Genomic DNA, 122,473 nt, shown 5'->3' on the forward strand with positions numbered 1-122,473 from the left:
CTGGATTAAATAATTTCATATTTTTATCTTTGAGCTCATAGATTCTTTCCTCCATTTGATTAAGTCTGCTGTTGGAGCTTTGTATTGAGTTTTCCAATTCAGATCATATATTCTTCATTTTATTTGGCTTTTAAAAATTGATTAAAAAAATTGATTCAATTCCTTTGTGTAGTTTCTTGTTCTGCTCCTGGATCAATTTCCTGATATCATTTAATTTTCTATCAGTATTTTTTTGTGACTCCCTGAACGTCCTTAAGAAGACTATTCTGAATTCTCTGTCAGACATTTCATAGATCTGATGTTCCTCTGATTCCATTGCTGGTGCTTTGTTTGTTTCCCTTGATGGTGTCATATTTCTCTGTTCCTTCTCCATCTTTGTGTCTTTATGTTGATGCCTGGGCATTTGAGGAGCCTGCTACCTCTTCTAGGTTTTATCAATGTTCTTTTGTGGTTAGAACTTCACTGGTTAATATCGGAGCTTTGTCTCTGGTCTTATTTTTTCCAATTCTGTGTTGTATTCTTAGCTACCACCACAACTTAAACTCTGCATTAGAACCAATTTGTTGTCTTTTGGTTAATTCCAAAATTAGGGGGACTTCCTGTGGAGACTAGCACTTGAGCCTTGTGGTTGAGCTAACTTGCTTCTTTGCTGCTGATTTTCTGGGGAAGTTTTTACGTGTGGATCAGATTTTAATTTTTGGCCTTTTAATCACTTCTGGGTCTTGGGAGGTCAGATACACCTGGGCCGTGTGCAAATTATGGCCCAGGATTGAGTTTTTCTAGTAAACTGTGCTCCCTGCAGTTCTATCTCCCTGACCAGTCACCACTGAGTGGGACTGTGCTCATTAGAAGGCAGATCAACTGCCCATGCTGCACTCCAATGCTCCCCAGGCAGACCAGCCTCCTCCCTGCAGTCCAGACATTTCCTGTGGGGTGAGCTGTGTGTGGGTCCCTCACGATGACTCACCGGCCTCTGGGTGGCTCCTTTCTTTGGTTGGCTGCAGCCCCTTGCTCCTGTGTGGGTCCACAGGAACACCGTCAGTGGTCTTGCCGGCCTGGGGGCTGGCATGGTGCATTCCAAGTTTCTCTTCTGTACTTCAGACTAGATGAAAATTCATCTGAAAGGCTCAGCTGCAGCTTTTGCCTGCTCCTGCTTCATGTGCTCATTGGGGCCAGCCCTAAAGCCGCCTGGGCTCGAAACAGAGTGGTCCCTTCTTTCTCTCGCTGTGTCTTCTCCCGCCTTCTCAAACTCTGTAGGTCTCTCTTCCTCTTTCCCCAAGCTCCAGCAGTCCCAGGTTGGCAGTCTTTGCTTTTTAATAGTTGTAATTGATTGGTTGTGGGAGAGAGTGATGTTGGGGACCATCTATTCTGCCATCTTGATCGTGTCCAGAAAATCTTTTTGAACATTTTTTATTGGTTTATTACTAAAGAATATATATTTTTGAGAAATAACCAGGTAATGTGCATAATTATGGACCTTAACTTGGGTCTATTACCTATACTTCTTTTATCCTCATGTGGCCTATATAACCAGTCTGACAAAACTGGTTTTCTTAGATCAAGCTGTTTAACTTGGTCTCTAGATGTTTAATTTGTTCGTCTTTTCAGATGCTAGTCTTGATTTCAAATTCACCTTAGTAAATATTTGATTGGGCAGTACAGAAATTCAGCAGTAAACAATCTATTCCTATTTCATTGTTTAGGCCTAAGCTTATCCAGGCTAATGTGGGAAGAGGCAGTCCTAGCTAAAAATATAAGAATGAGTTGGAAATTTGTGATTTCAAATTTGTACTCCTGACTCTACTTTTGCCCCATGCAGTTAACATTTACATTTCCAATGTATTCTTATAGTTTGTAAGTATTTCCATTGCAAGTATAATTGCATTGGAAATATTCTTCAGGCATTTAAAAAGCATTTGGCCATTGAAAAAGAGCAAATTTTGAAGGAGTCACTTATTTTAACAAACAACAGAAATCAAAACATTTACTTTGGAAACAATGTTTTCTTCAGAAAGCAATGTTTTGATCTTCAACACAGCAACAAATGTTGTGCATCAAGCTATAAGGAAAAAAAAGAGCAAAATGGCAACAAATGGAAAATTTAAAAAAGGAAAACAAAAGAGAGTAAGATTTCTGTGGAATTTTCTGAGAAGGTGTAAACATTGTCAATGTCAGGCCTGGACTCATCAATTTCTTTGGCATTACTTAGCTCAGAGGGGTTCCTCTGTATTTAACATGCTTTTCAGGATTTCTATATACATCTAGAAGCTTCCATGATGCCAATCTAGAATTAAATGAGATTATATGTTGCATTAGACATAATGTATTAGTTGGAATTCTTTAAATTGCAGATGATAGAACCCCAACTGCAAACCAGTTTAAGCACAAAGAAAGTTTATTGACCTATGTAACTGAAAAATCTAGGGGGTGGATATTTCTTAGGGCATAACTGTTTCCACATTTTCAAATAATGTCATTAGGAATCTGTCTCTTTCTATATGTCAGCTCTGCTTTCATCATAGTGGTTTCATTCTTAGGCAGGTTGTCTTTGCAGCTGCAGGCTTACCTCACCTTTGTAACTAACAATCCTGTGAAGAGGATTTCTACCTTTCATTGGTTCCAGAAAGCCCTGGGTTTGTCTCATTGGTTTAAACCTATCACAATGGCAAAGGGGACAGAATACACTGATTTCCTAGGCCTGGGCCTCTCTCCCACACTGCAGCGGGGGTTTGCTGGCAGTTTTGTCTGCATCACATGGATTTAGAGTGGGACAGGGGAGGTTCTCCATAGGAAAATTGAAGTGCGTAGGTGCTAGTTAGTACATAGATGCAGGCAAGAAAAACAGATGCCCCCAACAGACATGGCAAAGAACCTAGTGCCGTGTGAAACTTGATACAGTCCTTTATATAATCATATTTAATCTAAACAAATTGTGAGGTTGTTATTGTGGTGCTCTTAATCCTGCCCCAACTGTGCCAACTGCCACACTCTTATCCTGTTTGTGACGCCAGTGGTCTAGTTACATGACCATGCTAGTTGTCGTGGCTCTTTTACCTGCCGGTAATCCTGCCGACTGGGCTGATTGTTGCACTAGGGCTGGGTCTGGAGCTCCCAGACCCCTCAAGCCCATTCACAGACTGGGTCACAAACCCTTCATTTGCCAGGCTGGGCCACCAGACCCCTTCACGCAGGTCTGTGAGCTAGGCAACTGGCCACACGGTCCTTGGAAGCTGCAGGTTGGAAAACATGGCTGTGCAGTGTGGGTGCCCAAGGCAGACACCTGCCACCTGCTTCACTAAAACTCCTCTGTCTCTCTCTCTCTCTCTCTCTGAAGAACACAAGAATAGCAACAAAACTAAAAATATACATTGGTGCACATGCGCACTAACTCCACACACACACACACACACACACACACACACACACACAATTGGCTTACAAAGGATGCTGAACCACACCCAACTGGACCCGAGGCGAGGGCTCTGTCCCAACAGTTATTATCCCTTGTATTAGTCTGTTTCTGTTGCTTATACAAAATACCTAGAACTGGGTGATTTATAAGAAAACAAAATTTATTGCTTACGTTTTCAGAGGCTGGGAAGTCCAAAGTCCAGGGAGCACATCTGGTGAGAATCTTCCTTGGCGGTGGTTTCAGTGACACAAAGGTATCCCATTGCAAGATGGCAGAAGCAGAGATAGAGCTCCTTGTGCATTCTTCTTTTAAAGCCCTAAGAACCATGCCCACTACCACCATTAGTCTGTCGACTTATTACTCAGTGAATGTATCAATCCATTCAGTAGGCATAGTCCTCACAGTCCAGTCACCCCTTCAAGGCCCCACCTTTCAATTACCATAATAGGATTTCCTACCCTCTTTATACTGTCACAGTGGGGACTGAGTTTTGGGGAGACATCAATCCACAGCATCCCTATTCTACAAATGAGAAGTTTTAGTTTGGTAACCCTCTCACATGTCAATAGACTTCCTAAATTCTTCAGAACGGCTCGAAATCAAAGGTAGTAAGGATAGCTTTTAATTTTATTGCCTACCTCACCTTGAGTATTTCAGAGATTCTGGCTTCTCAAAACCTACACCTTATTTACTATAATGAAATAATATTCTCTGTTACTCAAATTCCCTCTGCTTTATCTAGGAGAGGTGAGATTTATAGGTTTAGGCAAATGGTGTGAAACCTTACCACATCGCTGACTTGACAGAGGAATTTGCTCTAAGGCTGTTTCTTCCTTAGACTTTATTCAAGGACATTAATGAAATACCAAAGGGCCTTATTTCCAAAGGTGTTAGTTACATTGTATGCCCAGTGGCCACAACCCCAAAGACTGTGCTGTAGAGCACCTCAGTATAGATGGATCTGAATGTGCTATGCAAATTGGGGAAGATTGAGTCATAGCTGTGCATTTTCTTCTTCAGGCCTAAGAAGCTCTGAGGTTAGTGTTCTTTCAAATAAAGGTCCGCAGTAAAAGTAAGACTGCTTTTCATCCATTATTACTTCATTCATTCACCCATTCGATTAACCCACATTTTGAGTGCCTATTATGTGCCAGGCCCTGGAAGACAGTACTTAATAAGGCATTTCTCCTGTCCTCAAGGACCTCAGAATCTTTCTGGATGACAGGCCTGCAAGCAACTGCAACACATCAGTGTGAGGGAGGTAGGACAAAGAGGTGTGAGATATGGAGAGTCTAGCACAGCTTCAGAGAGGACGTAGTCATTCTTAATGACTGCATTATTAACCATCCCATGGATGACACCAAAGGAGTTCGTATAAATGCAGTCTCTCCTCTCTGTCTTTGTCTCTTTCTTTCATATTTGCCTATCTGTCTATCTCATCTGTATCTATCCACTCAATGTTTCTTCCAGCATTCTTTCAATGCTGATAAGTGGCATGTAGTTGAGATTGTATCACATATTCATCTTGCATGCAGATAATCCAATCAATATAACGTCATGAATATTTTCACATGTTCTTAAAAATCCTTCAAGAATGACACTTAAAAAATTAGACTTTTTAAGAAAATTATAGATTTATAAGCAGTCGTAAGAAATGATAGAGAGATCCAATATACTCTTTACCCAGTTTTCCCCAATGGTAACATCTTGCAAAACTATAGTACAGTATCAACCAGGATATTGATATTGATGGAATCAAGATACAGAACAGTTCCATCACTATAAGGGAATGCCATTTTTAATAACTGCTTAATAATCCATTTTATGGATATATCATAATTTATTGATCCTGGTATTGTTTGACATGTAAGTCACTTCCAATTTGGGTCTATAATAAATAATGCTGTAGAGAACATCCTTGTACATAAATCTTTGCCAAAATTTCTGATTATTTCCGGAGAGATTCCTCAAAGGAGATTTGCTGAGTCAACACGTATGTACGTTTTAATGTTCTCAGTACTGATTGCCAGATTGCTTTGCAGAAAAGTTGTACCAACGTAAGCTCCTGCAGAGTATGAAAGTGCTTGGCTTACTACATTCACCAACACTGAGTATTAAAAAGCCATTGCCAAATTGATGAGTGAAAAATGGTACCTTGGGTTTTTTAATTTTTATAATTATTGAAGGTAAACATTTATATATATGTTATAATTTTGCATTTTTTCTTCTGGGAGTTATCTGTTCCTTTCTTTTCACCATTTCCACTGCATTTTCTTATTAATTTATAAATACTCTTTACATATTATGGATATTATCTTTTAACAGCTTTACTGAAATAAAATTAAAATACTGTACACTTCACCCATTTAAACTATATAATTCAATGGCCTTTAGTATATTTACAGAATTGAGTGTCCATCAGCATAATCAATTTTGAACATCATTACCTTAGGAAGGAACTCTGCTCCTCTTAGCTGTTACCTCCAATCCCTCCATCCTCTCCATTCCATGGCAACCACTACTCTACTTTCTGTCTCTATTGTATGTGCTTATTCTGGACATTTCATATAAATAGAATCATATACTATGTGGTCTTTTGTGACTGGCTTTTTTCACTCAGTATATTGTTCTCAAGGTTCATCCATGTTGTACCATGTATCAGAATTTCATTCTTTTATAAGGCTGAATAAGATTCCATTGTACAGATATACCACATTTTGTAATTGAAATATAATTGATTGTACCTGTGGGGTACAGAGTTGAATATCAATACCTATGTGTACTATGTGATGCTCAAATCAGGAAAATTAGTATATTCAACATTATACAATGTAATCCTTTTTTGTGGCCCTGTACCAGTTCCTCACTAACCCCCACTTTCCCACCTCTGGTAACCTCAGTTCTGTTCTCTCCTTTTGAAAGTTCAATGAATTGTCACAATTGTTGAATCTTTCATGCTTTCTTTTTAAATTTATTTGTTCATATTTTTAGCTCCCATTTATAAGTGAGGACAGGTGGTATTTCTCTTTCTGTGCCTGGCTTATTTCACTTAATATAATTTTCGCCAAGTTCATCCATACGTTTTGTTTATTCATTCACTTGATGGATATTTGGGTTGTTTCCACTTTTTGACTTATGAATAATGTTGCTGTGAACATTTGTGTACAAGTCCCTGTGAGGACACGTGTTTTCATTCCTCTTGGGCAGATAGCTGGGGGTGGAATTGCTGGGTCATATAGGAACTCTATATTTAACTTTTTGAGGACCTGTCAGACTATTTTCCACAATGGCAGCACCATTTTACACTCCCATCAACAGTGAATGAGGTTTCCACTTTCTCCACGTTCTTGCCAATACTTTTTCTTGTTCATCTTTTGATTACAGCCGTCCCAGTGAGTGTGAAGTCGTATCTCATTGTGGTAATGACTTGTGTTCCTTGGTGGTTAATGATATTGAGCATCTTTTCATGTGCTGATTGGCCATTTGTACATCTTCTTGCCTATTCAAGTCCTTTACCCTTTTAAAAATTGGATTATTTGTCTGTTTACTTTTCAGTTGTAAGAGGTTTTTATATATTCTGGATACAAGACATCAGATATATGATTTCCAAACATTTTCTCCCATTCTGTAGGTTGTCTTTTCATTTCCTTGAGAGTGCCCTTTAGGCCACAAATCACAGAGTAACCATTACTCTTTCAGAAGGAGAGAAGAAATCTAGGGTAACTAGAGGGGGGAGGGGGGAGGGAGAGGGGGAGGGAGAGACTGGGCAAGGGGTAGAAAGATTAAGTATGATCTGCAACAATATATATGCAAGTAATATTGATTTGTTCAACATATGTCAATGTTGAACCCCCAAAATGCGTATAACCAATTATGATTCAATAAAAATTTTTAAAAAAGAAAGAAAAAAAATTTTTTTGATGATATTCAGTTTATCTTTTTTTTTTTTAAATTGCCTGTACTTTTGATGTATTATTTTAAAAAGACAGTGCCTAATCCAAGGCCATGAAGATTTATGCCTATGTTTTCTTTTAAGAGTTTTATAATTTTAACTCTTACATTTAGGTCATTGATCCACTTTGAGCCAAATTTTGTATATGATGTGAGGTACAGGTCCAACTTCATTTCTTCTGCATGTGGATATCCAGTTGTGCCAGCACCATTTGTTGGAAACTATTCTTTCTCCATTGAATTGTCTTGGCACCTCGGTCAAAAAATAATTCATCTTAGATGTAAGGGTTTGTTTCTGGACTCTCAATTCTAGTCCACTGATCTATAAGTTTATTTTTATGTCAGTATCACACTGATTTGATTACTGCAGATTTGTAGTAAGTTTTGAAATTGGGAAGTGTGAGTCCTCTTTTTTCTTTTTCAAGATTGTTTTGGCTATTCTGGATCCCTTGAAAGATATTATTCTTTTGATCACTAGATGTCTTTGCAAATAACTTCCCTTTTCTGCTTTGACTTTTGTTAATGATTTTTAATTATAGAGAGGTTTTAAGTTTTTATGTCAATTTTATTGATCTTTTCCTTTTTGGTTTTTATACTGTTTTCATACCTAGAAAAAATTCTTTCATATTGTTAATTTTCTAATAGCTTCCAAACCCTAAACTTATTTTTCTATTTATTTTCTTCTTTAGAAAAAAGTTAGAAAAATAACAATTGCTAACTGTAAAAATTTAATATAATTACTTATTAAGCAAAAAGCACGAGAGTTCCCGTGCTGTCCAGTTTCACTCTCCAGAGATCACTGTTAGCAGTCTGTATCCTTCCCAAATTTTCTATGAATATACACATGTATGTTTAAAAAGTGTGATCAAACTATAAATATTTTGTACCTTACTTCTTTTCACTTGACAAGGTAGCAGGGCATCTTTCCATATGTAGGTCAATCCTCAACTTTTTTTTATTAAGGAGAGCCTTTCCCATCCGAAGATTATAAAAATATATTTTTATAACATATTGACATCTAGTACTTCTATAGTTTGCCACTCATTTGTGTCTTATTTATTTTTTAGCTTATTTTACAACTGTAGCATTAGTGGAATTCTTCCTATCATCAAATCCACAGCAGTGGAAAAATTATAAGTGGTTGCTCCTCCACGTTCTCTGCACATATTCAAGACAGGGGCTGGCAAACATTCTGCCCGTCGACTTAGCACTTTCAGACAGCTGAAATTGGCTGGGGGAGCACGTGTGTGTGTGTGTGTGTGTGTGTGTGTGTGTGTGTGTGTGTGTGTGTGTGTGTGTGTGTGTGTGTGTGTGTGTGTGTGTGTGTGTGTGTGTGTGTGTGTGTGTCCTCCCCTACTCACTCTGCCTTTTGTGCTTGCCTGCACCCCATTCATCTCAGGTATAAATCAGTGATTCCCCACAGAGTGTTTAAAAGATCCACTTGGACCGATTGGCCAGTATAACATCAGCCCATTCTCCTGCCACACAATTTTGAAAAGTATAAGGATTAAAAAAATAAATAAATAAAATAAGTGGCACTTGCAATTCTTATAAGGACTTCTAGCATTACAGCAAAACTGGGATGAATCCCTACGGCATTGACTCCGTTTCAGACTTAAACAGTTTTATGCTGACACCCCCACCCCCCGCCCACTCTCCCCCCACCCCCCCAACCCAGCTGGCCACAGCTTCACTCAGCTCCTTTCCTTCCAAGCACTGCGGAGCTCCATCTTCCCTTGGGCCCATCCCTGGGGGCCTTGGGCTCAGCTCCTTTTGTTTTCCACTTGGTTTCTCTAAGGGGTCACCCCCTTCTGCATCTCCGTTTTCACGTGCCCTCTTTAAAGCGTGCCAAGACTCCCAAGCCCATGAGAGACAGCAGCCCAGATATCCACACAGGGGTTTTCGTAGGACCCCAGCATTTAGGATTCAGGGGTCTGGAGGGCGAGGGACTTGGCATCCCTAAGGCCTGAGATCCGAGTGTGTGTGTTTGCTCTGTTGGGGGGGAGGGGGGAGGGGAGGGAAGGGAGGGCATGTTCTGGCTTCAGCACAGGCTCTTTCAGACTATCTAGGGCTCGTTTTCGGTGCCAGCAAGGACAGCAGCCCCGACAGGGCCACCTGCATGTGCCCGTACCGTACGACTCCCCCACTCCCACCCCCCACCAAGCGCTGCGAATCTTTGCCTCGGCCGGTACCGGCCAGGATGCTAAGGAGCCGCCAAGACTTGCACGAGTTGCTTTGGGAGTGCGAGGCTGGGCCGCCTCCTCCCACCGCGCGTGCCTCGCTAGCCCGGCCTTCCCTCCCCTGACAATGGGCATCTCCGCAGGGGTCCTCCTTTTTGCCTCCTGGCGTCCCTCCTCCACATCCCTCGCGTCCCCTCATGCTCCGGGAAGCTGAGCGGGGCGTGGGTGCGCACCCGGGAGGAGCTGCCCTGGCGGCGGCTGTGGCCAGAAGCGCTCCGCCGGAGCCCCAAACTCCGAGCAAGTTCCCGGGCGCCGGCGCGCCGCGCTCCCAGGCTTCTGGCGCCTCTGCCCCAACTAGGGGGCTCGGGCGAGCCGGCGGCAGCGCGGCCGGGTGGAGCGGAGTCGGGGCCGGCACCTCTCTCGCAGTGCCCCGGGCGCACGGGCCAGAGCTCGGCAGCGGCGGGCTGGGGTGGCGGCCCCGGTCCGGGACACCCGCGTGAGGATGGCGGCTGCTGGCTCCCGGCACCACCTGGGCTCGCTCAGGCCGGCGGCCAGGCACTTGCCCAAAGCCGCCTCCTCGGCGCCATGGACCCCTGTGATGCTCGGCAGGACCCCGGACCCGCCCCTAAAGCCGGACGGCTACACTTTGGTGCCGATCGCCCAGGCGATCCCAGTGCAGGTGGATACGGCCATGGGTCTGCGACGCGTGAGGACTGCCGAGAAGTACGGGGAGAGCTACCTCTGCCTACTGCAGCAGGTCTTCGTCGCAGGTGAGTGCCCTCCTCGCGGGCTCCCTGCCCCCCAGCCTGGAGCTCGCTCGGCCATCCCTTGCCGTTGCCCGGCCGGGGGCCGCGTTGCGGGCGTGCAGCTCTGTTCCCGGACCGTGAGGAAGCCCGGGAGGCGGCGTGAGAGTGTGTCCCCCGTGGCCGGCCCAGGTCCCCTAGCCACTTCCCATTCGCCTCGGGGCGTCTCGGGGCAGCTGGCGAGAGACTGCATCGTCCACCTTTGCATCCCGCACCCCAGAACCCAGCCTCCCAGAGGGCGAACTTTCCTTGTACTAGTCCCTGAAACTGGAAAAGCGAGTTGTTGTTGTTGTGTTTTTGAATAACACGTGTGGGGGGAAACCAAGTCAAAAAGGCGCTCGGATTCTGAGGCCGGTGGCTCCGCAGTTGGAAGAGAAGTTGCAGGGAAACAGCTGCTGCCACCCATTTGGGCTTTTCACCCAAACGAGTGCATCTTTCCAGCTTGGTCCATGAGCTTCCTGCCTCTCGGGGTCCTCACGACAAAGGCAGAAGCTCTTGTTTGCCTAGGAGGGCAAACAAAAACAAAGCCCACAAACTCACAAAACCTTTACCGCCGCCGCCGCGGTTCGGTCAGGGGTGTGAGTAGTGTAACGTGGACTCGGTCACTCGCCAGTCACGATGCACACGTTTACCAAGCCGGAGTTGCCCAGCGTGGGGGTTGGCGCCGCAGGGAAGGTGCAGCAGGCTCCCGGGCTCCGAGGAGATGAGTCCCTATTGGACCGTTCTGAATGGGGCGCGGGAGTAGCCCGAGAGGAGACCTTAAGTGCAGCCAGGGCTTTTCAGACGAGTCTGCAAGGTGCTGCAATTGATCGGCATGTTTTCCTATGCTCCTGGGGTTCTTTTGGCTTACCAGATGCAATGGGAGTTTTGGTATCCAAAAAATAGACCTGGTGGCAATTTGCCACAAATCAGGTAGCCACAACACATGTTGCAAACATCCCTGCTGATTCAGGACTCCCCAGGAATCTGAAGGAGGCCGTGCATTCAGGGCTGTGGTCTATGCATCTTCATAACACAGAACATTGTGGTCTTGCCTGTTTTGTTTTGAGGTGGTCAATATTATTTTCTAAACGTAATACATGACTAAGGGGAGTGTGATGGGGCCCAAACTCTTACAGGTTTCAAGAGCAATTTAAATGTTTTTTGGAGGCTGCAAAAGAATGTTGCTGAGCATGCAAACTCAATGAGTGTGAGTAACTTCCCTCTGAGTAGCCCAAACCGTGGAAATAATACATATACATAATGTCTGATAAGTTAGTTTTTATCTTTTGAAAAATTGTATTTACTAACCACAAATTGAACAATGCATATTTTAAAAATTCAGATGGTACAGTGTAAGATCAAATTTTTTTTTCTATCCCATCCTGCTCCACCCCCATCATCCTTTTGCCCAGTGTTAGCACCTTTTGAAGTATGTTTCTGAATCGTTATTTCTTTGTTTTGATGTATTTAGAGACACATGTAACCTGTTTCCTAAAAAAATGTAAATAAGATGGAATCATTCTATATGTATTATTTCATAGCTTGCTTTCTTTTTACAATTAAAATTAATTTTATCCTCAAAAAAAAAAATCTTGCTGCAACTTTCTGTGTAGTTCAGGGGAAAGTACTTTGTGTCTTCTCATTTACCTCCTGCATCTTCCTGAGAGCTAAAAAAAATCGCCACAGGGGAATTGTGTGCTTAATCACAAAAGTCAAGTTAGCTATTCTAAGTCGACATTTCTACTGCCAGTGCTTTCTTTTATTTCTAGAGTTGTGTGATGTTTCATCTTCCTGTACCTCTGATGGCCTCTGCATGTTGGCAGGTCCCCATCACTATGGCATTACAACGTATCACAGCACCTAAATGACACTGGTTGCTGTGCTTTGATTTTACATGGGCTTGCAGTACTTTTTTGCCTTTCAGCATTTTCAGCAGCGACCTCTACCTCCATATGGACCAACAGGGTGCTGTGGAAGGAGTTGTATCCATGCGGCTAGAGCACATACCATAGTACAATAATTTTATATGTGAAAGGAATTTCATATACTTTAAAATAGTCATATATTTTAAAATATGTTTACAAAGTTTTTCATTATGATAAGGAACTTTCTGAAAGACTACTTCAATAATGGCCATTTAGAGACCGCTCACTACCAGGAACTATACTACAGTGTAATAAGCTGATTACACGTGCATGTGCAGTATCCATCCTGGGGCAGCCAGAAGAGGTAACTATTGACTTCACTTAGGGAGTTGGGGGATGACTTGAATCTTGAGGGATGCATAAAAATTTCCAGGTGGACAGTGGGTGGGAATGGCATGTGGTAGGGACAGTTGGGGAGAGGGTATTCTGGGTAAAGGAAATAAGATGTGTAAAGACAAGCAGAAAGGGGAGAGCATAGGAGGTTTGGGGAATTGTCGATGCTTTTTTAAATAATTGAGCTGTAAAGTATGGAAGGTAAAGGAGAGAGATAAATTTGGAGAGGCAGGCAGGGGCCACAACTGGCATAGCCTTGTAAGGCGTGTTAAAGGGTTTTACTTCATTTCCAGGGCAATGAGGAGCCATTGGAGCATTGTAAGCAGGGGAATAGGGCAAGACTGCTGCATATGGTCGTTCAGGTTGTGCACGGCAAACCCCTTTGGGGCTCCATTCACACAGACTACACCATGAAAGATTCCCTTGCTGGGGTTGCGCAGTGCACGATATGCACAGTGGTCAACAGTGCCTGTGCATGGTGGGACTTTTTGCTTTTACAAAGATCACTCAGGCAGTTGTGTGCAGGATGCAGTGTGCGGAGGATGCGGTGGAGAGGAAGGAGACCGGAGGTGGGGTGCCTAGTTAGAAAGCAGTTGAGGTAAACTAGGTATGAGTGGATGAGGGGGGATGGAGAGAAGGGGAGAAGCCTGAGAGAATGCAAAGGTGGAATGATTTGACTTGGTGACTAGTTGTGGTGTTTGAGGGACAGGGAGGAGATGAGGTTAATTCCAGGTTTCTGGTTAGGGTGACTTGGAGGGTAGAGATACCATTAAGACATGGAATGGAAGAGGAAGGGCAAGTTTGGGGTTCAATGTTGGGTATGTGGTTTCTGTGGAATGTTCGGGTAGAGCTGACCAACAGGTCTGAAGCTGGGAAGAAGGGGATCTTATTTCTTACTCTCATGTTAAGCAACCGACACTGAAGTTCTTTCCTTAAAGCCACTTATCTATGGGCTATCTTGATAATCAGCAAATTTAGCACAGAAGTAGCCAAACATTTATTATAAACTTACCTTTTGAACTTGCCCTTAAAGTTTTTTTTCCCTTCACACGTTTCTTTACCTGATGATGAAAAAAATAAAAATAAAAGGAAAAAGAAAGAAATATTTTGCCTTCCTCACAGGAGAAAAGAACGTAAACTATATTGATCTAAAGTAACCTTAGACAACTCAGATAAGTAGTTGTGAAAAAACTGTTCATTGCAAATTTTATCTCATCAGATTTTAGCTCAAGTCGATGTGTAAATCACAACAGAATTTAATTATTCAATGTACATCCAGTATGGTGTAAAAATGTATTCCAGTGATGGTCAGTTATCGTGTCACACTATACTGTGAGTGCTCCACATAACTGATTTTTTGGGGTAATTGAGGTTCACCATTTTTAGTGCCTGATTTTCTTCCCCGTGAAAAATCTCTGTTGTGCATAAAAAGATATTTTCAAAAAGATTATTTACCTTCTTGACCCCCGAACCTGGAAATAACTGCATTCTTTCTTGACGACTCAAGATTGTCCTTATGATAGCATTAGTTATTTTAATGTTCTGTATACATTGCTGCCTCAGGGGCTCCTAAACTGTGCAGGGCTGTTTGTCCCTACACTAAATGGGCATGGATTGCTCTGCCTTGTAATTTGTAATGCCCGTTTTTTCTAATCTTTCCTTATATCCCCTCTCTGTTGGCTGTCATTTCTTGCTGCTGTTAATTTAAGTGTTTCTACCAACCAGCTGTTTTTGCCTAACCCTCCACACCCTTCTATTGCTCCTTCTGATGTGTTATGAGTTAGGGATTGAAATAGCCAAACTTGTTAATACTGTCTGAAAAATACGAGTAGGTAGATTATAAGTAGGGCTGTGTGTGGGGAGGGGTCTAAGTCTACTGATGTATATGAACTTCAGTACATGGATTCTGTGATATCTATTCCGATTGCACAAAGCTTTTTATTTTCTTTCTTTCTAAAAGTTTTCAGCTATGTTCTGGAGGGTTGATGTTGTTAAATACATTATCAGTAAAATCTGTGTTCTCCTGTTCACCGCCGTAGTGCAGTCTGCAAAATTGTAGTGTTTTAATTCCTTGTAAAACAAACCAACAAGTGTGTTCCATATCTCTCCATAGACGCAGATGCATTTTATCCATTGCATTTCTTAGGCATGCCTGTAGGTGCTCGGCGCTAGGAAACACTTCATTCTTAGAAGTTGCCCCCAAGGGTTGAAAGCAAGTGCCCCTGATCCTGCTCTGCATCTTCTCAAGCAAGCACCCCCCTGAAGGCTCAGTCAACAACCTGCACCTCACCTGCCCCAGGGCAGAAGCAGAGGCCCACCCCATAAGGAGAGCTGGAGCTGCCTTCTGTCTGAGTGCTGACACAGGGCCAGCGCCCTTTTCTAGTGCTGCTGGGTCTTGTTCCAGAGACAGTTAGCTTCTGGCAAGAGGCTGGTGTCACAGCACTTCCTCCTAATTATTTTTCACCCAAACCTGGTTGTATGTGTATGGCAAATGTAACAGTCTGACTGACTTCTTGTTACTTTCAGCACTGGGAAGGTGACATTGGGCAAAGATGAGAGGTAGGTGAGGAAGTGAGCCATCAGGGGTATCTGGGGGATAGTGTTTCAGGCAGAGGGGGCAGTTGGTGGAAAGGTCCTGCAATAAGAGAGTGCTGACAAGTTTAAGGAACAGGAAAGGGGATCAGTGTGCCTGAAACAGAAGAGTGAGTGCATTTGTGTGTGTGTGTGTGTGTGTGTGTGTGTGTGTGTGTGTGTGTGTGATGTCCGTGTTGTGTGTGTGTGTGTGACAGAGAGAGAGATAGAGGGGGAGGGGGTGAGAGAGAGAGAAAGAGAGGGAGACCAATTAGGAGGCTATCAGTATTAAGATTGATGACAGCAGCTTGAACCAGAGAGGTAATTGTGGAGGTGGTGAACAGCGATAAGATTCTGGATATGTTTTGAAGACAGAGCCAGAAGGATTTGCTAATGGTTTGGACATGGGATATAAGAGAAAGAGGAGTCAAGGATGAGAAGATTTTTGGTCTGAGCAAGTGGACGGCAGGAATTTTCATCAGTGGAGAGGGGGGTGCTTGTAGGAAGAGCAGGTTTGGGGGAAAATCACGAGGATTAGAAGTTTGGTTTGGGAGCTGTCAACGTGGAGATGCCTATCAGATATCCATGTGCAGATGTCAAGTGGGCAGTTCAGTATAGGTAGGAGTCTGGCATTCAAGGAAGAGATCAGGGCTGGAGATATAATTTGGGAGTCATTAGCCTTAGAGCTGGTGTTTAAAGCCTGGATTAGTGAGTATAGATAGAGAAGAAATCAGAAGAAAGTTGTGTCCCACCCATGGAGACTTGTGGTTGACTTGTGGCTTTTCCCCAAAGCAACATTTATTTGGGGAGGAAGGAAAGCACAAGGTAGAAGCAGTGTTCCGAACGACAAATCGTTTCTGTGGTTTGTTGTTCAAATGTTTGTGCTGTCAGATTTGTTGACAGGTCACTTTGACTCATGCTCCTTTATTCACAGTCTGGGACCAACATAATCTATGCCTGGGAATGAAGATGAGGACTATGTTTAAAGCTCTCCAAAGAAGGAAACTCTGTAATTGAAATGTTAAACTGATCCTTTTTTATGGATACAAGAAATCTATAGCTTAGTCATTTATGGTTAAATTCATGCTGCAGACATAGCCCTTATCTTATTCTTTCCTCAGTAGAAATATTCATCAGCCACTATTGCTTTTCGATTGAGAAGACCTCTATTTAATTACCTCTGTCATTTTCAATACATGATATAATTTTATAAAAGTAATACCATTTTAATGGAAAACCCAAAGGCTGATGGCAGTTTGAAAAGAAGGGCTATTTTACACTCACAGTAAAATTTAGGGGCTTGTAAAATAGTTGAATTTTAGCCTTCCAAGGTACCTAGACAGCAAATATAGGAAAATTTTAATATAGTGATATTTACTCTTAAAGGCAGATTATCTTCTCCCTGACTTTCTTTCAAATATTTATTAATGATGTTGTAACCTCTGCCATGAAGAAGTTAACTGTTTATGTTAACCTGGCAGATTTGGGGAAAGACTTTTTAGCAGCAATTGAAATATACATATGTGCATTTTGTCTCCGCAAAATTATGAGCCAAGAACCCAGTGGAGGTATGTCTGCTCTGTTTTCGGCTCTTTTTTTTCCTCATCAATCTGAAAAGGGAACAAGCACCATTCCTAGAAAGGGGGAGCAAAAAAGAATTTTGTTAGCAAGAGGGCAAGTGGAAGAAACAGAATCCCATTCTAGTTATACCTGAGCCTATTTTTTTAAACAGCTTTTATTGAGATATAATTCACATACCATGTAATTAACCCATTTGAAGTAGTTTTTAGTATAATCACACATTTGTGCAATCCTTACCACAATCTAGATTTAGAATATTCCCATCACCCCAAAAAGAAGCCCCATACCCAGTAGCAGTTACCCCCTATTTTCTTGTAACAGCCTTTCTCTCCAGCCTCTGCAAGCCACTCATATATTATCTGTATCTTTAGATGTATCTCTTCCGGACATTTTAATCCAAATGGAATCATACAATATGTGATCTCTTTTGACTGGCTTCTTTCACTAAGCATAATGTTTTCAAGCTTCATTCATGTTGTAGCAAGTGTCATTACATCATTCTCTTATATGGCTGAATATTATTGCTTTGTAGATATACCACATTTTAATTATCTATTTGTTAGTTGATGGACATTTGAGTGGTTTCCACCTTTTGGCTATTTGTGAATAATATTGCTGTGAACACTCTTATACAAGTTTTTGAATGGAAGTGTTTTCATTTCTCTTTGGTGTATATCTAGGAAGATATTGCTGGGTCATGGAGTAACTGTATGTTTAATCTTTGAGGAACTTCAAAGCGGCTGCCCCATTTTACATTCTCACCATTGACGTATGAGGGTTCCAGTTTATCCACATCTTTGCCAGTACTTCTGAAGCTTTGTCTTTTTGATTTCAGCCATCCTAGTGGGTGTGAACTGGTTTCTCGTTGTGGTTTTGATTTGCATTTTCCGAATGACTAGTGACGTTGAGTACCTTTTCATGTGCTTATTGGGCATTTGTATATCTTCTTTGAATAAGTGTCTATGCAGATTTTTTGCCCACTTTAAAATTGGGCTACTCTTGTTTTACTGCTGAGTTGTAAGAGTTCTTTATGTATCCTGGGTTTGAGATCCTTATCAGATATTTGATTTGCAAATATTTTCTCCCAATCTCTGGGTTGTCTTTTTACTCACTTGATGGTTTCCTTGGAAGCACAAACATTTTTAATTTTGATGAAGTCAAATTTATCTTTTTTTTTTTTTTTTTTTTTTTTTGTTACCTGTGCTTTTGGTGTCAAGTATAAGAAAACATTGCCTAATTCAAGGTCACAAAGAATTACAACTATGTGTTTATCGAAGAATGTTATAGTTTTATCTATTACATTTAGGTCTTTGATCCACTTTGAGTTAATTTTTGTGTATGGTGTGAGATAGGGGTCCAAATTCATTCTTTTGTATGTGCACATCTGGGTGTCCCAGCACCATTTGTTGAAAAGAATATTCATTCACCATTGAAATGTCTTGGAACCCTGAATGAAAATCAATTGACTCTGCATATAAGGATTCATTTCTGGACTCTCAATTCTATTCCTCTATCTATCTGTAAGCCTATCATTATACCTGTCTTGATTATTGTAGTTTTGTACTACATTTTGAAATCAGAAAGCATGAATTTTCCAAATTCGTTATTTTTTTTTCAGGATTACTTTGGCTATTCCAGGTCTCTTGCATATCCATATGAATTTTAGGATTAGCTTGTCAATTTCTGTGTAAAAAAGCCAGATGGGATTTTGCTAAGGATTGCATTGAATCTGTAGATCAATTTTGAAAGCCTTTGAACCTCATTTTTATAGTTGTACAAACTGAGGTTTCTCCAACTATGGGGTACTCTCTTTTAAGGTATTTTGCAATTATTTACTATAATGAATATTAGCATTCTGCCCATCAGTTCTCCTATTGGATGGCTATTAATCTTTAGTTGCTATAATTTAGAAGGATTACAATATATTAATTTATTTCTAGTATGAGAATTATTCTAGAGACCCTGCTAAAGACTTAGGAGGCAAGAAAGTAAGTATCAACCAGAGTTCTCCAAAGGGAAAACAACAACATAAATGAAAACAAAAGCAACAACAAAATATCATCACGAACTCTATTGTGTTTGTGATTCAGCATTTGGCAGGCAAGTCTGTGTAGGACTGGGGTGGAGTAACAGAGAAAATGAGAGGCATGTGTTTTCTTCACTCTTTTAAAATTTTAATTTTAATTTTAATTTTATCATTACGCAATGTAAACATTTTTCGTAGCCCTTTACCAATATCTCACTAACCTCCCCCACCTCCTTCCCACCTCCGGACGTCTCAGTTCCGTTCTCTCCATTTGAAAGCTCAAGAAACTGTTGCGATTGTTGTATCTTTCTTCTTTCCTTTATTTTTTTATGTTTTTTTTTCCAGTTCCCACTTATGAGTGAGGACATGTGATATTTCTCTTTCTGTACCTGCTTATTTCACTTAACATAATTTTTTCTAAGTTCATTTCCATGTTGCTGTGAATGGCAGAATTTCATTCCTTTTTATGGCAGAGTAGTGTTCCATTCAGTATATACACCACATTTTCCTTATCCACTGTCTGTCAATGGACTTTAGGTTGGTTCCAACTCTTAGCTATTGTAAACAGAGCTGTGATAAACATGGAAGTGCAGGTATCCCTTCGACATGATGAGTTCCATTCCTTTGGCTAGATACCCATTAGCAGAATTGCTGGATCATACAGCAGTTCTATCTGTAGATGTGTGAGGAACCTCCATACTGGTTTCCATGATGGCTGTGCTAACTTACAGTCCCACCAACAGTGTAGGAGCATTCCCTTCTGTCCACATCTTTGCTAGCATGTATTATTCTCCATCATTTTTATTATAGCCAGTCTGACTGGGGTGAGATGATATCTCAATGTGGTTCTGATTTGCATTTCCCTGATGCTTAGTGATGTTGAGAATTTTTTCACGTTGGCCATTTGTATATCTTCCTTTGAGAAGTGTTTATTCAGCTCCTTTGTCCATGTTTAAGCAGGTTACTTATTATTTTACTGTTAAGTTGTTTGAGTTCCTTGTATATTCTGGATATTAATCCCTTGTCGGGTGCATAGTTTACAAATATTTTCTCCCATTCTATAGGTTGCCTTTTTGTTCTGTTAACTGTTTCTTTGCTGTGAAGAAGCTTTTTAGTTGGATATAATCCCATTTGTTTATTTTTTTCTTGTGTTGCTTGTGCTTTTGGGGTCTTATTCGCAAAGTCTTTGTCCAGTCCTGCTTCCTGAAGTGTTTCCCCTGCGTTTTCTTTTAGTAGTTTTATAGTTTGGGGTGAGAGGCATGTGTTTGGATACCACACTTTTCAGGCATCTGGGAAGGCCTCTCCAGGCTGGATAAGACCATTTGTCAATCAAGTGTGTAATCCTCCTCCCTGTGGAAGGAGGTGTCTTTTAGGAAAATAGATTGTCGTGGCTGGACGGGTGGGCTTGGATCAGCTCTGCAGTGGATTTGCTGATGCTTAAGGCGGGAAAAACATTTACTTATCTCTATTTTTACATATAGCAAATCACCAGATATGTAGTTCATCTTTATGGAATGATTGAGTCCCGTTCAAAATTTACCTGCATATTTTGGGTTTCTGAGTAATTTATTTATTTGGCTGTGACTGTCAGGCAGTTTTCTGAGACAATGGCAGCTTCTCCTGCTGTACCAGGAAAACCTGCTGTCTCTACTGGGTGGTTTTCAATCTGAAAGGGGGCTGAAGAAAAAGATTTCCGCAGACATGCTCCTAATGAAACAACTACAAGACATGTAGTCACGGGGTGACAACCTGGGACACCAGGTTCACGGGTGGAGTCTTCTCTCTCTCTCACTTCCCACGAGCTGCACCACATTTTCTTTCGTGCATTGTTTTGCCCTCTCCCTTGCATCCCTCTGTCTTTTCTCCTTCTTCCTCTTCTTTATTTCTCCTTTCTGATTCCCTTCTTTGCTGAGTGCTTTAGGTACTTTTTCCTGTTCTTGTTTTTTGTTTTGGTATGGAAGTATCCTTCATTCCCCCATTTTCTTATGTGTATAATTAAATTATTTATATGTGATCTTTGTAAAACACCTAAACCGTACAAAAGTCCATAGACTAATAAGTGAGAGTCATCAGTGTGCCTAGCCCAGCCCTGCTCCCTGGAGTAAGCACAGCTAACAGTTCGTGTGTGGGGACACAGGCTTTCTAGAAGTATAGATGCAATTCAATTCAGTGCAACAAACATTTATTGATCACCTCCTGTGTGCTAGACACTATTGCGATATTTCAGTGAACAAAAGAAATCTCTGCCTTCAGGAAGCTTATTTCTAACTGGTGAGAATGACAATAAGGAATCCACATATATCTAGATATTTTACCAAACTGGGATCATACCCCATATATTGATTCAAGACTTGCATTTGAATGTGTGTATTTAAAAATTACTTTATTATGGAAGTTTTGATACACATAAACGAATACAGGAAATATAAGATATATAATATAAAATCACTTTGTTATTTTAAAATTTTCCTAGGGCTGGCTGGTTAGCTCAGTCATGTAGAGTATGGTGCTGATTACACCAAGATCCGGGGTTCAATCCCTGTACCAGCCAGCCACCAAAAAATAATTTTTTTTTTTCCTTTTCTAGAGCGAAGAGGCTACTGCATCTTTTTAGCCCAGAGAAAGTATTTGTCCAGTTTTGTCTTATGGGCTTATACTTTAAATAAACCCGTGGAGAAGCTGGTGTATTTGAGAATAATACATTCTGTACACAGTTGTCCCATATTGCTTATGTCTGAACAAGCAGATGAAATTTGAAAGCTCCTTTCTGTCTCTCTTTGCTGTTGGCTGGACCAACTTCCTATCAGACCACTTCCGTCCACTCAGAAAATCAGTTAAAATTAAAATGAGATTCTAACAAATGTTATTTAATAAATGGGTCAGTGTTTGTCTGAAATATATTTACAGATGTAAAGAACCAATGGCTTTAAAAAATAATGCCGGTGTTACCATTATTTCATTTCTTGATATTCAAATGATCTTATACTTAATCAGTAAGAAGTTAAAGTTTGGACTTCAAAAAATCTCAGTATCACTTCCCAGCTCCCCAAACAATTCTACCCAAACAACAAGAAAATTATGTAATTGTTTTCACTGGAAGTCAAGTTGTAAAATCAAGTTTTATATATATACTTTACATATAATATATATAATATAGATATTTGATATATATATATTTATGATATACTGACTTAGTAGCCATTTCGGTTATCACACCTATTGTAGCAGTATGGCAGTACTTGTGTTCAAGTGACCTTGCCTTATTTTACTTAATAATGGCCCCAAAGCACAAGAGTAGTGATGCTGGCATATTGCTATAATTGTCCTATTTTATTATTAGTTATTGTTGTTAATCTCTTACTGTGCCTAATTTATAAATTAAATTTTATCATGGGTATGTATGTACAGGAAAAAACGTAGTATGTTTAGGATTCAGGACTATCTGTGGTGTCAGGTATCCACTGGGGGTTGTGGAACATATATATTCCCCATAGATGGGGGGGGGAGTTGCTGCATTTAGTCTTGGATTCTTTGAAGACACTTAGAAGGAATATGCATATTTGGGGACATCTTTGAGTTTGCAGATTGCAAGCCAGATCTTGGGATTAGTCACAGGGCAAAAAGCAGCAGCCTGTTTTTATTTGTCATTTTGCATTTGTCAGTTTACAAAAGAGGGTTAGTTTTGTTTTCTTTGTTAACAGATTTGAAGGACCACTAACAGATGTCATATGTTCTTCTGCATGTATTAATAGCTAAAGTAAGTCATTTTCATTGGATCTGTGGTTGCAGATGCTGTGTATTTCAAAATTAGATTTTCTGAACCCAAGAAGAGAGGACTAGCTGTGGAGTAGGAGATCTGGCATTTAGTTATATGTCTACATCGATATTGTGAGTTCTGACATTAGTGGGTCATCTTGTCTTGTTTTATAGCTTGTGCTTTAAGTAGCTGCTCTCAAAAGCTCTGACTTTATAATAAAAAATTAAAAAGAGGCTAATGTAAATATTTATCTATTGCTAAGATGTTATGTTTAGAATTATTTAGTGGTGGCTGTGGCTGTAGTGGTTGGGGACTATCATTATGTCTTTAAGCTCATGTTTAAACATATCACTTACTCATTTGCATTGTGGGCACTGAATGATGATGATTTGGGTAAATAAAATGATGCCCTTCAAGATGCCTTTTCCCCAAATTTCTATTGTTGAGGAATAATCTGGAACATTTCATTCAAAATTGTTTGAAGAAGAAGTGTTTTTTTTTTAACTGTGCTTTCAGAATTACCCAAGGAAGCTAATTCTCAAAGACAGTTATTTTCTTGAAATGTATAGTTTTGAAGATGATGCCAATACGTTTTAAAAAGCCCTTTTATCTTAGATCTGGCATTAGCAATGATTTTGTCAATTTTTATGGACTGTACATTTTAAAAGACACACGATCTAGTTACAAAAGAGCTTTAGCACTGGATAAGAGTAAGAAGACTCCAGACTGCAGTTTTTACCTTTTCATCTCAGCGTGAGCTTCCTCATACTGCATACTGATTTTACAAGTGGTTTGAAAGATGGAGAGGGAACTTCCAAAACCCCTCATTTTAATTACAACACTTAGTATTTCCATGTCTGTGCACTCTATGCATGCACATATATCGGTGTTTACAGAAGCTGCAGAAACGAATAGCTCCCCTTCATCTGCAGCTCACACAATTTGTCTGATCCATGAAAAGGTGGGGGAGCTCACTATCCTATTGCTTTCCTCCTTGGAAGCGGATCAGACAACCTTGGTATAACATTGAGTCAGGACCTGAAAGTCATGTGCTGGAATTATCCCAGGAGGTATTTGACATAGGTTAGGCCATAAAATCATTTTTTTCCCCATTTCTTATACATGATCTATTTTATCGGTTTAGCACTAGATGTCGTTTCACTGTGTGCTTCTGGCGTCCTTGGCTCAATACTATTGTAACATTTATCACTCTGCGCTCTTACTGCCCTCCTGCCTGTACAGGAAGAACAGGGTGAGATCCGGAATGTGTCTATCTGGTTTTTGTATCCCCAGCACTGCCCAAGGCCTGCCATTGAGATAGGAGCCTAACGAAGGTTTGCTGAAAGAGCAAATACATGAATAGTTAGAGTAGCTGAGAGATACATGGAAAAAACCACCTAAAGTTGTGTTAAAACGTGGATTCCTATTCTGTATTCCTATTCCTTCCTTCCACCCTCTCATTCCTTTCATTTCCCGTCTTTCTCTAGAATTGCACTTCATGCTACCGGGGGTGGAATCATCCCATGGTTCCTTTCTTCAAAGCCCAAGTAAAATGTTGAGCATCTGAGGACAGATCTGTGAATATTCTTCCCCGATCTGAAACCTCTTCATTATCATGTGCTGTGTAAGCGAGTGGTAAAATGCCATTGAATGCGTAGTAGGTACTCAGGCAGCACTTTCAAACGTCTGATTTGATATTATACACATCCTTAATGCAATCTCCTTTGTTCTTTGTTGCCACATCTGAGCTTTTTTTCTTCTATTTTAGACCGTTTGTGTCAAGTCACCCGTATTTACCCTTCAGCTCTGTTAGGGTGAAGCTCTACCTGATGTGTTTTCTTTCAGTTATCACTAAAATAATTTTTAAGGTGGTCTTTCAAAATGGATGCTTCATGAAAAATGAAAAGTACACCTGTGGTAAGAGCCAAAGCCCAAACCAAAATACATCTGTAATGATTACATTGTTGCACATATAGGTGCTTGCTAATTGCTAATGTTAGATTAAAAAAAAAAAAGAAATTCAGTTGTTACTTAAGTGGTGGGTTTAAAAGGGTAGCCTACAGCCCTTGAAATGTGCATTTCACACATTACAGGAGCGGTGGAACATCTTTTCAAATGTTTATTGGCCATTCCTAGTTCCTCTTCTGTAAAATGCCTGTTCATATTACTATTATTTTTTCTATTTATCTATTGGGTTGTTTGTCTTTTTCGTATTGATTTTTGATCTTTTATAGATACTTGATATTGATTCCTAATTCTTTGTCAGTGATACGTGTTGCAAATATCTTCACCCAGCTTGCAGCTCGTCTCATCACTTTCTTTATCATGGCTTTTGATGAAAGAAATTTTTAATTTTAATGTAACGTAATTTATCATTTTAAAAAAATGCTTTATTTTTCTTGTATCCTGTTTACAAAATTCTGTTCTACCTACAGTTTACACACATAGTATCCTATATTTTCTCTGATCTGATTCCCAGCGCTGTAGCATTTGCATCGTCACCAATACTTGACCACTAAAACCAAGCTCTAAGTCACCTGGGAATTGGCAGATGCCCTAAGAGCAATTGCTGTTCTCAGTTGCTTTCTCCCAAAGGATATTCACAGAAGTAATGGTTTTGGTCTGAGGATTTCCTTGTCTTTCCTCCCAGCTCAGCCACGCATAAGAAAGAATTAATTTTATTTTTCCCACTATGTTTTTGTGTTTTGTAGCAGGAAAGTTTTTCAGGATTTTTAGTCCCCCGGATAACCAAGAAGGAAAGCTCCTCCATGTTTTTCAAACTTGGAAGTTCAATTTTTATATAAAATGGGATGATAATGCTAAACTCATCACTGTCTGCCACTGTGTGAATGCTCACTTTTACACTAAACTTTTTAAATTAGAACATTATTTTTTCTTTATTCTGTAATAATGGCCAACATTTATTGAGCAGTTACCATATTACTAGACACTGTTGTAAATGCTTTGCATATATTAAGAACTTTACCCAGTACAATAACCCTGTGAAATAGGTGCTGCTGTTTTCCTTATTTTACCAACAAAAGAAACAGAGTTTAAGCAGCTCGCCAGAGGTCACATAACTAGCAAGTGGTAGAGCTGAAATTTGAATTGAGGCAACCTGTTTGTGGAGGGTGACTCATAAATACTATGCTATATGACCAATACTTATTTGTGTGAAAAATCAGAATTAATGTGCATTACATCATAGATCACGACACGTAAATATAATCATTGTCTTAACATTATGCTCTGATGTGGTTGTGGTTTATTTTTATACACAACTTTCATGTTGTTTTCCTTAGCATACATTTCTGAAAGGTGAATCTACTTTTTGTGTTTTTCATCAGCACCGCACTCTCCCGAGTGAGCCACGGGCCGGCCCTACTTTTTGTGTTTTTGATCCCTTTTCTTTTATATCTGTTTTTCATGATTAAATTCCTTTGAAAGAAGTGGAAAAAGTGCATCTAGTGTTTAAACTTTTTTCTTAAAATACCAACTTTTTTCTTGATTTTTTTGATAATAGCTTTATTGAGATATCATTCTCGTACCATACAATTTACCCATCTAAATTCAATGTGTTTAGCATATTCACGTAGTTGTGTAACCATTACTGCAGTCAATTTTAGAACATTTTAAAAGAAACCCTGTACCCTTTAGCGATCATCTCCCCAATTCCCTCATTCCCCCCAGTCTTAAGCAACCTCTAATCTACTATCTGTCTCTATGTATATGCTTATTCTAGATATTCCATATAAATGGAATCATATAATATGTGGTCTTTTGTGTCTAGCTTCTTTCACCTAGCATAATTTTTTCAAGATCCGTCCCTATTGTAGAACGTATCTGTCCTTCATTTCTTTTTATTGCCAAATAATTTTTCATTGTATGGGTATACTACATTTTGTTTCTCCGGTACTATTAACATTCATGTATAAATTTTTGTGTAGAGAGGTATGTTTTCATTTCCCTTGGGGAAATACCTAGAAGTAGAATTGCTGGGTCACATGGTAACCCTCTGTTTGACTTCTTAAGCAATTGTGAAACTGCTTTCCATAGGGGCCGAACCATTTTACATTCCCATGAGCAGTGTATGAAGGTTCTGACTTGTCCGCATGCTCGCCAACACTTGTTATTGTCTTTCTTTTGATTATAGCCATCCTCATGGGTGTGAAGTGGTGTTACTGTGCTTTTGATATACATTTCTACGATGACTAAATAATGTTGAGCATGTACTTATTGGCCACTGGTATATATTTTTTTGGAGGTATGTCTACTCATATTTTTTGCCCATTTTTAATTGTGTTATTTGTCTTTTTGTTATTGATTTGTATTGTTTATGTATTTTAGATCTATGTCCCTTATCAGATAATGATTTGCAATTATGTTCTCCTATTTTGTGGATTATCTTTTCACTTTCATGATGGTGTCCTTTGAAGCACAAAAGTTTTAATTTTGATGAAGTCCGTTTTATCTATTTTTTCTTTTGTCACTTGTGCTTTTAGTGTCATATATAAGAAGGCTTTGCCTAGTGCAAGGTCAGAAAAATTTACTCCTATATTTTATTTAATAGTTTTATTGTTTGAGCTCTTATATTTCAGTGTTTGATCCATTTTTAGTTAATTTTTGTATGTGGTATGTGTGGATATCCTGTCATTCCATCACTATTTGTTGAAAAGACTATTCTTTCCCCATTGAAATGACCTGTCCTTGTCAAAAGTCAATTGACACTAGATATATGGGTTAACTTTGGACTTGTAATTCTATTCCATCAATCTTTATGTCTGTCTTTATGCCAGAACCACACTGTCTTGTTTACTGTAAATTTGAAAGTTTTGAAGTTCTGAAACTAAATTTTGAAATTGAGAAGTATGAGTCTTCTAACTTTGTTTTTTTGTTTCAAGGTTGTTTTGGTTAATCCAGCTCCCTTGCACATCCACATGAGTTTTAGGTTCCAATTGCCAATTTCTGTGAGAAAAAAAAAAAAACCCAGCTAGAATTTTCACAGGGGTTGACTCTGTATTAATTTGGTGATTATTGCTACCTTAATAATATTGTCTTCCAATGCATGCTGAACGTGTTTATTAGTTCTAACAGATTTTTTTCTTTGTGTGTGTATATGTGTGTGTATGTTTGTTGGTGTATACGTGTGAAATCCTTAGTATCTTCTATATACAAGATCATGTTATTTATGAATAGAGTTAGTTTTGCTTCTTCTTTTGGGAAAGTGACTGTGTGTTGGGGGTTCCCTAAAACAACCCCAGGTTAGATGATTTATTAGGTCTACTCATATGACTCAAAATATAGTTGTACTAATGGCTAATATTTATTACAACAATTATGTATACATATATATATAAATTACATATATATGTCATATACCAGGGTACTTCAAAAAGTTCATGGAAAAATAGAATTAAAGATAATATGAATCTTCTCATGAGCTTTTTTTGAAGTACCCTCATATATGTCAACTATAAAGAGGTTGGAAATTTAGTTTTTGAATTTTCTACTTTTTAAATTTTAACATTTACTTGTGCATATTTGTGGGATACAGTATGTTGTTTCAATACATGCATGTACTGCATAATGATTCACTTTAGAGTAGATAGCATAGTTCTGTACCTGTTAGTCTACTACTTCTCCCTTCAGGCCTCTAGTAACCATTATTCTACTTTCTACTTCTATGAGAACCAGTTTTGCTTTATTAGATTTCCCATATGAGTGAGATCATGCAGTATTTGTCTTCCTGTGCCTGACTTACTTCACGTCACATGATGGTTTCCATCCATCCATGTTACTGCAAAGGATAGGATATCATTTTTTTAAATAGCAGAATAGTATTCCACTGTGTATGTTTACCACAGTACTGGCTAAAACTTCCAGTACTATGTTGAATAAGAGTGGGGAAAGTGGGCATCCTTCTCTTGTCAGATCTTAGAGGAAAAACCTATAATTTTTGTCCATTCTGTGTGATATTAGCTGTGGGTTTGTCATATATGGCCTTTATTATGTCAAGGTACATTCCTTCTATACCTAATTGGATTTTATCAAATACTTTTTCTACATCTACTGAAATAATTATATGGTTTTTCCCATTCGTTCTGTTGATGTGATGTATCACATTTATTGATTTGCATATGTTGAGCTATCCTTGCATCCCTGGGATAAATCCCATTTGATCATGGTGAATGATCTTTTTAATGTGTTGTTGGATTCTGTTTGTTAGTATTTTGTTGAGGATCTCCACATGTGTGTTCACTAGGGATACTTGTCTGTAGTTTTCTTTTTTGTTGTATCTTTTCCCTGTTTTGGTATGAGGTTAATGTTGGCCTCCTAGAATGAGTTTGGAAGTATTCCCTCCTCTTCAATTTTTGGAAGAGGTTGAGAAAAACTGGTATTAGTTCTTCTTTAAATCCTTGGTAGAATTTGTTCTGGGATTTTCTTTGTTGGGAGACTTTATTACTGCTTCAATCTCATTACTTGTTACTGGTCTTTTTAGCTTCTCTAGTTCTTCGTGATTCAACCTTGGTAAGTGGTATGTGTCTAGTAATTCATCCATTTCTTTTAGGTTTTCCAGTTTGTTCACATATAGTTGTTTGTAGTGTTCTCTTATGATCCTTTGTATTTCTGTGGTATCAGTTGTAATGTTTCCTTTTTCATTTCTGATTTTATTTATTTGAGTCCTCTCCTTTTTTCTTTTTTCTTTTTTGTCTTTTTTGTCTTTTTGTGACCGGCCGCACCGCGCTCAGCCAGTGAGCAGCGCACCGGCCATCCTTATATAGGATCCGAACCCGCGAGCAGGAGCACTGCTGCGCTCCCAGCGCTGCACTCTCCCAAGTGCACCACGGGGTCGGCCCTCCTTTTTTCTTTATTAATCTAGCTAAAGGTTTATTGATTTAGTTTATCTTTTTGAAAATACCACCTCTTTGTTTCATCAATCTTTTGTATTGTTTATTTAGTTTCTAATTCATTTATTTCTGCTCTGATCTTTGTTATTTCTCTTCTTCTAATGATTTTGGGTCTGGTTTGTTCTTGTTTTTCAGGTTCTCTGAGGTGTAATGTTCGGTTGTTTATTTGAAGTCTTCTTTTTTGATGCAGGCATTTATTGCTATTAACTTCCCTCTTAGAACTACTTTTGCTTTATCCCATAGGTTCTGGTATGTTGTATTTTCAATTTCATTTGTCCCCAGGATTTTTAAAATTTCCTTTTTGATTTCTTCTTTGACCCATTCGTTGTTCTGGAGCACTTTGCTTCATTTTTGTGTATTTGTATAGTTTCTAGTGTCTCTTTTGTTGTTGATTTCTAGTTTTATTCCATTGTGGTTGGACAATGTAGTTTATATGATTTCAATTTTTAAAAAATTTGTTGAGACTTGTTTTGTGACCTAACATATGGTCTATTATAGAGAATGTTGCATGTGCTGCTGAGAAGAATGTGCATTCTGCAGCTGTTGGATGAAATGTTCTATATATGTCCATTAGGTCCAATCAGCCTAGAGTAGAGATAGATTCTGATGTTTCCTGGTCAATTTTCTGTCTGGATGATCTGTCCTTTGCTGAATGTAGGATGTGAAAGTCCCCACCTACTATTGTGCTGGAGTCTATTTCTCTTGTTAGGTGAAATAGTAATTGCTTTATATAACTGGGTGCTCCAGCATTGAGTGAGTATATATTTAGAATTGTTATATCTTGTTGAAGCAATCCCTTTGTCATTATATAATGACCTTCCTTATCTTTTTTTACTTTCCTTGGCATGAAATGTATTTTATGTGATGTTTAAATATAGCTACTCCTGCTCTTTTTTGATTTCCATTTGCATAAAAAATATCTTTTTCCATCCCTTCACTTTTAGTCAATGTGTGTCTTAATAGGTGAAGTGAATTTCTTATAGGCATCATATTTTTGAGCCACTCTGTGTTGTTATTTTTTTTTTATTTTTTGGCTGCTGGCTGGTATGGGGATTCAAGCCCTTGACCTTGGTGTTATCAACACTGCACTCTAACTAACTGAGCTAACTGCCTGCCCTATTCTGTGTCTTTTAATTGGGGGCATTTAATCTGTTCACACTTAGAGTTATTACTGATATATAGGGATTTGTTACTGCCATTTTGTTACCTTTTTTCTGGGTGTTTTATTGATCTTTTTTTTCTTTTTTCTGATCTTACCATTTTCCTTTGTGATGGAGTGGTTTTCTCTAGCAATGAATTTTGATTTCTTGCTATTTACTTTTAGTATGTCTCATAAGTTTTTGTGTTATGCTTACCATGAGGCTTACAAAAGACATCGTATGGTTATAACAGATTATTTTAGACTAATAACAGCTTAACTTTGATATCTAAGAAAACAGAAAAAAATAAAACCAACTCTATGCTTTGGTGTTCTTCCCCTCACTTTTTGACATTTTGTTGTTTCAAGTTACATCTTTTAATATTGCTTATCTCTTATATGGTTGTTTTATATGTTATCATATTGTTAGGTTTGTCCTTTAGTCTTCATACTAAGGATGTAAACACTTTTGAATTTTCTATTTTTTATTCTTGTGATTGTATTTGATTGGTTCTGAGGTAGTTAATATAGGGTTTGGGGCAGAAAAATGAAAAATTGAATCAAATATTATGATGGCATCCAGATCTAAGATACATCCAGATTTCAGAAATGTTAACATTTGAAAAAAATGGGCACCTTAGAATAGTACTCATGCCAGGTTTTACTTGGAGTTTTACAACTCATGGAAAAGAGCTTTTCTCTTTCTTTCCTTTCTCTTCCCCTTCCCTCACATTTTGTTGTATACATGCTTGTACACAACCTGAGTCATAGGGAACCTTCAGTGAGTTGCCTGAGGTTATACCAAAAGTTGGTAGCTAATTGACTGGAGAGTCTACCAGTTTCTACATACCTGCCATTCTGTTGCAGGTGTTGTCTGCCTGGATAACACCTTTGTGCTAGGTCAGTGACTGTATCAGAGGACTTCCAGAATTCTGCTGTCCTTCTCTGGAGGCATGGAAGATTCTCCACTTTTTGCTTCTGGTCTTGCTTTCAAGCTTTAGCTATACTTCCCAATGCTCTATTCTCAAACCATATCAGGCCATACACTCCTTTCACCTACTTCTGCATATGTGCCTTGTTTCAATTACATCAAATGTCCTTCTCTATTTTCCTGTCGATGTATTTAAATCCAAATTAATTTTCAAGGCCCAGCTCATGTCACATCATCTATGAAACCTTTCTTTTTCTCTCTTGCTCAGTTTAGATGTACTAATCTCTCCCCTCCCTATACTCTATAGTGTGCATTTCTGTTACAGCATGTACTGTACACCACCCTATTTATGATCATTAGTTTATATATTATATCTTCTGTTAATTTTTAAGCTCCTAGAAGAGAGGAGCAAATAAGATCTCAGTAGATGTTTGGTGAATTGAATTACAGTGGATTAGAAAAAGGCTCTAGCAAGTGTTAGCAGAAAGAGTTAGTATGAATCTTGGTTTTACTTTTTAGTACAGAATTATGTGAGTCTTCCATATTGTACCTTTATTGCAGAACAAAGAACTGCATATTTTGTTCTACTCTAGTCTAATGGGAATTCATTTTGTGATGGTTTCAGAATTACCCTTTTATTTGTTCCACCTCTTGAAGCATAACATTTGTCAAGACAGTGCTTGAGTTTGTTGCATGTGCTAATTCATTACTGTTTACAGATAGTATAGAGTATCTGATGTTCAGATTGAAAGGAAAAAATTATACTTATAGAATCCCATCTGCCTTGCATCAGGATTTAGGACTTAAACCTAATTTTATCTGTCTTGCACATTGGCAAAAGGGGCCTTTCAAAGAAGAGGTGATTGCTAAAAGTAAGCATCATTGTCGAGAATTTCAGACTGTAAAAATAACGGAGTTTCTTGCAAAAGATTGTTTATAAACATTCTTGATATGGTTTGGGATGAAAACCATCCTGGAAGAAAATGGGACAATATGGAGCTGTTACTAGTTAGTAATTTGCATTAGAGCTACTTAAATGTATATCTATTAGTCCGTCTCTGTTGCTTATAACAAAATGTACAGAATTGGGTAATTTGTAAGAAAACAAAATTTATTGCTTACAGTTTCTGAGGCTGAGAAGTCCAAAGTCCAAAGAACACATCTGGTGGTGGCAGCAGTGACCCAGGGGTCTCACATTGCAAGATGGTGGAAGCAGAGAAAGAGAGAGAGAGCTCTTCATGCAATCTCTTTTTTAAGTCCTCAGCACCATGCCCCTGACCACCATTATTAATCCATTTATTATGGCATGGTCCTACACTCTAAGCACCTCTTCGAGGCCCCACCTTTCAATGACCGTAATAGGATTTCCCACCCTCAACAGTTACAGTGGGGATTAAGCTTCAGTGAGGTTGGGGGTGGGGGGCATCCAATCTACAGCAGTACTTTTCTGAGTACAGATTTTAGATGGCCTGTCCGAAGGTTAGGGTACCAGATAGATGACACTGTAAAAGCTTTTCTAAATCTCCTACTAGATTCTACTTTGAGCACATGGCAGTTGTTCAATATGAGTCTTGAATGAATAACTGCATAAATCGTAGCCTCTCCAGCCTGTTCCCTCATCTGTACCATCAGGGTTTTATATCCACCTTGGGGGACTGTTGTTAAGACCAGAGAAACTACATATAAAGTGCCCTGTGCAGTGCCTGGCAAATACTAGGTGCTCAGCAGATTTAATCATTTACTGCACTTTCCCCCTGTTTTCATATTGTGGTGGCAGTCAGTTGATTGCCATGGAAGAGACTTTATCTTTCTGGTTGATGTTTCCTTTCTATTTTTGTTTGTGCTCTATTTTTGCCTCTCATTTTATTTTTAGGGAAACGTGAGAATAGAGGCATTTTCTCTTTTAAGCAGTTTATTTGTCGTGGCTCTGTAGTGTGTGGACAAAGTGGTGTGTGTGCAGCATGTTCAGAACTTGTATTCTTCTATTGTACATGAACAGAAACCTGAGAGAGGATAAAAGGACACAAGAGACTGTTACTGTGAGTAAAGCTCAAGGGTTGGAATGATCGCTGTTATACTCCATGATCTGAAGTAAAAATGTTTTCTATAAAATGGGAATGCATATAGATACCAATTTACTTGATTTTTTTAAGCGATCGTTTTCCCCATAGGAGTCACTAATAAACTCAGTAGAATTTAACCCCCTGGAATGGTAATTTACGCTCAAATCTTGGAGGCATAGACTCTCAGAAAAACAGAATGTAAACGGTCACTTACTTCGACCCAGCTATATGCTTGATTGTCCCCTCTAGCGTCCTCACCACAGAGCTGTGTGGCCTTTGTTTGAACATGACTAGTGATAGGAAGGGGCTTCTCTCCCTTCCATGGGAGTTATTTCATCTACAGATAGTTTTGACTTTTAGAACAAAATGCTTCTTCACGTGTAATCCTTATAGCTTTCTCTCGCTTTCTGTTTGCCTTCTGTCCCTCTCTGAGGGGAAAAACCAGTGAGCCAACCTACCAACCGAAGGGAGTACCTGATCACAAAAGTTTGGGAAACACTGCATACCCAAGGAGTCTCAATGGGCACATGTGTATTCTCTGGGAAATATCGCAGCATGTTTATTATCCCCTAATATTTCACAAACTTATTTGATTGTGTACCTTTATTTTTCTCCAGAACATCCATTCAAGAACAGCTTAGAACAGTATCTGGTGTATAGTAGGTACTCAAATATTTGTTAAAAAAAGTGAATGAATGCAAAATAAATCTTTAAAAACTTTGAAGTGAACCCTGTACCATGGTGACATATGTTCTGCATTTCTGCGAGTGACAGAACCAAAATGGAGCAACTGATTAGAAGGGTTTACCTTCCTTCTCTCTGTGAACCATCCTAAATATATTATTTCCGCCCCTTTTAAGACTTTAAAAAATTATCTTTGAATTCTGAGCTTGTAACCTCATTTGCACAACTACCTTTTATATTGTTGAAGAAATATTAGTGATGAGTTTGCAATTTATGGTCAAGACAATAAGAGCTTGACTCTTTTGCCTCCTGATCATATGTATGGAATGAATGAATTGGCAAGCATTTTTCTTGTCTTTTGTTTTCAGTTTGTGCCTGATTGTGTTTGATTGTACGAACACATGGTTTTTCAGCGGAGCTCTTAAATGAAGATCTGCTCCATCGGGCAGTTATTAAGACTGTTTGTCAGATCACCTATTGAGTTATAGCCCTTTATTTGGCTTCTCAACCAGCTCTTTTTTGGGCTTAGTGACTAGTCCACAGTAAGGAGAATGCAAGCCTTTTATTTGTGAGTGATTGAACTTTCCATGTGGGGCAGCTTGACGAGCTTCCCATCAAATGTGAATCTGGTCAGCAAGGAACAGGCTGTAATGTGGACTTGTTCCAGCCTTGGTGATCCAAACTTTTTATTTCTCATGCTCTGGAGAAATCTGTGTAGAAATTCAAGGAGATCAGACACAAAGCTGGGTGTAACTTAGTTTCACAGCATTCCCCGAAGTCAGTATTCTTTGTTTCTCTTTGTTTTCAGCAACAATCTCGCCTTAGACTTTGCTCTGCTCAGTGATAACTCTGCCTCTTTTGCCTTTCTGTATTATCATCTCTTCCTTTGGTCTGTTTCCACCCAGAACTTGATCATTTCTTAAAGTAGTAACATCTTCTCTTTTAATTATTATTTCATCCTTTTTCTTTAGTGTGGAAATGTTATTTTTTGGCACAATCGTGGGAGGCATTTTAGAACAGAAAATTTTTATTAGCGTGTTTTTCTTATATCTCTGGATTTCACATGTTGGTGGGTCTCAAAGCATGTAAGGGATCTTAGAAAGCACTTCTAAAATGTTGATTTGATCATCACACATTGTATGCATGTATTGAAATATAACTCTGCACCCCCCCTCCCCCCAAAAAAGAAAATAAACATTACAGAGCAGCTCAGGGGCCGAGCTAACACTAGGCCCTGGTCCTCTCACTCCTAGCCCACGGCCTTTTATTTTATGCCCTGAGACTTCTTTTATTACATGAGTGTTTCAATTGTAGAGTAAACGGACGTAGTTTCTATAGCTATGCAAGAGTCCGAATGGTATGGGAAGGATCAAGTTGCACATATTAGTACTTCCCGATCTGCCATCTGCCATAACATTCATCAATGGATCTTGATAGTTATTCCTACGGATCAAAGCAGGGGAGAAATTTGGGTCTCTTATTTACATCTAATGCTCTCATTTAAAATGTAGAACATTTTAAGAACACAATGAATAACACATTTTGGCTGTTTTTGCAAGCTCCTGAGGGCAAAGGGAATTCTAGTCCTTTTTTCATTAACTCTTCCTCCATGTCTCCATACCTAAAAATGTCAGTGTGTGACATGTTTGTGGCTGTTATAGACACATTTTTTTTATCTAAAGAAACGTGTAGCATTAAAAGAATAATTGCAAATGTAAACGTGCGTGCCTTGGCCTGGGAAATACCTACTAGGAGTCTCTCTCTCTCTCTCTCTATATATATATATATATGTAGACATTTTTAAGAATTGATTTTTATGTCCTGACAAATTGCACATTAATAATGGCATGTATTTTATGGAAATAAATGCGTCAATTACTCGATTTCTGTGTCACATCTGGGGGGAGGGTCATTCTGTAACAGAAATCCTGTTCCACTGTCTAGCGTGGACCTCTCGAGAGCTTGTTTTAAAATTCCCTTTAGAAAGATTGGCCTTGATAAACCATATCTGTGGTTTATGGTATGATTTGAGGAGCACTAAGAAGGGTAATGTGTCATTGGCTTGACCCCACCAGAGATCAGGACCTTGAAGACACTTTGTATCAGAAAACAGGTAGAAAATATGGCTCCAGTAAGAGATGTGGAACTACAGGCATTAAAACCAATAATCCAGAATAACCTAGATTGATGGCCCATTTTCTTTTTAAAAAGTTACCCTTGTTCAAGGACCAGAGGCAGGTAGTGGACTTTGATTTTGGGCCCCCGTAGAGTTCACTAGAACTGAACATTACAAGTTAGCACTTAAGCTCTGGGATAACTAAAATATATTGAACAATGCATGAATGTTGTTTCATTTGTGATGATAAAATATGAGTTAATATGCTACTGTTTATTGAACACCTACTATGACGCTAGGTATTTCACATTTAGGTGGCACAGCACCTTCTAAGGTAGATATTATTATGCCCAGGTTGTAGATGAGGAAACTGAGGCTCAGAGAGGCTAAGTAACTTACCCATGTTTGTACAGCCAGTAAATGCAACAAGCTGGGATTGGAGTCAAGGTCTGTCTGACTCCGAAGCCCACATGGTTAACCCCGTGCACTGTACTCTCTCTCAGACTCTTTTCCTGACTTGTAAGATAATAATACCTTCCTCAGCGTTGTTTTAAGGATCCAATAAGATTAAGAGATCCGAAAAGCACCCTGTAATTGCTAATAAAGCTTTGTAGAATGAAAGGCATTATCAGAAGTAGAAGACAATCTGCTACAATGTCTCCACATGACTGTCCACCCTTCAAATACATCCGGATATCCTGAGTTGGCAGTTTTACCCTTGGTTTTCTGGTGAGTGGGAGTAGTTTACTTTGAGGACATAGATTCGGAGAAGTAGGTCATTGGTCCTACTTACCCAGTGATGTTTCCAAGAGCATGATATTTTTGCCATGTAGCTGAGAGGAGGAAAGAGGAACAGATCGGCATTGCTTCTTTGCACACATATCTGCGGGATCCCCAGAGTTCTTTTTGGCACAACGAGACATCGTGTATGTTTCTAGCCATACTTTAACGTGTATTTTGTTTCTCCTCTTCTTGTGTGTCACAGGAAATGAGCTGCTTCTCAGTGTAAAGGACATCAGTCGTTTCTTAATGCAAGACATCGCCTTTTTGTCTGGTAAGCAAACTTCCTAGTCCAGATAAATGTATGAATCAATTAGCAAAGTTTGTTTGGTACTTATTATATAAATAGCTCTGTATATATTAGTTTGAGAAGCACTATTTTAATCAACACTTGTATGTTGTGTACCTAGTTGATAAACAAATGGGCATTTAGAGAAAATAATTAGAGTTTTAAAACATGTTTAGACATGTGATTAAAATCGACCTCACCATGTTTGCCCATGTGACCATCAGACAAGTCTTCAGAAACCCATGATGGGTGAAAGTAGAATATGTGTCGTAGGTGGGTGTAGGCTGGGTGAGAGGGTGGCAGCTGAGGCAGCTTCTTTGAGACTTTCTCCTCCACCATAGCTCTGATTACTCAAATGTTTATTGGAAATGCTGGCAAGTTGCTCTGATTAAGCAGCATGTACTAAATGTCTTTTTCTTTTTAGGATTTCATTTACATGTGAGGAAGAAAGTTTAATTTCCTCAAATATGTATATGCATTTGTATATAATTTTTTAAAACTGTGGTAAAATACACATAACAGAAAATTTACCATCTTAAAAATGGTGAATATTTTCAAGAGTACAGTTTAGTGGCATTAAGTTTATAAATATTTTTGTGTAACCATCACGCCGTTCATCTCCAGAGGGCTTCATCTTGCAAAACTGAAACTCTGTACCCACTAAACAGTACCTCCCCATTCCGTTCCTTCCTCGTCCCAGCCCCTGGCAGCCACTATTTTACTTTCTGTCTCTATGAATTTGACTATTCTAGGTAGCTGATTTAAGTGGAATCATACAATATTCATCTTTTTGGGACTGGCTTATTTCACTTGGCATAATGTCCTCAAGGTTCATCCATGTGGTAGCATGGTTCAGAGCTTCCTTTCTTTTTAAGGCTGAATAATATTCCACTGTATGTATATACCACAGTTTGTTTATCAATTCATCCATCTGGACACTTGGGTTACTTCCACCTTTTGGCTATATGAATAATGCTACTAAATAGTATTGTATATTTTTTAGAGACATAGCTATGGTGAGCCACCCCTCTTCTTTTGTTTCTGGTCAGATTCTAGGGGAAGTTTTGCTTATAACAAGGAAGTTACTTTCAGATATTAGAATAATTTGAACTACACTATTAAACATATTTATCATATTAAACAAATAAAGACAAATTTAATCTTATTGGATTAAGTATATGCATTGCTTTTATGAAAATGAGTGCTTTTTAGGTGTTGAGAGTACGAAACCTATCTTATTCCTTTGAAGTAGTTTAATTATTTCTCCTAAAATGACACTACATGCTCAGTTTACTAAGCAAACATTTACTTTATAGGTGATCCTAATTGGACACTTCAATCTGCCCTCTTTTTAGTGATTATAATTAGTTGTAATTGTGAATTAGTGGTGGCATAATGTGGTTTTGTGTATTATTTTGTAAACAGCATAAGTGTGTGACATATTGTCTTAGTAAATTTAGACGTATGCTAGGTTCACTTTTTTTTCTATTTTTTTAATTGCAGCATAATTCATTATACATATTTTTGGGGTACAGTGTTGACTATCATTATTTGTGTGCAATATATAATGATCAAATCATTATTATTAGCATATTCATTATTACAAATTGTAATTATTCTGTGTGTCCCTTACCCAATTTCTCCCTAATCCTCATCCACTTCTATAGTGGATTGAATTATGTCCGCCTAAAACTATTGAATCTCGAATTGTGTCCCCCAAGTTTTATGTATTAGAAACTTGGCCCCCACTGTGACTGTTAAGAGGGTGGGAAATCCTATTACGGTGATTGAAAGGTGGAGCCTTGAAGAGGTGATTGGATTCTAGGATCGTGCAGTAGTGAATGGATTAAAAATGGTGGTCAGGGGTGTGGTTCTGAGGGCTTTAAAAGAAGAGGAGAGTGTGTCTCTCTCTCTGCTCTCTCTGCTTCCACCATCTTGCAAATGTGAGACCCCTGGGTCACTGTCACCACCACCAGATGGACTTTGGACTTCCCAGCCTCAGAAACTGTAAACGATAAATTTCCTTTTTCTTTATAAATTACCCAGTCTCAGGTATTCTGTTACAGCAACACAAAACAGAATAATATACCTTCCCCTTTCCCATCTCTAGTAACCACAGATTTGTTCTCTCCTTCTGAAAGTTCAATGTATTTTTGTGGACTTACTTTCCTTCTTTCCTTCCTTCCTTCCTTCCTTCCTTCCTTCCTTCCTTCCTTCCTTCCTTCCTTCCTTCCTTCCTTCCTTCCTTCCTTCCTTCCTCCCTCCCTCCCTCCCTCCCTTTCCTTCCTTACCTTCCTTCTTTCCTTCTTTCATACCACCACTTATGAGTGAGGGCGTGCTGTATTTCTCTTTCTGTGCCTGGCTTATTTCACTTACCATAATGTTCTCCAAGCTCATCCATTGGCAGTGAAGGGCAGAATTTCATTCTTTTTTATGGCTGAGTAGTATTCCATTGTGTATATACCACATTTTCCTTATCCAGTTGTCCGTCGATGGCCATTTAGGTTGGCTCCATATTTTGGCTATTGTAAATAGAGCTGCTGTAAACATGGGAGCACAGGTATCCCTTTGACATGATGATTTACATCCCTTTGGATATACACCCAGCAGTGGGATTGCTGGATCATATGGTAGTTCTATCTGTCGTTGTTTGAGAAACCTTCATACTATTTTCCATAATGGCTGTGCTAATTTACAGTCCCACAAGCAGTGTAGAAGAGTTTCCCTTTCCCTACATCCTTGCCAGCATTTGTTGTTTTTGGTCTTTTTAATATCGGCCAGTCTAAGTGGGGTGAGATGATATCTCAGTGTGGTTTTGATTTGCATTTCCCTGATGATTAGTGATGTTGAGCATTTTTTCATGCGTCTGTTAGCCATTTGTATGTCTTCCTTTGAAAAATGACTATTCATCTCCTCTGCCCATTTTTAAAGCAGGTTACTTGTTTTTTTTAGTGTCAAGTTGTTTGAGTTCTTTCTGTGTTCTGGATATTAATCCCTTGTTGGATGTGTAGTTTGCAAACATTTTCTCCCATTCTGTAGGTTGTCTTTCTGCTCTGTTGATTGTTTCCTTTGCTGTGCAGAAGCTTTTTGGTTGGATATAATCCCATTTGTTTAATTTTTCTTTTGTTACTCATACTTTTGGGGTTTTATTCATAAAGTCTTTGCCCAGTCCTACTATCTGAAGTGTTTCCCCTGTTTTCTTTTACTAGTTTTATGATTTTGGTTATTATACTTAAGTCTTTAATCCATTTTGAGTTGATTTTGGTAATGTTGAGAGGTGCAGTTTCATTCTTCTGCATATGAATGTCCAATTTTCCAAGCACCATTTACTGAAGAGGTGGTCTTTTCCCCAATGTATGTTCTTCTTGCCTTGCTCAAAGATCAGTTGGTTGTAAGTCTGTGGGTTGATTTCTGGGTTCTCTGTTCTGTTCCATTGGTCCAAGTGTCTGTTTTTATGCCAGTACCATGCTGTTTTCATCACTGTAGTTTTATAATATAATTTGAAGTCAGGTAGTGTTATGCCTCCAGCTTTATTTTTTTGCTCAGGATTGTTTTGGCTATTTGGGGTCTTTTGTTGTTCCATATGAATGTTAGGATTGTTTTTTCTATTTCTGTGAAGAATGTTATTGGTATTTTGATGGGGATTGTATTGAATCTGTAGGTCTCTTTGGGTAGTATGGACATTTTCACAATGTTAATTCTTCTAATCCAAGAGCATAGAATGTCTTTCCACCTTTTTGTGTCCTCTTTAATTTCCTTCATTAGTGCTTTACAGTTCTCATTGTAGAGGTCTTTTGCCTCCTTGGTTAAATTAATTCGTAAATATTTTATTTTTTTGGTGATTATTGTAAATGTCCTTGCTTTCTTGAATTCTTTTTCTTCTAGTTCATTATTGGAGTATAAAAACATTACTGAGTTTTGTATGTTGATTTTGTATCCTGCGACATTACTGAAATTGTTTATCAGCCGTAAGAGTTTTTTTGTAGAGTCTTTAGGTTTTTCTATATATAGGGTCATGTCATCTGCAAACAGAGTTTGACCTTGTGTATTCTAATCTGGATGCCCTTTATGTCTTTCTCTTGCCTGATTGCTCTGGCTAGTACTTCCGATACAATATTAAATGGGAGTGGTGAGAGTAGGCATCCTTATCTTGTTCCTGTTCTTAAGGGAAAAGCTTTCAGTTTTTCCCTATTCTGGATAATATTGGTGATTGGTTTGTCATAGATGGCTTTTATTGTGCTCAGATTCTTTCCTTCTGTACCTTAATTTGCTGAGAGTCTTTATCATGAAGGGATGTTGAATGCTTTTTCTGCATGTATTGAGATAATCATATGGTTTTTGTCCTGGATTTTGTTGATATGGGGTATCACATTTATTGACTTGTGTATGTTGAAACATCCCTGTGTCCCTGAGATGAATCCCACTTGATCATGGTGCATAATTTTTTTGATGTGTTGCTGTATTCTGCTTGCTAATATTTTGTTGAAATTTTTGCATCTATTATAGTGGCCTTCTTTGTTTCTTTTTATGGTTTTTGGTTCAAAGTCTATTTTATCCAATATAAGAATAGTTACTCCTGCTCATTTTTGTTTTACATTTGTGTGATACATCTTTTTCTATCCTTTCACTTTTAGTCTGTGTGTATCTTTGCAGGTGAGGTGAGTCTCTTGAAGACAGCATGTATTTGGTTCTAGCCTTTTATTCCAATCAGTGAGTCTGTCTCTTTTGAATGGGAAGTTTAATCTATTTACATTTCATCACCCATTTGGGTGGATGTCTTCATTCTCAGTGGTTATCTTCACCCTGCTCTTTAATTCAAGGATATCATGTAGTGAAGATTAATCATCATTTGATTTCATAATTTGGACTAGCTTGATTCAAAAGACAATTTGGCAATTAAGACTGTCTCTCAAGTTTCACTTGTAAGGCTTACAGCAAATCATTATTTCATCTTTTCCCACATGCACTAAAGAATCTATAATGTCAATTAGGTCATGTTGGTTGAGGGTGTTGTTTAGGTGTATAATATCCTTGAAAATTTTTTGTCTACTTGTTCTATCAATTATTGAGAGATGAGTGATGAAATTTCTGGCTAAAATTGTGAATTTATCTCTTTCTCCTTGCAGCCATATCTGCTTTTTCTTCATGTCTTTTGAAGCTCTGTTATTAGGTGTGTAAGCATTTAGGATTATGTCCCCTTGCTGAATTGACCACTTTATCATTATCAAATGACCTTCTCAATATCTAATGATGTTCTTGGCTCTGAAATATATTTTATTTAATATTAGACAGCTTCATTTTGACTAGTATTAATGTGGATATGGTATATCCATTTTCATGCTTTTGCTTTTAATACATTTGTATATTTGTATTTAAAGTGTGTTTCTTGTAGGTAGTGTATAGTTGTGTATTTTTTTATCCATTTTTATGATCTTTGACTTTTAATTGCAATGTCTAGATCATTTATATTTGATGTGATTATTTATATGGTTGGGTTTAAATCTAGTACTTTCTATTCATTTTTTATTTGTCTCATTTATTTTTCCCCCTCCATTTCTGCCTTGTTTTGTATTATTTTTATCATTCCATTCTATTTCATTTGCCATTGTCATATTTTTACTGCACATTGAATTTTTAAAAATATCTTTGTATTTTTATATCTTTATTCACTTATATTCAGCCAAATAAGAATTACAACTAAACCTTTCAAAAATTTCTATTAGCAAGCTAAATCAAAGGACACCCTGCAACTTTCCTCCTAAAATAATTATTCAAATTTCATTTATCACTTAGTAATTATTGAGTACCTACTCTGTGAGCAGGTGTTAGGCCGGCAGCAGATTGGGACCTTAAACAGGTATAAGGCTCATCTCTGCCCTTATGTGGCTTTCTTTCTCAATGTTTCTTATACTCCAAGCTGCATAGAGGGCTACTGAGCTGAATGGAGAGACAGGTGGAAAGATGAGAGTTTACCTCAGAATGAAAGCTGAGGGCTGGTCCAATCAGTCCCCACCAAGAACCCCAATGACAGTGACCCTTGTGGAAATAGGCTCAGGGCAGTCTCGCCTAAGAGCCCCTGGACCCATGCTTCCCTGGGGTTAGGGATGCCCACCTGATCAAGGTCCTGTTCGACATAGCTGTTCCAAGTTCATAACAGTGAGGGTATGGGACGGGCCTGCCTCAACCCCGTGCCCCCACGTAGACCTCACACCCCCAGTGGGGCCGCACATTGAATTTTAACCCACAGAGAATTTGTGGCTTCTTTTTTTTGCATTAATAAAATTCCTATGCCATTGTTGCTATGATTGCGTTTGTTGTTTCTTCCACAAATACATTAGGCCATCACTTTTTTCCTGTACTTGTACCCTGCCTCCTTTCATGGCACCATTACTCTAAGAAGTTGATTATATCAAGTTTTCTACTTGTTGTCAAGCTGTCAATCACTCATTTTGAATGTAGGCTCATAACATTGGTATAGAAATAGTTATTTCCCAAACCTCTTGGTTGTCCAACTTGGGGAATCAGCTATTTTTTCAACCACATTTATTATATGCCTTTCATGAAGTTTTTCTCTGTCTATATTCATTCATTTTACTTTCTTTCTTTTTTTTTTTCTTTTGTCATTTAGAAATCATTTTGCCACTTTTTAAACTTAAGGTATCAGGAGCTCAGTGCCATTTTGGTTTATGTGGAGATCATCATCCTTAAAAGTTTCATTGGCCTAAAATGGTCTTCTAACAACTGTCCTCAAATCTAAAATCCTCTTCCTTGCATTGTTGTCACATAAACTGTTAACTCATTTGATTTTGTTCTACTATTTTAGGTGGGCGGGGAAAGGATAATGCTTGGATTATTACCTTTCCAGAAAACTGTAATTTCAGATGCATACCAGAGAATGTACTAGCAAAAGTACTCACTTACCTGACATCTATTGCAAGGTATACCATTTCATTACATTTTTCCCAATTTGTTTTATATCAGGTACCCATTTGAATGTCATAGCAGGAAAATGGCTCGATAGTATAGCTATTATTATTATTATTACTATTATTATTGTGAATAATCAGCAGACTTACATTCAGAGTGGATAATATAACTTAGAAGGGGAAGCTGACAGCTACCTAAATTCCTATAAAAATTATACTGAGGATCTGTGAAAACAAAATTGGGAGTCTAGAAGTATTTGTCCCCATGAAGAAGAACATAGGTTGAGAATGATAATCATACATAAAGACTTTATTTTGCTTAAAAGGAAATCTTACCAGCCAAGAATGAGGACAGCCATTGTCATTTCTTCTGAGGATAACTCAAGAAAACTGAATCTTAAATAGACTCAATGGTGGTATTGGGAGATACTAGGAAGAATGTACCGACATTAGAAATTATTTGGAGCTATAATGCTTTAAAATGAAAAGTTTCAAAACCTTTCGTAGAGATTTTATTTATGTCGAAGACACAGTTTTTAAAGGAAGCATTATCCAGTTACTAACACTGAAGAATAAGGGCACAAATCAAGGATGGTAAAATTTGATGAGTCTCATGAACAAAAATCAAATCCTGGAAAATTAAATTTACAGTCTACCTGCTGAAGCTTGAAAGTGGTCTTTTTAGGACAAATAAAAGTTATATCATTCATTAAACTGCATTCCCTCAAGGAGCAGACTAGAGACAGAAAAATATATTTAACAGTGGGTTTTTTTTCCGAATTAATGAATGGATCACGGGCTCATGATAGATTGCCATGGGAAGTTAAATTTGATGTCATGAAGGACAGCTGTCTTTTCAGTTCTCCTGCACCCAAGATCGCAATATTCCAAATCCATTTTAATGACCTATCTTCATTACACTACCCCTTTCCTATTTAAAATATTGACGTTAGTGCCGAAAAGTAGCATTTAGTGATAGCTTTCCAAATCCAAATCTGTCTTTAGTCAAGACATCAAATGTAAGTGAAATAATCAGAAATAAAGACATTTATAGCAAATTTGGGTTATTACTAAGAAAATCTTATTACTTCCTCTTATCTTGCAGGCAATATGGATCTGACTCCCGGTTCACCATTATTCTGGACCGAAGATTGGATACATGGTCTTCTCTTAAAATCTCTCTCCAAAAAATCTCAGTAAGTACCTGTGCACAATTCTTTTTTTTTGCCCCCCGAGGGTACACTTCATGACTCCTTTCACAAAGATCATTATCTTTTTTTTTTTTTTTTGATTTTTTTCTTAATTTTATTTTGTCGATATACAATGTGGTTGATTATTGTGGCCCATTACCGAAACCTCCCTCCCTCCTCCCTCTCCCCCTCCCTCCTCCCTCTCCTCCTCCCTCCTCCCTCTCCTCCTCCCTCCTCCCTCTCCTCCTCCCTTCTCCCTCTCCTCCCTCCCTCCCAACAATGTCCTTTCTGTTTGCTTGTCGTATCAACTTCAAGTAATTGTAGTTGTTATGTCTTCTTCTTCCCCCCCCCCCGCCGGTTTTTGTGTGTGTGTGTGTGTGAATTTATTTATTTATTTTTAGCTCCCACCAATAAGTGAGAACATGTGGTATTTCTCTTTCTGTGCCTGACTCGTTTCACTTAATATAATTCTCTCAAGGTCCATCCATGTTGTTGCAAATGGCAGTATTTCATTCGTTTTTATAGCTGAGTAGTATTCCATTGTGTAGATGTACCACATTTTCCGTATCCACTCATCCGATGATGGACATTTGGGCTGGTTCCAACTCTTGGCTATTGTAAAGAGTGCTGCGATGAACATTGGGGAACAGGTATACCTTCGACTTGATGATTTCCATTCCTCTGGGTATATTCCCAGCAGTGGGATAGCTGGGTCATATGGTAGATCTATCTGCAATTGTTTGAGGAACCTCCATACCATTTTCTATAGAGGCTGCACCATTTTGAGTACCTGTGCATTCTATAGTAACTTTTTATTTTTCTTTAACATCATACTTTTTATTTTGGGGTGGCACAGATTATTTTAATATGGATGAAGACAATAAAAATAGATGGGATGGTCAGTAGGAAGAGCAGGAAGAAGAGTTTGTATAGGAGACTGAGGTAAACAACTCCACCCAAAATGAAACCTAATGGGAAGAATTAGTAGTTAATGGTTAAAGTTATGGGTGAAAAGAGACTCATGGTTCTATATGTCTTTCACAGCCAGGCAAGTTTCTATGAGAATTTTTTTAAAAATCGGAAATAGCTGTGTTGTATACTCATCGTATGTGAAAAAGTATAAAGAAGAAAGTTTAAAACAATAGTCAGTAATCTAGCCACTCAGAAATAAGCACTTTTTAACATTTTGATATGCATCTTTCTAGACTTTTTTTTCTTTTCCCTAGGATAAGATAGGGCATGAGTCACCTGCAAAGTGACATATATCCCCTACGGGAATCTAGTTCCCAGCTTCCCAAGATCCAGAGAGAGAAAACAGTTTCCCTGAAAGGAAACTATATGAGATATAATCCAGCCCACAGCCAAGATGATCTTCTACAGTATTAGGCTCACCAGGAAATAGTGACGTTGTCTGAGACACTTCCCTTTCATAAAAGAGGAGGGAGAGGAGGAACTCACAGACTCCTTCTGAGCTGGCAAGATGGGGGCTGTCTGTGGAGCTACCATGTGGCCAACTTTTTCTATGAGACCAGAGTAGCTGGGAATCAATATATTTTTTTCTTTGAGATTCTTTGTCTCCTGACTGACTCAGGAGGCCAATCCCCCCCGAGGAAGTTGATTTAGTTGCAAAGGCAAGACAAAAATCTACGTTGTTGGATTTCTGAGACAATGTTCTTTTTGCTATATTATCTTGTCAATGAGCATAAAAAATACACTGGCACTCACAGGGTGAAATAAGTGAGATCATTGTTTCATACCCAACATGAATTACTCCTCATCTTGGTCAAGTCAGCAAACTGATTTTGTTTATTTGTTTAACAGAAGTGTTTAATCATAAGGAGTGAAGTGAAGAGTAAACACTATAGTCACATGAGTTACTAAAATAGCAAAACCTTAACTTAGTATAATATATTTTTGCTTTTTCAAAAGCATTCCCTTTTTTTAAGTAATGTTGATACTCTTTATTTCTTGATTAAGTACTGCAGACAGGTATCGCTATAATTGTCTTATAGATGATGAAATTACATTGATAGGTGCACTTTGGAAAGGTTATGTGATGAATCCGAGGTCAAATAGCTAAGTAACCAACAGGGCCAGAGCAGGAATTGAAATTTCATGAATTCCACTTGGTGCCTTTTCCATCTACTGCTTTCTATCATTTTCCAAATGACTTTTGGATAAACAAATAAATCCAATGTTTTTTAGAAAAAGGTAAAACTCCTTTGGATAGAGTAAGTCTGCCCTCCATATACTATAGAGCGATGGAGCTAAATGACGTAAAAGCTATTTCCCTTGCTCTGGCCTTTCATGATTGGTCCTTGGGCTTGGTGAGCAGCCTTACTTTATACCAATGATTGATTCTTTTATATTAAATATAGCACTTCTTGCCATAAAACATTTTTGAGGTTTTTTTCTTTTGGCCAACACAGTACCTTCTTGACTAAATTTTTATTGTGTGACTGGCACATGGCATCAGTTTTTTGGTTATATTATTATTCAAATAGGTTGCTTGGAATAGAGGTCTTATTTTTCAAAAAAGAGAAATGTAAGATTAGGTCTCGAACCTGTCAGTTGGAGGTCAACAGAGGGGTAATGACTTGTTTCTTGGGGAGTGACACTCCCTTTTTGTTTTCCTAGGGCTGCTCTCTCAGTGGGGAAGTATGAACCATGCTCAGTAACGAGCTTGGAACTCCACGTCCTTTTATTCTAATAGCTTCCAAATTGATGTTACTGGGCAAGAGAGTGGGGGTGCAGGTGCTGATGACATGTAACGGGCTAGAGGTTGTTTTAGGTGTTGTTTCTTTTTAACATTTTAAATATTTTTGCTTGTGGTATAGTTTCTATCTTCATACTCAAGAGCACATTAGTTATATCTCAACCATTAATAGCTATTGGGCACTGTTTGAAATAAAGGTAAATATAGAATACAAGTTAATTTTGAGAGCAAAAGTTGGCATTCAGAAAGGATTTTTGGTGAAAGTTACCAATGTGTAGATTTTAAACGAGTGTCTGTGAAATAATCCTACAATTCAGTTTGAAGACCTTAGTCTGCAGATTCCAAAAAAAACAAAAGCCCCATCCCAGCCAGCTGCAAAAAACAAAACAAAACAAAACAAAACAAAACAAAACAACCCCCCCCCAACAAACAAACAAAACACACGAAAAACCACCACCACAACCAACAAACCTCCAAAATAAACTAAAGCAGTTAGGTTGTACTTCATAATTAATAAGAGGAGGCAGTTAGGCAGGTTTTTTTTATTGGTTTGTTTTAGTCATACATTTTGGGGAAAGGTTCATTTGGGAATTTGGGAGAGAGTCCCATCCATCTTAAAAAGTTTGCATATTCTGTTCTTTCTAGATTATTATCCGAACAAAATTTCACAAACTGTAACCTTTCACCAGGCTTAAACCCTGACTAGAATTTAATAAAAATAAAAGACAAAACAGAACTGAAATGTAAGTCACAGACAAGAGTTTAAGGTATCAGTTAGTACTACCTTCACAAAGATTCTGAGCATTCCACCTTAAAAATCAAACTGCGCAGAGGAGAAAGCCAGTCCCATCAAGACTGCTCCTAGGAAGAGAGTGGGTTTTTTCCTTTCTCTACTCTTAGGACATGCCTGATCTTCTTGAGCAGCTCAGCACAAGCTAATCCACGAGGTTCAATCAGGCTAAGTAACTGGGGGAATGTGTTAACTCTGAATTACAATGAACAGCAGGGAAGGATCTGTCAGCTGACTAATCAGGGATAGTGGTTTTTCTGCAGCGGTGCCACGGAGGTAATGAAAGCAACTACGGTAGCTTTGTCTGATAGAGATTTTTGGCTGCCGTTTTTAAATACTACCCAAGAAGCAGCTCATATTTCATCAATGTTGCATTGACAATTGGAAAAGAAGAGTGTAATTGTGTATAGGAGAGATGGCAGAAGCAAATCCCCCGAGAGGCAAGATGAGGTTCAGAAGGAATGCGGTAAGGGCTCTCTCTGCCTGCAGTCCTGGAAAGCCTATGCCCAAGTTCAAGTGCAGGGATGCTGCAGCATGGTGCTATAGCACAAACTGCAGAGGGGGGCTTTTAAAGGCAGAAGGAAAGAATGGAGACCTGTATTTGCATGGATTGCGTTGTTGCAGTTCCTATGATATTGACATAGGGTAATTTAAGGGAATCAAGGGGGTAGAATATAATATCAAAATCGAAATGTCATCGAGTTTATGAGGGAGCACTGTTTAGTCATGTTATTTAAGACTGTATGAACAATTTTGAAACGTTTGGCAGTGTAGCTTTAAATCATGAGTTAAAATAATACTGAACAAAAGGATTTATTCTTTCTTTTACTGTGGTCAAGTAGAGTATAATATCTTGGACAGGTCTGGAGGTGATTTTATCAGCACTTAGAAAGGCAGCCCTTCCTGGGCGTTACTGTACAAGTGAAAAAATTTTAAAGTCTGTAATAATTTGAAGTCTTCATGGTTTCAGTTCTTCTCCAAACTTAAAGATGCAAACTTCTAGCCTGTTGATAACTTTTTTCTTTTCAGGAAAAAGAAAGGGATTCACTTTTTAATATAGGATAGAATTTGGAAATCCTTCCTCTCAGATACATTTCAAATACTCTTCTACCTAAAGTTTCCTTTCATTAATTCATTTATATACTAAATTCCCAGCAAATTTCTAACGTGATCTTAAGATGTATTTTAGAGAAATGTTGAAATAACACTAGCTAATTTAACGCCAAATTGGTCATCAACAAAGGCTTTAAATGCCACTCTGTTTCTTTCAAAACTTAAGATAATAGTACTGATGTTATAGTTTAAAATATAAATTTGCCTACTAAAAAAATTGAGACAACACACACACAAAAGTAAGAAGGTACAAATTGGCTGTAGGAAAAAATAGACATTTTCAATAAAAAGTAAGAAAGAATTTTATTGTTATTGGATGACAGTGAGCATTAGTGGGTGAGTAAATGATTTATTTTCTAATAAAGCTCTTAGCACAGAATGCTGTTTTAAAAATCACACTTAGAATATGAAACTTTTTATTTTGAAAAAATTATATCTTCAGTTGTATATATGATTTTATATTATGAGAATAATAGCTTCAGACTCTTAACAGACAATTTATGGTGCACAAGAAATGCCTAAGTATGTGTTTTTCAGTATTGTGTGCAACTGACGTTAGCACTTTTGTTATCAAAGATAACTGACTTAAGCTTTCAGAAAGTTTCTAATTCCTTTATATATATAGATGTTTTCTCAGTGCCGAACTTAGTTTCATGTGTACACACATGTTGATATATACACAAATAGATTCAGCAAACAGGTACTCATTGAATAGACATATCTAGAGCTGTGCTACACACAATAGAGATTAAAAAGGTAAATATGGACTGCCTACTGGGCTGAAGGAGCTCTCAATCTAATAGTGAAGGTAGGATATGTTCATAAATAACTATTTTGAAAGAACTTCCAGTTGGTGGGGAAGGCCTTATGCAGGAGATGACATTTGTTTGGACCTTAAATAAGAGCATATGCTTCTGTTACCTTTCCTTGATTCTTTCCTGTGTTTTTTTCCCTATAAATCAATTACTTTAAGTGGCCCCTAGGAACAGATATCTTGAAATGAAATCGATCGGATTAATTCTGAAGGCCAGAACTATGGTGGAATACAAATTTGTTTTGCTTACATGGACTGGACTTGACCAGAATGAAAAATTTGAACCTCAGCTGGTGACAAAATGGTTTGACCTTGAAGGGTCTCTGGAGTTGGGCTGATCCTGGAGGATATAATAGATAACACCTAAAAGGATGTTCCAGTGGAATTTAAAATCCAAAGAGAGAATTGAACCGGTTCCTTGGTGGGAATTGCAATGACTGTAGCTGAATGAGAAGGAGGAGATGAGAATAGATAGGCGTGTGACAGAAAGGGCAAACGACAAGGAAGGAGTATTACTTGGGACTGTCCTGCCCCTGAAGTCACTTGGCAAGTTGCTTGGCAACATGTGGAGTAACTCGTACTTTCTGTACTCTTTAAGGGTGGGGATATGGGGCCAGAGTGTTGAAGTGGCTCATGTCGTTGACAACTGTCCTCTGTTGCGTGTGGTCCTGAGATTTTCCCCAGCATATTCTATAGAAAGGGTTCAGACCTTATCAAGGTCAGCATCGCAACAATATATTCTGTTAGGGTATTAGATTATAATCGTTTCCATTCTGTGGACTCTGTGATGCTAAATGGTTTCCAACAACTTGTTTCAAATGTTACTATTGTCCCATTTTGTAGATGTCAAGGTCAAGGCTTTCCTAAATAGCAGACAATGAATCTGAGTGCACATTCGATCGATGAAGTGTGAAGTGTCTGGAAAAACTTCCCTTAGGATCCAGAGAGGGCCTTAGTACCCCTGCTTACCAGCTGCGCTCCAGTTTGCTCATCTGTAAACTGTAAAGAGGGGATAATAACTACTTTACTGCAATGTTATGAAGCTAAATAGGATAATACATAAAACAAGCCTGGCATGTATGTAATGGCTTTCAGTCAAGGGTCCCTCTTATTGTCGTTGTCTTTCTTTGCCCGAAAGATTAAAAAAAAAAAAAGCTATACAAATGTAAATTGTTTTTATACCAACTGAACTTTTATGTTGTATAAGGCACTTTAAACATTTTTAAAGAAATAACTAGAATAACTGAAAAGTATGCATAGGGTGTATGAATTGCCTCCCTCAGATACCACACAAAAGAATATTAAACAAGGTTTATTTCTAGACTTTAGCAGTGAAATGATGTATTGGGTTTAGACCTGCTGCTGTGACTGCTGTGAGATTCTATCACTGGGCAGGTGGGGATAGGTGTGAGTGAAAGGGAGTAAATCTGTCCTTTAGGAGGGAAGGATGAGAGGAGGCTTATTTTGTGCCCGTCTCCGTGAAGTATTAGGAAGAGCCGCTGCAGCGGGGCCATGCTCAGTGAGCAGACATGTGGCCCTGAGCTCTGGGAAGACGGACAGCGCATTCAGTTTTACTGAAGTGACTTCAAACGGTTACACGTTGGAATTCCAAAAAAATGCCTGCAAGAAGCTAAAACCAATGCTGTTTCCTCTCTCTTGCGGTCTTTTTTTTTTTTTTTTTTTAAAGAAAAAAACAATAAGATAAAACAAGGCTGACCCTTGCCCACATCCCTTTGCTTTTTTGACAAGTTCTTAGAAACAATTTATGGTTTTAAAATCTAGGCTGTGATTTTGGGGAAAATAGAAATTGTGCTTTTCATGTTTATATGACCATACAGATAAGAGATTTTTAAAGCAGCATGCTCAAGAATTTAGAAATGTAGTATTCCCAAAGCAAAATGGGAAAGCTCAATGGTCTTGAGCTATATTTGCTGTGATATGTCCATTTGATAACCTATGCTATTTGATAGTTTATTTAAATACTAGCTTTAAAATGGATTATCTTAAAACTTTCAGTTACACAAATATCTGTATATAGAGAAACCCCCCCCCTTTTAGCATCTCCTACATTTACTCCACAAAATCAGATAGATTTTATTTTTATTTTTTATTTTTTTATTAATTTAATTTAATTTAATTTTACTTCTCAAAACACACTGTACTTGATTTTCATGCACCTTTACCTGTTCCTCTCCACACCCTTTCTTCCCTCCCACCACATCATATCTGTGAACTTCGCTTAAATAGTTCAAGGAATTTTTGTGGTTATTCTGTCTTCTTCCCCCCACCCTTTATTTGTTTGTGTGTTTATTTATTTATTAATTTTTAGCTCCCACAAATAAGTGAGAACGTGTGGTATTGAGAACGATAAGTGCTGGCGAGGTTGCGGAGTAAAAGGAACTCTCATCCACTGTTGGTGGGGCTGCAAAATGGTGCAGCCTTTACGGAAAATGGTTTGGAGGTTCCTCAAACAATTGCAGGTAGATCTACCATATGACCCAGCTATCCCACTGCTGGGAATATACCCAGAGGAATGGAAATCATCATGCAGAAGGTATACCTGTACTCCAATGTTTATTGCAGCTCCATGTACAATAGCCAAGAGCTGGAACTAGCCCAAATGTCCATCATTTGAGAAGTGGATAAGGAAATGGTGGTACATCTGCCCAAAGGAATACTCCTCTGCTATAAAAAGGAATGAAATACTACCATTCGCAACAACATGGATGGACTTAGAGAAAATGATATTAAGTGAAACAAGTCAGGCACAGAAAGAGAAAAACACCCTTTCTGTGTACCTATAGGTATGCCCATGTAGACACACAAACTAATCTTAAACCCATACTGCATGTCAGGTTAAAATTTCTCAAGAGTGCTCTGTCCCCTCCAGATCCTCGTAGCCAGCAATCACAGAGAGGGACATGTACATATTGGTATTGGTCCATGTTCAGATATATGAAGCTTTTTCACTCAGAGGTTGCTATGCAATATTTTAACAAACTTTCAATTTGTTTCCTGTCTTTAAAAATCTGGATCACAGAGAAATGAGGATTTCTGGCTTTTCTTGAGAAATCAGACTTGGCAATTCTGGGCCCACCTTCCTACATGACGACATTTAGCTGGAGCTGACCAGGGAGTGCTCCCCTCTTCAGCTGCTCTCCAGTTTACCATAGTCTGCACCCTTTCCTGTTGCTCTTCAGCATATGGGAAGAAAGGTGAAGGGTTTTGGTCCCTCTACTGGACAGCCACCAAAACAAAACAAAACAAAACAAAACAAAACAAAACAAAACAAAACAAAACAAAACATCTGTATAGGAAGATTGTGAATTGCTATTGTCTACCTTATTTAGGCTGTACCTTAATTAAACCCAGCCTACTTCACACTTACATTATCTAACATGTGGTAGGCATTCAAGTTCGTCACCTTTGCTTGAGGTTTAGATTCTCACCCTTGAACCTGACCTGTGTTTCATCCCCACTATGCTTCTCCAAATTCCTCCTGTTGATTAAGAGTCTGGTTCTGAAGTCAGGTGAACCTGGGTTTTATTCTGCCACATACAAGCTAGAAGGTCTTGAAAAATTACTTAACCTTACAAAATCTCAGTGTATTAGTTCCCTATTGCTGCTGTAACAGATTAGCACAAATTTAGTGGCTTAAGCTAATGCAAATTTATAGTTACAGTTCTGGGGGCCAGAATTCTAAGATTAGTCTCATTGGGCTAAAACCAAGGGGTCAGCAGGGCTGTGTTCCTTCTGTAGGCTCTAGAGGAGAATCCATTTCCTTGACTTTTCTAGCTTCTGGAGACTGTCTACATTCCTTGGTTTGTGGCCCTGCATCACTCTAACCTCTGCTTCTGTCATCACATCTCCTTCTCTGACTCTCCTGCCTCTCTCTTTTCCTAATAAGAACCCTGTGGTTATATTGGTTCCACCTCAATCATCCAGGGTAATCTTCCCATCTCAAGGTCCTCAATCACAGATATGAAGTCCCTTTTACCATGTAAGGTAACATATTCAGTGGTTCCAGGGATTAGGACATGGACATCTTTGGGGAGTCATTATTCTGCCTACAACACTCAGTTTCTCCAGTTGTGAAATGAAGATAAAAGTAGAACCTACTGCATGTAAAAATTTAACACAATGTCATAATAATGCTCATTCTGAGCATAATTCTCATAACAAGCGTTCAAGAAATAGTGACATTCCCAGCCATGCCCAAATATCCTATCTCTTTTCCCTACCTCAAGGCTTTGAGAAGTACTGCATATGTATAAATATATGTACATGTATTTTTTGCGATAGAGGGAATATATAAAGTGAAGCTATAAAAAGTAGTCATTCATGTGAGTTGTGGATTCACTTTTAATATGACAGTTTGGCAAGCTCTTGTTAAAGTCTGGGATAAGTGAGTGGGACCTGGACTGAGAAATCAAGTGTGTCAGATTCACATGTGGAATGAGGGATGGGAACAATGCACTTGGTCTGAACTGTATGATTTAGTTTTCTAAAAACACACAACTCTGGCAAATTAACTGAATCGAGTGCCACCCAATTGTTTAGTAGTTGTATAGCTGTTGCCTACAAGTTATTTAGTCCCCCAAATGGCAACTAAATTTTTTTATTGGTTATGAATATTCATGAGATACAAAGCTGATTGTCACCCCTCGTGCCCGTGATGAGGGGGCGAGATTCATACTGGCTGTATACTCATAACCACAAATTGCATTTGTACCCGGTGTCCCGCACCCAATTATCCCCAACCTCCCTCTCCCTCCTTCCTTCCCCCGCTCCACTTTGTAGCCCAAGGAATGTTCTCTCCCTCTGCAAGTCCAGTGCACCACTGTAGTCTTTCTTTCCTTCCTTCTCTCTTTCTTAGCTCCCACTTATGAGTGAGCACATGTGGTATTTATCCCTCTGAGCTTTGCTTATTTCACTCAACATAAGTTTCTCCAGGCTCATCCATGTTGTTGCAAATGGGAGTATTTCATTCTTTTTTCTGGCAGAGTAGTATTCCATGGTGTATATATACCACAGTTTCCTTATCCAGTCATCTGTTGATGGACATTTAGGTTGGTTCCATGTCTTGGCTTTTGAAACAGAGCTGCAATGAACATGGGAGTGCAGGTATCCCTTCGACGTGATGATTTCCATTCCTCTGGATATATACCCAGAACTGGGATTGCCGGATCATATGGAAGATCTATTTAGTTGTTTGAGAAACCTCCATATTGTTTTCCATAGTGGTTGTACTAACTTACAGTCCCACCAACAGTGTAGGAGTGTTCCCTTCTCTCCACACCCTCACCAGCATTTGTTATTCACTGTCTTTTTGATTATAGCCAGTCTAGCTGGGGTGAGGTGGTACCTAAGTGTGGTTTTAACTTGCATTTCCTGATGACTAGTGATGGTGAGCATTTTTTCCTGTACCTGTTAGCCATTTGTATGTCTTCCTTTGAAAAATGTCTCTTCAGCTCCTTTGCCCCTTTTTTAATTGTGTTATTTGTTTTTTTACTATATAATTGTTTGAGTTCCTTGTATATTATGGCTATTAATCCCTTGTCAGATGCATAGTTAGCAAAAATTTTCTCCCACTCTGTAGGTTATCGTTTCACTCTGTTGATTGCTTCCTTTGCTGTGCAGAAGCTTTTTAGTTTGATATAGTCCCATTTGTTTATTTTTTCTTTTGCTGCTTGTGCTTTCGGGTTCATGTTCATAAAGTCTGTGCCCACACCTAGTTCCTGAAGTGTTTCACCTATATTTTCCCTTAGTAATTTTACAGTTTCAGGTCTAATAGTTAAGTCTTTAATCCATTTTGAGTTGATTTTAGTGTATGGTGAGAGGTGCATGTCTAGTTTCATTCTTCTGCATGTGGATATCCAGTTTTGCCAGCACCACTTGTTGAAGAGGCAGTCTTTTCCCCAATGTAGATTTTTGTTGCAAATGGCAACTAAATTTGACAGTAGCTATTGGGTTGACAGAATCCATGTGCTTTAGAAAGATACGCATGATAGCTCAATAAAGAGTCTAAAATTATCCTAAAATGAAAAACATTGTAAGTATAATTATGCAGGCAATAAATGAAGTTTTCATCCTTTGATAGTGCATTTTCTTTAAAAATGCAAATTTTTGTGGGCTTTTGTGACAAGTGAATTACTAAACATTTGAAGGAATTAGTGAAAGAAAATGCATGATAAAACAGTCAGAGGGTTTTACTTAAAAAAGATCTGATTAGAATATAGAATTATCTTTAGAAGCAATTTATGCAGTTGTCAATGTTTGGGATAAACCACTTTATCAAACAGAGCAATGACTGATTTAATAAACATCCAGCATAAAATCCCTGATTTATGAGTGGCTGAATACGCTCTACCTCTGCCTAAAATCACTTGCCTACTGATTCTGTGGACAGTGATTTTGCTACTCTCTCCTTTCTACTTTGTTCCCTGCGGTGTGAACAGTCGTTTCTGGACCTGGCTGCTGGGACAGCCTTGCTATCCGTAGAATGGCAGGGTCGAGACCAGGGCCTTACCTCAGTCAGAGAGTTGCACACGGCATCCTTCCACCCCCTCCCATCCCACACACAATTTCTTTCTTTATTTCTTTTTTTTTTTTTTTTAAAAAGGATGACTGGTAAGGGGATCTTAACCCTTGTCTTGGTGTTGTCAGCACCACGCTCAGCCAGTGAGCTAACTGGCCATCCCTATATAGGATCCGAACCCATGGCCTTGGTGTTATCAGTGCCACACTCTCCTGAGTGAGCCACGGGCCGGCCCTCCCACACACAATTTCTGACATGGGTAAGTATCCAGGGATTAAGGTTTACAGCCCTAGGGCTTTGCATCTAGAGAATTCATAAATCACCAGAGAATAAGAGATTAAGGAAAGTCAGAGAGAAAAAGACTGTGAAACCAGATCAACTTAGAACCCATGAAAGAATAAAAGTAATTTGCTTTTTGTTGGTAAAAGAGGGTGCTTTTGATTTTATTTAAAAGTGAAAAAATAAGCTGGTTCAAGGCAGGTAAGTATAATGTACTGGTAATTTACCTAGGTGAAGGAAAAGGAAAAGGAAAGGCTTAATTCCCAAAGTGGATGGGATAGAAATAGAATCAGTTGCTCTCTCAACCTAAAAATAGGCCCAAAGTTCCTACAAGTCCCCGTCAGATTCTCCCCTTAAGTAAGGCTTTATCCATATCCCTAAAGTTTCCTACTTGTCCTTAGGTTTAAGAATCAAAGATAAATTTTAAAAACTATCTTATTAATTTTTTTTGAGTTTACAAAGTGCCTCTAGAATCATTATTTCTTTTATTTTTTTTTTAGTAGCTGGCTGGTACAGGGATCCGAGCCCTTGACCTTGGTGTTATCAGTACCACACATTACTTCTTTTAATTCGTGTAATAACTGTGGGAAATGTGTACTATGCTTAACATAATAAAATATGCATTATGTACATAATTGAGGGTAGGATATCCATTATCATTGAAACTCTGTCTCTTACCTCCATGTGTGTACACGTGTTGACTTTGTTCTTTGAAATAAGCTTTCTCCAACAACAGGGGTCCTGGCTGCCAGTAGCTCTGGAGTGGCATCCTCAAAATTTCCTTCCCTCAGCAGTAGTTTGAAAAATCCTAGAGTAGGACTTTGGTCCTGCTTACATCAAAGTTTCATACTAACACACTACGAATCACTACTAATCATTGAGTGTTAGAAGGGTAGGACCATGTAGAATGCTAACAGTTTTCATTCGGGACTAATATTCAGAATAATAGGAGGGGGATTAATTTCTCAAATGGAGGAAGAGGGCGCCGAAGACATGGCCGCCGAGGGGAATTGTAAGTGGGACAGCCATCCCCCTCTGTGTCTATTCATAAGTATTGTTTACTTCATTGATTTGATTTTATGCTCTTCATTTACCTATTTGTGAATATCACACTCATTTCTCTCTCCCTCCCCCTAGTTCTCATTGCTACTTAATTATAATCAATTATACACCTAAAAGTTTTGTCATCATTTTAAATTGAATTTAAAAAATCCCCAGGCTTCAGCATCATTTCCCCGAGTCTAGGTCTTAGACCTTGGTAAAAGTTACTCTTTTCTTTCTTTCTTCTTTCTTTTTTTAAAAATAGATTTCATTTTTTAGAACATTTTTAAGTTTGCAACAAAATTGAGCAGGAAATACAGAAAGTTCCCGTAAACTCCTTGCCCCCGCAATGTCTTATTAATTTTTGTCTTACAGCTTTGTTCAGTTACTAATATTGCAACATGCTGAAAATATGATTATATTTGAAACATTGCTGATATATTTTTCCTTATTATGCTTTAATCCTCTGTCTTGAGGCGGGTGACTCCTGACTGTACACTCCCAGCCTAGACTTCTTTCCCTTCTTTGTACGTCCAGCTGTCTGCACGTCCTGCTGATCTGTCTAACCCAACATGCTTACAAGTGGGAATCAGAAATCAGAATCTTGTCCCACTTCTTAAAACCTGCCTCTCCTGTGTTCCCCATCTCAATGAGGGTTGTACCTTTCACCCAGTTACACAAGCCCCAAATCTGGAAAGTTTTTGTCCTAATCCCTTCTTTCTCATCAAGAACATTCAATCATTGTCTTGCTATCTTTGCTGCAGGTCAGAAACTCATCACCCTGGCTTGGATTGCTGTACTGGCCTCCTAGCTCATCTGTCTGCTTCTACTCTTGTCCAAATCTGGGCCTTTCCCAAAACCAGAGTGATCCTTCCAAAATGCAAATCTGACCATGTGGTTCTATTGCTCAAAACATCTTAGAGACTCCACTTACTACCAGGAAAAAAATCCAATATCTTTCTTGATGTGGTTCCTCCACATCGTTCCAACATCATCTCCCGTTCTCCCCCAGTATTATTTTCCTCTAGCTTTCTTGACTGGGGCGTCTTTCAGAGGTGAGGGTATTTTAGTGATTAAGTGCACAGACTTAGCTGCACATCAAGGTTTCACCAGCTGGGGTAAGTTATAGTTAAACTCACCGAGCCTCACTGTATTTGTAAAAGAGAGTGACCTAACTCCTTCATAGAATTATAATGATGAGGGGCCATGATAACATCACCAAAATACTTGGCATAGAGTAAGCGTTATTTTTATATTGGAACATAGTTGATTGTACTGTGGGGTACAGCACTGAATATCAATACCTGTGTACAATATGCGATGTTGAAATCAAGATAATTAGTATATTCTTCATTATACAATGAAATCGATTTTCATTGCCCTTTACCAATACCTCCCTTTCCCCCTCTCCCTTCCTCTTTCCCACCTCTGGTAACCTCAGTTCTATTTTCTTCTCTCAAAAGTTCAACGTAATATTGTGATTTTTGTATTGTTCTTTGTTTTTTTCTTTCTTTTATTTTATTTTTTTAACCTTCCACATATAAGTGAGGACATGCAATATTTCTCTTTCTGTGCCTGGCTTATTTCACTTAACATAATTTTCTCTAAGTTTGTCCATGTCGCTGCAATGGCAGTATTTAATTCTTTTTTATAGCAGAGTAGTATTCCATTGTATAAATATATCACTTTTTTTTTATCCAGTCGTTCAATGAACATTTAGGTTGGCTACAACTCTTGGCTATTGTAAACAGAGCTGCGATAAACACGGGAATACAAATATTCCTTCGACATGATGATTTCCATTCCTTTGAGTATATACCCAGCAGTGGGATTGCTGGGTCATATGGTAGCTTTATCTGTAGTAGTTTGAGGAACCTCCATACCATTTTCCATAATAGCTGCACCAATTTACAGTCCCACCAACATCGTAGGAGGGTTCCCCTTTCTCCATATCCTTGCCAGCATTTGTTACTGTCTTTTTTATATAGGACAGTGTAACTGGTGTGAAATGATATCTTAATGTGGTTTTGATTTGCATTTCCCAGATGCTGAGTAATGTTGAGCATTTTTTCATGTGTCTGTTGGACATTTGTATACCTTCCTTTGAGAAATGTCTATTCAGCTCCTTTGCCCATTTTTTAATTGGGATTTTTTTTTTTATGGTGAAGTTGTTTGAGTTCCTTGTATATTCTGGATATTGATCCCTTTTCAGATGCATAGCTTGCAAATATTTTCTCCCATTCTCTAGGTTGTCTTTTCATCCTGTTAATTGTTTCCTTCGCTGTGAAGAAGCTTTTTAGTATGATATAATCCCATTTGTTTATTTTTTTCTTTTTTTGCCTGTGCTTTTGGGGTCGCATTCATAAAGTTTTTATCCAGTCCTACTTCTTGAAGTGTTTCCCCTATGTTTCTTTTAGGAGTTTTATAGTTTTAGGACGTATATTTAAGTCTTACTCCATTTTGAGTTAATTTTAGTATATGTTGAGAGGTATAGGTCTAGTTTCATTCTTCTACATATGGATGTCCAGTTTTCCCAGCACCATTTATTGAAGAGGTGGTCTTTCCCCCAATGTATGTTCTTGGTGCCTTTGTCGAAGGTCAATTTACTGTAGGTAAATGGGTTGATTTCTGAGTTCTCTGTTCTGTTCCATTGGTCTGTGATTCTGTTTTTATGCCAGTTGCATGCTGTTTTGGTTGCTATAGCTTTGTAGTATAATTTGAAGTCAGGTAATGTTATGCCCCTGGCTTTATTTTATTTTATTTTATTTTGCTCAGAATTGCTTTGGCTATTCAGGGTCTTTTGTTTTTCCATGTAAATGTTAGGATTGTTTTTTCTGTTTCTGTGAAGAATGTCATTGGCAATTTGATGGGGGTTGTGTTGAATCTGTAGATCTCTTTGTGTAGTATGGACATTTTCACAATGTTAATTCTTCTAATTCAAGAGCATGGAATATCTTTCCATTTTTTGTGTGCTCTTTAATTTCTTTCAACAGTGATTTGTAGTTCTCATTGTAGAAAACTTTCACCTCCTTGGTTAAAGTGATTCCTAGTTATTTTATTTTTTTGGTGACTACTGTAAATGGGCTTGCTTTCCTGAGTTCTTTTTCTGCTAGTTCATTGTTGGAGTATAAAAATGCTACTGATCTTTAAAAAATTTTTAAAAATTATTATTTGCATATTCACTCTTACAAATAGTGATATTTCTTTATGCTCTTTGCCTGACCTATCACTTCCCAAACCCCCTTCCTCCCTTCCCCCCATCTCTAGTATCCTTAGGTTTATTCTCTCCTTCTAAAAGTTCAACATATTGTTGTGATCTTTTCTTTCTTTCTTTCCTTCATTTCTTCCTTCTTCTATCCTTTCATCCCCCCCTCCCCCGCCTTCCTTCATAACAGCACGTTATGAGTGAGAACATGCAGTATTTCTGTTTCTTTGCCTGGCTTATTTCACTTAACATAATTGTGTGTTGATAGAGTAAGCATTTAATACGTGGTAATTTATTATTAATATTGGACCATGCTATTCCACTTCTCACTAATTTTGCATTGAAAGACTTATTTGTCATTTGAATTCTTTCATATAGCAGTTATTTTTGATTGCCTACTATGTGCCAGCATTTTTCTAGAAGCTGGGGAAACATTGGTGAACTAGAATGACATTCAATCCAATTAATTCCTCTTTATGCCTCAAGACCTTTTTGACCTTCCTACATGTAGGAGGCTTTGTGCTATCACTTTCCCTTGTATGTTATTCTAATTCCTTTGTTTCACTTATCAACTTATTATATATGTAGTATATAATCAACTTATTACCAATTTATCTTATTTTATTAGTAACTTATTACTAATGGACTCCGATTAGACTGTCATTTGCTTGCAAGCTGGGTAGGGACTATATTTTATTAATGTGTGCACATTCAGTGCCTAAGAGTGCTTGATAATCATTCATTTAAATACATGTAGTGGACTGCATAGAAGGTATTCAGTGAATGTTGCTTGAATGAAAATAAAAATATGATTTTATGATGTGGTTTTCTTTCATTTTTTAGTCTAAGTACACAGTATTTCAGCTCCCTTTGGCTTTTAGGTCTCTCCTAGGAAACTGCTTCCTAATTCTACTTGTTTTTGCAGGAAATAAATGCAATTTTAGTTCATATACTAACTTTAAAATGAAGATTTGAATCTAATTCTTCATAACTTGGGATGTACTTGTCTAGTGTGAGAAAATTGCATGCTAGGAGCGTTTCAAGGATCTGACCTGATAACCTTACATTATTTTTATTACTATTTCCATGCTTTTAGATTTTATCAATATCCATTTTTATAGTGTTGGCCTTTTACTGGCTTTTATGACTTTAAATTTTATTTCCCACAATTACATATTTTCTGATACGTGCTCAGTTGAGTGCTTGTTTTTGACAATTCTTTCTCTTTCTTTTTCTTTTTTGTTCTTTCTTTTTACAGGCTTCCTTCCCTGGGAACTTGCACTTGGTTTTGGTTTTACGTCCTACCAGTTTTCTTCAACGAACTTTCACAGACATTGGATTTCGATTTAGTCAGGAGGATTTCATGCTGAAATTACCAGTAAGAATATGTTATTTAAATGTTTTGTCCCTTTAATTCTCATGAAGATTTTAATCATGGTGTTTATGTTTTACATGTGCCCACATAACATTTAAAAGAAAAAAAAATTTGTCTTCCAAAAATACAAGTTTAAAATGCCCCAAATCTTCTGTTTCTGCTGCTAAAAAAGAAATAGATTCATCAATTTATAATAAAGCAATTCCTTTTCAATAAAATATATATCACATATGTTATATATGTGTGTGTGGGGGGGGGCATATAATCAGGGGATTTTATTTTTAGTGAAAATGTGTATGTATTTTATGTATTCGAAGTCCCATGAGCTTACATCCTGAGCTAGTTCAGAGTACCATGTTTTTTTTTGTTTGTTTGTTTTTTAACGATATTGTTAAGGGCTGGCCCGTGGCTCACTTGGGAGAGTGTGGTGCTGATAACACCGAGGCCACGGGTTCGGATCCCTATATAGGGATGGCCGGTTAGCTCACTTGGGAGAGCGTGGTGCTGACAACACTAAGCCAAGGGTTGAGATCCCCTTACCGGTCATCTTAAAAAAAAAAAAAAAAAGATATTGTTATATGTTTTTAGGGTTAGGAATAGAGTGCTCATAAATTTTGATACTTTTGAAAAGATCAGTCCCTCTTGATCAATTATAACATTCTACATAATGTCCTTTTACTTTGTTGTGGGCATACGTTCTTTCAGAAGCTTAACCATTAACAATGCAAACTTTTAGACAAAGGAGAATTAGGTGTTTGGCTTCTATAGAGATTAATTTTGCTTTAAAGAGAAATGTTTTGTATATTAAAACTATTATTACCTGAAGAAGGTCTGCATACATGTGTGGGGGCCTGTACAGGAGAGAACTGTTTGAACCATTTATAAAAGATACCTTTCTGCTAACTGTTTGCTAAAGTTCATTTTGCAGTTTAATGGAGGGATGCCATGAAAGCAGTTAACAGTATCTTTCTTGTTTATTTTTATAGGTTGTTATGCTGAACTCAGTTAGTGATTTGCTGGCATACATTGATGACAAGCAGTTAACCCCTGAGTTAGGCGGCACCTTGCAGTACTACCAGAGTGAATGGATCGTCTTCAGAAATGTATGTTGCTTTTGCCCTTACTGTAGAGCATATGGCTTATGTTAACCTTTAAATCTAGTTCTAGGAATTTTTCCTATTTGAAAGAAAAACAGATTTCTGGGGCTCCTTCCTTTTAAATACATATATAATTCAACATCTTGAATTTTTTTTCCCATGGGAAATATCTAAAAATGATGAAGAGTCACTGAGGATGGCAATTGAAGGAGAGGCGTAGGGAATAAGGAAATCATACTCTGCCCACCCCCTTGTGCTCATGTAGTAACTTTAAGAAACAAAGTGTTTGGGTTTAAATCCTGGCACTACTGATTTTTTGTTGTATGACCTTGGATAATATACATAACTTCTCTGAGTCTTAGTTTTCCTAACTATAAAATGGGAATAATAATACCTTACCTTATAGGGATCTTGGAAAGATTCAATGAGAGAACAGATGTAGATTATTTGGCACAGTGCCTAGCATATGGCAAACCATCAATAAATGCAAGTAATATTATTAATCTCATCATCTTAGTGATGCTCCTGAGGCAACTGGATTTATAGGAAAGAATCCTTCTGTTTTAGGAATTTACAAATAGGTAAGTCCCTGCACCTCTCAGGTGTGAGTCTGTGGTATAAGTATCTCGACTTTAAATCCTAGGAACGCTTCTGATACAAAGTGATATTCCTAAGGAAATGATATTTTATTAAATCAGGATTTCATTTTTCTCATCTCTCTTCTTCATTCAACAATTCATTCACTCATATGAAGGTGTATTGTCAAAATTAGCAGTGTCTAGCATTTAGCGACCTGTAAAGTTATAATTAAAGAGCAGATTCCTTGAGCTGCATGGTAATCAGATGGTTCATGTGGTCTCTACATTTTGCCCTTCTTTCTGTGAGTAATTGATTTTGGAAAGAAAGTAAATTAAAAAACCTTACTTGCCATTTCAGAGCAACAGAGCCTTTGGGAGTACAATTTTAAATTTTGTGCAGCACCTGAAAGGAATTGTTGTGATTAGTTATTCCTCCATGGTTTTAGACCATCACCTTGTTTGGAATGCTAACGCTTGTTTATACATGGTAATAAACAAATACAAAGTAGCTTTGCTCTTTTCTCTTCAGAGATAAAGTGATTATAAAGTAATTTTACCAATTACAGAGTTTAATAGAATAAAGAAAGCACTGTGATTTTCAAGGGCATAAAACAAATTGCTCAGTACATAGCAGCTTTAAGAAATAGTTTTCATCAGTCCCAAGAAACAAATGAAGAAATTTAGATAAAAGACATTCAGGAAGACTCTTAACTTTGCTTTAGTTTCTTAGAGGCTTAGGTGCAAAGTTAGAGTTGATTGCCAAGGGCGATGCCAAATTTCCTTAGCAGAGGAGAGTTCATAGTATATGTGTTTGCTGTTATACTCAAATAAAAATAAATACAATTACTGATATAGGTTTTGATATGCTGGCAGAGTTTCCATAGAATTAAAGGAAATACTGGCTTTCTGCAGGCTGTAGAAAATTTTGCCCTCACAGTGAAAGAGATGGCTCAGATGTTACAGGCCTTTGGAACTGAACTGGCTGAGACTGAACTACCAAATGATATTCCTGCAGTAGAAAAAATTCTGGCAATTCGTGCTGAAAGGTATCGTTTGTTGAAGGTATGTCTGATAGAGTGAATACATAAAGGTTTTTCATGGTCTTTCTTTTTTTAGAGAGGTGTTTAATGTGTCCATTTCACAGTGTTGCTTAAGGGGAGATAAAAGATATTTATGTATTATATAAAAAACTATAAAAATACTTTACAAGAGAAGAACGTTCTGGATATGTTGAATCTAAGTGTCCCCTTTGTAAATGGTGCAGTATCTATTCTTTATCTTATGGGAAGGCCCCCTCATTTGGAATGCAGTGGTGACATTCAAGAGCCAGATAGATGTTCTGGTTTAAACTCCACCACATGTACAGTGTGAAATGGGAGAAGGATGAGGAGTCAGGAGGCCGGGTTCCTTGTCCCATCTCTGTCATGAACTGATTAACAAGGTCTCCCTTCCACAGAATACTAGTTCTTGATGTTTTCTTCAGTAGACCAGGGGTGGCAGATTGATTTTGTTCTTGTACCCCAGTACTGTCTGGAGTGTTGGGTTGTGAAGAATTCCGAGACACAATTCAGACAATTAGCAAGTACATTTGGAGTCATTTTCCTCAAGAAGTTTAAGATTGATCTGAACAAGCACCAGGCAGCCATGTATAAGTCATGCCCTTCATATGATAAGAGGCATGCTGGGTGCACTGGCAGACTCAGCTCTATGGAGAGGTGCTATGTTTCAATGAAGAAGAGGAGAGAAACCATATTTGAATCACAATCTAAAAGTGCAACTCTGTCCAAAGAAAGAAGGCTCTGTCTCTCACAAACTGTGTGACGTTGGGCACTTTGCCTCCCCTGTCTGACTTTCAGTTTCCTTGTCTGTACAATGAGGTTAACGATGGTGACACATGCACACCTTGTGTAGAGTTGTGAGGATGGAATGAGGTAAAGTATGTGACTGTGCACAACAGTGTTTGGCACATAGTTGGCACTTCATAAGTATTAGCTGTTCATGTTTATGTTCTTCCTCATATTGCTGATGGTATCATGGAATCTGTTCCCACAAAAATGGACGTACACCCAAATTTTTGCTTGCAATTTCAGGGGGCCCTTGGATCTCCTGAAGGAGGTCTTACATCACTCTTGTATGTCTGAAGAAGGTCTGTGTTCTTAGACCACTCTCTAAGGTTAAGACCTTCTCAGTAGAGACACGTCCTTCATAATGAATTCATTAACCGCAAATGTAAAATAGAATAAGACTTAAGGTAGGGAGTGATTGGTAACAATTAAGGGTTAGTAGAAAATATATCTAACTGTGTCTGAATATGCATTAGATATTATCTGTAAGTGTGGTAGTTCTTATTGTGCTACTAGTGCTTTATTTGAGCACATTAAAAATATTAGCAGAATAGAATGGAATAGATTGGAACTTTCTACCAGTAAGAGAAGAAAAGGAGGCTATAAACAGAGCACATGGTATTTCTGCCTTTAACCATCTTATAAAAATAGTGACGGCAACATCTCTCTTGAAGTCAGGGGCTTCTGGGATCCTCGCAGCTTTTAGATTCTGTGGTGCTAAAGTCTTCCTTGATTTTTCAGACAGCTATGAAAGCAAAGACTGTTCTAGAACTGCTGTTTCTATTCTGTATGCCATACGTGTATGCTCCCTTCTGGTTATGTCGTCAAGGTTAGAATACGAATTGGCTGATTCATCCTGTTGTGCTTTTGGACAGAATGATATTACAGCTGTAACCAAAGAAGGAAGACTTCTGCTAACAAATTTGGAAGTGCCTGAAACTGCAGAAGCTGTCAGTTCAAGACTAGAATGTCATAAGCAAATAAATGGTGACTGGCGAACTGTTCATAAGTGAGTATTCCCTTTTCAGTTAAGACTTATTTTATGTTTTTGAAAGGGAATTAGACATTTTTTCTGCAATCTGTTAAGTGTGAACGTATTCCTGCCACTTCTGGAAATCTGAGAACTTCTTCTTGGGTTGTCCTGCAGAGATTAGTTTGCTTGTAGAAGAGGTTCTGCTGTGGACATTGATTGTCTTTATTTGAACCAAGTGTCACAGGCTATGACTTTGCCTATAATTCTTAATATCTAGACCGGGTTTATCTAGATACCTACAAAACAGATGATTGTTTTTAAGGAATTCTTTGGCTTTTCTTTGTTAAGATTGCTGAGTCAAGTACGTGATATGGAAACAGCTTTTGATGGATTTTGGGAAAAACACCAATTAAAAATGGAGCAGTATCTACAACTGTGGAAGTTTGAGCAGGATTTTCAAGAGGTCAGTTAAAACATTTATTCCTTTATACAATTCTTTTCATTATGCCAGATGTTCTTATTCCTTAATCATCAGAAATTCAGTCTTACAAGATGCCCATTTATACCTATAGAGAGAAAAAGAAGAGGCAAGTGTAAGTGAACTTTGACATAGACTGAAGAAAACCTCTACAGAAATTCTAAGACCTCTACTTCTTGGGCTTACTCGTTTCCTATGAGAAAGTACTTAAGTGACAATATATATGACAGGGACAAAGTTAAGATTTATTAGTCAAATTTATTTTAGATCTAAAATGCTTTCAGGCTATGGGATAGTTTTCCAAGAAAATAATACCAACTTTCTTCTTGGTTTTTAAATACCATATACCTATGCTGACTATATTTAACATGATCTAGCAAACGTTTTTTTCTGATCTAGGAATTTATTTCTGTGAGAAGCCTGACAGATGAAATTAAATCAAGTTTAGTTATATTTTAATGATTAAAAGTATGTTCCAGTGGACCATTCTGGAAAAATCCATCATATGTGGTCAAGGCACATAGCTTTAGTTTCTTCCATTTCTTTTGCAGGCACGTCTGAGCTCCTCCCAGTCTCTTTCATAGTACTTTACCAGGAGATCCGAGGAAAACTCACTTCTTTTCTCTCCTATGTGTGTCCAGCTTGTTTTCTGCCCACAGATGGCTTGCTTGCTATTTCATTTGCTCCAGCAGCTTTAGGCTGGGGAGGAGTATTGCATTCTGGGCACAGTTACTACCAGCCTTTCCCTCCCCTTTCGTTCAAACAGCTTCTGAAATGACGTTTTCTCCATGAAACCTTCCTTAAAGCAAGAATAGGTCAATTTGCTCTTGGTCCTTCGACGTGTCTTTCCACCCTCCCCAACCAAATACATGCAAAATAACAGTTTTCCTGAACATAGCCGGTATGCATATACTTAGATGTTAATTTGCATCCATACTAAATTCTTGTCCTATGGTCGTAATCTGTTTTCTCCAAGTCATTGATTGCTGTCTCTAGGTAGTACTGTTGTTTGACTTAGATTGTGATCTCACTGACAAGGTCTGATCTCATAGTGATATGTACACAAGGTCCATATGTTTGGGAGCTTACTTTTTTAAAAAAGCAAAATAACTTATTTGAAAATTCAGACTTACAGAGAAGTTGCAAACGTAACAAAAGTAAAAACACCCATATACCTTCTCCCCAGATTGATTTATTGATAATGTTCTGCCCCATTTGTTTTATCATTTGTACTAGCTCCCTCATATACAAGGATGCTTCAGAAAGTTCGTGGAGAAGTAGAATTAAAAGATAATACGAATCTATCCATGAACTTTCGGTAGACACCCTCATATAAACAGATAATTTTTTTCAGAAAAATGATATATTTTCTGACCCATTTGAGAGTAAGTTGCGTACATGACAGCCCTTTCTCCCCTGAATACTTCAGTTATTTTTCTAATAATAGGAATATTCCCTTACATAACCACAGTACAGTTGTCAAATTCAGTACATCTAACAGCAATGGAATACTTTTATATTATCTACTGTCGGTATTCCACTTCTGTCAATTGACTCGATAAAGTTATTTATAGCATTTCTTTTTCCTCCAGAACAGGATCCAATCTAGGGGTGGGTCTTACATTAAGTTGTCATGTCTCTTTGAATCTGGAACATTTCCACAGCCTTTCTTTGTCTTTTATGACACTGACATTTTGAAGAATACAGTCCTTTTAAAAATAAAATGTTCTTTGATTGGAGTTTGTCTGACACGTTCTCATGATTAGATTTAGTCTGCGTGTGGCCAGCTAGAATACTACATTAGTGATGTGCCCTTCTCAGGGTATCCCACCTGGAGGTGAATGATGCCCCCCTTTCCCTCTTTATTGATGTGGATTTTGCTTACCCAGTCAGGGTGTTGTTGAATTTCTCCACTGCATAGTTAGTTTTTGCCTCCTTGTACCTTGTAATGTTATGTAATGTAGTAGGAAATGCATAGGGGTAGAATGTAAGGTTGTGCAAATATCCTGCTGTTCAGCAAAATTTCCCCATAGATTTAGCATCAAATGATGATTCCTGCCTGAACCAATCTTTACTAGGGTGGTTGCAAAATGATGATTTTTCAACCCCAGTGTCCCCTCCGCATTTACCAGTGCACACTAGGCATTCTACTGAAGCGAGAACCTTCCCTTCTCCCCATTTACTCAATTCATAGATTCTTAGTTTTCTTATGGTGTATAATTCATTCTTAACTATTTTGGTGTTTCAAACTGGCTACTCTATTCTTGTGATGTGTCCCAACATTTTTAAAAATCACTTCCTTACTTTCTGGCATAAAGAGATAGTCCAAGCTCATCTTGTACCTCTTCTGCTTCAGCCCTGGAATCAGCCATTTCCCTGAGGAGCCCTGGTTTATTTTTCTAGTAAATAGTTTTACAGATCAAGATCTGGGTGCAGGTGGGCTTATTGGTACTGGAGGGTCTTTGCTTCTAGGACTATTCATCATAGAGCTGTGGAATATATATATACATGTATATACACATATATATACTTGCGTGTGTACGTACATGCAAATACATGACCATGTATATATATATGTATACCTGCAAATGTACATAATGACATTTTATAAATCATGAGTGCACACTGATATCTAGGAAATTAGATTTTAACTAATTATATCTATTTCTGTGAATAAAATAACTGAAAATATTTTTCTGCATGTGCAGATTTTCCATATCGACATTCTTGTTTAATCGTATTACCCATGAAACTTGATTGTAAAGGGAAAATGCTTAATAATTTGTATTTTTATTTTCTTTTGTTAGCTTGTGGCTGAAGTTGAACATGTATTAAACGAACAAGCAGAGCTGGCTGATGTAACAGGGAATATAGTTCAAGTAAAACAAAAAATAAAAAAGTTGGAAAACTTAGATGAAAATTCTCGGGTAAGATTACATTTTAGATGTTTGCTCTATTTGTGGAGTATAATAGTTAAGTTTTGGTGGGACTAAATAATATAAACCCTTATTATGATTAATCTCTCATAGCAACATTCTGTATAATTGGCATATTTGTTCAGCGGGAACTGGGGGTGACACTGCAGATATGTCGTGTGATTGTAAAGGGAGGCCTCTGAGATAATGGTGAACTGTTTCAGACCCACCAATAAGAACAAATCATTAGGGAGGAGCTAGAAAAATGTCTGTCAAGGGCCGACCCCCTGGCGCACTCGGGAGAGTGCGGCGCTGGGGGCGCTGGGAGCGCAGCAGCGCTCCCGCCACGGGTTCGGATCCTATATAGGGATGGCCGGTGCGCTCACTGGCTGAGTACCGGTCACGAAAAAGACAAAAAAAAAAAAAAAAAAAAAAAAAAAAAATGTCTGTCAAGAATGATATTTGGTGCTTGGTAATGATGGAAACATACAAGGACATAATTCCTTAAATGCTCATGATATGATATATGCAGTTAAACCAAACCTAGGCTCACACAGCGAATATCTACCTGGTCTTACTAGCTGTGTGACCTTGGGTAAATTGATTTCTAAGCCTCAATGTCCTCATCTATAAATTGTGGATAAAATGGCCTACTTGCAAAGCAATTGTGAGTATTTATTTAGATATATAAAGCAATTAACACAGCACCTGGGGTATATAGTAAGTACGCAAAAGAGGCAGTCATTATTCCTGCTAGTCTTAAAGCTTGGACTCATGGCTTTAATACTTAAAAAACTCTAGCTTTGCTCTCCTGTTTGGTATGTGAGAGCAAGGCAAAGCTTTTAAAGATGTATTCTCAGCAAAAAAATAGATTTATGAGTGAACCACAAGCACGTAAAAACAAAAATTGAGAAGCAGCGGTTATGGTCCCCAGTCGCTGTGATTGTGGGACAAGTTACATATCCCTTTGGTGTAATAGAAAGAGAAGGCAAACTGGCTTGGAAAGTAGGGAGCTTGTTTTTTTGCTTGTTTTTAATAATTTTTCTAATTTTAAATTGTGGTAAGAAACATATAAAATTTGCTATCTTAAATTTTTAAGTGTTCAGTTAAGTAGTATTAAATATATTGATACTGTAGTACATGCAACCGATCTCCAGAACTTTTTCGTCTTGTAAAACTGAAACTCTATGTTCATAAAACAGCAACTCCCCATTTTAATCCTGGTTTTCCCTTTAGCTGGATAGACTAGTCACTTGGTTATTCTGGCCTTCAGTTTTCTTTATTTTACCTTGACAAACATTTCCTGAGCTCCTACTATGTTTTAGTCAGGTGAATGACAACTCTAATGCTATTTCTGATGATATGAAGTATATTAGCTTTTATTTGGCTGTTGTGTACCTCATTTGATACATGCAGTACTTTTCTAAATCCATACATACCAGGAAAAGCAAATCTTGCCCACATTTTGGGTGGGATGCTTAATTTCAGTTTCTGTAACCAGAAATGCATGAGCTTCTGATGACATCACTGCTGTACCTAATTACCGTAACCAAGCTTTTTTGCAGCCTGCAAAAGTATGACATCAAGTTATATTTTTGGCAATATATCTCTCTTCCTCGAACAATTTGCTTCTTATTTTCTTCTTTTTTCATCTATATGAATGCAGAGATCATGCAGTCATTATTTTCTTTCTTTCTTAAAATCAGGATGTATTAGCAAAGGTCCAGTTTGTGATATTACATGGACACAGGCTTGCAGCAAATCACCATTATGCACTTGATTTAATCTGCCAAAGGTGCAATAAGCTACGTTACCTTTCTGATATTTTGCTTAATGAGGTAAAGGCAAAACGGATACAGCTCAGCAGGACCTTCAAAATGCACAAACTCTTACAGCAGGTAATGTGATAGAAAATGATCCATTTCTGAAAAATAATTTAATTTTTTTTCCATGGGTCCTCCCAGCTTGACATACTTTGCCCTAATGCCTCATGATACATCTTTTATCTTCTCAGAGGTTGTAAGCTCAGGTGGAGGTTTGGAATTAAATTTGTAAGAAGTCTGAAGGACTGAGTTTGCTTGTGGTTTTTCAACCCATCTACCTATGCAGTATACATGGCACATCCAGTAGAGTAGGAATCTTGCCCTCTGTTCTGAATATTGAGATTATGGTGGTGATGGCTTCCTTTCTATTTTTGGTACATCTCTGAAGCCTTTACTGCTGACAGTTTGCACTCAGAACACTTTTTAAAGCCCGGGGGGCATTTCGTTAAAGCCTGAAACTCCTTTCATGTTTCATAGTACAGCAATAAAAAATTAAACAGTGACTGAAAAATATTGCTCCGTGGCTTGTGGGTCTGACCTCTTTCATGATTAGGCAATGAATCGAAAGGTCACCCTGCAGATCTGGTCTTGGCAGTGGAATGTAAAACAGCGGTATCACTTATAGTCATCATATCGGAATATAAACATTTTAATTTGCACATCACCTTCTCTGGTAAGAAAACCTTAATTCTTGTCCTTGACAGCCATGAAGCATTTATATTACACTTTATATTTTGATAGGGGTTTCAAATTCAGGGAAAATAATATGTAACTAAAGTGTTAGTGTTGAGAAAATGCTTATACTCCTGCTGCAGAGTGAATTCCTTGTTATGAAGTAAATGCAGTGCTTCCCAACCTTGGCCGTGCATGTGCAATACCTGTGGAGCTCTGTAAAAGTATAAAAGCCCAGCTTGTGTCCCAGAGCAACTGAATCAGAACTTCTGGGGGAAGACCCCAGATATCTTTATTTTTAACAGCTCTGAAAACCATTCTGACTCACATGAACCAGGGCTGATAGCCATTTTCTTAATAGACAAATATATTTCCTTTTTATTCATTCATTTTTTTTCCTGTAATTTTCTCATCAGGCTCGTCAGTGCTGTGATGAAGGGGAATGTCTTCTAGCTAATCAGGAAATAGATAAGTTTCAGTCTAAAGAAGATGCTCAGAAAGCCCTTGAAGACATCAAAAATTTTCTTGAAATGGCTCTGCCCTTTATAAATTATGATCCTGTAAGCCTACAGTATGAATTTGATGTAATTTTATCTCCTGAACTCAAGGTAGGGGGGCTTATTTTTTTCAAATAAATTATTCAAATAAATATAAAACATATATAATTGCAGTGGTATGGGTAAGAGTTTTACTACCTAACAGCTAACTTCATGTCAAATTGCAATTACACAGCTCTCTTAAGGATTAGGCGTGACAGTAGTGTCACTGTCAAGCGTCAAAGAATCCAAAGGTATATGCTTGTAATGTAATGAAAAGTAATTTCCTATTTGAGTTCTGACTCCATTATTTTTAAACACTTTTCACAAACTAGGAGATCTCACATACATTTTCTTGTGCATCCTTGGAGAAAGGCCCAAAGCTCTCCTAGAATGTCAGGCCCATGTCAAGAGCACTCTTCCCAAACCATCTTTCCTTGTGCTGCGGTGACCATCAACAGATGCTTTGTGGACACAAATCTCAGTTTGAGAAAGAAGAAATAAATAATCTGGGTCTTCTTGGGGAAAGGGAAGTGGGTAGAATTTGGTGTTAGCAGGGTGGAGAGGTATAGGTGAGTTTAGCGCTGCCCCTTGGAGATGACATGAAGGGCTCTCCACATTATCGATAACAGCATTTATGATGCTACTTGCTGCTAAAATGTGTATTGACTCTAAGGTTCGAGCAGTATCTGAATCCACGCTTAGCTGCAGATCCTGAGGGATGCCCCCTCAAATCAGAAACATGGTTACGGCAATAGCCAAATGATTTTCTGGAAGCAGCCCAGCTTAACTCTAACTGCCTCAAAACATCTCGAAGGGGTAGAAGGATTTACGAGGGTACTTCAAAAAGTTTGTAGAAAAATAGAATTAAAAGATAATACAAATCTTTCCATGAACTTTTTGAAGTACCTGTGTACCATCTGGTGTCTCTGAAGAGGCTGTTACAACATGAAGAACTGTAAAGAGTGTCCTGAAGGCAAAAATGCAACGAAGTACTATGCCAATGTTATTCATTTGATTGTTTTTATAACTTGGTGGCTTTCTTATGCTAAACAGGAAAGAGTATTATGCCTTCTTTTCCAGCCATTATCTCTTTCAGCCAGTGAAGAGCAAATCACTCTATACATTGACCAATTTCATGACTGCTTAGTAAATTTCATCCTCAAGTTGTTTTGGTTGAGATCTTGGTTTTATATCCATGCGAAGATAATACATTAATCTGTTTTCCATTATGTTCCTAAATTTCTTCTAGTTATATTTTAAACTCTAAATTAATTTTTCACTGTCTGAGTCTGAGAAATGTAATAAGGTTTGTAATGACCCTGTGTCAGAGAATATTTCATAGAATTCTCATGCAATTTGCAGGTTCAAATGCAGATGGTACAACTCAAACTGGAAAACATTCGAAGGATATTTGAGAACCAGCAGGCTGGTTTCAGGAACCTGACTGATAAGCATGTGAGGCCGATCCAATTCGTGGTGCCCGCACCTGAAAATTTTATCGAATCTAGAGCACGGTTTTTTCCATCTAGACCTGGTAAAATACCTTACGTTCGCTTTCTCTATCCTCTTCTTTTCTTGCTGTTGTTCACTTTGTTACTCTTGATGTAAATACCAATTCTTTCTTCAATGTTGATAAATTGCAATTTTATTTCAGCATCTTTGGTCATGCGTAAAGTATATTGCACAAGGCAGGAGTCAGACTGAGATTATTTTATAGTAGTGAAACAAAGTAGTAATATAGTGTAGTATGAGGATGATGAACATCTCAGGTCTGACCATGTGAGCCTTGCAAATAAGTGTGAAAATTTTAATGGCATCAAACTCACACTTTCCGTCAGCAGGTGGAGAAAAGCATAGTATACTGGTATACACATACTGCGCGTGCTTACGTGCGCACACACACGCACGAACATATTTACTCCTACTCTAGATGAACTATTACTTGTTTCTTACAGGCTTCCGGTAAGCAAATGGCTTAGATGATAGGATGGATTGCCTTTTCTAAATAGGGCTGGTAAACAGAATAATTTTGTTGGTAATTTACTGTTACAGAGTCCTTTTCTAGTTTTATTCTTTGTAGGCTAGTTTTAGCCATGTAATAGCTACTTCCTTTCTAAGTTCTATGGGAAACATCATTATCCTCATGATGATGGTGAACTACTGTAGAAATAAGATGGCCCTATGGCCCCAAGGGTTCCTTTGGGCTGTTTTTGGGGCATCTTAGGGGAAAATAATTTGATCTTTGGGGCCCTAAGTTAGTGGAATGGGTGATCATGGGACAAAATTTGGTCCCTCTGATCTAAGTAGAATCAGAGACTTCATTAGTGTGGGGAACTGCTTTGAAATTCAAAGAAGGCTTGAGCCAGGGATAATGACATAAAAATATAGCTCATCCCCAGCATGGATCAGATTAAAAAGTAGTGATTAAAGCAGGTAAGTAGGCTAAGGTGATGAAAGTTATATAGTTAATACATATATATATATACATACTTACAAATAAAACTGTAAGTGATGTCTTAAATGAGTGTTATCAACAATATCAAAGATATATTGAAGATACTACAACAGAGTAAAAAGAACAACAACAACAAAAAAAAACTCAGAAAGGGAATAAAAAGCAACAGCTACAATAATAAAAATAGAATAGGTCGATATTCCTGAGTGGAAGGCACATCTCAGATTTCTGGCTCCGTTTACTGGCTGTGTGACATTGGGCAGTTCACTTCACTCTCTTAGCCTCAGTTTCCATGTCTGTAAAACAGGAACAATAATACCTACTGACTTCAAAGAACTGTTGTAAAGACAAAGTGAAAAAAATTGCAGACTATGAGAAGTACTCAATAAACTGGACTATTCTTTCCCTCTGGTTAAAGCTTCTTGCTTAATAGTCCTCTAAAAGCTCATCTCCTCTAAAGGGGTTCATGAAGTGACGCACTGAGGAATGGGCTTCTGAGGAGGAGACTGTCCAAGACCCACTTAAGTCATGAGTCACTCAAAGTACATTTTGGTTTGCATTGTTTTATTTTTTTTCTTTCTGATACTCTTATTTAATGGCATTGCACTTTCTTTCTGCAGTGGGAGTTGGATACTCTTTCTTTCAAGCATGTAAACTTTTTTCAAAAGGTACCCATCTTTATTATATTACTTGTCATAAGTACATTTTCTGAGTTTGTGTATGTGTGGAAAATCAGTTTGGCATCTAGAAACAGCAGCAGTTCATTCTTGCATTCTGCCCGCAGTTAACTTTTTCCTTTTTTTCATATAACCATCTGTTTCTCTCAGTATTAAGCTTAACTTGGAAAATGGCTGTATAAAAAGTGGATTATGCATTGTGCAATATATGCATGTATTGAAACAACACACCGTACCCCCCCAAAATAAATATCAATAAAATTGGAAAGAAAAAAAGAAATAAAAAGTAGATTATGCTTCCAAACTTAGTATCTTTCATATAATGACCACTCGAAAAAGAATAAAGAAAAACAATTAGCAATGTTAGAGTGAAAAAGGCTTTTCTTTTGTTTTAGAGACTCATGTCATCCATAATCCAAATTTTTGTTGGAAGTAACTTGGATTTGCTTCAGTTTAAAACTGCCTAACGTGGGCCAGCCCCGTGGCTCACTCTGGAGAGTGCGGCACTGGGAGCGCCGAGGCCACGGGTTCGGATCCTATATAGGGATGGCCGGTGCACTCACTGGCTGAGCGTGGTGCAGGCGACACCAAGCCAAGGGTTATGATCCCCTCACCGGTCACAAAAACAAAAAACAAAAAAATAAAAAATAAAACTGCCTAATGTATTTATGAGGAAGAAGGCAGTGTAATGAATAAGTGGCATGAGTAGATAAATAATTTTATCCACTATCCATCATTGTTTGTAAACTAAATCAAAGCATTATTTATGCTACAAATCTTGTGGATTTTACACATGCTGTTCTCTCTTAGGAACACTATTCCCTTCCCACTCCTTTTCGCCCTTGCTAGCTAGCTCCCACTCCATCAGATTTCCTATCTTTAGGCCACTTCCTTCGTGCAAGCTCTTCCTCCCGCCTCTCCACCTTCCCCGAACCCTACTTTGGTGAGGTGTTTATGCTATGTGATAACAAGCCCCTCTGCATTTCTACTCAGCTTTAGTGTAGTTGTCTGTTCTCTGTCTCTTTTGCTGGGCTGTAAGCTCTAACTCTAAGGGCAAGGATTGCATGCAATTCATCTTTGTATCTCCAAACTCAGAGCTTAGCATATAGTATGGATACTCAGTCATTTGATATATATTTACATTGTTGGAAAAATGAATACATGTACCTTGCCTTTCAGAAAAAGATGTGTTCCTCATGAGTTGTGTATACATGTCTTTTGCATCTCTTCATGTATTTGCAAAGAATTAGTTAGTAAAGCTAATAATTACTCCGTGAATTACCTTTAGAAATAAGTTTGGATCTCTGTATATCAGGTTTCTTTAAATGGGACACATAGTTTTTATTGAGAAATTGATTTTATATGGTAATTACCACTAAGTCTAATATATATATGTATGTATGTATGTATAAACATAAAGTCAATATACAAGCATATAAGTTAATAATTGAAAGTGACATATAGAATGTAGAGAACGTAAAAGCCTTTTCCTGAGCATGCCTGGCACTGGCTCCTGCCAAGGAAAGAAAGACAAAAAGTATGTTCCTTCCATGGGGAGAGGAGACCCATGCACCTGAGCAGGTGACAGCCTTTGTAGCAGCCCTGAGAATTAGGAACTTAAACAATCTAGTCTTTGGCTGTACCATGTGCCTGACTTTGCAGGAACATGTCAACTCCTTGCTTAATAATACAGGGGCTCACCCTTTGTACACTGAACATTTTTAAAAATAAGATTAAAGCTTTGAATTTTGAAGGAGGTTTTTTTTTTTGGTTTGTTTCATTTTAACATGCTTTGGAAATGTTGTTTTATATAGTGGTTAGAAACAAGTATGCTGAGAGTAGACTATGCATTTGAATACCACTTCTGTTTCTTAGGTAAGATACTAACCTTATTTCCTTATCTATAAAGTGGGGAAAGAAGTAGTTACCTACCTTTTAGGGTGATTTTGAGGATTAAAAAATAAAATGCATCTGTAGGGCTTAGCACAGTGGCTGGTATGTAGTAAGTGACAGATAAATGTTAGATGCTCTTATTCCTAGGTTAAATTTAGATTTATTTTCAAAACTTTTCGATCCAGTTAATCAATGAGCTACAATCTGATTAAATGTTTATGTGTCAGAATGAACACTAAATCTGAAAATAATTATGAGTGCTAGTACCTAGCTCTGTGCTCGTCAAGTAAGTGAATGTTTAATGAATGACAGAATAGGTAAAATACATAGCAAGATTGTGCTTAAGAAGTTGTTGAAATCATATAGGCAAGTCTAACCAATCACTGTCTTTGATGGTGTGATTTAAAAATACTAATATAAACAAGTTGGAATATTAACTGTCTGTTCAGTAAACATGCATGTGTTTTCATTGAAAGTGATGACTTTAATTCTGGTTTGAAATTCTTCTTTCACTTTTCTCTACCAGAGAAGAAGACTTGGAGACAAAATCAGAGCAACTTAAAAGTAAATATCATTCATTAATTCAAAATTGACTTCATTGCTGTAGTTGCAGAATCAGTGTGGGGGTTTAAAACCATATTTTTTATTCACCACACCAATATTGCACATTTGAAAGCCTATTTAATCTAAAAGAAAAAACTGCTGCTGCATTGTGTCTAATTGCAGTGCTGGCATACCTCCAGATGTACGAGCAGTTTCTCAAGTCCTGGCTCAAGTTCAGAATCATTTCCATATAAGTCCCAGCTTTTCTTCACCACCCTCCTCCCCCCTCACCTCAGTAAACCTAAATAAGTGTCGCACCTTTCTACAGAAGGAGCTTTCTTTCATGAGTGGTTCCAGTCCTGCAAGTGTGAAGCATGGACAGAGGACAGGTTCTAATGGACCATGCAGAGGCTAATGCTAGGCTCAGAAAAGGCATCCATTCATTTCTTGATAGACACAAAATTTTTTTTGTTTTTTGTTTAGTTATCTGTGATAGTCTGGTATCTGCAGAGAAAAGCCTTATCATAGCTGCAAGACCCTACATTTTCTTTGTGTGTTCTTTATGGTAAATAAAGACAAGAACACATTTCCAAGAGGCAGTGTAGAGTAGTGGTACAAGTTGTGAACTAGATTGCCTGGCTTTTAATCCCAGTTCTATCACTTACTGGCTCTACAATCTTGGGTAAGTTCCCTGGAACTCAGTTTCCTTATCTATAAAATAGAGATCATAGTAGAACACCCTCATGGAGTTAGTATAGAAATAAAATAATCTATTATTTGTGAAGCACTTCAAATGTTCACATATGGCATATGGTAATGTTCTCAGTTTTCTATATAATTATTAGCAGCCCGGTGAATGGCCTAGAATGATATAGTAGGCCTACTTATTGTGCCGTACAGTCACAACTTCTAGTTTCAAGAAGGAAACAGGATAAACGCCAAACTTCATTCTTACATGTGTTTCGGTTCTAGTTGCAACTCATAAAACCTTAACATTTCTCTACATGGATTTAGTCAGTTGCATATCCCCAGGGAAAATATATGAGACTGTGGCTCTGTACATTTTCTCGGTAGGGTTACAGATGGTAAACACAGTTCCAAACTGCACTCTTCAAGTCAATTAGTACAATCCTTAGGTATTTAAAAAGCATAAATTTATGTTTCATGTTTCAAATCTTTCTATACTCGTATTTCAGAAACCTGTAAGGAGTACATGGTGTGTACCTATCTGATAAGTGGAGTATGCAATATTTTTAGTTTTAATTATAGTATTGAAACGATGATTACAGTTGATACACTCACCAGACATAACAAGTCCAAGTGCACCCTGGAAGAGGGAGCATGATAAAGGTGGCAACCTTGGGCTTGACTATTATCACTTGTTAAGTATGTGACCTTAGTCATGTTACTAAACCTCTCTGAGCCTCAGTTTTCCCATCATTAAAATGGGGAAAAGAATGCCAAAGCTTGCTAAATTGCTGTGAGGATTAGATATAATGATGGACTGTGCCTGCACAATATATATATATAGGTATATAGAATGTTGTAATAAATGTTTGTTCCTTTCCACCTGTATTTGTAATAAATATGTCACATTTTGTGGACATATTATTTAGCTGATAGGTCCTGTACTTCATTTTGGGTTCTAGTTGTCACGAAGTAATGCTACATTTACTTGGAGGTCAGGCTTTTGGCAAGCTCAGCTGTGCAATCCAAGCTACAGCCTGGATCCCAGGAATATACTTCAAATGCTTTAGAAGAGCAAATAACCATCATGAATCTCATGCAGCTGACTCAGTAACCCAGCTCAAGTCCTTTAGAGTCTGCAAAATAAAGCAGCAGTTTAGGATCAGGGAGGCCACTTATAGCAACAACTAACATGTGGCAGAGAATAGAGACAGGTTACAGCCATTTTGAGGAAGAATAGACAGTTTTGCAGGTCTTAGTAGCCCTGGAGTACATCATCAGATGTATCACATTCACATTTGCAATGATGCCACTGAGTCATTAGGAAAAAGATGAATTATGTTTTGTGACCTTGATTAAAGAATTCAAGGATGCATGGGATATATTCTAGAAAGGTTTCCATCTAAAATCATTAAGGTTAAAGAGCTGTTTTGGTTCTTCAATGAATAAACTTTATCCAGAAAATCAACTCTTTTTTATTACAAAAATTATTACTAATATTTTATTCATTCTTTTGTGAATGTCTTTTTTTTTAAAAGATAATTTCTTATACATATATGGGGTACAAAGTTAACATTCAATAGTTGTGTACAATGTGTGATAGATCAGGACAGTTAGCTTATTCATCATTATAATATAATCATTCTTTGTGACCATTAACCAATCAACTTTTTATGAATTAGCCTTATTTCCCAAAGGTGCCAAATAAATAAAAGTTACTTTATAAAATAATTCTATCTTAAATCTGTCCTCTTAGGCAACTCAACTCAATTTTTACTAGCACATATCAAGATTAATTTTGAAAAAAATTCATAGTGTTATTTTTCAATTTATCTACAGAGTTAGGACCTAGAGTAAATTTAATTTGAGTTAGATATCCTTGGAGAAAAACTATGCCTATATAGATGGTAATTTAATTTTTATTTTCATTATTTCAGATTGAAGTGGCACATGATTGTTGGGAGAAGAGAAGTTCTGGTCAATCCTCCAGTTTGGACAATGACAATAGCTTGGATGCATTAAAGAAGTATCTTTTCTTTATTCACATAAACTCACATGCACATCTACCTGTGGGAGCCTCTGGTTCAGTGGTCAAGGCCAATGTGCTTAGATTTCGAGATCTCAGAATGGGGCTCTACCGGGCTTGATGAAAAGAGCACTAGTTGAGGTGTCAGAAGTCCTGGATTTAGGCCTAGCCAAGCTATGTTCTGTTTAAGTGACCTTTTTTTTTCAGCTCAGTTTTTATTTTATTTATTTATTTATTTTGTTTGTTTATTTATTTATTTTTAAAAATTGATTATACATGTTTTAGGGGTTCAACGTTGACATATGTTGATTAAATCAATGTTACTTGCATATATATTGTTACAAATCATACTTATTCTTTACGCCCCTTGTCCAATCTCTCCCCATCTCCCTCTCCCTCCCCCCTCCCCCCTCTAGTTACCCTAGATTTCTTCTCTCCTTCTGAAAGAGTAATGGTTACTCTGTTGATTTGTTGCCTAGATGATGTTTAAGTGACTTGAGAAAAATTAACGGGACTTTTTCAGGATTTTCGTCGCCTCTTTTTTTTTTTTTTTCGCCAGACTAGAAAGTGAAGGTTTTTGTTTATTATTTATAGTTTTTTGAGCTTTATTGAGGTATAATTGACAAGTAGAATTGTATATTTTTAAGGTATACAACATGATGCTTTGATAAATGTATGTATTGTGAATTGCTTACCATAATCAAGTTAGTTAACACATCTGTCATCTCACACAGCTACTATATTTTTGTGCTAAGAACATTTAAGATCTGCCCTCTTAGCAAATTTCAAATATACAATACAGTACTGTTAGTCACCATGCCATACATTAGATCCCTAGAACCTGTACATCCTTCATAAATGAAAATTTGTACCTTTTGTCAACATCATCTCTTTTTTAAAAGAAGTGAGAGTGAATGTGACAGTGTGTTAAAAAACTACAAAGGATTACATAATCAACTTTATTTCATAGATGTTAACAATAATCATTGTTCTGTCCATATTTACAACATTTATATTCTAGATATAAGAATATCCACCTTTTATTTTATTTATTTTATTTTATTTTTATTTTAATTGATTATACATATTCATAGGGCACAGTGCTAACCATCAGCACCGGTGCCCAAGATGTGGCGATCAGATCAGTACATGCCCAATTCACCTTTTTAATTTTATATCAGGGTTGTAAGGAGCCAGTATTTTGCAGCAAGTTGTATGGAAATGTATGTATATATTTACATATTACTATATATATATTCATATTCAAAGGCTTTTAGATGTGAAGTGCTTTAAAATGTAAAGAGAAAGAAACAAAGGTAGAAGTAAAATCAAATGGGTTACTTAATATGATGTCAATTGGAAATCACATTGAAACAAAAATGTGTTTTTTCTACAGAGACAGTAAACAAATTTAGGATTTACACTTGGAAAGAACCATGTAATAAATCTACTGTCTGTCTTAGAAAATTTCAGAACATTACTGGGAAAAGGGAAAAATAGTACCTAAAAAAATTGTTAAGACAGCGAGGTTACTAAAGCTCAGAAATTGTGCCGTTCAAAAATAAATAAATAAGAACCCGTACATTTAGAAACAGATTTTTGTGAGTTTTTAGTAAATTGATTCTTAATCTTAGTGTGTTAGAAATAAAGTTTTTTTTTAAGTTAATAGTAACCCTTGAGCACAACCCCCTTTTTTTCAAATATATTTTAAAGAGTCTTTGTGGGTGGTACTTATTCTAGAAACCATAAAAGTAGTTTCATATTTTGATGACACATAACAGCAAAACCATTGGTGTTTCTTATGCATTAACTGTTTTTACCTTGGACAGTTTATAGCGAGAATAATGGAAACACTGCAGTACAATTCTCAAGTAATAAAATAACTGCTAAATATGCTTTTGTTTTGTTCTGTTTTAGTCACGTCCTGAATGAGCTGATACAGACTGAGAGGGTGTACGTTCGAGAGCTGTTTACTGTTTTGTTGGTAAGTGACTCATATTGTATTTTCTGCATCTTTCCCTGAATGATCCCTTGCTGCATTCATTAGAAAGTGTATGGGGAAATCTTCTGTTACTGTCTCCTTTCTTGGTTGTCACATGGCTGCACTGGATAGTCCTTCTATTGTTTGGGCTGCACGTTGGTTAAAATGTGCCTATTCAGGTTCTCCCTCAGCAGTGGGAATGGCTGATTCAGAATTTATTACAGAAGAGAGAAGCTGTTCTCTTAGGGATGCAGCAGATTGTTATAATTGTTCCCAGGGTGCTATTTAGACGTCGTGATGTAAAGAACGGAGAATAGAATAAAGAAATGCCATGATATTAATTTGGTCTGCAAAACCCTAAACACTTATTGCCAGTTTAAGGAGAAGTTAATGACCTGTAATCTAATTTTCCATATTTGGTTTCTGTTTTGTTTCCCACACTATAAGCTACCCTGAAGGAGAAAGAGCTGGCACTTTATTCTGCCCATTGAGTGAAAAACCTTGACTTCCTTGTCCTGCCTTCTAAAAAAAAAAAAAAAGTCATGGATAACTTTGGGAACTAGGAAATTTGAATGTTAAAATTCAAGCAGCCTCACTCACAAATCCCCTCCTATATATTCTGCTGTACCTACACCTTTGGTAGCCCGATCAAATGTTAATATAAATATTTTAAAAATACCTAAATATATTTGTTTTGCATAGGGCTATAGAGCAGAGATGGATAATCCAGAGATGTTTGATCTTATGCCTCCTCTTCTGAGAAAGAAAAAGGACATTCTCTTTGGAAATATGGCAGAAATATATGAATTCCATAGCAGGTATGTAACTGATGAATTCAGTATTTGTTTTTTACATTATTTAAAGGGCTATTGACCAGTTTATTATATTCATATAAAATCATGTTATATATTTTTTTTCTCTAAAATTTTCACAGCATTTTCATGGGCAGCCTGGAAAATTGCACTGACGCTCCAGAAAGAGTGGGACCTTGTTTCCTGGAAAGGGTTAGTTAAATATTTTTTTAAAAATAATAAATACTATTCTGGGCCACCAAAATAGTAGCTCATTTATAAGAACAAATTTGGAGGCAAGATAGGTATTTTCTTAATGTCCTTATGTTTTTGGAGAAGACACATCACTCCAGCAAATATTTAATGCCAAACCAAGTTTTGTTGCAGAAATGAACGCAATGGGATATCCAGAGCATGCATTGTATTCTCTGTGAGGTCAAATCCTTCACTGGCTCAGCTCGTGACCACTGACCTCTGGGTGATCCTAAGCATCCAGGGACCATCCTGCCTATGACGATGTGAGAGTTGGGATCATCTTACTAAAACAATTCTGGGCTTGGTTAATTATTAGCCTAAAAGATGCCTTGGTATTCCCCTCTAACACATGTAAAGTCTTAGAATTGAAACTAGTCTGGCTTTTAGCCACCAAGGCATCTATCACAGGGACTTCACAAAACAGGGAGCTGTCTGTTCTTTTTATGCTACAAAGTCATTCATTGAGGCTCATTACTCCACGTCCCAGGAGCGTGCTTAGTACAGTTGATTTCCTAGGTTAGTGATCATATTCTCCTCCATTAGTTTCCTCTCAGAATATTTTTTGCTTACCCTTCTCTGCTTATCTAGTTCGTCCTCTTCCTGAAAGATAAGTTCTGTCTTGATTTGAGAGTCAATTCAATAGAGGTGATTGTTGAAAGCTTCAAAATGGATATCTTATCCCAGAAAATGTTTCCCAGAAAATGTTTATGATATGAGAAGAGAATAAAGCTAAGAAAAAACTGTGTGTCCCAGAATGTCCTAACTTTAAACGCATTTAAACTATGACCAATTTGTTCCCCATCTTCCTCAAGCAACAGCAGTCTATCTTCCCTTTGGACTCTGAAGTACTTAACATCTGTGCTACTCGTTGGAGATTTTTACATTTACTAAGCATCTTTACATGTATAAATGAATTCTCTCCCCAACTTGGGGGGAAGCTCTTTGAGGCAGGGTCCATATCCTTTATATCTTTGTATCTCTCATAAGGTTAGCAGAGTTATTTGCAACCAGTAGTGGTTTAATAAATGCTTATTGATGATATGGTCATTCATTCAATAGCCACCTAGTGAACACTTCCTATACACCAAACACTGTGCTAGGCAATGTGGATAACAAGCCCAAGATTACTCAGGTAGAAAAACAAGGAAACCATTGATTGTGTACAGGATGAGTTACACTATATTAGAGATATACAAAGGGTCCTTGTGGGAGCCCAGAAGAGGAGCATCTACATAGCCTGGGGGAATAAATAATGGCTTTATAGAGGAGATGACTCAAGGGATGAATGTTAAACAATGAACAGGAGGTAGCCCATTAGATGAGGATCAGAGAAAGATGACCAGGGAGAGAAAAAAGCATGGACAGATGCGTAGGTGGGTTATGCCACAATGATGATGTTCCAGTGATGGATGAATCATAGGACCACAGGCTCTAGCTTGGAAGTTAGCTCCAGGTTCATTCGCTAGGGAACTGACAGACTAATAGCATAGAAAGAGTATATTTCTTGATACCCTATTACCTCATAGTTGTGAAAAAAAAAATAGTTGGTTTTTAGAGTTCAGACAGAGAAGGCTTTTCTCCCTCTAACTCTCAAGCTTGGTAAGTGGAAGCTCAGAAATTACTTGGATAATTATGTGTCCCACCATCAGGTCCAGTGGGCATGCTGTTCTTGGAATGCAGAGAGCTCCTGACCAGCTGCCGGTAGGGCAGGCCCTTTAGGCCACACTCACTCTTGCTCAGCCTTTCTTGATAACAAAAGTTTGTATTCACAAATTGGTAATATGCTTGAATTTGCTTTTTATCACAGAAGGATGATTTTCAGATGTATGCAAAATATTGTCAGAATAAGCCCATATCAGAGGCAATTTGGAAGAAGTATTCAGAGTGCGCCTTTTTCCAGGTATAGTAATCATTCAAGTATTGGATATACTCTTTCTGGAAGATATTGGGATATTTCTTCTTTATAACTTTGTTTATAAGTTATGTATGTGTGTTGGTCAAATAGCAGTTCTACTCTCCTCAGAACACACACACACACGTGCACACACACATATCTTTGCTGCTCCTGAGAGGCAACCACTTTCAGTGCTGTTAGCTATATCTTTTGGTATTTACCTCCACACCTCCAAATGAAATGTTTATCTTTCTGCTTCCTACCATGCAAGATGAGGATTTAGCCTTCTTTCACCTCTCCCTGCCCACCACATACATACAAATACTTCTTTTCTCCCAAAACTTCCAATATAGTTATTTTGTCATTTTGGTTAGATTGATATACAGTCTTAAATTATAAACACTATGTAATTTCTCTGATGAATCATGTGGTGTAATATAGTTGCTTTTTCTCTCCTTTTGTTTTTCTTACTATTGTTTTTTTACTCATTTAATTATCTAGGTACTTACCTGTATTCTACCCCAGCCTTTCCCAGTTGTGGGAGCTATAAAAATCAAATCTCAGTACATTTAGACAAATTTCATTTTCTCTGAGTTTTGTCTTCTTGAAGAAATCTCTCCTTGAGTCTTCTGACCTGTTCATGTAGACTCAGCAGGCCTGTTGTATAGCTGTCATCTTGGGATCTTGGTGAATACCATTTTTGGGAATCTCTTCCCTCGTCTGCTTCCTAGGTGCCATGTCTTTATCTCTCTTGTTTCACTTCCTTGTTTCACATCCTCCAGTAGTTTTACTGAAAAAGTGTGTGTGGTAGGTGAAAGTGTTTGAGAGCTTGCATGTCTACAAATGTCTTTCTTCTACCCTAACACTTGATTGCTAGCTTGGCTCTGTATAAAATTCTAGGTAAGAAATAATTGTCCTCAGAATTTTGAAGGTATCGCTCCATTGTCTTCTAGCTTCCAATGTTGCTGTTCAGAAATCTGATGCCATTTTGGTTTCTGTTCCTTTGCAAGTAACCAAATTTAGGGAACTTATTTTATCCTTAGACTTCAGATGTTGGCACTACTTTTCATCCATTATGCTAGTCTTGTGGTGATCCTCTGTCCAATTTACTTGGATTTCTTTGATTTCCTCCACCCAGTTTTCCCCATTCTCTCTTTCTGCTATTTCTGTTGTACAGATGTTGGTATCTGGGCTAGTCCTCCAGTTATCTTATCTTTTCTCTTTATTTTCCAGCTCTTTGTCTTCTTGTTTTACTTTCTGGGATTTATCTTCCATTTCCTCTATTGAGAGTTTTATTTCTGCCGTTATGTTTTTAATCTTGAAGGGTCCCCCCGCCCTTTTTTTGGTTCATTTTCTCAATGTTCTTTTTCATAGAATCCTGTTTTTGTTTCATGACTTCAATATCTTCTTTTATCTATATGAAGATAATAATAGATTTTCCTTTTAAAAATAGTTTTCTTTTCCCTGCATATTTTCTCTTGGCTTCAAATTGCTTTTTTTTTTTTCTTCCTTTTTCTTGTTTGGTTCATGATTACTTATCTTAGATGCTTTCCTCGAACGTCTGGTGATTCTTGTCTGTCCACTTATGTTAGGAGTATGCACTAAAAGCTCGTTGGAAGTTTCCTGTACATGTGTGGGTTTATTGACCATGATTCTCATTGTTGGGTGATTGTGTCAAGCTGTTTTCCTTGGGGAAGGGGTTCCAATACCTGTATCTTTGGGTCCTTTCTCTTAGGCTGGTCAGATTCCCCAAACTGCTACCCTGTGTATAAGGATACGGCTGCTAGTGTTATGGTAGCCAAGTGGGGTAAAAAGGCTGAGGGTCTCTAATTTGATAGATAACTATTCAAGTACTCTCCTTGTTTTCGTATGGTACCCTGCCCTCGACTGGAGCTTGTATCCCTCAGTCCAAAGGTCTTCTCTTTTACTTCTTGCCAGATAAACATCTCTTCTTCTGCCAGGAAGAGGAAGGGGAAGCTACCCAGTTGTGCATAGTGGTGTGGTTGTCTGAGAGGCTCATTGCTTTTTATTTTAGACTTTAATGCCCATGTAATTTTTTTCTGCCAATTAGCTTTTTTGAGATATAATTAAAATACTATGAAATTCACCCTTTTAATGTTTATAATTCAGGGGTTTTACTATATTCACAGGTTGTACAAACATCACCACAATCAATTTAAGAATGTTTTCATCTATCCACATAACCCCCTGTACCTTATAACAGTAAACCCCCCAATTTCTCCCACTCCCCAAAGCCCTAGGCAACCACTGATCTACTTTCTGTCTCTATGCATTTGCCTATTCAGACATTTCATATAAATGGAATACTGCAATATGTGACCTTTTGTGTTTGGCTTCTTTCACTTAGGATAATATTTTTGAGGTTCATCCATTTTGTAGCTTGTGTCAGTTCTACATCTTTTTAAAGGCTGAATAATATTCCATTTTATGGATATATCACATTTTATTTATCCATTCATCAGTTGATGACATTTGGGTTGTTTCTACCTTTTGATTATTATGAATAATGCTACTATGAAAGTTTTTGTACAAGTTTTTGCATAGACATGTGTTTTATTTCTCTTGGCGATATGCCTGGGAGTGTGATTGCTGGGTCATGTGGCAACTCTGTGTTTAACTTTCTGAGGAACTGCTGGACTGTTTTTCAAAGTTACTGCATCATTTCATATTCTAACCAGCAGTGTATGAGGGTATCAATGCTCCACATCTTCATCAACACTTGTTATTATCTAATCTATTATCTATCTATTATTATCTGATCTATTATCTATTATCTTTCAGCAAACATCCTTTTTTGAACCCCACCTTTATCTCCCACTTTCAGAGGTAATTGGTGTCTGTAATTTCCAAGTCCTTGTGGAAGAGAAGGATATGTTCTATAACATAAATTGACTTGTTCCTTGGCTTTTCCCTCTGCCAATTTGAGATTTACTTTTCTCCAGTGTGCTCGGTTGTTCACCCCATGTCAGAGAGTGGTTTCCAGTTTCCAAATATAGCCGATGTTTTCTCCTTTCTCATCTTCTTTCTAACTGGGTTTTTGCCTGTAAAAAACATTTCTGTCGTTTTAGTTGAGTTTCACAAATGAGGAGATCTAAATGCATGTATCAGTACCCCATCTTTAACTGTAAGTTGATAATTCTTATTTGAATTAGACTGTGAATTGGATTTTATTAATATCCAGAGGAGGGCCCTGGATCTTATTCGGGTATATCCTCCTCCAATCCCTTTGTGTTCTGCACTTCCTATATGCACGTTTCATCCTACCAGCCCCATCTTGCTCTAATGATGGGCCCTACAGTGTTCCCAGGACCCAGTGTAATGACACTTATATTTATAGTGACAGTGAGCCAGTTATTAGATGAAATATAGCACCAGTTGGTGAGGGCTGTATTTTTCTTGTGATATTTTTTTAAAAATCTGTTCTCATACCAAGTCTGATTTATATTCAGCTCAGCCTATTTATTTTCTGGGTATTGGCCTGTGGAGCTGAGTCTTTTGTTAATTTTCTTGGATATATTAAAGAACTTTTTAATCATGTTAATGTAAAGTCATTCCTTTTGCTTTCTCACCTTTCAAGCATTCCACATCAATGTGAATTTATATGTGAAAACTTTTTAGTCTTTGAAATGTTGAAATTTTCTTACCTCCAAATCCTTGAATCCATTTACTATAGTTTTTCAGATACACTATGTCTTATAATTTCCATGCCATATATAACATAGATTTTTCTGATAAATTTTCTTTGAGATATAAGAAACATTCATGCATTCCATCTAATCAAACAACACTTGGCATTTTTACAGATTCATGTCTTAATTTAAATGTATTGATAATTATCTTTTAATGATAGGAATGTCAAAGAAAATTAAAACACAGACTTGGTCTGGATTCCTATTTACTCAAACCAGTGCAACGAATTACTAAGTATCAGTTACTGTTGAAGGTAATTACATAAAGAGTTTGTTTCTTTATTTGCTTTCTTTTTTGATATTTAAATGTCTTTTACTTATGTTTTTGGGTCAGATGTGGCAAAGCCATTAAAAAGGAAGTAGTTTCCTAGGAAACACTAGAAATAGGTAGGCTCAATGACGGGGAAGGCTGGAGTTAGCAGTAGAATTAGTGCAGTGTGCTCCTTCTAGTCACTGTGGCTATGCAAATGCCATGGGCATAGATGTCAGGCCGAGGATATCTGCAGTCTTAGCTAGTTAATTCTCAGTACAAGCTTCGTTGATTTATGCATGTTTTACTGAAGAATTTTTAATGTTGTTAAGAAGAACTAAGCATATATTTCTTATAGTTTTGAGACTGTATTTCATATGGGCCTTCTCAATAAAAAATGCAAATGGCACTCCCCTAGTGTAATGTGAAAGGATTACTAAAATCTTGTGTTAAATGTAAATACAACGTAGCTTCATTTAAAATGTATATTCACAATGTGCTATGCTATATGCATCATGAGTGCATCATTGATAAAACAGATTATTGCACTTGTGTGTAGAAAACAAAAAAAAATACATGTGCCATTGCTTTAAAAACTAACCTCTGGTATGTCTTAATAGCTGTTCTTCAACTCCAAAAGCATTGAATGTCCTTTGTTTTATACTGCTCAGTCACTGTTCCACTTCTTTCCCAATTTTGACATTGTTATTGGTATTAACATTAATATGGTATTAACATGACAAAGACCATATGAAAAAAATTACTCCAAAAAATGATATTATCTTTGGATTCCTGCTTGAAAGCATGTTAGCCAAAAATTTATTTATTTTCTCTAGCTATTAATATCTGCCTAATATTAAGTTTAATTCCTGACCCTAATTACAGGAGCTGTTAAAATATAGCAAAGACTGTGAAGGATCTGCTCAGTTAAAGGAGGCACTTGACTCCATGCTGGATTTACTGAAGTCAGTTAATGACTCCATGCATCAGAATGCAATAAATGGCTATATTGTAAGTAGATTTTAATAATTGTTAGAATTTTAAAGGTAAGCATGTCAACATCCCTTTCTTCTCCTGGAACCAATTGCATAATAAGGTATAGTTGTAGATAAATGGAGATCAAATTATTAGCATTATTACTGATAATGCTAAGTAGAGAATTGGTTTCAGATCAGCAGCCAAATGGATTTGTGACATTCCCTTTGTTCCCAATAACCAGTCCCCAAAGTCCAGACCTGGGGGGGATCCTGCTTGAAGAAATATTAAGTCAGCTAAGGAGAGACATATTGTCCCCAAATTGCTGCTTGCCCTAGTCCGGTTTAGATATGGAAGAAAGGGATCAAATCTGTAGAGCTTGCAGCCTTTAGCAGATTAACTTCACTCACTGGGGAAACTTGGACTGGTGTATGTCATGCATCCATCAGGACTGAGGAAAAGATGGGAGAATTACCCCAGCTGAAGTATCTCCACATGGAGGCGATATGAAGCCAGGGAAAGAGAAGTTTCTTTTATCCTCCACCCCCACAGTAATTTTGTACCTATGTGATGCATGGCATGGCATGGTTTTAATATTAAAAGTTATAATGAACAAATTTCAAAAACCTTGTAAGTTATGCTTTAGGGTTTTAGTAGCTCAAGCAAAACATGAAAATGTTGTCAGAGATCTGAATGTAGCTCTGCCTTGAACTAATGGACTTTGATTTGCCATTCTAGGGAAACTTAAACGAGCTGGGTAGGATGATAATACAAGGTGGATTCAGTGTTTGGATAGGACACAAGAAAGGTGCTACAAAAATGAAGGATTTTGCTCGATTCAAACCAATGCAGCGACACCTTTTCTTGTATGAAAAAGCCATTGTTTTTTGTAAAAGGCGTTTGGAAAGCGGAGGAGGCGCTGATAGATACCCATCATACAGTTTTAAGCACTGTTTGAAGGTAAGACCATTTAAATTATGTAATGTAATATTGTGATATATAAAATATAAAATATACATATCCCAGTGTGTACACTTTTTCGATTCAGTTGAGTGGGTCTTATACTTTAGCTGCACGTTTCTCGATCTTGTTAGCAAGGAACCTTCCTTTCTGTCAATGTAATTTCAAAATGGGTATCTTCTGTGCTTAGAATATTTCCACCTTCCTTTCTGTATCTCTCCTCCAGTCCCTAGCACCACCCTCCCTCCCTGGGTGTCCATGGCCACCTACTGCTGTCTCCTTTCCACATCTGTCCTGCTATATCCTTTGAAATTACTTGATTCTCTCCTGTAACCAAAACTGCCATTCTGTCCTAATATTAGTTTGATATTAAAATGAGGACAGTATTTTTGGAGGAAATCACTGGCAACTCAATGATACTTCCAGCTGATTTTGTCATTAGACAAGAGGAACTTTCAATTCACATGCGACCGTAATTAGCAAATTTGTTTTTTTAACACCTAATGAATTTTACCTTTCAAGTTTTAAATTTTAGAAACAATATAACATGTGTTGTAGGAAATTTGGAAAATAGAGGAAATTATTACCCTTGATTCCCCAACCGCTATCATTTTAGTTATTTTTCATAAACATGTTCATTCATAGTCTTCATCACCAGTATACATGAGAATTAATTAAATTTTCAGCAGCAGGTATAAAGAGGACAGGCAAAATGTCCTGAGACAGGCCTGAGGTGTTTGTGTTAGGAGGCTACCAGCTAAACAGGCCCTGCTTTTCATTCTCCCCATGGAGTCAGCAACCTCAAGCTGTTCCTAACAAGGTTCCTGCCCAGGGGCAAGTCCCCAAGCTCTTCCTGCTGTCTGTTTCCCCTGCTTCACTTCCGAACCACCCAGCAGCTTCACGGCTTCTGTAAAACTCTGACTCTTTTCATCCCAAATGCCCATTTGCTCCTTTGATATTAGCAGTGTACCTCTAAGCCCCCAAATCTCTCAGGGTCTTTTATGTCTCCGATAAACACTGGTTAGGAACCAGGAACTTGTAATCTATTTCAGACAGGGTTCAGATCTCTTGCTGTCTTCTTGGGAAGGTATTTTACCTTCATAGACATATTTGACCCAAATCCATTTGATTCACATTTTATGTATGGGGTGACCTAGTTACTACCTAATGTAGTATATCTGATTTGTGTTGATTTTTTATTTTACCTTTAATTTGTCACAATGATAGGCATGCCGATACAATGTTTCTCAAGTACATTAAAGCAAGGAGGGTCTGGTATGAGGTAATGAAGTCGTGAGAATTGAAGTTACAATGGTTACCGTGGAAACAGAGAGTAGGATAGATGTGTGAAATATTTCAGTGGAAGGTAGACATGTGGGCTTGGTGACTTACTAGATATAGGAAATAAATGGTACGTGACATTCGAAGGAAGGAAATATGTCTGATTCTTCTTTGGATTCCCAATAATGCTTAGTATCCTTAATAAAAAAAAAATTGGTGATGCTTACAAGGTTTTAGACCAGGACTCCTGGGAAAATGGTCGTGCCACTGACCGAGAAAGATGGAAATTAGGATGTATCTTAGGCCTCCCTATGCTGACTTCTTTTTCCTTACCTGTCATGAGATTCCAGCATTAAGTAGTTACTAGTCAACATGTAACTGAACAATTAGGGTTATTAGTTTCAAAGTCTTACCCTTTTTAGAGAGGATCCGTGCAGATACTCTACTGCTGAGCAACTTCTCTCTCACTTTAAAGAGACTCTTGTTTTGACCATATCACACCAAGCTGGAATCCCATAGCCTGGCCACGTGCTTTCTAATAACTACGTGCTATATTTTAAGTTGGCTATACTTATATGCAAGGAAAAGCCCTTAGGTCATAATTAATCAGATGGAGAGATCTGAGTTCTTCAGATTCCTTAGTTTGTGTGTTTATTCTTTTCATGTTTTTTTTAAACACCAAAGATGCAATGTATTTTGAGAAGTAAAATAAAATAAAATTAAATTAAAAAATATAAACTTAACAAAGATGTATGTAGTGCTTACTACGTATCAGATATAATGGTTAGATTTTCAGGGCAATTCAGTAAATCTCATTTAATCAATGATGATATGCTGTCTGCAATGAAAAATAACAAAACTATTGCAATTCAAATAAAGGAAAGAGTAGAAAGCTATTTAATCCTTATATCAACTCTGTGAAATAGATGTTCTTCCCATTTTATAGTTGAGGAAACTGAAGCTCAGAAAAGTTAAGCAATTTGCACCAAGACACATAGCTAGTGAGCGGTAGCAGTGGAATTCCAACCCAGGCCTGTCTGACTCCAAAGACTGTGTGCTTTCTAGCTTATCCTGCTAGAATAAGATAAAACCATGTAATAAAACAAAATTAATTTTTAAAAAGATTGAATATGAGATTTTATTCATCTTAAGTCCTGACCTTTAGACAGAAGTAGGTTAGTTAGGGTGGTGGAGTAAGAATATAAAGATATTTTGGGACATTCTGAAAGCAACTTCTGACTACATTCAGGGTGGATGTCACACAGACTCTTTCATTAATATGTTACATTTCATTTTAAGCATAATTGATTTCCTTTTCTTTGATATGGGGATCTCACTAACACTACCTTTACTTATCAGCTTTAATTAGGGTCATTTGGTGGGGGGCGGATCATAGGTGGAACAGAGAGTGAGATATTCCTTTAGATAATTAGGTAGGAATTGAAAGAAAAGAGAAAAGGAAGAAAGGAACTAAAAGAGAACATGTGTACAAGAAAGTGAAATTGCTCAAAATGGAATTAACCAAGCTACTAGAAGCAAAGGATGAAAGAAAACGGAAGAGTTTGTGCTTTGCATAATCATATGGAGGAGAGGAAAAGCTCTGGTAAGGAAGAGATTTTGTGTGCAAGTTTCACTGGCTACAAGAAGACATCACTGTCCCATGACAGATTATTTGTTTTCTAGAGAGACCAAGGGATTGGTAGAAATAGAGGGATTCTTGTGTACCTAGCTGGTTCTCCACTGCAACATAAATTGGATGTTCATAACATGTAGGGCTTCTATAGAGATAACTGATAATTTGTAAGATTAACTGATCTGACAAATAAATATTTAAAATAGCTATTTAATTTTGGATTGCTTTTTTCAGTGATATTTAATTATTTTTACTTCTGTGTTTGACACAATAATTTGTTTTAATAATGTGTAGTTAAGTTATAACAGAATTCAATCTTAGATGGGCTACTGGGATGTTCTGATTTGTAACATTTGGGTCAGTCACTGGAATGGAGCATGCAACCTGAACTATAAAGTGCATGTCTATGATTGTACTTACCATTTCATATTTGTTGAATATAAAATATGTATTTTGTCCAAGTAAGAAATTCTTTTTCATTTGGAATATGAGGGAGGAGATTTAATGTAATTTCATATTTAAAATAAAATGCTCTTGAAAATTTTGACTTTTTTATTGTAGATGGATGAAGTTGGAACCACTGAATATGTAAAAGGTGATAATCGCAAGTTTGAAATCTGGTACGGTGGGAAGGAAGAAGTTTATATTGTCCAGGTTGGTCATTTAAAAATTATTCTAGAGACCATAACCTGCGTTAAGATACAAAAGTCTGAATTTGCAAGCAAAAGTAACTTTGGTCACATTTCACATAGGTTACTTGAATATTATTTGAATATTGTTAGTGATGTACTTAAATATTTTTTCCAGTAGAACGTTTTCTTTAAATTAAGGTACACTTGTGGCGTTCTCTAGGGCTTTAAGATGTCACTACACTAGGAGACTTATCAAGTATAGCTGACAGCTTGGCAGGTGCTTCTTTCCTATCAAGATTTGAGAGTTATGGAATTATAACAAGTCTGAGTTCCTCTTGTGCTCAGCATTCAAAGGGTAACCTGATTACAAGACATGGGGATGGGACAGTTCAGATTTGTTCCCTGCTTCTAATGAACATGGATAAAACACTGGCCAGAGGTGCTATAAGGTCCAGCCTGTTTTAGGAAAGGGAAAAGGAATCAGAACATTTCAAGAAGATGTTGTCATTTCAATAAATATTTGTATCACAACTTGTGACAAGTCAGCGTGGTGCTATCTGTTGAAAATGCTCAGTGTTTTTTGTTTGTTTTAATTCTGTACTAGGTGACTATAATTCATACAAATACATTTTCTTGGTTTGCTTAAGATATAATGCTTGATATCACCTAACAAAACATCTTGAAAGTAATGGGAGGATATTTAAGAAGGCTTTCATGTTATCGCCAGACACTGAGATTATTCTGCAATTTATTGTCTTTTCTGAAATAGTAGAGCTTGCTTTATTTTATCAAAATTAGACATAAAATATTTAGATTTTTAAAAGAATCCTCCTGCAAAAACAGAAGTGAAATTATATTTTGCATTTTATCCAAGCATTATTATTCTGTTATTTAAGGGCAATTTCAAAATGGTTTTGTCTGTATTATTTCATCTAATCTGATGGCTAATCATTTGCTTCTTATAAATTTTAAGAATCAAAAGGTTAGAATATGAATACAATGTTTTAGTAAGTAGATCATGATTGGTATACTTTATTAAATTTGTTTTATTATAAAGTACTCTTTTAAAAAGGAAACATGTCCCCCCCCCATTTTTTTAATCTTTAGGCTCCAAATGTAGATGTGAAGATGTTATGGTTAAAAGAAATAAGAAATATTCTGTCGAAGCAACAGGAACTTATGACAGGTAAATTCAAACGTGCGTTCTTCAGAACAAGAATTATAGCAACAGCTCATTGACTAGAATTTTGTAATAATTTTTGCAGGGAATGGGACTGATATTTACTTTATACTATTTATAATGAGAGGACTTATTAAACTAATTAGAAGCAGATTGAGATTCAGAGCGTTGTTTAAACTATTTTGGAGAATGAACTTTACACTAGAAAATGAATCCTAGTGCTTGAGTAACAGTTTAGAAGCAGCATAGTGAAGTCACTGTGTTTGTACCCAGTCCTTTCCGGGAGGCAACTCTGCTTAGGACCTTGAGTAATCAGTGCTTGGTAATGTTAAGTTGGGGGCTGGTTCTAGTTCTAAACTCGGACTTCTTTAATAAAATATTACATAGTTTGGACGTTTCCAAATTCCAACTTCAGACTGGCTTTCTCTCTGGTTATTTCAGGTCCATGAAAGTTAACTTTTGTGTGTGTGTGTGTGTGTGTGTGTGTGACCGGTAAGGGGATTGCAACCCTTGGCTTGGTGTTGCCCGCACCGCGCTCCGCCAGTGAGCGCACCGGCCATCCCTATACAGGATCCGAACCTGCGGCCTCGGCGCTCCCAGCGCCGCACTCTCCCGAGTGAGCCACGGGGTTGGTCCCCATGAAAGTTAACTCTAATGGGAATGATTTTTGTGTGTGTGTGTGTGTGTGTGTGTGAGTCATTGACCTTCAAGAAAGTAAGAACTGTGGCTTCTGAATGATGCTTATAAAATAAAGCTTTGTTTTACTTCACAGTTAAAAAACGAAAGCAACAGAATCAGTTAACAGAACAGGGTCAACTTTCTCCTCAGCAGAACGAAGAGTAAGTAATTATTCTTTAAGAAATATCACTCCTGCAATCTTCTGTTTTCCATCCATAACGTGAAACAATGTACAAAGTACATTGAAACAATGAAACAAAGTATCTCAAACAAAAACTACCCACCATTTTAGCAGTAACCCATCAAATTCCATAAACACATCATTTTCTCAGTTCTAGCCTCATATTGGAGTCTGATAGTTCCTCACAGGATCCCTTGGGCTGATTTTTAAACAGATTGTAAATGCTTTGTTCTTAATATGCCATGAGAAGAGTTACATGCAGACTGACAGTAAAGGTGGTTGCAGTCATGGCTTTCTCTTCAGAGTATTTTTGGTCACTTCCGATCTGATTGGAGAAAGTTATAAGAGTATGGGAACAGAGCAGATGAAGGACTGGCTCACAGCTTTGAGTCCCTTGATGGAGACCACTTGCTGGTGATTAGATCTCTCTTTCTGCATATTTAGAGAGGAGATATGGATCCCAGGAGGGAACAGAGTCTGGGCACAACCACGATGTCCTTAAGGAAGGTGGCAGTCCTATATGATAATGCACTGCTGTTGGTTTAGAGATGAAGTCTTTTATTCTGCCTCTAGGAATCATAGAAAGTGGAATTTCCACAGAACATTTGCGTGTGTGCAGAAAGAATCCCCATACTCATTCCAAAGCCTTGGCACAGAGACTTACCATGAAGCATCTGCTTGGTGAAGGGATCATTGTATGACTTATCAGAAATAATGTTTTTCCCTTTGTTGCATATCAACTTTCATAAGTAGCTAAAATCAGGTACAACTTGTAGTGGTTCATCCGGGGCTTTAGGAGAACCATTTAGAAGTCATAGGGGAAGCCTTTATCTTCCAGGATTCACAATACTCAATTTTTTAATTATACATTATAGGAATAAAGTCTTTAGGTTTTATGCAGTAATTGACTTAATAGTAGCTGGTACAAACTAACAGTTGAAAGTCCACAGGGCGACAGGGATTGTACTCAATATACTTGCTTCGGATCTAGAAGGGAGTAGTTTCATAGTTGCATAATACAGAACATGATCACTTGGATCCTAGGATTTAAGCTTTTGTATATTATAAACTATTGTCACACAGACTTAAATAGGGAAGTATCAGCTGTTTGAATGAATTCTTCTTAACACGTAATATCAGTGGAAGAAATCCCATTTTTAATTTCTTCTTCCGCTTCTTCTTTTCTTTTCTTCTTTTTTCTTTTGTGGCTGGCGGGTAAGGGGATCTAAACCCTTGACCTTGGTGTTACGACACCCACTCTAACAAGTTGAGCTAATCGGCCAGCCTTGTTATTACTCTTAGACTGTACAAAACCTCACTTACTTTTATCCGTTGCTATTTTAGAAAGCAACAGGGAGCTTTTGTACGTGCTGAGGGAGCAGAATTGGAGCCCACTAGTGCTATGGTGGAGGTCACTGAAGCAATCATGTCAGCTCAGGCAGAAGCAAATACAGGTATGTGGCATGGTCATCCCAAGGTGAATGAGATTCGTGGCTGTCTAGGTTTTTATCTCCATTGTTAATTTGGAAAATCTACCTATCTGTTTTTTTTATTAAAGTAAAACTTTATTTAAATTTTTTTTATTGAAATGTAATTGGTTATACGTTTGTAGGGTCCAGAGTTGAATATCAATACCTGTGTACAATGTGTGATGATGAAATCAAGATAATTCGCATATTCATCATTACAAAACATAATCATTTCTTTGTGTTGAGGACATTCGATCATTTAGTATAAAGAAAATAAAGTTAACCCATTTTTATAAGGCTCTTATGTCTTGTATATGCAAGATACTCTGATGGGTACTATAGAGCAGTGGTCATTAATTTATTTAATTCAACACAGATTTTTAAAATGTATTGTTTATTATTTATTTTTTGCATTTTATAATTCAGCAAATATTAACCTGGCATGACCTGTGTGTCAGGAATTGTGCAAAGTGCTGGGCACACAGTGTAATTCAGCTGACATCCCCACGCTCCTAGCTGAAACTAGGAGGGTATAGAAAGATAATACAACAAGTAATTAAAATTTAGTGCATTAATTGTTACAACAGGGAAGTACAAGGTGCTGTAAAAGCACACAACAGGATCACCTAAACAACTCTGGGATCAACAGCATAGACTTATCTTGAGAAATGCCTATCAGAGTGCCTGATACTTGATACTTTTTAAAAAAAATTAATTGACACATTGTAATTGTACATGCTTAAGGGGTACAATCTGATGTTTTGATATATATATGTTGCATAATAATTGGGTCAGGATAGTTAATGTATCAAGCACCTCCCTCGGTTATCATTTCTTTGTGGCGAAAATGTTCAGAAGACTCTTCTCTTGCTATTATGTAATATCCAAAAATTAATTATCAACCATAGCCGCCCTACTGTGCCATAGAACAACCAGAACTTATTCCTCCTATCTAATTGTAATTTTGTACCCATTGGCCAACCTCTCCCTGTTTTTCCTCCCTCCGCCCTTCCCTCCCCACTCTCTAGTAGCCACTTTTCTATTCTCTGCCTCTAAAATATCAACTTTTTTTCCCTTACATTCCACATATGAGTGAAGTCATATGGTATTTGTCTTTCTGGACTTGGCTTATTTCTCTTGACAGAATGACCTCTAAATCCATCCATGTTGCTGCAAATGACAGGATTTCATTCTTATTTTGGCCGAATAGTATTCTGCTATGTATATATACCACATTTTTTAAATCCATTCATCCATTGTTGGACACTGAGGTCTATTCCATATCTTGGCTATTATAAATTGTGCTGCAATAAACATGGGAGTGCAGATATCTCGACATACTGACTCCATTTCCTTTGGATATATACCCACTGATAAGATTGCTGAATGAAATAGCAGTTCTATTTTTAGTTTTTTGAAGAACCTCCATTCTGCTTTCCATATGGCTGCACTACTTTAAACTCCCGCCAATGGTGTGCAAGTGTTCCCTCTCCACACCCTCATCAACACTTGTCTTCTTTTGTCTTTTTGATAACAGCCATTCTAACCGGAGTGAGGTGGTATCACATTGTTGTTTTGATTTGCATTTCCCTGATGATTAGTGATTTTGAGCATTTTTTCATGTGCCTGTTGGTCATTTGTATGTCTTGTTTTGAGAAGTGTCTGTTAAGATCCTTTGCCCATTTTTCAATTGGGTTATTTGGTTTTTTGCTGTAGAATTGTTTAAGTTTCTTATATATTCTTGATGTTAACCCCTTGTCAGATGTATAGTTTGCAAATGTTTTCTCCCATTCTGTAGGGTGTCTCTTTACTCTGTTGACAGTTTCCTTTTATGTGCAAAAGCTTTGTAGTTTGATGTAATCCCACTTGTCTATTTTTGCTTTTCTTGCTTATCCCTTTGAAGTCTTATTTAAAAAAATCCTTGCCACAGCCCCATGTTGTGGATCGTTTCCCCTGTTTTCTTCTAGCAGTTTCATAGTTTTGGGTTTTACATTTAAATCTTTCATCCATTTTGATTTTTTTTGGTTGTTTTTCAATTTTATTTCCATCCATTTTATATTCAACAGTGTGTTGTTTCAATACATGTATATACCACACAATAATTCACTTAGGGTAGATAGCATAGTTTTATACCCATTAGTCCACCCCTTCTCATAAGTTGATTTTTATATATGGTAAGAGATAGGTGTCTAGTCTCATTCTTCTGCATGTGGATATCCAGTTTTCCCAGCATCATTTATTGAAGGGACTGATACTCAGTACTTACATATGATGGTCCTTAATCTGGAGGAGTTCTCCACTAGTTGAGGAGAAACAAGTAGTGGCAATCCTGCTGAGTTTTCAGTTATCTATTTATAGGTCACCTCCCTCAGATCATCTATGCTGTGGTCCCAAGAGTGATAAGGAGAGAGCCTAGTATCAATGCCTACATTTGATAGGTGAGAAAACCAAGTCAGATAAAGTTGGCATGACTTTTACAAGGTTACATGAATAGTTTAATGTGGCCAGCAAGAAATTTTAATTGGCTGCTTTCAATAGATTGCTTAACCCAAGTAAATTTGATTTTTAAAAAAATAAGTACTTCCTACACACAGGCTCTTAGGAGACATACAATGTATAAAATGTGCTCTCTGCCTAGTAAGAGAGACAAGCCAAGCCAAAATAATAGTAATACCATACCAGGCAGAACTTAATAAGTACTATTTGAATGGAATCAATAAAAATGCTACAGAACAAATTTTTTGGAATAGATGATTTTCTGTAAGGAAGGGTAAATATTCTCTAAAATGTTATTTAACTTATTATTTTTAACAACTCTCCCACCAACCCTCCTGAAAAGTAAAAGAAGTATATGGCAGTCCAGGCCCTTTCTGAAATGTCAGAAATTCTAAAATAGTACAATCTAATTGGAGGTTTTGTTACAGAAAGATACTATTCTTGGCGCACTGAAGGTTACAGCCCTGAGTATTATAGTTAGTTTTACTTCTCACCTTGTGACGAACCACCACCATTAAGTAACTGCCACACTCCATATTTTTCTTATAGTTTGGACTGGGATGCCACGATCTGCAGTAACCTCTGTAGAGCCTGAGGAATGGTCAAGAAACTATTTCTACTCTACTCGTGATGACAATGAAGGAGAAGATAGGCCCCCAAAGGTTAGTAGCAACATGTTAAATTAAAACTCTCGAGGCCATTTTACTGATGAAATAGGTGGGGTACATAGGGCAATATTTTGTCCCCATCCTTGAGGTCATTAGGAGTGTTTCATGGTCAAAAGATTTGAAGCACATCTTCTTAAGAACATTCAGTAAGCACTTCCTTCTTTAAGTAGAACTTTTTTGAGCTATACATGAAGGTCCTACTAAAGTTGATGAAATAAATAGTCGATCTTTCTAAATCTCTGTAAACTGACCAGTTTTATCTTTAGCTGAGCTTCGCCGCTGTTTTCCATCTAGGATTGTGAAATAGAGTCAGAGAACAAAGGAACTTCAAATATACTTTAAAAATCAGCTTAGATTATGGACTGGAAAATATAGGAAATAAACATTATACATTAAAAACTATTTAATAACCTTTGGGGAATGTATTTTAGTGGGATCTCAAAAATGTGCTAGTGATAACAACCCTTAGCATATTAGAGAAGGGGGCACCCTATAAAATTAAAGGAGGTTGTCTTAGGGTAAAGGTTAAGTATTTTATGGAAGAAATACTTTGCAAGTTGTTAGGATTAAAGGGAAGTTAGGACTCTTGAGGGTAAATCCCCACTTTTCTGAAGTCACCAGCTTGGAGAGCTGCACAGCACTGACTCTGAAATGCTTTCTTTAAAGAAGTAACAGAGATTCCTTCTTCTAATAATGTGATGACCATAATATATATAGGTATAGTAGTTTACAGTTTACTTAATGCTTTCTCAATTAAAATTCACAGTATTAGTGTGAGAAAGGGCAGGCTTTATTACCTCCATTTTACTGAGGAGGCTCAGAGCTGGTAAGAGATTGATTCAGAGTTAACTGTCCAGACCAGTAGTTCTAAAACTTTTTAATAAAGTTACCTTTTACATTCTTAAAAATTGAGAACCCTGAAGAACTCTTGTTTATGGAGGTTACATTTATTGATATTTGCCATATTGCAACTTAAAACTGAGAAATAAAAAATGTTTAATTTACTCAGTATTTGAAAATATTAATAAACCATTATGAGTTTATATAAATAGAATTTTTCTTAAAAAGTTATGTTTTTCAAAACAAAAACATTAGTGAGCAGAGTGGCATTTAAAATTTTTTTGTACATCTCTTTACCATCTGGCTTAGTAAAGAACAGCTGGATTCTTATATCAGCTTTTGCATTCAATCTGTTGTGCCATACACATCAAGTAGCCCCTAGAAAATTCCACTGTATACTTCTGAGAAGGTGAAAGGAAAAAAAGCAAATAATGTGTTAAGGTAGGTTTGATCTTGCAGACCCTTGAAAGGGTCTCAGGAACCCTGAACGGTCTGTTTCCCACACTTTGGAAACCATTGGTTTAGACTAATAAAAGAAATGTTAATATCCTAAATTGATGTCATCTGAGGATAGAATGGGTAGGGCTAGTTTTTCAGATGCAAACAACAAGTCAGAGAAAACCAATTTGTGTTTAAACATTTGCTGTAGATGATCTTTGAAGGGATTGTCAAAAACTAAATTTTATGTAAGCTTTTTTCCAGCTCTGGCGACAGAAAATAAATATGCAAAATTAATTAATGCTTTAATCACAGGGATGGAAATATAGAAAAACTTATTAGTTTTCCTCTCTTCTCTCAATAATTCCCTAAGTTGTGCTACTATAAAAAAACATACAAAAGAGCAATACAATGCATTCCACCCCCCCAAAAGTAGAAGCTGGAATAAGCTATTTAGCAAACCGAAAACTGAGAAATAATGGGTGCCGTTTCCCTTGTAGAGGTCCGTGTTGGAGATGCCTCTTCTATCTTGATGAAGCTACTATGTCACATGGCAAGTAGCTCTTTCTTGCCTGTTCCTCAGCCCATTTGGAAAAAATACTGCCAAAAGATGTTCAGCCCAAATGACGTGATGTGGTTTTCAGGTTAATTCCATTGGACATGCAGAGAATCAATAGCACATGATTAATTTTTTTCATTTTATAAAAATTCTAATTATGGTAGTCTTTCTTTTAAAAATCATTTATTCAAAGTGCAAGATACAGTGCTGGAAACATTCTCATTTCAGAATACTTTTGTACTTGAAAATTACTTCTCTGTCTACTTTGTAACCAAATGCAATCAGTGTGCCTTGGATTGTTTAGCTTATTAATGAATTAAGTTAAAACAATGGCTGTAAAATGACTAAGGCCAAGTAAAGCACAACATTATGATTTAATGTGCTTTTATTGGACCCAGAGCTTCTCTGCCCATTATTTTAACCTGTGCAAAATGGTAAAAGCCCATAAATCCTTTCTGGGGCATTATCAAATTTTGTTCAGGGCTATTGCCTTTTGTATGTGCCAAGATAAAATTTTCATGAGAGTAGTTTACAAATAACAGTATTTAAAATTAATATTTTCATGCTTGTTTTTTTCTGGTTTTATGCTTATAATTCATGTAACTTAAATTAGTTGTGCTCTAGTGTTTTCTGTACATTTCACGTTGTAATTCTCTTTTTTCAAATAAAAATTAATTCTTCAGGTTAAATAAACACATGTTCTGCTTTTTTTCCTCATCACAAACTGCTCCATTTTGTCTGTTCCTGCAAACCTGCTGCAGCTACCCCATTTACCATTGAAGTAAAGAGTGAATTCTTTATGTCACAGAGCAGGCAGTTATGCAAGTAGTTTTGCAATCAAGTTTGTAATGTAATTTTTCAAAACAACTTTACAGTCTCCAGGCAAATATAAAGCCCTAGCAGACTGCAGGAAGAGAGGCTCAGACCTCCTGATTAGAAATGGAGATATTCAGTTTCTCCATGAGGATGCTGAGGGTCAATGGTAGGTGCGTTTGTAATGCCTGTAATGACCTCTTGCTGGGGCACATGAATAGCTAATTGAACATTCTGCCTGATCTGTATCTCACACAGTCTTCAAAACAAGAAATATCACAGGATGGCTTTCATTTTCATTGCTTCAGCCGTGCCTATATAGCTCACTGAAAGGAATGTTAACCTTTGGTGAGTGAAAGATGCTTTCAAACAACGAAATGCTATGAGTCTGCACGTTCTGTTGTAATTTACCTTTGGTTCAGATGTTTTAGCCGATACATCTGGACTTTGTAATGCTACAGATCACATTCCATTTAGTCATTTAAGTCATTCATGAATCACATATTTAATGAATGCCTACTGTGTGCCAGGGATCATGCTTTGCTTCTTTACAACATAGCCACACGTCTTTTTATCAGTTCAAATATTGGCTTTTTAGTCTTATCATTCTAGCTTTATGCATTTGACTTTATATATAGCACAGATTGTAAAGATGGCTCTGCCAAATGTACTGTTTAATTATGAGAGAACCCAAAGCAAGAAAGAAATATTGTTTGGAAGAGGACTTAAATGAAGCTTCATAATTCTTTTGGAAACAATTTTATCTTAATTGTGTCAGTAACCTGAACAGAAATGCTACATTGACTGTGTGCTTTAACCCTAAAAGCAGAAGAGTGTATACACAAGGATAAAAGTTAATGATGGATCATGAAAGTAATAAGCATTTTTTCTAATAACTTTAAGTTCATTTTAGGTTATTCAAAAAACTCCAGCGTAATCATGAAGATGTTTGAACATAAGCAATAGCTTTGTGAAAATTTGAGCTGCATTGTAAAGTATTTGTTTTCATTACTTGATTATTACCATTCTTGGCTACTAACTTATTTATTATTTAGGTTGGTGAAAAATGTAAGCAGAAGAAAAGAAGGTCTGATTCCGGGGAACAGTTTACATATATTAATTGGTGACTATAGGTTTCGGAATGCCAAAGTTACAGGTATACTATGAGCAAATTGTATACTGTTTATTTGAAGGCTAAAATTTTTAAAGCTTCACAAATATGACATTAGCATAATTAACACTTAGGAATAAAGCTGTAAGCATATTATGTTAGCTAGGATTTAATTTTTTTCCTTTAATAGTTTTACATGCTGAATAAAGATTTTCAAAACATGTTTAAACTTTTTCCTACAAGGTTGATAGGCTTGAAAGAGACTTCACATACTGTGGTGTCTTGTAAGAGATCCTTCAGGATTAGATAGTGAGGATATGCTTTTATGATACCAGCCTTGCTGTCCAAGAATGCTTAACCAGTGTGTGTTTTTACTCAGTCCTAGGAGCATGTTATTTCCGCATGGTAGGTTTCTGCTACACACACACACGCACACACACGAAGCAATGAGAACTAATCTGATGTTTATTTTTATTAACCCAACACTTAGTACATAAAATTTCTTTATACAAACCAGGGTTCTTATAGATTTTTCCCCTGAGCGACACTTAGCTATCTATAAAACGTCAGCACAGAAAAAGAAAATGGACTGGATGGTGAACAAGATTATTGTATGTACATAATTACTCTGAAATTCTAGTTTTGGCCTTGTGTTTGAATTCCAGGTGATGGTACACTGTGTTTAAATGAATCTAATAGATCAGGATTGATTAAAATTTCATTTATAACATGAAACCAAGTCTAAGTATGATAAAGCTCAATATAAATATTGGATCACACAGGAACCCCTCAAATAGAGTCATTTCTTATTTGTTTGGGTTGTTTAATCTGGGTCACCTTTCAAAGGTTTTCTGCACTACTTGTTGAATTCTTTAGGTAATTATTGAATTATTTAGATAATTAATAATCAGAAGAGTCTGTTACACCAACAACCTGAACTGATTAACATTTATTTAAAATCTATTCCCAACAACTGCATAATATACCATTATTTTTAAGTATACATAGAACATTTACCAAGATAGACCATATGCTATGTCATAAAACGTCTTAATAAATTTTAAAAAATTAGAATCATTTAAAATCTTAGCGTATTATGTTAGAAATCAATAATCCCCAAATATTTGGATATTAAATAATACACATCTAAACAGCACATGGGACAAATAAGAAAGTACAAGGGAAATTAGAATTATTTTAAATTGGATAAAAACAAAAACGCCACATATCAAAATCTGTGGATGCAGCTTAAGAGGCAGGGAAATGTAAGGAAATGTATAGCTTTTTAAAAAAAAAATTAATTTAATTTTATCAATGTATAATGTGATTGATTTTTGTGTCCCTTTACTGAATCTCCTCCCCACCCCATCAACCTTATATCTGATTGCTTGTCTTAACAACTTCAAGGAATGGTGGTTGTTCTGTCTTCTTCCTGGCCCCCCCCCCATTTGTTTGTGTATTTATTTATTCATTTTTAGCTCCCACAGATAAGTGAGAACAGGAAATGTATAGCTTTAAATACCTGTATTAGGCAGTTAAAAATCAACGTAATTCACCACATTAACATAATGAAGGGAAAATTTATATAATCATTTCAAGAGATGCAGAAAAGCAGTTTACAAAACTCTGTATTCATTCATGATAAAAACTCTTGGCAAACTAGGAATAAGGAGTTTCTTCAATCTGATGAAGCACACCTATGAAAGCCCACAGCTAACATCATACTTCATGGTGAAATATTAGAAGATTTTCCCCTAAGATTGGAAACAAGCCAAGGATATTCATTCACTCTGACCATTTTCATTCAACGTTATACTAGAAGTTTCTATCCAGTGCCGTAACTCAAGAAAAAGATAAAAAAGCAAATAGATTACAAAAAAAGAGACAGCAGTGTCATGATTATTAGATCATGTTTATGTATAAAACCGTACAGATTCTACACACAAGCAGACCCTACTAGAACTAATAAGTGGTTTTATAAGGCCATAATGTGTAAAGTCATTATACAAAAATAAATTGTAACTCTATATCCTAGCAACAAAGAATTGAAAAAAATGAAATTTCAAAAAGCAACATCTACATTAGCAACATAAAACATAAAATAAATAGTGATAAATCTAATCACAGATTGCAAGCCTTCTTACTAAAAAATACAGATCATGGCTGAGATATATTTAAGGTAACCTAATAAAAGGAGATATATACCATATTCTCTGGATTGAAAATCTCAATGTTGTTAAGAAATCCATTGTCCCCAAATTGACCTATAGATTCAATGCATTCGAAATAAAAATCTCAGCAGGATATTTTCAAAAAATTTAAAAATGACTGGTTTAGTCTAAAATGTACATGGAAAGGCAAAGGATCTGGAACAGAAGATTCTTGAAAATTTGGAGGACTTACATACCTGTTTTTAAGACCTATAAACTACAGTAATTGATACAATATGGTATTGGTGTAAGTGCAGAAAATTGAGATTTCAGAAATAGACCCACATATACATAATCAATTAATTTTTAATCAAGGCCCTAAGTCAGTTGAATGGGGAAGGGAAGTTTTTTTGTTTTTGTTTTTTTAACAAATGGTGCTGGGCAACTGGGTCTCCATATGGAAAAAGAAATGAACCTCTATTTTTATACCTCTATATACAAAAATTGATTTGAGTCAGATTATAGTTCTAAACATAAAAGATACAGTCTTAAATCTTCTAAAAGCAAACACAGGACAATATCTTCATCACTTTGGGTTAATTTCTTATACAAGATACAAAAACCACTAACCAAAAAAGAAGAGTATCACATTTCCCCCAAATTAACTGATTCCATGTTACACATTGAAGAGTTAAGTTTGAAAATAAATATGGCCAACTTTTTGCCAGCTGCTTTATACTTATTTGAATGGTTAATGAAAGACACAGATAGAAGAAACATGTCACCTAAAATATGTGCTCAAAGAGCTATTTAATTTAATTAACACATATAAATCAGTTTTTCAATGAAGCAATTAAGAAAATAAAGCCATGAAATAATGCAATGTATATACTAGAAAATAATGACTTTTCTTGTGCTCAGGTCCTCAAAATACAAAAGTGAAAACACCGAGTATGTTCATCAGACTTCCATATAGTATTAACATTTGTATTCAACATTAAGAAGATCCAGAGTAGATTTTCCATAACCTTTATCATCACCATTTTAAATATAGAGCCAGATGTCCTCATACTTAATTCAGGACAAAGTTAATTACACTAATTTTTAGCTAACTGTAATGCAGGACACATGCAATTACATACTTGATTAGTTTTAATTTCAAATGATTCCATTACTATAACTTATCCCAGTAGATTTAGGGCATATTAGCACCCTTTGAAAAGTGCATGGCAGAAAATAACTTCAGTCTATTTTAGGCCTGTGCTTATTTTTCAGGCAGTAAAGGGCTTACTATGCATGCATACATATACATATATGTTAATATACATACACTTTATTTGGGGAAAAAAACCCATATTATTTTTTTTCCAATAACTTTTATTTTCTGCTGTGAGTGCACTTTTTCAATATCCTTTTTTTGTAGTCCTATTCGGAGATTTGAAGCATAATGTATTGATATATCATCAGCATTTTAAGTGTTTGTTACTCTCTTAGTGTGGCATGCTACTAGATAAGAGGATAAGGTTCCGTTGGTCCCTGTTGTCTAGAAGCTTCTGACTTAAGATACTATTAAAATATACATTACTTTAAAATAACATGCATTTATGACTTATGCTGAGATGACAAATGAATACTTCATGGTATATTTTGGTTGAATGTTATAATATCAGGTGGTCTTGATTGAGATCTGTCTTCACATTACTTTGCATAGAGCAAAATAGTATATCATGAACTATAAAAATGTAATGTGTGTCAACACGTGGATTAGGAAATTATAAGTGACTATATATGCAACTGTCAACAGCATTTAGGTTTAAAAAATATATATTAAAATATCACATTTGTAATCTGGCAAATAGAATGTAAATATTCTCTCTCATATACGCACTTAACAAGTTTCATATTACCTCCATGCACAGAGCATAATTCATACAATATTTATGAAATCCAGCTGTAGATGGAATGAATTGTATTTATTTTGTTTTGCTTCAAGTGAAGCTGTGTCTTTCATAAAATAGAAGCCTTTAATAAATCATTATGAAACTGAATAAAACTTTAATATTAAAATAAACAACCAGAAGATATCACCTTATATTTATGATGGACCTTTTGAATCTTCACATTTAGTGTTAGAAGTTATAGCACAGACAGCATTTTTGGCTTTAAGAGTCACTTGCATATTAACATCATTCTTAATTGTTTTGTAGATGCTGCTCTGAGTAATGCAAGGAACTAAGTTCCCCTTGAATTAAAGGTGAACAAATAAACTTTTTAAAAATAAGATTTTTTTTTTTTGGAAGTGGGAACTAGATATTTCCTATAAGTGCTGCAGATAAACAGCATCATAGTCAGGCTTAGTCTACACTGCCCGTGACATTCACAGAATTTCCTCAGCACTGAGGTGGACTTCGTCATTCACAGCTTGTCTCAGTCTTACAAGAAACCATCTTCATGCCTTCCTTTCTCCCCAGGTGCAAGTGCAGTGCTATTTGCTTCCAATTAAAGTTTTTCATGGCATCCATTCAGATTCCATCTGAAAACCTGAAATCAATTCTTTTGAACGTTTACAGATGAAAGAGTTTATCTGTATTTTGGGGGTTAACTTTTCAGTAATGAAACAAAATAAAACTTCACAAGGAGAGGAGAGATGATCAGAGATTTTAAACTCCTTTGTTAATTGATAGTTTATTATTCTGTGTTATCTGGGTGGCTATAATGTACCAAAGGGATATATTCTGAAGGACCTCTTTTGCACTTTGACTGGCACTTAGGGTTGTCCAGAGTTGTCTTACGGTTCTAAAAAGACCCAAAGCTAAAAATCCTGTAGTTTTGATGTGTTGAAGTTTTCATCCTATGCATTGAAGTTTAGATACACTTGTCACGGCTTTCAGTTAAATATTCATATTTGCACTACAGATGTTTCTGTAAGAAAAAGCTCTACTTTTCAGTGTCTTTACTTACTTTTGAATTTTCTAGAAAAATTTATTCTAGTATAGGTTTTCTTAAGGTATATTGTATTTCTTCCTAGTTTTTTTTTTTAAATAATACACATATAGATGTCTTTCTTTTAAATGTATAAACACTGTGATCACTTGCTTTGAAGCACATGGCCAGTTGTTGCATGCAGTTTTGAATTTATGCTTGAAGTATTTTATATTATGAACCACTGAAGACAATGGTTTGAAATTTCTGCCTTTTGAATCATGAATTGTGAGCTGGACTATTAAGTTGGCATATTAGGTGCATGTTTTTCTGATTGGTTTTATAATAAACAACAAACATAATAACTATATGAGGATACTTCAAAAATTTCATGGAAAGATTTGTATTATCTTTTAATTCTATTTTTCCACGAACTTTTTGAAGTACTCTTGTATAATACATAATTTATCTGTCAAATAGGTTTATGTATTATATCAAGACCATAGATTATGCCAGTGATATCATTTGATGTGACAATTTATATGACAAACCAATTGTATTTTATTCAAAGGTACATGCAAATTATAAATCTTCTAGTGTCCAATTGTTGGAATTCATAATGGTCCATTTATAAAGTTACTCATTAAAATGTCCATATATTTGGTATTTTGCTTGATGCTTCTGCAGCAACAACAAAATGAAATCAAAATACTCTTCTTTTGTGTACTGATTCCTTGGTTAGAAGACAGAACTAGGAGATAAAATTTTTGAATAATGATGCCCCTCTGCACAAAATGTTTTAATTTCATGGTATTAAAGTAGCAATTTTAATCATTTAAGACAACGCTGAGTTCTGTAGATTCAAATGTACAGTTATAGTCTTTTAATGTTTTAATCACTGTACAATGAATGCTATATTTGTATATGTTTACAAATGTAACTGCACTGTGTTAATTTTATTAGGCTGTAAATGTATGTTACTATAAAACATAGCAGCAATTTCCCTTTAAGTCTTCAAAATTTAATTACATTGTATATGTACTTAAAATGTAAGTGTAGTTGTGTTAATTCCACATTAAAAATATCTCACCTTAAATTCATTCATATTTTTTTCAGTTTAGTATAATATCACTTATATATTGAAAATCCCTTTCCTCTCATTTATTAGTGATACCCTCCTAAAGGCACCATAAATATTTTGAGTAAATGTTTGCTTCATGAATCTGTTTGAGAGAGAGAAAGAGAAATCTGACCAGAGCCAGAGTAAAATGTTTTGCTCTAAAGTTTCTTTACCCAGATCTATAAGATAGCAATAAAAGCAGTTTCAGAGGCTAAGTAGCCATGTTTATGGGTGGCTATTTCCACACACTGAAGAAGTCTACTTCCACACAATGGAGCCCAAGGAACCCTGGAAAGCACCTAGATATCTGCAGTTGTTTTTGGAACCATCACTTTTCGCAGAGGGCTGTTCAGCTGGGTTTGTCAAACCTAACGGTCTCTTTTACAGCCCATTCTGGAACTTGTGCCTTAGTATAGAGGGGGGACAAAAACCAATAGTGGTTTGATTGAATCTTCCATTTTTGATAAGCTGAGATTGTTCTGGATGTCCTAATGAGCATCCCATCACAGAAAACTACCACTTTTGCCTTTACATTTATTTTGAGCTCTTTTGAGGAAGCACCATTAGTGAACTAGTTAATAAGTTAATCCACCAAAGAACTTCCTGAAAATTAAAATGTGCACTCGAGTTTTGATTCCTATGTTGGTTGAGGAGTAAATGTTATTGTTGATATTTCCAAAATTACATATGAGTCTCACAATATAGGATACACAGTTGTTATAAAGCCACCCTGACATCTGGACTATTCTACTCTCTTAAGAAGAGAGAAAGTTTCAGAGTATATTTTGGAAAGTGTAGGGGAGCAAAAGAAATACTCCACTTGAAGAGAAATTAGGTCAGTGATTTTGTTTTGGGTTTAGTCAGAAATCAATCCAGTTTCACTCGACAGAATTTCTCTGAGAGAAATACTTATTATTAGTAGGTACTAGAACACAGAAACCTTCTTCCCACAGGAGCAGCCGATAGAGTGCTTGAGTCTAGTCTCGAGCAAATTAAAGAGCAAAGCCAGTCATTTTTGTTACATTTCAGTATGCTTCCTATTGTGCGTCCCATTGTACCACGTGTTCAGTGCATGTTGATTTAGAACGGTCAGTTTGCAAGGGGTCTGATAGAACAAAATGCTTAGGAAGAGACCAGTATTAAAGATAATACCTAAACCATTGATACTGCTCAAAAGAAAATTAATTAAAGTGACAACCAGGGTTTTTTTAAAAAAAACCCAAAACACAACTTAATTCTTTTTTTTTGCACAATGCATTTTCTTTATTAAAGTTCGTGGCATATTCAAGTCTCAAGTTTTCACTTGCATTTGGTGAGGGCCTACCTGCCATTTTTTGTTGATCACCTCATTATTGCATGTATCAATAAGTACATTAAATTCTGAGGAGGTATTTTTAGTATATGTTCACTGAATAAGACTAATAATGTGTATTGAGAACAGCCAATGAAGTTGGACTTTGTGAAGATAAGTTCCTTAAGCTAGACGAAACTTTCTTTAACTTCACACCAAAACAAAATGTAAACTGTTTCGAAGATACATTTCATCTAAGTATTTGTGAGATAGACTAACTTGATTATTACCAGAATAAACAAACAAATACAACCAGACTGGAGAACAAATATGAAAATCATAAAGGAGCAGAAGAGGAAGGCAGAAGAGAAAGTCAGAAAGGTTTGAATCATGAGAAGAATTCAGTGAACTGAGTTATCTTAGTTAACAGTTTGAAGCACAGTTTGATAGTGAATGCACTGTTTTACATGGAGAATTATGAGTAATCAAATGAAAAATCAAATGTTCAGTAACAAGTGAGCTGTAACTTTGAAACCATAATAAAAATGACTTAAAAGGGAAAAATCATAATGGACATTTTGGAATCTAATATTAGAGGCTAAAATAATTTCTTTACTCACCCCAGGGTGGACATAGGGCTATACATATGCACTTAGAACTAATTTCAAAATACCTGGATTCAATGCACAATAGGCATTCTATGTATGAGCATTAGTAGCTTAAAAATCTGCCTGTATTCCTGAAAATACCAAGTGTTGGGAAGGATGTAAAGCAAGAAGAACTCTCATACATGGCTACTGGGAGTGTAAATTGGTACAACCCTTTGATGAACTATTTACAAATACCAAGTGAAGTTGAAGCGAATGCACTGTGGTGTAGCAATTCCACTCCTAAGTATGTACCCCAGACAGACACTTACATACGTGCCAAAATGTTTATAGCAGCTTTCTTTGAAAGAGTAAAACGTTTGGAGACAAAGTGAATGACCGTGAAGAGAAGATTAGGTAACTAGATTATGGAATATCATACAATAAAATCAATACAGAAATTAAAATGAATGACCTAGAGCCACACATATCATCACTGAATCTCAAAAGAAAAAAATTGCAGGCTAGAAACAATATGATAGCATTTGTGTAGTTTTTAAAATATGCCAAACAGAATGCATATTTTAATGGATAATTTACAGTAAAATTATATGGACATGCTGGATAACGATGAACACCAAATTAAGGATGGTAGCTACTTTTGAAGATGGAGAGAGAGAGAGAGAGGGAGAGGAGAAATGGATGGGTGTCAGTACTTGGGAGTTCATGATATTATTCTCTATACATTTTTATATGTCAGAAACCTTTCACACTATAAAACATTCTGCTCATTTTAATTCAGTACTGGAACAGAGGAATATAATGCTGTCTTGTCCCCTTATGACTGAAATGTATTGAAACTCTGTGCCAAATTTACTTTCTATACATCCCTGTGGGATTATTTTTTTTAAAGTTATGTTACAGGCTGACTGAAAATAAGTCAATAACTCTTTTCCACAGTTTTTATAAATATCTTACAAATTACCGTGAACTAACAGCACCATGGCAGAAAACCGTAAAATAAACCTTCATGGACTTAAAATGTGTGAATGTGCTGTGTAGGGGAAATATTTGCACTTAAGAAATGTTTTATTTTATAACATAAAATCACTACCTCTTGCCATCTCAGAACATCTTTAAAGGCCTGATTTATCAATATTTCTACTTCATGAATGTTCTACTTCTTTAAACAACCTATAATTTTAATTTAGTGTGCACTTAGTGCTCAATCAGAGCAACAATTGAGTAGCTGCACTGCAAAAATGATGAGTTTTCAGTCAAGTAACTATCTTATGGCCAATGCTGCGTAGGTAATGTTAAACAACTGGTTCCCTTAAAAAAAGCAAACACCCCAAAATCTTATTTGTAGGATTTGCTTATTTCTATGGTTTAAATACCCCTACCATGGCAGATTTTAGCTACCAACACGAAGTCACTGAATTGGGAGTTGGAAAGAGAGGTGCAAAATTGGTGTTAAAATTTTTTTTAATTGGTAGACCTCTAGACTGGGGGGATTGCTCTAGCACTTTAAGTTCCTACATAAGCAAACTGAAGCCCAATTTAAACAGTAAAACGAAACTAGAGACGTTACCAATCAGAAACTGCCACCTAATCTCTAGGGTCTTAAACCACTGTAACCAACCAAATGTATTTTCTTTGTCTTCCTTTCAAGTCAGCCTATAAAAGCTTGCAGCCCACGCTGCTGCAGTGGAGCTCGCTGAACATTTTCTGGTTCTGAGTCCCGCCCGATTCATGAATCATTCTTTGCTCAAATAAACTCTGTTAAATTTATTTTGTCCAAAGTTTTTCTTTTAACATTGGCGTTTGATGTAAGGGTTCAGATCCCCACATTGGCCAGCTGCCCCCACAAAATAAAAATGGCTTTCGTGAGTTAGTACATGCCAGTTTCAGCAGACCATTGATTGTGTCTTACAGAACAGGTGCAGTGCTAGGCCCACAGTAAGTGTTCAGTAAAATTCTTTATTAGAGGGTGCTAAGATTTCTGAATTATAACACTCCCATCATTAGGTAATGTGTTGCTGTTCTTTTAGCATATGTTACCCAAATTTACATTTTCTAAACTAAGGAAGCAGAGATTCTATCTAGGACTAGAAACAGCATATGGAAGAGAGCATGGACAAAGAATAACATAGGAGGCATATTGGGAAGAATTAAATCCTTATGGCCAAGAACAACAAGTTTGATCCTGATATTAATCTTCATTAGTGGGTCATTTGATTGGGTAATAACTCTAGGGAGAACGAAATTGAAATGAAAGCTCAGAGTTGCATCTACAAAAATAAGGTACAACAATAAAATAAATACCTAAATGTGGATAGAAAGCACAGACAAGAGGTAAATACAGCTTCTGGAAATTACGAACACAAAAGCAATAAATGTCAGCAGGAGATGAAAAGGCCAGGGCCATAACCATAGTCTTTTAGGCTTATCTTTCTTACATTTCCTAGAAATTAGTGATAAATCCTTTTTATATCCTAGGAAGAAAGTGAATGTAGGAGGCCTGTCATTTTTTTGTCTGTCTCCCTTTCTATGGCGTATTTCCTTATGTGATAGATATCTTATTCCTACCTTAGATGACTGGGAGTTTTGCACAGTGTTGCGGTTACTAATAGCCTTTGTTATTCCATTTCATTCACACATTGGTTCATTCATTTAACAAGCATGCATTGAGTTTCTCAGAGACATGTTACAGTCTTAATTTGGCTTCTTAGAACTGGGTTTTAATCTCATGAAAATGCATGCTTATTTTTCTTATATAATCTAAGAGGAAAGTAAGCTTTTAAATATAGATCTTCGTGAAAGCTTCACTAAAGCTTCACTGGTGCTTTATCTTTATGAGGTCAGCACTTAAGCCTCTGCAGTTATTGATCTAGAGAAGCTATATGCGCCAACATTTCTATAAATTTAAGAATGACAGCATTAGGAAGATTTACTATGTTGGTAAATTTTTATAGATTAAGATCTCATATTTAACATTGCAATGAAGCAATCTTTTGAATGGAAGTCTTTGAAATCAGGAATCTCTGTTGCTATTTCTAGCCTTCTCTTAACAGAAGGATAGCTCTCCTACTAGAGTAAAATGATCTGGCCAGTAGTTTGAAATAGCTCTGTCGTATTCTGTGGGTGTGTGGAGAAAATGTCTTGGCCCTGTTCCAGAAGCCTTTCTTTGTCTATATATATAATAAAGGGTCTGCCTGCTGTTCTTCTCTTTTCATGCCTTTACCCATATTAGAAGTTGAGATTAACTCAGAAAAATCAAGGCAATCTATAGCCCCAAGGGCAGGTTGGAAAAGGTCTACCCTGTAACTACTATAGGAGAAAATGAGTAGAGTGATCTGTGGACCTGGATTGGTTGAAAAGCGCAGGGATCCCACAGTCCTTTCCTGCTGTGACTCCTTCAACAGCCTCCATAGTTTGGAGAATATGTTGACATTTGTGGCTTTAATCCTGAGATTTCTAGATAACATACGCCTCAAATCTAAAAAGCCCTGATTCCCGATTGCTGTACTCAGGCCTGCCAGAAGCTGCAGTCTGGCTCCCAGTCTTCCACAGCTGCACCACACTGTTAGAATCCCAGCTACTGAGGGCCTTTGAGGCCTACCTTCAACCCACAATCAACAGCTTCTGGAGTAATCTGCTGTCGTGGTGTGCTGCACATGTCTTCCCCAGCACAGTGCCAATGAATAAAGTTGAAATGTTGCTGGAATGATCGTGTGCCAGATAACACTGAACATGCTCTTGAAGTCAAATGTCACATCTGGAAGGGCGAATGCTCTCAGCTGGGCTAAACGCCGGACACCAGTACCACACATTCATTCTATGTGTATTTACTGAGTAGCTGCTATGAGCCGGGGCCTGCAGCTCCAGCTTATTTGACTGTTGTTCTGCCTTCCAGGCTACCTGTTGGTCTCCTTAATTTTGTCACCTGTTTTTCAATTAGACCATCACTGGTAAGAATTACAGGCTGTTTTCAGTTCCAGGTTCACTGAAAGGATTGTCACCAGTGCAGAATGCCCCAGCTGTCCTTAAAATACAGACAGTGGAGTTAGTGTACTTCAGTTGAAAGCACTAGGCTTCCATAGTGCAGGGTGGGATACCCGAGTTCTAGTCCTGGCTCTGCCATTGTGGGCCTGGCCTTATCTTGGCCTCCATCTCCTCATCTGTTAAATGGGAAGAGTAAATTGCATGATGTTTAAGGGTCCTTGTAACTCTGACATTCTTAGATTGGACTGTAAGCATCCAGAAGTTGTTGAGAAATTATAATTAAGCAGTTTTGTAAACTGATCTGTGATGATTAAGGACAGGAGTGGAGGAAACCCTTTTTTCCCCCTTGGCAGAGAAAATTGGACAGTACTTTGTTCCTGTTACCATAAAGCAGCTAATATTCAAGAGAGCCAGAAATAATCATACTTAAACAGCAAGTTAAAATGCTGCACTATATTAACACATTTTCCTTCACTCAGCAAGAGTTCTATTTTCATCTGTTGCTTCCAGTATTACAGCAGCATGTTTCAGCCCATTTAGGTTAAGTAGCTACCGTGACTTTGAAAGCACGAATGATTCTTATATGGCAACTGCAAAAGCCTTAGGCAGAATTCAGCCAGGGCCTGGCTCTGAAGCCACTGGCTCTTAGGTGGGCTTGAAGGCCCCACAGGTTTAGTGGTGGCAACATGCCACAGGTGGCTCATGACGAACTCAGTCGTTTTCGAGCTCATGGGAAGAAGGATAACTGTGGCTCAGAGATTTACGGGCCCAGGAGCTGCCCCCTCTGCCACAGGGAAGACCAATCACAAGAGACATGAGGCAAGTTCCCCGCTGCTGCCTTTGAAAGGGCGGTCTCCATGACAACCAAGCCAAAGTGTCTCAGTTTTACCAATTGCACAGTGCTGGGGCCATAGTCATTCAAATTTGAAGTAACACGTTTCATGCATGAATTAGCATCCTCCTTAAACCCAAGGCAGGCGATTATAGTGTCTCCTTTCTCTTTCCTTCCTCTAGCCAAAAATAGCAGAACTGATTTATTTGTTCATGAAACCTAAATCCCAGACCTTGTTTGTGTTTAAATATGGTCTCCTTTCATGATAGTCAATACAAGACTAATTGCTACTCGGGGATAAACATGGACTCAGATTTAGCAAACATTTATTGAGCAACTATTGTGTAGTAGTGTAGTAGGCACTGACAAAGCAATTTACATATGTTATTTTATTTAACTCCCAAAATATGTAAATGCAAATTCAAATTTAATGAACGTTATTGGTGTTTGGCACTCAGTTATCATTCCTTGAACATCTGTTGAATAAAGGAATGAGAAAAACCCATGAAATCACAGACTCTCAATGTCACAAGGCCTTTAGAGAGCATCCTGTCAAACTCTCATTATACAAATGGAGAAATCAAATCCCTGAATGGGGAGTGACTTATCCAAGGCAATACTCACAGCTAGTTAAATCCAGTTCTGTCCCAGGTGGATTCAGACAACTGTCCTCCCTGGGACACAGTACACACTGCCTCATATGAAAGGTGGGTCATAACAGAGCATCAAATCTCTGCTGCATTGTATTGCATTTGGACGGATTCTTCTGAGTGTTTTGCTGAATGTAGTGTTTGGGATGCCTCTCTGTGAATGATTTAACCAGAAACACTTTGAGAAATTTAAAAATGCATTTATTGATACATATATTTGAAAGACTAAAGTATAAAGGCATTAACTAGAAGAACTCTAAAGAAATCAGCAAGAACAGCAGGGCGACTAAGGTTAATAGCTAAGTTTTGTATATTACATACTAGCTAAAAGAGAGGCTTTTTCATGTTTTTGCCACGAAGACATGATAAATGTGTGAGGCAGTAGATACACTAACCACCCTGACCCAATCATTTAACAACATATATATGTGTCAAAACATCAGATTATACTCCATATGCATGTACAATTTACAAGGTGTCAATTAAAAAAAAGACCGAAGGGAAAAAAATCAGCAAGAGTGAGGCCTGGCTGGGGGTGGGGTGGGTGCAGGAGGAAGCAGCGGCTTGGTGGGGTCCAAGTGGTCAAAAACATGATTTTGTGAGTAGTCCCACACATCATCAGATACAGGGTGACTGATTCACATCAACCAAATTCACAAAAAACCAAGTTATGAACCAGAACAACAGTTTATTAATTCTCAAAGGGAAACATATGTTGGTTGGTTGGCGGCCCTCTAGAAAATTCAATATAGAAGAATTAATTATAATCAAAAAGTGAGCAAGAAACCAGAAAAGGGGGAGAGTTAGTGGGCTGATTGGAAGGACTCCAGCTTTTGAGCTTGCTGCACCCTTCTCCACTGCAGGGATCTACTAGTCAAGGAAGATGGCACTCATGTTCTCTGGTCTAGGCAACTCCTTCTTGGCACTGGAGAATGCTGGAGACACACTGTCATATTCTCCCTTGAAGACTTTGCTAGTTCTGGTTGTAAACTGACTATTCTTTTCTTTCTGTTAGCATTATTTTTTCAGACAGAGAACAATCTACCTGGGTCGATGTTAGCTTTCCTAGTTAACAATGACACGCCTGTCTTGCCTTCATGGAGTCCTCCCTAGTCAGACCTCCATAACCACACAACAAGCCCTTAGGAAACTATTCAGGATGGCTTGTTAATAACTTAACTCTCTGAAAGTAACTTTTCCCTCAAATTCATCAGGCACCTTACTTCATTCCTATGTTCTGAAAACTAAGTCTGAGACCAAACTAAGCAAATCTAGGTGTGTAGACATGTATAACTGTGTCCAGCAGTAAAACTGTATAATGCTCCTTTTCCCTACTTTAATGACTGTGGAGGGAAAAAGGGAGAGAGGCAGTGAGAAAGAGAAAAACTAATTTGGGTATTGGGAGTTGGACAAGATAAAGGATTCAAGAATAAGGTTAGAGGAGAAGTAGTAGTGCTTGTGATAAGTTTTAACCTGTTGGCTGCTCCTGCATTCTTTCTTTATG

General features: G+C 37.2%; 1 protein-coding gene across 1 annotated transcript; it reads left to right on the plus strand.

The window, feature by feature from the left end:
• Positions 1–10,210: 10,210 nt before the first annotated feature.
• Positions 10,211–105,490, plus strand: MCF2 (MCF.2 cell line derived transforming sequence). The gene is made up of 26 exons (XM_063083487.1): positions 10,211–10,313; positions 37,347–37,415; positions 44,254–44,368; positions 45,462–45,552; positions 63,301–63,420; positions 64,404–64,520; positions 66,005–66,154; positions 67,812–67,945; positions 68,258–68,372; positions 71,195–71,314; positions 73,009–73,200; positions 74,214–74,405; positions 75,699–75,870; positions 79,888–79,925; positions 82,529–82,617; positions 84,535–84,601; positions 85,301–85,416; positions 85,533–85,602; positions 87,452–87,544; positions 91,410–91,502; positions 92,384–92,509; positions 93,212–93,433; positions 96,909–97,001; positions 98,087–98,165; positions 98,932–98,998; positions 105,430–105,490. The coding sequence occupies exons 1-26, from the start codon at positions 10,235–10,237 to the stop codon at positions 105,488–105,490; spliced, it is 2,880 nt and encodes a 959-aa protein (XP_062939557.1). The 5' UTR covers positions 10,211–10,234.
• The last annotated feature ends 16,983 nt before the right edge of the window (positions 105,491–122,473 follow it).

Source organism: Cynocephalus volans, chromosome X (assembly GCF_027409185.1).
Source record: "Cynocephalus volans isolate mCynVol1 chromosome X, mCynVol1.pri, whole genome shotgun sequence".
Classification (NCBI taxonomy): Eukaryota; Metazoa; Chordata; class Mammalia; order Dermoptera; family Cynocephalidae; genus Cynocephalus; species Cynocephalus volans.

Coding starts and splice junctions, on each gene's coding strand:
- MCF2 (XM_063083487.1), top strand. CDS start 10,235: ATGGGTCTGCGACGCGTGAGGACTGCCGAGAAGTACGGGGAGAGCTAC. Junction 37,416..44,253: donor AGACATCGCCTTTTTGTCTG/GTAAGCAAACTT, acceptor CTACTATTTTAG/GTGGGCGGGGAAAGGATAAT. Junction 85,417..85,532: donor ATATATGAATTCCATAGCAG/GTATGTAACTGA, acceptor AAATTTTCACAG/CATTTTCATGGGCAGCCTGG.